This window comes from Mangifera indica, chromosome 5, assembly GCF_011075055.1.
Source record: "Mangifera indica cultivar Alphonso chromosome 5, CATAS_Mindica_2.1, whole genome shotgun sequence".
Taxonomy (NCBI): Eukaryota; Viridiplantae; Streptophyta; class Magnoliopsida; order Sapindales; family Anacardiaceae; genus Mangifera; species Mangifera indica.
The window spans coordinates 1613656-1728371 of NC_058141.1; the positions used below are offsets into that span (position 1 = coordinate 1613656).

The following is a 114716-nucleotide window of genomic DNA, read 5'->3' on the forward strand; positions in this document are numbered from 1 at the left end:
GGTGTGGCTATACATCTTTCTCATAAAAACCTTTACCTTCAATGCCCTTCTCATGGCCTCACTATAAGTTGGGGGCGTTTATTGTCTTGTTATCACATCTTGGGCTATGTTAGGATTAAGCCTATAGACAAACTTTTCCATCCATATTTTCTCTGTGTTGGCTATCTCAGGGGCATACCTTATTATGTGATTAAACCTAGTGGAGTATTCTTTCATCGAATTTGTACCCTATGTCAAGGTAAGAAACACTTATGCTTAGATGCACATCACATCTATACTTTTGTACTTATTCTCAAATCTTCCTCTAAACTCAGACCTAAAAATCTGTAGAAACTTGGTAGTCTCTCAAACTAGGTTCTACCGTGTTCTTGTATTGGACTTGGAGAAGTAGATGGCATATTTGACTTAATCCTCATAAGTCATATCAAATAGGCTCATAACACTATCTATCGACTCTAGCCACTCTTCAACTACAATAGAATCCTTAACACCATTAAATTTCTGAAGTTAGTGCATGTTGCATAGGTTAAAGATGGGATATAGTTGAGTCTTGGCTGGTGTTGCTGTCAATGCTACTATTGATACAAAAGTTAAACTTTATTGATCCCTATGCCTATGCCTGTGCTAATGGTACTTGTGTTGACTTACTACCTTGAGCTAGATCACTTCTTTACTTTCTGAATTTCTCTAAAAAAATATCATTGACATATTAAGCATTTAGACTTAGCTAGGGAACTTGGGGTACTGCCCCTTCACTTTGACTCCCTTATGGGTTATTTGTTTGAGTGTTTCTGGTATTAGCTCTTGCTGTCCTTATCTTTCTTAAAAAATTTATAACTATAAGTCTCTATAAAAACTTAATAGATATAAATAAAACTAAACTTATAGTGATAGGTTGTGAGTGCAGTTGACAAGGTGCGATGGACTTACATTTTTACTTAATTTGACTACGCAAATACTCTAAAACACCTTTTAGGTACCAAAACCATGCTCTGATACTAATTTGTAATAGCCCCCTCTAGAAGTACTGCTCTTCGAAGGAAAACGTCACTAAATTGCCTATTTTGAGTATGCATTTAAGTTAAAATAAGTAATGAATTCATTAAATAGTTGAATAAAACTTCATTTATTAAAACTAGCAAAGTTACTAAAATACCCCTGTCTAAAAAATAATAGGAAGCATCAAAAGGTGTCCAAACATGAAAACATACATATGAAGACATAATGTGTATAGTCTGAAACATCAATGAAAATTTGAATTAATTAAAAACTAAAAAGATTGTATTGCCTCAATGTTTTATGTCCATGGGCTACTGCTTGTCCCACAGCCATCACGGTCACTTGTATCTATGCAGATGAAAGTAAGGAAGTGAGTGGTGAAACACTCAGTAAGTAAAAGACTAAACTGATAACTTTTACTAAAATCTCCAAAATACTCTTAATCTCAATCCATATGAACTCTGTCATCTAGAGTCGATATTAAACTCCTTTATAGATGATGATGGTCCTATGTATTATCTCTGTACTCTAGGGATTGCCTAGGTTATATGTTATAACTCTCAGGTCAAACTATATCTCTCTTGGTCACTAAAGAACTATTCCCCTAGATTCCTGTTTGGCATGACCGAACTAAACTCAGTGGAAGCATTTGCATTTGAAAACTAAAACTAAAGTTGTATATTAGGGTGATCAATTTAGATCAAATACAAAGATTTGACACCATGACCATGTGAGCTATCTTTTTGTTTCACTATACCAGTTACATCTTAACTAGGCTTTGTTGCGAGCATGTACCTTATTGTTGGTTTGATGTTTTACTACAGATGGTGTAGTGACTATATACTCAGTGTCCTTTTATAACGATTATATGATGTCAAACATGTATGCATCTTGAGCTTTAACTAACTTTGGCTCACTTTTGTTTCCACCTAATAACTGTATCTTGTACCATTTTATAGTATAACGTTTTAGGTACATAAGGTATTACTGCGTACGTAAGGTTTGTATTATTACTTGGGACGACTTTTAACTCTTTAGCTTAGTTACCTTATTCTTTTCTTTTCTTGCCCTAAGTACATAAATGTGTACCTTTACACACACGGGGGTGTGTCTCTTTAATTTACTTACACACGACCACTTCCCCATGGCTTCTCCTCGTGTGCTCTTATTTATTGACACACGAGTGTGTATTAAGACTAACACGGGTGTGTGCCCCCATTTAATCAACTCTCCTTAGCTATTCTTTTCTCAATTGCATTACTTCTCAAAGGCATTGTAGTCGTGTCATCCCACACGCGATTGTGCACAAGCTAGACAAGAAACTTCCCATGTCTTGGTTAACTGTTACTTAGTTAACAATATCTAACACTTATTAGATCACTAGAAAACTTATCCTGAAAACTAGAACTCATGCACATAGGCGTATGTCTAATACCATATGACTATGCAACAAATTCCAGATTTCGAAAAACATACCTAAAATGTACCATAATTTAGTCTTTATGTGTTGCTTCTAACTTTTTTTGGCATGTTCCACATTTCTCTAGTTTATTCATAAGACTTCTCGATGGTCCAATTGATGCAATTCAATATTATCATGTTACTAACTAAAATATAACCATATAGGGTATTAAACCAACAAGACAAGTAAATACTTATGGCAGCATCTCAAACAATAAATTTATGAAATAACTTTTTAGTTCTAGTAACCTTGCACTATCAATTAGGTCATAAAAATCCTAAACATGAAATTCTAGTTGCTATATAACCCATTAATCATTAAACTATAATCAAACTTGAGTAATCCCTTAATAATTCATTCAATCAATGCAACAGACCACAAAATCAATCTTATAATCATATAAATACAATTCTTGGTAAGGGAAACAAGCTTTTAGTCCTTCATTACAAGGAAAACTGAGGAAACAAAGAGCAATACTACTTACCTTAACTTTATAGAAATTGAGCATGCAAACAAGCTTTCTTTCCTTTTCGCTTCTCTTCTCTTCTCATCACCACATCATTAAAAATAAGCCTCTAGAGGTATAACACAAAAGCTAGATAATTAGGCTCAAGTCTTTCTCTCTCTCTTTTAGGGTTTGTACATTTAGGGATTATGAATCGTAATCCTAAAAATGTAGCAATGTGCCATATATAAACTAAAAATGTGTTACACACACAAAGACATGTGCTTAAGGCATACAAGCGTGTGTCACTTAAATTTGAATTTCATATAGATTTATCTTATCTGACTGATATGACACGACACATGGGCATGACCTTACTATATATGACCATGTGTCACCCATAACCTATATTTTAACTTTCAAAATCATGTTAACTCACACAAAAAGACTATCTTACCTTTGAAACATATGTGTGGGTGTTATAACTGGCTCCTCCACATACCCAACTACTCACCTCTACCTATAAAACAATAAAAAGGAATGTGTGAGTGAAATCACTCGATAAGTTGGTAGCCTCTTAACACTTAGAATACTTATGATACTGATAAAACTGGTGTTCCATTTACAAATCTGAATGTGGTCACAACTTGGCACTCTTATGCTTTGACATATGTCATTTATAGAGATTACTAGGACACCTTGCATGTCACTATCTATCATGCCTTTTGCATATGCCATATGACTTTTTGGGCTAGCTATCTGGGACACCCTAGTCATATGGGGAAATAATTTGGTAGTAATCATTTCTCTTACCATATAAGCTAATTGAAACTACTGTCTAAACCATTTGGAAGTGACTTTATATTGTGGATAAATATGTGGTACATCTTACTGACCATGTAAGGAAATATCTGAAAAGCCACAATTTTCACCATACATAATTGAATAAATTAGGTTCTTATGTGCCTAGATGTCAAGTACATGATGCATCTTATCGACATCCAACTCTATTGCTTTCACATGTCTTGCCACTTATGTGCACAACTGGTGGCTATCTAAATATGAACCCTTTTCTTTAAAGTTTTTACTTTTTGACCTAGATCTGACTTGGTTAGGTCTTGTGCCATTTTCCATGTAGTCAGGTACTCGTTTTAATTCTATTTAGCTTGTTTTCTTTATTAAAGCCTAATATTCTTTCCTTTTCTTATACTCCCCTTCATTATGCTTGAATTAGAGGTAAAATATTATTTTTATTGTCTGCACGAGTGTATACTTAAGGTGTACCCTTGTGTGCCTATTTTTAAATGCGGTGTCTACTTTTAGAAAGTCATACATAGACGTGTGTCCTATATTAGATGACTATGTATGACTTTCCTTAAAAAGAGCGCACAAGAATTTTGGAGTTTTCTATTTGAATTAAAGACACACGAGGCGTGTATAAGGCCATACATAGTTGTGTGTCATGAACTAAAGATCACAACATCTATGGTTTCTATATTTTTTGGATGTCTAAGATATGAACAACCATACAACACATTTCTAGACATCTTAGATCAATTTTCCATACTAAAACATTACATAAGCACAATTAAATGTTAACTAATAATCATCAACATCCATATTAGCATGACATGTATGTATAAAGACAAGTTCATTAATTAATATGATTCCTAAATGAAATCAATGACACCATAACATATGTAATCATCAATAAAACATTACTACTTTACGAAAATACCATGTTCTATGATAAAAATTTGTAAAACTATTAATAGTCATTCTTAGCTTAACCAAAAGGTGCCAATTTACTTGTCTTCCAAAGATTGCTAAGGTTTTCATGTGACTATAAGGATCCTGACGATCAGCTGCTTCTTCTGGTGACCAAAAACCTTTCTACTCTCTACTCTCTCTTTTTTAGGTGCGATTATAGGTAAGAATAATAAGAGGGATTAGGTTAAATGAGTTTTTATTTTTTGCTTGTTGTATGTGATAACTCGTGTGTCGTGTCACATAACTAAGATAACACTTAATCTTACTGCGATTTTGATCTTATCGGATAAATTCAAATTTACTAATGATACACAACTATGTATACCTTTATACATGAGTGTGTATCTTTTTAGAAAACATTAATCAACTTAATTTAAAATAAAAAAAAAGACTAAGATACCCTTAGGCTTATCTGTGGGTGTTACAATCCTTCCCCTATATGAATTTCATCCTCGAAATTCACTCTAACAGCTATGAGAACCATTGCCTCATATTGTGCTTGACCTTCGATGTAGCCCCTTTAATTTGGTGATTCCTCCATAAAACCTTAACCAAGAGAATCTGTCTATGTCAAAACTCTTTAACTTACTTGTCTAGGACCTAAACTAAGCTTATATGCCAAATTATCCTCGAGCTTAACATCCTTAACTCTAAGCATATGGTCAGGTAATCAATGTCCTTATGTAACAATAATACATGAAATACATTATGAATGCAGTCTATGCTCGTTGGCAACATAAATTGGTAGAAAACCTTACCTATCCATTCTAATACCTCAAATGGTCTTATAAACCTTGGTCCTAACTTGCCATTCCTGTCGAATCTCATAACATGCTTGTAAGGGGTTATTTTAATAAAAACCTTATCACCCACACTAAACTCAAGATTTTGTCTCCTTTAGTTTGAATAACTCTTTTGACCATTTTAAGCCTACTTTATCTTTTCACTTATCAATTTGATGTCCTTAATCATCCTCTAGGTTATCTTTGGCCCTAAAGCCTAAGTCGGGGCATCTCTCTCTTCTATCTTATCCTAATAGATTGGTGATCTATCTCTTTTGTAATAAATGGTCTCATATAGAACCTTCTTGATAATTGTTTGGTAGCTATTATCATATGAAAAACTCCATTAATGATAATACCTCTATCCAATTTGCTTCTCTATCTAGGTAACAAACCCTTAACATATCCTTGATCACTTGGTTGACTTTTTCAGTCTAACCATTTATTCGGGGATGATATGTTGTATTGAATGCTAACATCATACTTAAAGATCTCCATATACTTTGTCAAAAAGCTGAGACAAACTAGTGTCTTGTTCTCAAACTATCATTTTGGGTACCTTATAAAACTTGACTATCTCTTTAACATATATTTGACCTATCTGATCTATACTCATAGTGTCCTTACCTATAATGAAGTGTGTCAACTTGGTCAACTGGTCAATTGTGACCTATAAAGCATTAAATCTTCCTTTAATCTTTAACAATCCAACCACAAAATTTATTGAGATGTGTTATCATTTCTACTTTAGAATACTAAGAGGCTGTAGTCGTTTTAATGGTATCTAATGTTCAACCTTAACTTACTAGCATACTAGGAACTTAGCCATAAAATCTATTATATCTTTCTTCATACTTAGCCATCAGAAAGATTTTCTTAGATCTTGGTACATCTTTACACTCTCAAGGTAGGCTTCGTAAGGGAATTATACAACTCAACAAGAATCTTATCTATTAACCTTTGATCTTGAAGAATACATACTTGGTCTCTAAATCTCAAAATGACCTTTATTACACTAAAATCCAGCTCAGTACCCTCAATGACTTTACCTTAATTGGACACACCAATAATCTTATACTTGAGCTACACGAATTTCATCCAAAAAAGTTAACTAAATTTGCAAGCTTACTAATTACCCTATGATTACCTCTATTTGCTCTTTCACCAACTTCTACTATAGCTCTTGGCAAGTAGTAATCTGAGATAAAATTACTTTTTTACTCAGAGTATTTGCAATTATGTTGGCCTTGCCTTGATAGTATTTAATCCCATAATCATAACTTTTTACCAACTCCAACCATCATATCTATCTCATATTGAGCCTTTTCTAAGTAAAAAAAAAAAAAATATTTGAGACTCTTGTGATCTATGCATATATTTTACCCTATATAAATAATGTCACCATATCTTAAGAACAAACATGATAACTGCCAACTTAAGGTCATGTGTAAGGTACTTCATCTTATAATCTTTTAACTAACAAGAGGCATATGTTATTACTTTACCACTCTATATTAAAACAACTCCCATACCTTGATAGGAGACATATATATACAAATCATATTCTTTGCCCTTTAACGATAAAGCTAGTATGAGAGCTAATGTCAATTATTTCTTTAATTCCTAGATACTTAGCTTGTAGGCATTCGACCATCTAAAAGGAATATTTATGCGAGTTAACTTTATAAGTGGTCAGGCTAACTTAGTGAATCCCTCAACAAATCACCTATAATAAATTATGAACCTGAGGAAGCTCTTAACCTCTTTTGTTGTCTTAAGCTTCTGCCACTCTAATACAACCTCAATTTTACTGGGGTTAATTGAAATGCTATCTGTTGAGACTATGTGTCTAAGAAAAGCCACTATTTCTAACTAAAACTCGTACTTAGAAAACTTAGTAAACAATTATCTCTTTCTTAACCTCTATAGTATAAACCTCAGATGTTGCGTATGCTCTTCTTGAGTCTTGCAGTACATAAGAATGTCATTTATGAACACTGCTAAGAACTTGTCTAGACAATCTTGGAATATCCTATTCATTAGGTTTATAAATATTATTAAGGTATTAGTTAACCCAAATAGCATAATCATAAACTCATAATGCCTGTATCTAATTCTGAATATTGTCTTAGGTATATCCTGCTCAGTAATCCTTATTTGATGATATCCTTGTCTAATCATATCCTTATCTGATGATAACTTTACCTGAAGTCAATCTTGGAGAATACTGAAGCTCCCTTAAACTAATCAAATAAGTAATTGATTCTTGGGAGTGGATACTTATTCTTCACTATTGCTTTGTTCAACTCCCTATAACCAATGCAGATCCTTATTGATTCATCTTTCTTCTTTAAAAATAGGATTGATACACCCCATGATGAGTGGTTCAGTTTGACGAAACCACTATCTAATTGTTTCTTTAACTCTTGTAGTTTTGCCAAGACCATTCTGTATGGTGCCTTAGAAGTTAACATTATACCTGGAGCGAACTCATTATTAAACTCTATCTCTCTCTGGTGCTAACTCTAGAAGGTTATTAGGGAAAACATTTGGAAATTCTTACACTATTGGAGTATCCTTTACACCTAAGACTATCTCATCTTATTTGCTTACTATGTGTGCCAAATATGCACTGTACCTTTTACTCAGTATTTTCCTAACCTTAACACTACTGAACATTATGATGAGAACTCGGTCTTCTCTAAAAGTGAACTACTCTTCACTATTTGAACTAAACTAGACTTTTTTCCTTTTATAATTGATTTCTACCCATATCAACTCAAGAAATCTATACCGAGAATTACATTAAAATCAAACATGTATATAACTATTAGGTCCACAATAATTTCTTGGCTTCCCAAATAAAACATCTATCCTATTAACATATGGTTGTTGTGAATTCTGCCTTCATCTAGCATCTCTATACTAATTTGCAAAACAGTTGTGGGCTTTAGTCTTAATCTCTATATTATGCCTTTAGCAAGAAAACCATGTGTGACACCATAATCAATTAAAATATATAGAGGAATAAGGGAAATACACTTGAGCCTATTCTCACTTAATTGTTTGTTTTATTGGGGTTGGTACTATTAAGGTTGTGTACTATATAGCAAATGGTCGGGCTGCTTGCACTTGTAACATACTCTCTGATTAGTAAGACATTCTCTGACATGTCTTTATCCACATCTAGGACAAGTAAGAGGATCCTCTTGCCTCACTTGATCCTTTCTCCTTTGTTTCTTACTTTTCTAATTCTTTTTGTTTCTCGGCTAGAAGGGTCTTTTACCTTTGGGGTCCTTTACAAACACAAGTAGAATATGGAATTAATTAGCACATTTAGAAATATAATGTCTGGCACTGGTTAATCTAGTATCCCTCTATCTTGGGCCATCTTATGCCTTATGGCCTCTAACCTCAATACTCTACCAAGGGCCTTTGATAAAGATTTGAGAGAATTTTCTCCCATCAAAACATCTTTGGTAGTATTTGATCTAAGTGCACCAAGAAATACCTCTAGCTTACTTTGATCCGAGTTGGCTATTCTGGGAGCACACTTGGCCAAGAAGTTCAACTTGGTGGAGAACTCTCTGACGGACATATAGACCTGCCTTAGATGAAGAAACTTTTGAGCCTTCATATGCATAACATTTGTAGACAGTTACTCTCTCTCAAAGGTCTATCTGAAGTCAGCCCAAGTCATCTCTGATACTCGACAAGTTTCACAGAGTGTCTACCACCCTAGTTTTGCACCATCCTTAAGTAAAAGGTTGATATACTAAATCTTATTTACATATGTCATGGTGTAAATCCTCATGACATCCTCAACCCATCTAACATTGCACTGCCTCTAAAGTCAAGGGGCTGGTGTTTACCTTATAAACTGTAGATAGGGTGGGCTTGACCTTTACTGCCATCTACTACCTTTACTCTATCCTACTAGGGTGGAATCTCTGTAACTAAAGGTTGCTTAGGCATCTATGAGGTATGAACTAGGTGTCTAACACTCTCAGATGCCTCTCTATCTTGTTTAAAAATATCTTTTACTATTCATTAGATAACCTTATTATCTACTAATAACATAAGTAACATGTTGGATACCTGTCTTTGAGCCTCAACTTGGTTTCTCTTGGTTAAGGACCTTTGGGGCATCCTTGATCAATCTCCCAAATCTCCTCATCTTAAAATAAAATCTTGATTAAGGCACATAAAATACTTAACTTAATGGAAATTTATCATACTTACAATGGTAGGTGTGCAGGAGCGGTCAGATTTGTATGAAAGGCTACTTTTTTTACTTAACTCTATTATGCACTTTTAGATACTTATGAACTTAACACCTTTTTGGGTACCAAGATTATGCTCAAATACCATAAATGTAACACCCCTCTCTAGATACATCCTCTTCCTAGAATATGACCTAAAAAGACGTGCACAACTATATTACTTAACTTACATTCTCATCATTTAATGTATGTTCATAAATATTTTAAGCATGCAAAAATGTGCAATGTGAATAATTACTAAAATACATTATTTATTAATAATTCATCAATGCATGAAAAGTTTAATAACTTAATTAGAAGTTATTGTACATAACTAAATATGAAAAAAAATGTAATTGAAAATTTCAAAATACATGAATATACAAATAATCTTAAAATGATAATTTTGCCTCCACCTTCGTGTATCTGCTTACTGGATTGTTAGTTTTCTTGTATGCCTTGGTACTTACCTCTACCTGAAAAACAATAAAAAAGAACGCGTGAGTGAAATCGCTTAGTAAGTTGGTGACCTGTCGTAGGGTTAGGCTCGACTAAGCCAAGAGTCGAGCCCGAAATAAGTCGGGCTTAGCCGAGCTTGATCGAACTCGAGCTACTTGACAAATTTTTTAATTAAAATTTTTGATACAAAACGATATCGTTTTGACCAATATATATTAAAAACGATGTTATTTTGATAATAAAAAACGAGTAAAATCGAGCCGAATCAAATTCAAGCTCAAAACGAGCCAGCCTTAGCCGAGCTCGAGCTTTAATTCGAGCCACCCATATATGAACCAAACCGAGCTCAAGCTCGGCTCGGTTCGAATCCAGCCTTACCTGTTGGTATCTAGAATACTTATGATATTGATAAACCTAACATTCCATTTGTGAATTTGAATATAGTTATAACTTGACACTCTGGTGCTCTGACACAGGCATTCACAAAGATTACTAAGGCCTAAACTGAAATCGACATATATAATACCCTAGTGAAAACATAAGACACCTTGCATGTCACTATCTGTCGTGCCTTATGCACATGCTATATGACTTGTTGGGTTAGTTATTTGGGACACCCTAGTCACATGGGAAATTAATCTGGTAGTAGTCATGCACATGCCATATGACTTATTGGGTTAGCTATTTGAGGCACCTTGGTCACATGGAGAAATAATTTGGTAACAGTCATTTCCCTTACCATATAAACTAATCGAAATTTTTGTCTAAATCATCCAAGAATGGCCCCATACTATGTATACATATGTGATGCATCCCGCTAATTACGTGAGAAAATATTTGAAAAACCACAATCCTTACCATGCACACTTGAATAAACTGCGTGGCTATACACCTTAGCACCGAGTGTATGATACATCTCATGTGCATCCAATATTACTTTTACTTGTCTTGCCACTTATGCACACAGTTGGTGGCTATCTAGATGTGAATCACTTTCCTTAACTTTTCTAATTTTTGACCAAAATCTGACTTAGTCGAGGTCTTATGTCATCTTTCACATAATTGGATACTCTTTCTAATTCTATCTAGTTTGTTTTCTTTATTAAAGCTTTATATTCTTTCCTATTTTTGCTATTGCCCTTCATTGTGCTTGAACTAAGGGTAAAGTAGTCTTTTCATTGTTGACATGGGTGTGTACTTAAGATGCACCCCTGTTTGTCTATTTCAAAACTTAGTGTCCACTTTTGGAAAGTCGTGCATAGAGGTATGTCACATACTACACGACCGTGTATAACTTTCCTCAAAACGAGTGCATGCAAATTTTGGAGTTTCCTATTTTGAATTAAGGACACATGACTGTGTATGAGGCCATACACGGTTGTATGTCATTATCTAAAGATCACAATGTCTACGATTTCGATGTTTTTCTGCTAATTGTCTGGCGATCCAACATATAAACAACTATATAACATATTTCCAGGCATCCTAGATCAATTCTCCACACTAAAAAAATTACATAAAATGTTAACTAATAATCATCAACATCCACATTAGCATGACATGCATGTATAAAAGAGAGTTCATTAATTAATAGGATTCCTAAATGAAATCAACAACACCTCAACACATGTAATTGTCAATATCATCAATACAACGTTACTACTCTATGAAAATACCATGCTCCATGTTTGCAAAACTATTAACAATCATGCTTAGCTTAACCAAAAGATGCCAACATACTAGTCTTCCAAAGATCGCTAAAGTCTTCGCATTGCTGCAAGGATCTTGACGATCGATAGTTTCCTTTGCCAACCAAAAACCTTTCTACTCTTTACTGTCTCTCTTTAGGGTATGGCTATGGGTAAGAATAATGAGAGGAATTAGGTTAAACACATTTTAATTTTTTGCCTACTAGATGTGATACGTGGGTATGTTTGGACTATACATGAGTGTGGGTTGCATTCATCACTAAAGCGACCGTGTATGGACTATACACATTTTAATTTTATTATGATTCTTATCTTATTAGATAAATTCAAATTTATCTATTATACACGACCGTGTATACCTTTATACATGAGCGTATATTCTTCTATAAAACATTAATCAACTCAATTTAAAACAAGAGAAAAGACTAAAATGCCCTGTGACTTACCTGTGGGTGTTACAATCCAACTCTTTAGGGATACTTAGTTGGAAATCTTATCTACGTAACTACTACTCAACTAGACATAGCCTATGTCGTTCATATTGTTAGTCAAATCATGGCTATTCCTGTTACTACTCATTTTGCGATAATGTTTCGTATCCTTTGATATATCAAAAGTACCTTATTTCATCGTCTTTTTTTTTCTGCTTAGTCTTCACTTACATTATGAGAATATTCTAATGTTGATTGAACAGGTGATCCTATAGATAAATGTTCCATCATTGGGTATTGTTTCCATCTAGGAGATTTTCTCATCTCGTGATGCAATAAGAAGCAAACTGTTGTTTCTCATTCAAGTACAAAAGTAGAGTATTAAGCACTTGTAGACACTACTTCTAAACTTCTTTGGCTACGATGGTTTTTACAAGATATGAGAGTCTCTCAAACAAATACTACAAACATCTATTGTGATAATTACAGTGTCATTCAAATTACTTACAATGATGTTTTTTATGAGTATACCAAACACATTAAGATTGATTGTCATTCTATTCACCATCATCTTGTCAAATGGACCTTCATCTCGCTTTCATAATTTACATCACAAACTCAAGATAGTAAATTCTTTGCCTACTTGAGTTTGAGGGGGGATGTTAGAATATATTCTATATATTTGATTTCCTATATTATAATATATTCTAAATATTTGGTTTCTTGTTATGTATTATTTTATATTAATTGGTTTGATTTTGTTTTCTTGTATAAGATTTAAGACAAGTATATATTCATGTATAATTCAGACATTGATATATACAAAAATTATTCCTTTCATACCTCTGACATAGAAAAAAAGGTAAAGAAGAGAGATTAGATGACAACAAAGAAGAAAATAAAAACATAGAGAGAAATATTAGATGACAAAAAAGAACAAAAAATTAAAGTAAATAAGATTGAATTGATCAATTAATTAATAAGTTTTAAGTTAGGACATTTTAGTTAAAGAATATGCAAAATTTTTAGGAAAATTTTAGAAGTCTTTCAAAATAAAATTCATTAAAATGATTTTTTTAAAGCTAAATTGAAATTTAAGTTAAAATTTTCCCCCTAAAAATTTCATGGGAAGTAGAAAATATCAATGGTAAAACATAAAGTTGATAATTTTTAATACGATTCGCTAACCAAATACAACACAAAAAGTTGGGTTAGGGTTGGGTTTGGATTCGAACCAAATAGATTCAATCTTGGAAGCTAGTTCAACTTGGTTTAATTGGTTTCGAATTTGTTTAATTTGAATTTGAGTTGAAAGATTTAGCTTGTTTTTTAAACGAAGCCAAATTTGAGTTAAGAGATGTTTGGATCGGTTTGACTCGAATTTATAGCTCAAAACAAATAGTTCGAATTTATAGCTCGATTCGATTTAAATTCGTGATTTGAATTATCTTAAAGTTATAGTTCGAATTCGTTGTTTAGTTTAGTTTGAATCAATGATTTGTATATTATTTGGGTAAAATAACATCGTTTTGTCAATAAAAAACAAACTCGAGCCACGAATTTGAATATCAATTAGAATAATAAATTTGAGCCAAATCAAGTCACAAATTTGAACAATTGATTTGAGTTATGAATTTAAAATGAACCAAATTAAATCATTTTTTATTTGGACTGCACTCGAGATACGAGTCAGATATTTTTCATTCGAGCCTAGCTCAAGCCAAAAGATCCAAATTCTGTAAATTTTCATAGGGTATCTAAATTTGCTCACCCCTATGAAGAATATCAAATAAAACACCACACTTGGCAAACCAAAAGAGAAATTAAACAATCCCTTATATCAATTTCATGTTTACTTTTGATAGAAGAACTCACCCATTTCAAGAGTGAAAATATTAGATAATTTAATATCATATCAAGTTATATCAGATTAATTTGAACATGATTCATATTAGATTAAGGTTAAAAACTTTTTATACGATTCTATTTCAAGTTAGGTTAGGATTGAAGCTCTATAATTCATAACCCAAACTAATATGATACAAACACAATTTGATGATAAGAACTATTTAATTTAAAAAAAACAAGAAAATGATCACCGATAAAATTTTTTATAGTTGCAATTGTTATAAATGTCACAAAAACATTTTAAATTTTTTGACTCCAAATACCTAGATGAGTGTAGAAAAGGAAAACTCATCTAAAAAAAACACGATTTGATGATAAGAACTATTTAATCTAAAAAAAACAAGAAAATGATCACCGATAAAATTTTTTATAGTTGCAATTGTTATAAATGTCACAAAAACTTTTTAAATTTTTTGACTCCAAATACCTAGATGAGTGTAGAAAAGGAAAACTAGATGGTATGCTTAAAAAAAAAAAGAAGGATAAATACAGACTGATGTTGACCTATAAATTTTAATTTAGGAAGGAAAAATATACTTTATAATGTCAGTTATAATAAATGCCATGTAATATATTAAACTTTTTGACTTGTTATATTTTATAGTAGCTTTTAAATAAATGTCATAAAAAATGTCATTAAATATTCTTTTAATGTCAATTATTATAAATGTCACACTAAGTTATTAATTATTTGATTATATGTCATTTCTAGTGACTTTTAATTGAATACCATAAAAGAAATGTTACTAAATATTTTTATAGTGTCAATTATTTAAAATATCACGATACGTCATTAATTTTTTTATTTCTCATGATTTTTAGTGGCATTTTATCAAATATCACAAAAAAAAAAGCTACTAAATATTCTCTTTGTTGTAGTGACTTGATAATGCCTCTGAATCTGTAAGTACTATTTAACTATTTGTTACCAAGTCTTTGGTTATGTAACCCCTCACCCAGAGATAGTGACTTACCTAAAGATATATCTCTCTTATTGGATGTTTATTATTTAAAAACAATAACTTTCTATACGAAATAGTAAAGAAAATAAATTCAGATTTGATGGATGTAACATATAAGATACAGGGCTGAATAACATTTTTGTGTAATTCATACTGATTCTTTATCAGAGTTTTTCTTAAAGACACAAATAATATAATCATGTATGCAAGCTTTTAAACAGTGAGTTGACCCATGTTATAAAAATATATTATTTTATCATATGGATCACATAGAGTCACACATTCACTACTTCAACTTGCCTTTGAGAATTTTCACATCAGCATGTATCAAGAAGTGATACCAATGGCAACCTTCTCTTGATAAAAAGAAATAAAAGAAAGAGGCTACAAGCTAAGTACGCTGTCCTGCAACAAGCTGAAGATCTAGCGTCAGCGATTGTTTCCTTGTCTACTTATCATGGTTAAAAGTACATGCTGCTGTGTACAGGCTTGATTGCTTGCAGGCCGCTGTAATCTCATTGCCCCATGCAATCCATTGTTAATTTGTGGCTTACATAGCATATTAATCGAACTGACAATTTTATGCATAAAAAATAATATATTATAATATAATTATATATTATTTTTTTATTATTTAATTATATAATAATATATTATTATTTATATATACAATTATATATAAAAATTATGTATATAATACCATTCTAAACAAAAATACAAAGCCATCAAAGCATAAAAACAAAATGCCGAAATGTATTTCTTTAAGAATACAGAAAACAGAAACAAAGTCGTCAAAACGCAAAAATGAAATATCAAATTATATTTCTTTAAGAATATAGAAAATCGAAACACATAAATATTAAAAATATTGAGATTTTTTTTAATAAATACCTAAATTTTTATTAAAAAATACAGTAATCCGTATTTTTATAAAAAATAAAGTAATTGCACACTTTTTGCGGTTCTTCTGATAAGTATTTACAATCCTACACTTAAATATAAATATCTTATATTTTATCCCAATAGAAGCAGGAAACTTTAAACTTGGGATACTCCACACGCAGAGAAGCTGAAGCCATAATCAACTGAGAAGCCAAATGCAGAGATTATGGTGATTGAAATAGAGCAAAATAAGTTCAGTTATTAAAATGCAGATCAAAGGCATATCATCTTTTATAATATACTCTAAGATTACCAAAAAAGGAAAAATTTAAATTAAACAAAAAACTCCAAATTATTTTGTTTCTTCGTTTATCAAGAACCACCCAGGCAATGCCTTATTGCTGGACTGGAGAATGGGAAAGAGTCGACGAGAGAAATAGATTATGATCATGTTTCCTTAATAACTACTTGAGATACTCTTTTTACCAAAGATTGACTCATAAACTATCATCTCTACAGTTTAATCTTCATCTACTTCTCCTTCGCCAACCTAATGTTTCTATAGTGGGTAACTGGGTATTAATATTATCATAAATAATAGCTCAATCAAAGGGCCAATTTACCGCATCCTCAATCATGCTAACTTTACAAGGCTAAATTACATAGCATTCCCCTGGATTGTTGTAGTAGACAACATGAACTTCTATCAACTCTTAGAGTTACAAAACAGTAATGGTGAAGGCCCCTAGAATCGTAAAAGAGCAATCCCCATAAAGCATTAGGTGAGAGCTTCTTATGAAACACATCTGTTTCTGTTACTGTTACTGGTACTAGTACTGCTTCTATTTCCCAGTTGTCAAAAGTAGATTTGATGCGAAAATTGAAACCAACTTTTTCCATGAGATCTTACTTTAGTCAGATTGTTTTTGTAAGATTAAACATATCGCGTTAAACAAAAGTAAAATTTTGAATCTAATAACTTACTCATAATCATTATATCAAACAAACTGAAAGTTTGATCTTGATAGTTTTTTGTGGACATGCTTGGACACCCACCCTTTTCACTCACACTACACATTGGGGCTATTGAAAGCAACTTTTACTAATAAGTTGTCCTCTAAGTGAGTTTATTGATGGTTGCGTTATTGAGACATGACAATACACGGGAGTAGAAAAGAAAGTGGTGCAAGTGTTGAAAGGACTAAGCCAAAGGGAGAGTTACAGTGCAGTGCAGCCTCTCCCCTATATATTGGCCTGCAAAGGCAATTAATGCTGGCGTTTTTCAAACTACTAGTTGGATTTTCACTGGATCATGGTCGGTTCCTCCTCAATATAAGCTGTTTTTAGCTGCTTGCAACTCTTGCTTTTACTAAATTACTATTCCTTTTATCAGTCTTGCCTGCTTTTTGTTGTATGCAAGAGAGACACAGTGATGAACTCTGCAAAAGTTTCAGTGTGAACTTATTGATTGGCAGCTCTATCTCTTCTCTCTTTTTCTCTCTCCCTCTTTCTCTGTGTTATGGTTCATGAGTTGCACGCATTAGTACCACTGGTGATTGTCTTGTTTTGTTTCTGATGAGTTGATACGAAGGGAAAGTTTTGTTCCGAGTATCTGGAAATGCTGGCTGTCGGGGTTACTAGAGGTTAAATGACAAATGTAGAAGTTTTGACTGAAGAATAGAGGTGGATTTTGAGTGGCAAAGGAAATAAATCTTAAAGTGTGGGAGTCTGAGTCTAAGACTTAGTGATTATATATTTGAATCAAACTCTTGAAGAATGGTTTGACACAAGGAAGGTTTCTTTGTTAAAAAACTTCTAAGTGGTCTGAGACAAAGAAAGTTTATTTGTTAAAAAAAAAAAATATGGGGCTGCCTGCATATATTAATATCAAATTTTTTATTTATTTAGTATAATGGTTGTAATACTATTTTTAAGCTTAAAGTTTTATTTGTTTGATAACAAAGGCTAGTGGGAACTTAACTCACATTTGGAATATTGAGTTAAAATTTAAATTTGAGTCAATTTGAATGATAAATAATGATATAAAAAAATTTCAATAATACTTCATATATAATTAATAATTAATAATATAAATAAACATGATTAAATATTTTAAATTAAAAATAAAATATTATTTAAATTACATATAATCACCTCAATTTGTCTATGTCTATCAAAGTATCTTTTCTCTGTAGAATCCCAGCACATACATTTCATTTGAAGTGACATTTTCTAATTTGTTGACACATCACATTTTCCTAAATTTGAGGAGAGAAAAGAAATTTCTTTTTCAAGTAACCTGACATCGTAAAGATGAACTCTGTTGGGGTTTGAAGTTGATGTGACATTTCATAATCCCAACCCAAAGAAGAAGACTTGAAACCTTTTACAGCTTGAAATTATTATTATATTCCTTCGAAATGCTGAAAATTTATGAATAGAATCATGTGATCAGGGCAATGAATATTATTTCATTATATTAAATTTAATATCGATAAATTTTTTATAGGTTTGTAGTCGAATTTTACAATAATGTAACCATAAAGTTGTAAAAGTATGTAAATGGTGGTGTTTTACCATGTGTATGTACTAATAATACTAAATGACGAGTTTTTTAAATTGAAAATTGACTTTAAATTCAAATTCAGATTGAATGAGTCGAGTTTATACTAAAGATTGAGTTTGTTTTTTATAAAACAAATCGAGTTTGAGTTGTTTTGAATATTCAAGTTTAACTGATTTAGATCAAATTCAAAATTAAATTATTTTTTAGCCTAATTCGAGTCTCAACTCTTTGATCTCGAACCAATATTACTCTTTTGTATTCAAGTTTGATTATGATCGAATCCAACCCTTGTATCAATTGAATTCATATTTTATAGATAGTTTATAAGGGTTGATTCAAGTGAAGCCAAATCTAGCAAGAACTAACTTGAGCTTGACTTAAATTTAAAATAACCAACTTGAGTTTCAGCTTGATTTAATTTGATGAGAAGAAAAAGAAGAAGAAACAGAATCTTTGATGCGCTGGTTTCTAGGTGCGATGAAGCCAACATGATGAGAGGGACATTTAACTTGAGCCAAGTTTAAGATGAAATTTGTTGAACTTAAACTTGACTTGTTTAAGCCAAACATTGATTGACGCTTGAATAACTTAGATCGAACCACTCTTAAATAGTGCACACATTACAATTTTTCTATGTGTATACTTACTTTTCTATATTATGACAAACAATGTTATTTACGCTTAGTTTTGAGTACTTTATTGTGTTTTTAGATAATGTGTTATTATATAATTGAGATTATCCAATTATATAATAACATATAATTTGAATAATCTATTAGATACTCAAAATTAAATATGCATAAATTTATTATATTATAATTATGTTATACAAGCTTAGAGATATTTAAATACATGTGTGTAACTTATTTTCTATCATGCATACCTATTTATATGTAACAGGAGAAGAAGCTTCAAATATATTAGGCCAAAAGACTTATTCCCACCCAAGTTTTAGTCCATTTCCAACCCTAGGAGGACAACACATAGACATGTATGTGATGTCGCCGACCATTTTGGTCAGCCTTTTTGTGATTTTCACATAGAAAAACCACAAGGGAAGAAGGTGGTGGGAAGGTCGGCCGATGGCCTTCCTGGAGTAGTATTCAAAATAGAGAAAAATCAAACTTTAAAGAGAAAATGTAAGTTTTCAAATGTTTAAGTGAGAATAAATTGTTAGTTTTTTGAATTAAATAAGAAAAATGATATGTAATCTTGTTTATTTTAATATTAATAATTTTATTCTTATAACTAATTAAAATTTTTAACATAAATTAAATTATAAATTAATATTAAAATTTTAAAAATTTTACAGATGAATATTTAAAACTAAACTAAAACTTAGGTGAGAATAAGTCTTTGGCCAACATGTTAATAGCGATTCCAAATTCTAGGTGAGTCCGACATCAAACTCTTATTCCAAGTTCCAACTCCATGACCATTCTCATCTCTCTGTATAATTACTCAAACAAGGTCAAGAAAATGTCAAATCAAAGTGCTCCATGATCTTCTTCAGAAAAAGAAGCAATTAATGTACCATTAATTAAAAGTTAAAAAGAGCACTTTCTTGGTTTATCAACCAACATGGTCCAAATGCAATTTTAGGCAAACACTTCGCCTTACATCTCCCTTCTCTTTAATTTCCTCCTACTGTTAGCTCGATGCACATGAACCCACCTGCAAAAATCAGTGCCCAATTTGCAACAAAATGACAAACTCCATCTTCAGTTCTTCAATGGAAGAAACTCAATGTACTGCCTTGGACTGAAACTGCTGCCACTGTTATTTATTGTTGCTCTGATGTTCATTTTCATGCTATCGTCGTCGTCGTTGTCTCTCTTGCTTGATTCGTTTTCATCACTGTGAAGAGGAAAGAGCTCAAGCGTTCGAGTTGTTGTTGTAGTTTCTTGTAGTTGATCATTTTGATTAATCTTCACAATGTTGAAAATTTCACGATGATGATTGAGATTGAAATTGAATTTTCTCTGCAATTGTAATTCCTTACTATGAAGTTGTGGCCACCGTTGTGGTCCATTTTCTGTATTTGATGATACAACTGATGTATGCATGGAAACAAATTCCTGAAGAAAGAATAATGACAATAATAATAAACAAAAAATAAAAAATAGAAAGCAAAGCCAAGAAAAGTAATTTCTGTTTAATGATCAATCTATACTACATATTTCTTTAAATTCTTTCATCACAAAAGCCCCAACAAAAAGTGATAATTTGCAGCTTTTGAGTCACTTCTTTCTCCGACATAAAAATAACCAAACTTTATGGCTTGACCCCATAAAAAACTCTCTCTTTAATTGTTTGAATTTGACTCGATTTGAGATAAGTCGAACTTATATTTAGTTATAATATCAATTTGAATTTGAGTTGAACCCGATTTGGTATTATAATTATGGCAAAATTGATTAAAATGATATCGTTTGAATACATATGAATTAAAATGATGTCGTTTTAGTTTATTCAAATTGAGTTTTCCAAGTTTGTAATCTTGAACTCAAACTCGATAATATAAAACCCTAAAGTTTGAACTTGTCTAAGTTAAGCTAATTTTAACTGAGTTGACAAATAATCTCAAGTTAGCTGGACTCAAAACCAACTTTACTTTTAATTAAATTTCTTTACTATTAATTTATATATTAATAGTTGCTTATAATTATATAATATCTAATTATATAATAATATTATAGGATTAATTAATTTACATATAATTTTAAAGGGGTTCCTAATTTTTGCTTTTGGGTATGATCTCAATAAAATTTGCCTAATTATTGGAATAATAAGTGTAGAAATAGTACCATTACAAAGAAAGACAAAATTTAGTATATTTTTTCAGAAATGTGTACAAACCTCTGACTGTTTTCTCCAGTTTGAAGAAGAAGATGCCCAATTCTTTGTATGTTCAACATCATAAATTGTACCTTTTCTCATCCCTATTCATAACCAAACAAAATATACGGCTTTCACGTCAAAGATTCCTCCAAAAACATCAATGAACGAAAATTTGCATTAAAACTGTGTCTTTTTTTCATTTTGGGTACCTGATTCTTTCTTCTCCGGATCAGTAGTTTCATGGTGGTGGTGTTTTTCTTCCTGCGTTTCGAGGGACTCACGGCGGCGCTTCTGACGTTCTCTTGCTTTGTGGTTTTGAAACCAGTAGAAAACGTTCTTCCCTTCGATCTTACCGAACCTCCGGAGCTGACCGGCGATGAGTTGGATTTGTTCAGCGCTTGGCGTTCGCATTCCACGTCGATACATTTCTTCTAAAGCAAGAAGCTGCTCCGGCGTCGGGTTCCACCGTGAACTCCCCAATGGTTGCTCCATATTTTCCGTCCTACTTTCCTCATGACTTGCATTAACATTAACGCCTAGGGCAAGCCAAAATAAAACAAAACAAAGCCAAAAGATAAAAAACTGCAGAATTTATAGAAAAGAAAAGTGAAAATAGAGGAAAAAGAAACATACCCAGATGGTGGTTGAAGGGCGGGAGATTGGTTGAAGAGTGAAAGAAGCTGCAGAAAAGTGGAGGAGTTGAAGAAGAAACAGAAGTAGGGTTAGGATTTGGATTTTTCATATCTGTAGTATAATTAAAAGAATCATTATCATCATCAGCATGAGCAGTAATATCAAGGTGAAGCTTGAAGTTTGCATTATGAGTGGAGGCCATTCAGAGTAGTGAACTTAAATAGTAACAGTAATACTGATAGCTTCAGTTAAAAAGGAAAAATGTTGAAGAAGAGAGAAAATAAAGAGAAGGGATGACTGCAGATTGAGAGAGAGAGAAGTTGACCAGGCTGTTATATGAAGAACAATGAGAATCAGAATTCTAAGAGACGAGTATAAGACAAAGAGAGAAAAAGGCAAAAGGGACTGCAGCAAGCAAAGCTTGGAATTCTGGGAGAAGTGAAGACATAGAAAGCAGGCAAACGTATTTTTGTTTTCATGCAAAAACTGTTACCAGCACTTCTCTTTATTCTGCCCAAGCTGGAACCACTCGAATCCATGACTCTATTCATATAAATCAATCTCAAATTAGAGTTTTAACTCAGTAGTTTAAATTGAGATTAATTTTTTAATTTGTTTGTTTGAAGATAATTTTATTATATCAGTGCTATTATTCTTCACAATAATAGTATTGTTTACCTTGTTAGTAATCTTTCAATGATATTATATATTAACTTGAATGAGTTTGGACTCAAGCTCAAATTACATATTAACTCATTTCAAACTTGAACTAGCCCTAGACTTGACTCAACTTTGATTGAATGAGCCTAAACTCAAGCTCAAGTTAGATGTCATGAACTCGAGTAAGATATTAAGTATTAAAAAATTACAAAGCAAAATTAACTTACATTTTACCAAAATTAATGCAAAAGAATTTTACGAGTAATATTATAATTTGAGATATCAAATTATTATATTTTTCTAATGATAATATAGGGACCAAACTTTCTTTCTTTTTATTGATGATGTCCAACTTATTGATTTTATTATTGATAAAGAGATCAAACTTTTGAATTTTTCCATTAAAAAGAGTAAACTTTCAGAATTTTTTTTTTTTAAAGGTAACAAACAATTGCTTAGTTTCAAACAATGTTAAATATGAATGATATGGTAGTTTTTCCATTAAAACATTGGCCTGGTTATTTTGGTATGGTGACATGAACAATTTTTGTTTTGATGTGAACATTTGCAGCCCACAAAAAACATCAAATTGTACTTTTTTCCCAAGTTTATTTATACCAAAACAATAAACAAAATTTACAAGGATGAGCAAAATCCAATTGGAATTAATTTGTTATTTATAATAGAGATTTTTTAAGTTAAAAAGTTTGAAGTTTTTCTTAATTATTTGGCCTTAGCGAAAAACCTCACGGATAACAGAAAAATATAATTTATTTAGATTTCAATAAAAAAATTTGTTGAAAAGAAAACAATTAAACTAACAAAACTTAAGTCAAAATCACCACTTCTTGATTGAACCATGTGACAACAAAGAATCAACTAAAATATAATTCTATCACACCAAACAATTAAAAGTAAATATAGTAAAAAAAAAAAAAAACACTATAATTTAAATGGAAACTTTTTCAATGTAAAAAGTAAAATCACAGGATCTTGCCCAAATAAAACAATAGTACATTATTTTAAACCTACGAATAAGTACAAAACTCTCTAAAACAACAAAGCAAAATAATAATTAAAATGATAATAATAATAATAATAACACAATTTTAGAAAAATAAAGAATATCACAACAAACTTGAAAATCTATATCTCATGTTACGAGAGTCAAAACTAGTGAAATTGAGAGTTATCTAATGGTAGATGAAAGAGAAAGAGACTTTTCCAAAAGTCGTCTAAATAGAACTGAACAATACAACCAATCATATTCTAGCGCAAATAATTGCTTACTTAAAAAATAAAATGTGATCTCACCATTTATAATGAAGAACAATGAGTCTTCCACCAATAGACCAAACATTAGAGCAATCCAATAGTAAAATTGAGAGAACAAGAAAATCTACCATGGACGTGCACTGAAAAACCGAAACGGCGTTTTTCTCTTCTTCTCTCTTTTATGTATATATTGACTATTATTTGCCCTAATTTATGAATATAGTGAGTTGGACTTTTTAATTAAATAAATTTTGGTTTCTTTACATAGAAAATGATCCAAAAGCCCAATAATTCTCCCCCTCTCAACTATATGGAGGAAGATGCCAATCTAATGATCACGTGACAAGTCTTAAACTTTCCTTTTGGTAATAACTTTGTCAACATGTTAGAACCATTATCATCAATCCGAATTTTCTCAAGTTCAATCAACTTATCATTAAGGACACTATGTATCCAATGATACCTTACATCGATGTGTTTCAATTTTGCATGAAAAATGGAATTCTTTCCAAGATGAATAACGCTTTGGTTGTCATAAAGCAATGCGTGAAGCCAAGCTCTTGCATGAGTCTTTGCATCTATAGCATCTCTTTATACACTTCAGTTATAATGATAAATTCTGACTCAGTAACAAACAATGCAACACACTTCTACAATCTGGATTGCTAAGATATTGCTTTACCTATGAAAGTAATCAAATAACCAAAAATAGACTTCCTAGAATCAATATCCTTTGTCATATCTGAATATGTATACCCATCAAGAACAAACTTCTTACTCCCAAGCAAAACTTCAAATCAGATGTGAATAAGAGATATCTCATGATCTATTTCACTACATTTAATGCTCATTATAAGGATTAGAGAGGAATTGACTTACTATACCAATAACATAAGCTATATCTAGACGTGTACAAACCATCGCATACATCAAACTACCAACTATTGAAGTATAAAGAACTTTATAAATCTTTTTTTTCTTTGTGGAAGGACTCTGAGTAGTATTCAACCTAAAATGAGTAGCAAAAGTAGTGTTTATTGGCTTCAACTTGCCTATGTTGAATCCCTGAAGTATTTTCTCAATATACTTCTCTTATGATAGCTACAACTTCTTACTTTTCCTATTATGAATTATTTGCATTCCAAGAATTTGTTTTGCTAGCCCCAAGTCTTTCATGGTAAAAGACTTACTTAATTCATGCATTTATCAATACGAGAAGCAATTCAACCAACAATTAGCATGTCATCAACATATAAAAAAAAAATGATAAAATCATTATAAAAAAACTTTTGCACAAAGACACAATGATCACAAGTAGTTTTCATAAAGCCTTGCTCCCCTATAATAGAATCAAAATTCTTATACCATTGTCTCAGTGCTTGCTTTAAGCCATGCAAACATTTTTTCAACTTGTTGATATAGTTTACTTTTCCTAATGCTTGAAAACCTTTAGGCTGCTCCATGTAAATGTTTTCTTCCAAATCATTATAAAGAAAACTAGGTTGTCACTGCCTTGAGGAACTATATTGTTTACATTCTCAATATCTTCAATAGTCTGATCCTTAATAAAAATTGTATCTCTGCTTCTAACAAGCTTTTTCTTAACTAGATCATATAATTGATACCCAAATTGATCTTGACCATAACCAAGAATGATGCGTTGACGAGTCTTAGCATCTAGCTTTGACCTTTCATCTTTTAGATTGTGCATGAATGCCCTGCAACCAAAAACATGCAAATGGTCATAAGAAATGACCAAGCCAAACTCTATTAGGGATATCACCATTCGAAGAAACAGTAGAAGATAGATTGATCACATGTGCAACTGTATTCAAAGCTTCACCTCAAAAAGGTTATGGTAATTTGGCCTTTGAAAGTAAACATCTGACCCTCTTAATCAATGTCCTATTCATCCTTTATGTGTTGCCATTCAACTAAAGAGTTTTAGGAGGTGTCTTCTTATATTTGACACCATGTAATCGATAATGCTTATCAAATAGACCCCCATATTCACTGTCATTATTAGATTGGATGTATTTAGTTCCTTTTCTGTCTACCTTTTTGCTGATGCTTGAAACTGTTTGAACACATCAAATACCTGGTTTTTTGTCTTCAAAGCATAAACATATACCTGTCTCTAACAATCATCAATGAAGGTGACAAAATACAATGCACTACTATGTGACTTTTCCTTTAATAGATTACAAACATTTGAATGTATTAGCTTAAACAAATTAGATTTCCTAGAGGGTGAATGACTCTTGAATAAGACCTTTTTATGTTTCTCAGCTAAACAATGTGCACACCTATCCAACTTGGGACTTTTCACTCTAGGTAGTAGATTCTTCTTTGTTAAACAATCAAACCCTTTTGCTCTCATGTGACTAAGTTTCCAATGTCATAATCTTGACAAATTTTTATCTTCTATCACATTCACTATGCCTTTAGCAATAAAAGCTTGCATCAAGTGTAAACTAGAAGATTTCTTACCCCAAGCCATATAAGAGAATCTTTGGTAAACTTTCATAAGGTGTTGTAATGACAATCATCATTAAGCTTACTAATCGAAATTAAATTCAAATGGATCTCAGGTACATATTGCACATGCCTAAGTATCAACCATGTCCTAATGTTGTTTCTAAGCAAATATCTCATATACCAACAACATATGCTTGACTGTCATTGCCCCATCTTTAAAATGCCAAAGTCACTGAAAGTATAAGATGTGAAGAATTCCTTTCGAGATGTAACATGAAAAGAAGTACCACTGTTTATCATCTAAGTAGTCTTTTGGGAAGTAACATTAACCACATTCTCACATAAACAATAATTAGATCATCAAACCCAACAGTAGCAGTCATTATTCTCTACATTATTTTTTTCTTGCCTTTATTCCTTACATCACCTTTTTTGCCTTTGTTCTTTCTTTTTCACTTATAGCGAAATTTCTTGATATGTCCCTTTTTGCCCTAATGATGACATTCAAGGTTCTTGTAGTTTGATCTTGACTTGCTTTGACTTTTTTCTCTAAAAGCTAATCTTTTGTTTGTTTCTCTCTCTATTTTTGGAAACCAGAACATCTGACTACAATAATGAACCTTGAGACTTTCTTCTCACCTCTTCATTTAAAATAGCACCCTCGACAAATTCCATGGAAACAACCCCACTTAAAGCTAAATTGGTAAGTGAGACACGAAAAATTTCCCAATTATTCAAAAAAAGTCATAAGTAGCCACAACCTAAGAACTTCATCATCAAATTTAATATTCACAGTAGATAATTGATCAATGATTCGTTGAAACTCATTCAAGTAATCTGCCACAAGGGTCCTTCACTATATTTTAATTGCATCATCTTCCTAAGAAAGAATAACTTGTTGTTACTTGATTTTGAAGGATACAATGAGTCAAGTTTATTCCATAAAGAACGAGCATGTGTTTCATTGCAAATGTGATTGTAAACATTATCATCAACATGTTGCCTAATGAAACTACACACTTGTTCATGCTCAAATGCCCACTCTAAATCACTTTTTGACTTAGGCTTCTCAGAAGCAAATACTAGAAGATGCAACATCTTCACAAACAAAAGATCTTTCATTTTATTTTTTCATAAATGATAATTGGTATCATTCAAACAAATCATCTTGTTGAAGTTCAACTACATCATTCAATCAAGTTAATGAATCACAGTAGAAACCAAAACTCTGATACCACTTGTTGGGAAGAAAACAATTAAACTACTAAGACTTAAATCAAAATATCCCCTTCTTGATTGAAATATATGACAACAAACAATCAACTAAAAGATGATTTTATCATACCAAACAATAAAAAACAAATATAATTAAAAAAACACCATAATTTAACATGAGAATCTCTTCAATATGAAGAGTAAAACCATGAGACCTTACACAAATAAACTAATCCACTATATCCAAAATAATAGTATGTTGTTTTCAACCTATGAGTGAGTACACAACTCTCCAAAATAACAAAGCAAAAAATAATAGTAATAATAATAACACAACTACAAAAAAATAATAAATATCACAACAAACTCGAAAGCTTATATCTTATGTTACGAGCATAAAAAATATTTTCACTATCCAAAATATAGCATTAGATGTGCCTAAAATACTATCAAAATTTGAGAACAATCTAACGGTAGATGGAAGAGAAAGAGACATTTTCTAAAAGTTATCTAAATTGAACTGTACAATACAACTAGTCATGTTCCAACATAGAAAACGACTTACTTGAAAATCAAAACATGATCTCCACGATTCATAATAAAGAATGATGAGTCTTCTACTAGCAGTCCAAATATCAGAGCGATTTAATAGTAAAATTGAGTGAACAAGATCATTCTAATATATGAATATAGTGCATCGAGTTTTTTTATTAAATAAATTTGGATTTCTCCACATAGGAAGGAACCCAAAAACCCAACAAAATCAATCTAATTAAAATAATTTAAATGAATAAAATACATTTAAAAAATAAAAGGAAGTAAGGTTTTAACATCAATAAACATCATAATAATTGAAATTCTAAATAGATATGATACACAATTGCAAAGTTGTTGAAAGGATATATGCACATTTAGATATTAGTAGAATATATGTTTGGTTTATTCAATAAGAAAATTTAAAAGTTCAATTTCTTTAATAGGAAAAACAAAGTTTGGTCAACTAAGAAATATTTGGATTATCATTTATGAATTAAAACAAAAAATCTATATTATTAATTTTTAATGATGTTAGAGGTTAAATTCATTTTTATATGACAAAATATAAGTTTAGTTTATGCAATAAAAAATTGAAAAGTTCAGTTTATTCAATAAGAAAAAAACAAAGTTCAATCCCTTATTGAAAAAAAAAAACATCATAGTTTAACACTTTTATGTGTTATTATCTCTATCTAGAAAGTAATAGTGAGTATAAACATGACTATAAAGCTAACGTGTTATTATATGTGATTAAGTAATTTTTAATTAAATATAAAATTACATCTAATCATATAATGATATATTAGTGTTTGTATATTGTATCTATTGTTAGTACATATAATATTACTTTATTTGGAATAGCTACATCATTTTTGAATCATTATTTTGTAATGCCAAATAAAATGTCACATTACTTTTGAAAAAAAAAAATTAGAATATGCCGATATATGTTTTGAAATTCTTTTTTTAAATTTGTATGATTTTGTTATTTTTATTTTCCGTTTGAAAGGTGGTAATATAAATTGGGCCCAACATCATGCAGAATTGTTTTTCTGACCCAGAAAGTTTCAGCCTAACTATCCATTTTATGGGCTTCAAGTGATCCAGAACCTGAAGCCTTCATTCGAATTTGGGCCCAAAGTATATACAAGTTTTCGCCCAATCTTATTGCGAAACTCATAATGCACTTGATAAATTTGATTTTTTTTTAAAAGTTAATTCAATTATTTATTTTATTTTGCAATTATTAATGTACATATAACAAGTTTTTGATAGATATTACATAAATTCCTGAAAAAAAAACAAAATATTTTAAATAAAATAAATTATAACTAACCTCTATTAACTAAAATGCACTTGAAAATATTTCCATTGAATCTCTTCTATTAGACTTTGTACAACATTAGGGAGCGTTTGGTTTGAGTAATATTTTATTACCAAAATAAAAATATTACCTTGAAGATAGATTACTTAGAATATTACTAGGTATAAATGATTACTATGTTTGATAAAATTTTGTAGGTATAAATAATTATTATGTTTGGTTAAAGATAATAAAATATTACTAATAAATTATTTTACTTAAATGCCCTAGAATATAATTATTTTTAAATATTTTTTATATTATTTATCATATTAATTAAAAATCAATTTATTTTTGTCTAAAAAAATAATAAATAATAATATAATTATAATAAAATCAAGATTACCTTGGTAATATTTAAATACCTAAGGTGAAGGTGGTAATCAGATTACCACTTATATTACCTGTCACGTCAGCATTGGTAATAGAAAATTACTGTAATATTTTATTACTGACAAACCAAACAAATGAATAAAAGATAGATTACCAAGGTAATTTTAAAAACCAGGAACCAAATGCCCCCTTAGGATTTATCTAGTATGATCTAGTACATGTGGGGGGTGTAGTCAAGCCAAATAGTATTTAACTCGAGTTTGGTTTGATAGCATTAAGGCAGAGTTCAAGTTCGTCGAGTTGGTAAGTTCTCAACTTGAGTTTGAGACAAGAACGACTAATTGGAGTTCAACTAAAAAAATTACATTTAATCCTCTAAAGTCTTAACTTTTGAATTGTTACAATTAAATCTCATAATTTATATTTTTATCAATCATCATTCATATTCAAAGTTAGTAAAATTTCCAGGGTGAAAATAAAAGATTTGAAACTATTAAAGATTTATTGAAATTTTGCTTGCATAGAGCTATGCACTTGCAAGTTCACCAAATCAACCAATAACAAACTCAAGCTAGGCTTGAGAGTTGAACGCAAGTAGCTCACGAGTAGTTCAACTCATTTGCAATCTTAAATACACGAACGATTCAACATTGAAACAACTATTATATATTTATGTAATCGCAAATGATGTTAAATAGGATTTGGATTGGACTCAAATTATGCTAGTTTAGTCTCAAAAGTCAACTTAGCTCAATTCGGCTCGAACCAAATTTATCTATGCTAAACTTGAACTGAGTTTCAGCTAGAAGGGTTCACTCACTTTTGAAACTTATTCAAATTTGAGTTAGAGGGATTTCAGTTCGGTTTGGTTCATGAATTGGCTAAATAACTTGATTTAATTTGAGCTTAGCTTGTGACTCAATGTTATGTCAAATAATTGTTAAAACGATATCGTTTTGTTTATTATTAGGTAAAACAATGTCATTTTCTCAATGAGATACAATCTCAAGCTACAAATTCGAAGCATAAACTCCAATTGAGCTTCGAACTTTAAATTTAAGGATCAAATTGTGCTACCTTTAACTTTGACTTGATAAATTTAAGTTGAACTATTTTTTATTCATACAAGATAAAATCCCTCTTATTGGAGTCTCAATTTATTAATTTCAAATTGACTCTTTTAAATTTGAGTCAATCTTGTTGGAAATTGTCTAATGTAGATTAACATTAATTATGTTTTTTGTTTAATAAAGCCGGATAATTTGATAGTCTAATGCTAGTTTGCAAATAGATTTGAGTGATTAATGAAGATAAACCAAAGTGAACAACAATAGTGTGAGTCTTGAGGCTTATTGGACATTAATGAGGGTCAATTAACCTATTATATATTAACTAGATCTTTATTTTAAAACCTGATACATGATAACCGTATTATAATTTACCCCATTGTAAGCTATCACTCAGAGAAGTTTCTAAAAAAGAAGATTAAGTCATGTCGACAGGTAATATCAATAGTTTCATGGATTTACATTGCATGACAATCGATGTTTCTTTACAATCCTAAATAATTTAACTTAACATTTTATATTCTATGCGTAGATCTTATGAAATTAAAATTGATTTATTTTATTTAGTTTAAACAAAATAGATCTTACAAATCTCACAATAACCTTTAATTGGGCTCAACCTAGTTTGAATAACCACATTAATGGGTTTGTCGCATATTATTAAACTTTGTTTATTGACCAATATATTACAAATTTGCAATTAATTTTTTATATGTGAAAATATGCATTTTTAAAGTTGCTTCCAACCACTCCCATCAGTTTGGCCTAGAAAAATGGAGTTTATATAACAACCTCCTAAGTTGGATTCAATCTAAATTGTTTGAGTTTGAATTTGATATTAGAATGAATGAGCTTAGTTTGAATTGAGTCAAACATTTGAGTTCAATAGTCAACTAGAATCACATCCAAAGTTACATTATTTTTTGAGTTTAGTTTTAGCTTCAACTCATCAATCTAGCTTGAACTGATTTTGTGTTGAATCTTTTATATTCAAGTTAATCTCAAATTGAGTATATTCGGATTCAATTCGGATTTAACTCGAATTCAGCTTATTCAAGCCAAACATGTATTCAAACCCAAGCAGGCTCTAATCCATCCATATTGACATAGTTTTAGAGTAGATTGATTTATGACAATGCATGGGGGCATGGGGCTTGCACATTTGCAAAAACAAAAGGACATGGTTTAATCGAATTAGCTGTTATTTTTCTTCCCATTTGAAGTTGAAATGTCAGGTTGAAGCACCAGTCAACATCTCATCTCCTTTGTATGAATTCAATGTGAGATCTCATATCACTCCCCTCCAATTCATAACAACTATTCAAATCCATCCTATCGAAATAATTAATAAGCATTAGATTTGACAATTTGTGTCTTTGGATCATGCCATTTCAGGTTTCAGATAAAAAGACCATCTATTTAAACCTGATATAAATTAGAATTATGTTGAAAATACTTAATACAGACTCAACTCAATTTATGAACAAATTGATAGGATACGACTCAAATTGACCTGATTAAAAAACGAGTTGTATTATATCAAAACAAAACTCGTTTGACTAGAAATGACATGTTTTGCAATTTTTCCACTTTGATATGACCTAAACATGAAACAAAACAATCCGAATATGACACAACATAACACTTATATGTGAGTCATGTTCAAATTATGTGTCTGGTCGTTGGTCATAATAATTTGGACTCGTGCAAAGGTAAGTCTAAAATAGAAATTATGTGGGCTAGAAGATAACATATAACAGTTGGTGAACAAATGTATAAATTAGCTAGTAAAACTATGTATACTTAGTTTTACTGGTACCCAATTGGTACCTAGATAATGTGTCACACATATTTGGGTGATTTTAATTAAAAATAAGGCCAAATAACTATTTCCCACCTAAGGTTTGATGTTTTCTCAAGTTTCCACGCTTTAACTATGGAAACACCAAACACCCACCCATAGCCGGTTAGATTTAACAAAACTCTAACGGTGGCAAAGGTAAAATCGTCATTTTCTCTATAATATTAAAAATAAACTTAAATAGAATCTATTCTGCCCCCTTAAACTTTAAATACTAAAATTTTCCCCCAGCCTAAGTTTTAAAAAATCGCAGTTTCACCCTAGGGTTTCTTTTTGAAATCTCCGACGACATCTCCGGCTCCATTGTCGACGGTCTCTCCCTCCCGAAGCATCCTCTCCTTCCGGCGATCTCTTTCCTCCCATTTGAACCCCCCATCGGAGTCGGAGAAGCAGTGGAAGACGAAGAACTTCGTCGGGGAAGACGAAGTTCTTCGTCTTCCAGTCGTCGTCGTCTTCATCTTCCAACTGCGATCGAGCTTAATCTTCGTCTTCATCTTCCAACTACGATGAAGAAAATGGAAACGATTTCTCTTCCCAGACGACTTATCTCTGCATCGGATGAGTAGTGCAAGAGTTTAGGGCGGCCGTCGGTGGAAGAGAAACAGTCAGGAGGGGAAGACAGCCGGTGATGGCGCTGGAGAGATAAACCTTAGGGGGCAAATGCGATATTTTCAAACTTAGTTTAGGGAAAAAATGTTAGTTTTTAAACTTTTAGGGGGGAAAATGAGATTAAATTTACCACCGTTAAGGTTTTGTTAAATCTAACCGGCCATGGGTGGGGGTTTGGTGTTTCCATAGTTAAAGGGTGGAAACTTGAGAAATCATCAAACCTTGGGTGGGAAATAGTCGTTTGGCCTAAAAATAAAGTAATACTCAATTATATAATGACACATGTAAGTTTTCAATTAAATATTCAAAGTTAGGTATATATAATATATTTCTAATTTAGCTTATTTTAGAGAAAATACATAAATAAATAAATAAGCAAGCTAGAGGCAAAAGATTGTCAAGCCGTAGCTAAATGTGACAGTTTGAATCATAGAAATGGAAGAAGATTGGGCAAAATCTCTTAAGACAGAGAGACTTATTTACCATTAAAAATGTAAAAATATGTTCATAAAACAAGTTGGTGGCATAGTACAAATACCAACTTTAATATTTTTTAACCAAAGCTTCATTCAAATATTATACATTCCGGAGACAGCGGCTATTAATACTGGACAGTCCCACAACAAAAAATTATTGTATAAAACAAGAAAAATAAAAACAAGGAAACAGATGCCAAAAAGCAAAATATACAAATCAGAGCAAGAGTGAAGGGGTGGTGCAGGTTCAAAATCCAAAGATTCAGAAAGAGATCAATAAGAAAATATAAGAAGGTTCCAGGAATCAAGGGTCAAGATCATGTGACTTGACCCTAAGATAGGGAGAGATCCTAAGTTAAAAGCTTCTTCTTCTTCTTTTTTAAATTCCTTTTTCTTTCTCATTTTTCTCTCCATTCTCGTACTCTAGTGAGAGACTGAGAGTTTCCCAGTTTGTTTTTACACTGAAAAAGTAAAAGAAAGTAGATTCCAGTTGGGGTTTTTTGAGCCGGTGGTGGTGGGCTTAGCTAGGGTCTTGATATCACAAAAACTAAAAAATGACAAGAACAAGAAGAGAGAGAAGATATGCAACAGTTGTCTTTCTGTGGTTCATCTTTATATTTTCTCAGTTGGGGTTTCTGTTTGCTCTTCGTCAAGAAAATATTTGGCCTCCTCCAAGAAAAACTAGGGTTTTCTTCAAGGTGGAGTCTTCGTCGTTTTGTGCACCTCCGGCTAGCTCAGGCAGCCAGATGGTGGACACAGAAGGGGAGAGTCATTACAACAACAATAACAACAATAATAATTCTCAAGGGCAGGGCAACATTTATGAAGACGATAAGAGAATAATTCACACAGGTCCCAATCCTCTTCATAACTAGCTATGTATAAGTTATTATGATGATGCATTATGAATATTAATATTCTTAGCAGCTTTCTTTGAGAGCATTGGCTTTAGCCTTTATGCATCAGAAATGCGTTAAATGTCTGGGGAAGTGTGTGCGAGAGAGAGTGAAGATGGTGAATTGATGAAGGGCTAGTGTTAATTCTCTTGTTTCTTTCGCAGTAGTTTTGTTTTATTTGTTCTTCTTCTTCTTCTTCTTTTTCTCTATGTACCTTTATATTAATGTTAATAGAAAAGAGAAGATTTATTGTGTGTCAATTTTAATTTATTTATTTCTCTAGCTACTAGTCTCCATCCCTATTTACAGATTTTTGTGCTTTGTCACCTTCAACCTAATTGTCTTTGTTCTGAATTTTCTCCATTGTAATTTCATGTGGTCTCTTATTTTTTCTATTTTATGAATCACTGTAATTTACAATTCAAATTTTATTAAGCTTTGATTTTAATTTGAAATGCATAACTCACATATTAAATTCAAATTAGTTGAACTTTTGGGTTTATAAGTTGAGAGATTATAAATTAATTCTTCAATAATACTTCAGCTACAAACAGCTAGGGTTTTTCGATATTTTTGATTTTTTTTTAAATTTTAAGAGAATTTTTTATTAAATTTTTGTAGTATTCGAAAATTGTTGAAACTCTTGGAACCGAAAAACTCAAGTGAACAAAATTAATACTATTTTATTTTTATCTTTTAATGTCATCTAACTATCTTGTATCCATTAAAAGCAAGACAAAAAGGTGAAGTCGAAGCACATTTTCACATTAGCAATTTACCATATAGACATTTTTCATCTTCTCCAAAGCTTTTGTGTGTAAGAATCTTGACCATTAGATCACCATAACAACAACACTGCCCAGATGAGAAGATCAACGGCTGAGGGTCAAACTGATGATGCATGATCCCTGGTAGTTGCAAATAACACTGTTGAGGATATAATAGTTAATTTTTAATTTGATTATTCCCAGAAGCTTATTATATATATTTTTTGACTTAAATGCATCCATGTTTCTCAATGAGGATGCCTGTCCTACACGCTTTCTCATACCTTGGAAATTTGTATCCTTCAACCATTTATTTAATGGTAACAAATTTTATGTCGCAAATTTATTATTTTTTGTTATGAGTTCTGGTACTATATTATAAGTTTTTGTGTATGTTAAACAAGTTTTCAAGTCTTTTTAGGTACTCATGCACCCAATTTAATTACTTTATGACTAGGGGTGGACTAAGATCAGCTCAACCTGAACAAGGATTAATTTGATCTCTATTTAAATACATAATGACTAGCTCAAATTTGAACTTAATTTGTTCGAATTGGTTAACACTAATGTTGAAAAAACAGAATAGTAGTCGAAAAAAAAGGAGAATCTTCAAAGAAGAAGAAAAAGAACTATAAAAAAAATTAAAAAAATATTGACGAAATGAGTTCTAGTGCGACAATGCTAGTAAGTCATACTTGAGATGAGATAAGTCCGATTGATCGAGCTAGTGAAGAGTCACAAAAAAAAAGAAAAATTGTTAAAGATGAAGAAAAAAAAAATCATGAAAAAAAGTAAAAATAAAAATCATTAACAAGACAAGTTTAGATGCGGTGATGCCATTGAGGCATCAATGTTGAGCTCGTTGAACTAATCCTTCTTCAGTCAAGCTTGATTTGTTCGATTCGAACAACGACCTGAATCCAAATTAAATCAATTTGAATTCACCCCTACTAATAGGCAATTAGTTACTCTTTTGAATTTTCAAATATGCCCTTATAAAAGATTACCTCACAAAAAAATTTTAAATACGGTTGAATTTTTTTTTTTTTAAATATATACATTTCCAAAATGATGGTTTAGCAAAATTTTAGCTAGTTTTCATCACAAAATTTGCAAGTGTGTGTATAAAATAATCGAATTGTATATCAAAAGCCAAAATTTTATATTGTGTATCGCATATAAAACAATACATCTTTTTAAAAAATAATAATTAATTATAATAATCATGTCATATCTTAAAAAATATTGCAAACACCCTTTGACATTTTATAATTTCTCAGTTACATTCTTACCATGTCATCACTTCTCTAAAAAGGTGCATCACTTTATGTTAATAACATGTATTATATCGTATAATATGTTGACTATATTATAATAATTTTTGATACATTTGAACATATGTGGATATCATTTTTTTATTTTTATCGTATCATATTGGATGATATATATCATTTATTATAAGATACTAATAACTATGATATATATATATATATATATATATATATATATATATATATATATATATTAACCATTAATGTGAGTAACAGTGAATCCATGAAACTCAATTGCTTTTTCCAAAAAGGTTATGGTGAGTGGTTTAGCTTAAAAGGGAACGGTAGATATAATATAATGTATTTTATCTCCTTTTCTAAATTTATATACAATTTTCCTGTCTCAGTGTCACCTATTGATAAAACAAAGTTTATGATCTCAAGGTGAGATCTATAAAGAAGCAATAGAAACTTCCTTGGAATGTGCTTAGAAATGGCTGGAGAAAAGGGAAGATATCAAGATATTGCTACTACTACTTTTTCTTCTCCTTCTAATAATAATAAAACTAGGGTTTTGAAAAGTTCAAAAGATTCTGCCCAAATTAGTAAAGTTTATATTTTGTGAAAGGTAAGGGAGAGGGTGAGAGAGAGAGCACTATTTTCCCTATGAAGTGAATGTTTGCTTGGTGGCCATTAATTTGTAGTGTATTAAAATTTGGTCGACAGATTATATCCTATCCAACATTTTAAGATTAGTTAAAGTTTTGATTTTTGTAGAAGCCTGTGTGATAAACCTTTAATTTGGTTAGGATATATTAATAATTTGCATTTATGCTAAATATTAATAACAATTTTATAATTTTAATAAAATGACAGAATAGTTAAAATTGAGAAAACTAAATATAATTTACTAATAAGAATGGATGATAGAAAAGAATTTGATTTTTTAAAACTAAAGGGGTGAGAATTTGCAATTTCAGCAAAGCTTGGTGGAACATAGTCGTTTGGCCTCCATAAAGCTCTCGTTTATTGTCTTCACCCACCTCAGCTCTGGCATTGTGCAGGTTCCATTTTTCGGATACCTTCAAGTATTTTTCTTTGCCTCTGTCTCACCATTTCTATCACCTTGGTTACGTGGTAACTTCCGGCCTGCAGAATACTCGGAGCCTAACTATTAATGAGTTCAAGATGTCGAGACAAACATTCAGACGCTAATAAGTGACAAGGTGATATTATTTTAGATGATTCCAATTTGAGATTTAGTAATAAAAACAAGAAATTTTCCCTTATAACAAAATTACGGATTGACTCGAGTTTATAGAGTTAAAATTAAGGGTAGTTTAAATTCAACTCAAATAAAAATAGTTTGGTTTGATCTGATTTCAGTTTATAGTTCAAATTTATGACTTGAATTTATGGTCCAATGTAACACCCCAGGTCCAATAACCCGGGCCACTGTTAAGATATTATCCACTTTGGACACACAGTCCATCATGGGTTTGCTTCTGGGCTTTGCAACCCAAAACGCGTCTTAACAGTTAAGGAGCTCACAGGCTATTTAACCAATCCAATTCTCCCACCACTAACCAATGTGGGATCCATAGACAGAGTACACACAGACCCAGCATCTCTCCCGTGCTTTGTCGATGTGAGATTTGCCTAGGGGTATCACATACCCCACTAACCAATGTGGGATCCAAAGACAGAGCACACACAGACCCAACATCTCTCCCGTGCTTTGTCGATGTGGGATTTGCCTAGGGGTATCACATACACCCCCCATTACGGGACTCAGCGTCCTTGCTGAGGTTTGCCCCACCATCGTTCAAGAGGACACGCGGAGTTGCTCTGATACCATTTGTAACACCCCAGGTCCAATAACCCGGCCCACTGTTAAGATATTGTCCACTTTGGACACACATTCCATCATGAGTTTGCTAATGGGCTTTGCAACCCAAAACGCGTTTTAACAGTTAAGGAGCTCACAAGCTATTTAACCAATTCAATTCTCCCACCACTAACCAATGTGGGATCTAAAGACAGAGCACACACAGACCCAGCATCTCTCCCGTGCTTTGTCGATGTGGGATTCGCCTAAGGGTATCACATACACCCCCCCTTATGGGACTCAGCGTCCTCGTTGAGGTTTGCCCCACCATCGTTCAAGAGGACACGCGGAGTTACTTTGATATCATTTGTAACACCCTAGGTCCAATAACCTGACCCACTGTTAAGATATTGTCCACTTTGGACACACAGTCCATCATGGGTTTGCTTCTGGGCTTTGCAACCCAAAACGCGTCTTAACAGTTAAGGAGCTCACAGACTATTTAACCAATTCAATTCTCCCACCACTAACCAATGTGGGATCCAAAGACAGAGCACACACAGACCCAACATCTCTTCCGTGCTTTGTCGATGTGGGATTCGCCTAGGGGTATCACATCCAAGTTTGTGACTTATTAACAAAATAACGTTGACACTATTTTATCTATTATTGGGTAAACCAATATCGTTTTAATAATTACTTGATGTAACCCGAATCAAGTTAAGAGCATGTTCGAATTGAATTAAACCATCTCTTGATTTGGGAGTCAGACCACGCAAAACTCCCTTTAGATTGGGTTGAGTTCGGCTTAGTTTAAAAAGTACACGGGTGTGTATCCATCAAATATAAGGGTGTATTACTTTGTCCACATGACCATACAAACCAGACACACGAGGGTGTTTCCTTGGGGCAAGACACACAATCTGTATCCTAAACCACACGAGCGTGTGTCTATTCTCAATTCCAAACTCTTATGGTTTCAATTAACTCAAAGAGAATTTTTCCCCAAAAACATAGAGGCATGTGTCTCAATTTTGCAGAATGACAATTTTGTCTGAACTCACTGTCTTCTGCCCATTGCAATGCATTCCAATAAAAATAATCAACTTAGTAAACTCTTAGGCACATTAGTATGATCTCTTGACATAAGTAAACATCATATATTCATAACCCAATCACATATCATCACGATTTATCAATCGTTAAACTGTGTAGACTCAATTGACATACTTCATGCCTTTAATCTTTAACAATGATGCCCAATTCACATTCCACTAATCAAAGTTCCATAGCCACCCATTATAAACTCGAAATCAACTAATATTCATCGGTATATCATCATGATAGCCTAATCCACTAGCAAAAATCCTCCTAATCAAACCATTCTCAAGATTTCAATTCCATTGCATCCGAATATATACATAATACATGTAATTGTAATTCACTAAATAGAAATATAATTCCAAATCATATAATCAAGCTATAACACAAAATCATCAACATATGTAACATCTCAATTTCATAACATAACAACAAAAGTATAGGCTAATTAGACAGGGAATTGCCTACTTACCTCTCCTCCGTAGCCCAAAGCAAGTCTTCATATGACTTTCGATGATTCTTCGATGAGCCCCTATGCTCTTAAGCTCAAAAGGCACCCCAACTCTCTCCATTATTTGTTATTTTTTTGAAAATATGAATAAATGTCTTAACCAAACGCATCTAGGTTTTTTGTTTTTTCATTAAAAATCACGATACACAGGCATGTGCCTACTCATATATTGGCGTGCATCATAGGCATGCATGTCACCCATACTTAACCAATGATCAAATATCAAATGGAAAAAGACTATTTTACCCTTGCCATCAAACACATGGGCGTGTAGCCTTCCCACAAGACCGTGCAAGCCCGCATTCAAACACTATGTAATCCAACATAATTTGTCATATGCAAAGCCAAAGGACAATAATAACCTTGAACGATTTTCTGGGTATTATAGTTTTGACATGTCATGAACCCGTTCTTGATTAGGATTAGACAAATGGAGGGATTTTACTATATGGTATGTCTATCAAAAATAGGTTTGATGAAATATGTCTTCATTGTGGTTTAGGGGCTATGGACTATTGATAGATGACTATCATGGTCGAAAAGTCTCTGAAATGGTTTTTTGGTTCATCCAAAATTGGCTCTTGGCTAGGCTTCACAACAAACCTAGAAGGTCACACCCATTAGCTTAAGAATTTTGAGAGACATGAGAGAGAAATAATTATCTCAGAATGACTAGCACTTTTTTAAGGATAATAAAGTAAAATCATGTAAAGAGTTATATAGATCTATTTTTGACATTTTAAAAAGGTTAAAATGTCATGTGATATAATAAGGGTGCTTAAAGTGTATTAATAGGGTTGAATTCAAACTAAACTTATTTGAGCTCAAACTTTGCTCAAATAAGCCTGAAATAAGCTCATCTCAAGTTAAGCTTTAGAGCTATTCAACTTATTAAGTTTGTGAGCCTGAAAAATTCAACACAAAACGATGTTGTTTTAATCAATATACATTAAAACGACGTTGTTTTAATCAATTTGAATTAAAATAATGTCATTTGACTAATATAAATTAAAATGACATTGTTTTAATATTGATTTGAGCTCAAAGCTCAATTTGACCTTGAGCTCGAGCCAAACTCAAGCTTGATTTTTTTGAAATGAACTGAGCTCGAACACATTTAAAACGAGCTCGAGCTTGGCTCCATGCAAAACAAGCCAAGCTCAAACTTAGGGAAGTTCGGCTTGGCTCGAATCAAATCCTATATATTATCAATAAATTGATATGACAACAAATTATTAAAGATTATTTAGTGAGGTGCCATACAAAATTAATAATTACATTTAGCTCACAACTATAAATATCAACCATATATCACATTTTAGTTAGCTTTGCCATTTGAAACAAAAAGCTCTATTTCTCTAAACCTTTCAAAAGCTTGTGCTCTCGCATCTCTTTAGGGTGGGTGGATACTTTTGAAGACATTTGTATGTTCTAGTATTCCACTTCATCAAACTAAGCATCTTTTGCAAAGGAGAAGGTAGCTAACCTTTGTTCTTTCATTTATGCTTGTTTTCATCCATAGAGTTATTTTATACATGTCTTTTCTCAACCTTTCTTAACCATAAAACAACAATGTTAAACCTATAACTTTTATACATACACACATATCAATTGACCTATATTCAAATTACTGTATAATATTATAAAAGTGTAAATGTTAGTTTTTAAATTTTTAAGGTTTATTGATATTATACTTGAATCGTTTTGCGAGCTCAACTAGTCAAGCAATAGTAAACTCGAACTTGACTAGAGTATAATTCTTGATCTACTTAAATTGAGTTTATCTCATTTGTAATTCTACCAAAAAGGCCATTGCACATGGCTAAATACAGCTAATACGAGGTCTTTAATCTTTATTGCCTTGAAAAATTATAAATATTATAAATATTCTAAATTACTTGCAAATTATGTCAATATCTAGATCTACATGCTGCGGGTTGAACTCAATTATCTTAAGCTGGTAGTGGCAAAACAAGAAAGAAAAGAGAAACCTCTGATTAGCTATACCACACTGGGCCTCTTATGGCAAACAGTCATGGACTACTGTGGGCCTCTGCCCTTGAGCCTATCCCACAGCTCTCTAAATCGAACCCACAAACGTGAACCAACTAAGTTGAGTTTAGAAAACCAATTGCGTCTTTCAAAAATTTTTAAATTAAATCATATTAAGTTTTAAATTAAACTAGAAAAAATGCAGTTTAAATTATGGTTTGAATTTATTAAAATTATACACTTTTAAATTGAATTATAGATTTTTATAATGTAATATAAATATGTAAAATAAATATGAAATATGCATATAAAAACATGACAAAATAAATATGACAAATTCTTTCAAATATAATTATATATATTTAAAAAATACAATTTTTGATTCGGTTTGAAAATTGTCCAAATTGAAGATTATTTTTAAAAAATTTATGAACTCAAATCAAACAATTATACAAATAAAACTAAACTAAATATTAATTTTTAAGTGATTCGGTCTGGTTTTACAGTTTGCACTAAATTATGCAACCCTCTATTCAAGATAAATCTAATAAATTAAATGTGGTTTGTAATGATCTATTGTTGCGGAGATATTATTTGCTTTGAATTTATATACTATAAAGATTTTATTTTTTAACTTTGTTATTCACAAACATATTTTAACATCTTAGAAGTTATCGTATTATATAATCAATCTTGTTTAATCATATGCACTAAAAATTTGGGCGTACCTCCGTCTGCAATGAGAGTCGTCGATGACGATGCCATAATTGTTCTGCTAAATGATTTGTAAATACAATATTGAGATTATTGCTAACCTAACCTAACATATTTAATTAGAAATTATTTTCATGTCAACTTGAAGATTTTGTTTAATAATATTAATTAAAACCTAAATTAGATTTGGCAAGTCTTATGAAAATTGAGATTTGGGAATTTTTGATATGTTATAGAGTTGTTCCTTATGGTCTAGATCGCTGCCATCCTCCGTTCTGGAAGATGAACTTAGATTGTACCGATTTGGACTTGATTTATGTAATGTATATACTTTAAAAAAGAAAAAAGGAAAATTAATCCTATTAACTGAAAATATATTATACATAAACAAAATAATTAAAACACAAACATATTTCTAAACTAAATATATCAATCTCAGACTTGACAGTATAAAACCTTCAATATGATAGATGAAAAATGGGTCATGAAAATTTATAAAAACTTAGGTTGAATGTTGAGGTTTGTGTGAGACACAGATTCTTTAAAGCAAATCTTTCTTCACTTAAGTGCATTAAAATTTGAATAACGTATGCTTCTTAGGATATAACGACAGAGGAATAGTAAGAGAAATGCTATTATTTGATCATAATGAACTAAATCAAATCACTACAAGGTAACTTAAAAAACTCTTAAAACCAAGGGAGAAAATAAAAATAAAAAGAGAGAGAACTCAAATTTTGAAGTTATGTAAAGTGAGAGGAAGAGTCCCTTATATGCCACTCCAAATGGACAATACATTGAATATCAAATTGAATTTCAACATAAATTTAAGTATTTTCAGTTTTCAATTCCGTAATCTTCAAGACTTTTTTACATTTATTCAATTTTTTGACAATATTACATGTACTAACAACGAGTTTAACCACTAATAAATTATTATTTGATTAGGTGTTATTTTATCACTGATAAAAGAACTATCCAAATCTTATTTATAATATTTTAACTAAATCGAAGATGAGAAGAAATTAATTTATAGAGATTGAAAAACTAAAAAGTATTATCTTCTCTTATAAAATATATTATCTATGATAGAGTTATTTAATTAAAATTATTTGCAACTAATTCTAAACACAATAAATTCTTTATTATAATTTTTAAAATAATTATTAGTTGTTTTCATCAATAGTTGTTTCTGTATCTTCGGTCATGACAGGATATGTGAAATGATGACAAATTTATGTAACAGGAAGCTAACTCTAGTTCTACGATGAAAATGAACGAAAGAAGATGAATGGGAGAGAGAGTGAGGAACTCTCTGGAATGTAGAAGAGAGAGAGAGTAAATTTTATTAAGACGCTTAAAATACAATTACATGTGACCACCACTTTATATACGTGTGGTTGGGATGACCAATTCCCGCTTTAGTTATTGTCAAGTGGCATTTAAGCCCACTACATTTCCTGACTTACATTTCAGCCCCTCAAGGTTTGATTACCTTGCAATTACACCTTTATATACTAACATCCCCCCTTAAGCTTGACCCTCTCTGTAGGTCTAATTTTTTTCACCAGCACTCTTTCTCTATCCCAGAGTGCATCTCAATTCGAAAACTGGAATAAAGCTTAAGAAGAGCAAGAGTGATTGTTGTTGTTCTTGTCACTAAACACAGTACCCCTTGGTAACTTTCAGTACAAGTACGTGAGAAAAATGCTACTCAGTAGTGTCTTGAAGTGGAATTTCCAGATTGGTATGAGATTCAATAGTGCTTGGTATGAGATTCAACAGTGCTTGGTATGAGATTCAGCAGTGCTACAGCAGTGTGCCTTGAAGTGGAATTTCCAGATTGATATGGGATTCAGCAGTGCTTGACAGACTCAGACTCTTTTTCTCCTTTTTTTCTTCTTTTCCTTCTTTTTTTTCTTTTCTTTTTTTCTTTTTTTTCTTATTTTTTTCTTTCTTTTTTTTCACAATCAATCAATGGCAGTAATATCAAGGATTATTCAAGTTATTTGAGATTTCAAGAAGAAACTACCTTTGCATACCTTATGATTAGTGAAGTCTCAAATTCTGCCAGTCACCACCAGCTCAATATGTCAGGATACCATAGTAACAATGATGTGAAAAAAATTATATTTCAGAGGTTTAAGAAGACTACCTTTTCATACCTTCTGATTAGTAGAGTTCCAAATTCGGCCAATCACTTCCTCACACTACCAGATCAACATGCAGTAGACCTCTTTTTTTTTTTTTTTCTCAACAAAGCCACTTCCAAGAGTCAAATTTATCAACAAGATGTGCAAACAAAAATGCAGGAAACCAATTTATCAACAAGTTATGCACAAACATAATACTAATATTAGAAAAGCACAGGCTAATAGGTTATGCACAATTTAGACACTGGTATCAGGACAACACAACTCAACAAGTTATATGAAAGAAGCACACCTAACAATCTGTGTATCATTTAAAAAAATTCTGATAACAGAGCTAATTAGCCATTGCTCCTAGAATTTCCTATAGAATTCATACTGCATACATTTAAAGCATTAAGAATATTCTCAAATTTAACAGCTGATAATGCTTTGGTGAAAATGTCTGCCTTTTGGTGTTCAGTAGGTACATATTGAACCACAACATTTTTGGCAGTAACTTGGTCTTTTATATAGTGTGCATCAATTTCAATGTGTTTCGTGCGTGCATGAAAAAAAGGATTTGTAGTAAATGCATTTGCACTTTGATTATCACACCAGATGACTGGTGGTTTGAGAAATTCTAAATGCAATTCACTAAACAAAGTCTTTAACCAAGCAATTTCAGTGGCTGTGTGTTAGTGCATGATATTCAGCTTCTGTGGAGGATAAGGCAACCACCTTATGTTTTTTTTTTAACTCCACTGAACTAAGTTTTTACCTAGAAAAACATAATAACCAGTGGTGGACCTTCTATCATGTAGACTGCTAGCCTAATCAGAATCAGAATAACACTCTAACTGTAGATTAGACACATTATGAAATAAGAGACCATAATCAAGTGTTCCTTTGATGTACCTTAGTACTCGTTTACAAGCTTTCCATTGTAATTCAGTAGGAGCTTGCAAAAACTGACTGAGTTTGTTGACAACATATGTAATATCAGGTCTAGTGAAAGTTAAATACTGCAGTGCTCCTATTAGACTCCTGTACAATAATGGATGTTCAAACTTTTCACTATCTTCAGGATACAATTTGGTTTCAGTTGTAAAATGAGTGATGCAAGGTTTTGATTCAAGCATGTTTGTTTTTGACAAAAGATCTCTTGCATACTTAGTTTGACTCAAATTTAGTCCAGTATGATTTCGAAAAACTTCAAAACCCAAGAAAAAATGTAAAACACCCAAATCTTTTAATGCAAATGCTTGATTTAATTGAGTAATGACTTGTGTGATCACAGAGCTATCATTTCCAGTTAACAAGATGTCATCCACATACACAAGTACATACACAATCACATGACTAGATTTATAGATAAACAAACTTGTATCAGAGATGGAAGAAACAAATCGCCATGCCATCAATGCATTTCTCAGCTTCTAAAACCAAGCTCTTGGAGCTTGTTTTAGTCCATATAAGGCTTTATTTAACTTGCACACCAGCTTACCATTCTTAGCACACTCAGAAAAACCTTCTGGTTGACTCATAAACACAGTCTCAGTAAGATCACCATTTAAGAAGACATTATTCACATCAATTTGTTTAATTTCCTAATTGTAGCTAATAGCAACACTCAAAATTATTCTAATAGTGGTAGATTTTACAACAGGACTAAAAGTTTCAAAATAGTCAATCCCAGGTGTTTGTTGGAAACCCTTTGCAACCAACCTGGCTTTATACCTCTGAATAAACCCATCTAGATTGTGTTTCACTTTAAAACCCGTTTACACCTAACTACATGCATATCATCAGACATAGGAACTAAAGTCCAGGTGTTGTTAGCAACTAAGGCATTATACTCATCTTGCATTGCTTACTTCTAGTCTGAATCAAGTAAGGCTTTTGTAATTGTTTGGGGTTTAGTTTTGACAACAGATAAAGTGAGAGACATATGAGCAAGATATCTTGTAACATTGAAGGTACTGCACTGTTTTGGTTTTGGAAGTTTTCTTATTTTTGTTTTGGTCAATATGGGATGTGTGTTGATACTAGTAAATTCAAGTTGTTGACTTTGACTGATGACATTAATGCCTAGTGGATTAGATTGAGTATCACTTGAGAATGGAGACTAAGGCTAGGTAGAATTAGATTAGCTTGGTTGTGACCTAGAAACAGTAGGCTCAGGTTGACCTTGAAGGGATATTGGTGTACCAGGAGATAAATTGTAGTTCTCAGAGACTTGCTGAACATTATCAGGTGCATGAGCAGATAATTCAGCACCAGACATACTGGAATTTGACCTGTTTATCTCTAAAGAACAATTTACTGGAGAACTAAGACCATATGTCTTACCTATCTGTGGATGAGGGAATTTATATGTTGTAGTACCCTTATCTTCAGATTGAAGATAAATCATTTTAGAAGAGAGGTGAGTTTGTTTAAACTGTGGATCATGTGGAAAAGGAAAAACAGTTTCATTAAACGTTACACTTTGAGTGATGTAAATTTTTCCTGAAGAAGACAGACATTTATATCCTTTGTGAGATAGGCTATAACCAATAAAGACACATTTTTCTGTGTGAAAGGCAAATTTATGTGACTGATAAGGTCTTATATATGGAAAGGCAACACACCTAAACACTTTGAAAGCAAGATAATTAGGATTCTTGTGAAACAACAGTTAAAAGGGTGACTGAGAATTAAGAACAGGAGAAGGAAGTCTATTACTAAGGTACACAGCTGTTTGAAAGGCTAGCCACCAGTATTTAAGTGGCATACCACTATGAGCTAGTAAAGTGAGACCAGTTTCAACTATTTGCCTATGTTTTCTTTCAGCTCTTTCATTTTGCTGATGAGTGTGGGGACAAAGATGTCTAAAAATAATTCCCATACTAGCTAGATAAGGGGCTAAGGACCTATATTCTCCTCCCTAATCAGACTGAACACACATGATTCTACTGTTGAATTGTCTTTCAACTAATTTATGAAATGTCATGAAGGTGGTCTTAGTTTCAGATTTGAACTTCAAAGGAAAAATCCATGTGAACCTACTATAGTCATCAATAAAATGGATGTAGTATATATATCCCTCAGATGACATGGTTGGGGAAGGTCCCCAAAGGTCAGTATGAATGAGTTCAAGAGGTTTAGAAGCTCTAGACTGAGACATAGGAAAACTGGATTGCCTTAGTTTACCAAACTGACATGCATTGCAGAAGTAACTATTGCTAAGGAAATTTTGAGAGGGACACACAAGTTTGAGGATAGTAGTGACAATTTTTGAACTAGGATGACCTAACCTAGAGTGCCAGAGAGTTTGAGTTAATTCAGACTTGGAAGTCTTACTAGCTGCTTGACAGTTTGTATCCTTAGTTGTTTGATTCTTAAGAGAATTAACATTAGAAGCATCAGTATCATGAACAGGATTGCAATGAATACTATCAACATTATTAGAGCCATCAGTATAATTAATAGAATTACAATGAACACTATCAACATTATTAGAGCAGCCATCAGTATCATGAACAGAATTACAATGCACACTATCAACATTATTAGACAGAGATTGTTTATTTTTGACAATGGTATTGTTATTATTATTACTGGAGTCATTATCCTTATGAATTACAGAGTAGAAAGATTTGTTGATGTATTTATTTTGTTTAGACTACAGACAGGGATATATGAACTCCTTTGAGCCAATATCAATGTTTGTCTTGTCTTTAGTTTAGGAACTAGATGGCTTGGGCAAAGAAAGCATACAGAGGCCATCTCTAAGGGTTCCCTGCAATAAGATAACATTACTTAGTCTATCTTTAATCACACATTTGTCAACTGAGATTTCAATAAGAACATTATTGTCATTTGGTGATTTTGGATATGCTAAAGAGATTCCTAGTGATATGAGGGACACAGAGTACATTTTTCAAGTGCACAACTTTGTTGTGAATAAAGCTAGGTAAGACTAACTGACCAATATAAGAAATATGAAGATTCTCACCATTTCCCACTTGAAGTTAGTCAGTGCTTTGATAAGTGGAGGTTGTTGCAAGTTGAGAGGGGTCAACAGTTACATGATCAGTAGCTCTTGAATCAATAAACCAAGCATCATCTTGAAGAGCAGTTACACTGGCTATAGGTGTATTTGGGATCCCTGGAGTAGTGTTGGAAGGTCTCTGACAATATTGTGAGGAGTGACACTGGGTTGAAGATAGTTCTGTGTAAGATATGTTTGATGTACATTAGGAGGTGTTTGTGTAGTGCCAGGATTGTGAAACTGAGATGTGTGTGGAATTGACACTGGCTGAGATTGCTTTGAATGGTGATAGGTATTGTGATATAAGGACACAGGCTGAGAGTAATGAGGTTGAGTTAGTGGAACAAGACCAGGATAGAATTGAGGCATGATATTTTGAGTGCTGTAGTTGGGATTATATCTATGATAACATTGAATTGTAGAATACCCAGGTTTATTACACAGTTGATAGATAACACAACCTCTTCCTCCACTTCTTCCTTTACCCCTAGTAGGACCATTATAAGGTTGAAATAATGAAATGTTCTAACTAGACTACCTAAAATTAAGAGGACCAGTAAAATGTGTCTGATTATAGTAGGTTAGTGAAGTTTTGTTGTAGGTGTGTTGACTATAATTCACGGGGCCAGATGAGACATAGTTTTCAGTGTATGAATGTTTGTTAACTTCAGTAGGGATGAGAGACAGTTTGTGACTGTTTATGGTTGGTACAGGTAATTGTTCTAAGGGTTTTGTTAGATTGACAGTATGAGCCCCATGAAAGTCAAGAGACACATTAGATGTGAGGGATTGCTGAGCTTTAGCAAGTCTGAGTTCATGTTTTTGTAACAGGTATTGAGCATCTTGAAGGGTAGGTTTGTCATATTTAGACTCAATTCTAGAGTTAAGAGTAACTACAGTCGAGTCATAGTCAGAGTCTAACTCGTCTAAAATAAGACTTAAAACCTTATCATCTGTAACATTATGTCCTCCAGACATAAGGACCTCAGCATATTCCTTCATCTTCTCAAAGTACTCAGTAATGCTTATATTGTTCTTTTTTGTGTTTTGCATTAGATTTTTAACATGCAAGAGTTAAGATTTGGACTCAGATGGGAATTCATTTTCCAGAGTAACCCATAGATCATGAACATGTTGACATTTGGATATGACCCTAAACATGTATGCAGAGATAGAAGACAGAAGCCAACTCATTAACTGTTTATCAATCTTTTGCCATAGTGAGTACTCAAGATTTGGTTTCTTGATTATTAGTTGATCTTCAGTTTGAATTTGTATGTATGGAGGAGGACAGGTTAAGAAACCTAGAAGGTGACTATCTAGACCATGGGCACCAACAGTGAACAAGACTTGTGACCTCCAAAAATTGAAATTGGATTTATCCAGTTTGGGATTAATGGATTGTAAATGAGAAGAGCAACTAGAGGTTCCTACACTAGTAGAGATACCCTCTGCAATAGAACTGGTTGAGCTTTCCATAGGAGCAGAGTTATGAATGCTTAACAGGATGAACACCAAAAACCAGGATTACAGCTACAATGCACCAACAAATAACAAAACTTATATTGTTCAACATACACTGCAAGCACCAATAGCATGAACAAAAAATTGCAGTTTTAGTGCTATTATAATCATTATTATAATCTGCATCAAAGTTACAGAACTTTGTTATACTAGAGGGAATGAGGTTTTAAATAAACCTCCTCTTTCGTGCTAGTAGCATTGCATCCTCGGGTTGCCAGTTTTAGTAACTAGGAAGCAGGTTACACATTGATTACAATACCAAAGAAAAATTACAGTATCACAACAAAATCTAGTTTTTAAGTAATGCAATTTTAATAATGAACTTAGTTGACAAATGATAATGAACTAATGATCTATGAGGATATCAACACTGAGATAACATGCAAACATTTTATAGGAATCAGATCTGAACAAAGAAAGAGCAACTAATATTGTAGTTTACTAGAGTCAGACAGATCTACCGGGATACTAATCTTGAGAGAAAAAAAACATGCAATCATATTATCAATGAATCAGATTTGACACTTTGCATCCTAAGAAAGAATTGAGCAAACAATAAAAATATTCCAGTAGATTAGAATCACACAGATCTACAAGGATATCAAACCGAGGTAATCATGCAAACATGTTATAATGAACCAGATCTGATACTTTGTGAAAAAAATTTGTGGTATATTGAACTCACAACAATCTACAGAGATAACGATACTGAGGAAACATGCAATCATGTTATCAATGAATTAGATCTGAAATTTTATATCCAAAAAAAAAAAAAACAAACAGCACAAAAAATCCAGTGCATTAGAATCACACCGATCTACAACGACATCAAAACTGAGGTAACATGCAAACATATTATAATGAACCATATCTGAAATTTTGCATACTGAACATATAAGGAAACATGCATGTGTATTAGAACCATACAGATCTTAAACGAAATCAGCAAACACAGATATATAAAGAAGGGAGAATCATTGTTACAACTATATCACACCGATCTACAACGATATCAAAACTGAGGTAACATGCAAACATATTATAATGAACCAGATCTGAAATCTTGCATACTAAACATATAAAGAAACATGCATGTGTATTAGAACCATACAGATCTTAAACGAAATCAACAAACACATATATATAAAGAAAGGAGAATCATTGTTACAGTGATTTTGTTGATATCTCAATCTTCTTTTTCTTTCTCCACAGGTCTAGATCTGACGATGTGAGTCTTCAGCTCTGATACCATGACAGGATATGTGAAACGATAACAGATTTATGTAACAGGAAGCCAACCCTAGTTCTACGATGAAAATGAACGAAATAAGATGAATGGGAAAGAGAGTGAGGAACTCTCTGGAATGTAGAAGATAGAGAGAGTAAATTTTATTAAGATGCTTAAAATACAATTACACGTGACCACCGCTTTATATACGTGTGGTTGGGATGACCAATTCCCGCCTTAGTTATTGTCAAGTGGCATTTAAGCCCACTACATTTCCTGACTTACATTTCAGTCCCTCAAGGTTTGATTACCTTCCAATTACACCTTTATATACTAACAGGTCAAAATTAAAATTAAAATTGATTGAACTGAATATATAAAGAGAGCCCAAATCATGCTTTTGAAGCACATCTTCCTGTGTAATATTGTGTGCGTGTGAGATTGAACTGAATTCAACAATGGCGGGGCTTAGTGGTAAGGTGGAGAGGGAAGTAGAAATCGAAGCACCTGCTGAAAAATTCTACAAGGTATGGAAATTTGAATGCTTTCATCTCCCCACCGCCTCCCTTTCAAACATTCAGGGTGTTCTGATTCGTGAAGGTGACTGGGAGACCAACGGCTCCATCAGAATCTGGAACGACACAGTCGGTAAGATTATGTATACATAACTTAATATTATATAAAATGAAAATAAAATTTTTGCCTTTCATCTCTTTTGTGAATGTACATGTTTTCTTAAAATATAAATCTCATTTAGGGTTGGATTCGAAATTTAGGTTTGGATTAAACAAGTTAAGTGCGGGCCAAGTTTTAGGTCTATTTTCATTAAAACAAATCAAGTTCGAGTTAATTTGAACATTCAAGTTTAAAACAATTTTGATCAAATCCAAAATGAAATTATTTTTGAACTAAGTTAATGTCTCAACACTATAACCTCAAACTGAATGGATTCCAAATTGATTCTTTTGAATTCAAACCCATATTAAACTGAACTTTGTTCAGCTGCAGCCATCAAATCCAACTTCATTTACGTCCACCATTTTTGTACAATGTCGTTGTCAACCTCATTCTAAACAAATTTTTGTATTGAAAATTGTGAAAATTTATCGTTCAAATTTTACTACCCCTATACATTATCTCTCATAATATATTTATGCATTGACAGAAGGGAAATCTGGGATTTTCAAGGAGAAAGTTGAGGCAGATGACGAGCATATGACACTCACTCTTAATGGCATTGAAAGAGATATCTACAACGACTTCAGGTTCTGGGAACTCGTCTTCAAAGTTGCACCGAAGTAGCAGCGCACCGGTAGTGTCACTAAAAAATATAAAAGAATTGCATTTCTTGTGTGTAAATTAATGTACAAAATACTAGCATTTATACTAGTATACAATGAGGTACAAAAAGAAAAAAAAGCAAAAAATTAATTTCTTAATTGTCTAACTTTATGATTAATTGATTTCTTAATTTATGAAATTGATTGATGATTGATTGTTTATTTGATTGGTGGGATTGCTTGATCTTGATTGATGATTATTTGCTTGATTGATAATCTTGATTTTCTGCTTGATTCTCCGCCGCAATTTTTCAATTTTTGATTGATGATTGAGTTGAATTTGGAAAAGATTTTCCAATTTTTTAATTACACGATCTCTGTTATACTATTTACACTACACCCATTCTCGAGCAATTGAATCTATAAAGTTAAGTCATTCTAATCGTTTGCACACCCTTTTTCATTTAGAGCAGATTAAGTTATTTCATTATTACAATATTTTAAATAGAAATAATAATTAACAAAATTTTAAAAACAAAAAAGAAATTATGTTGTTAATAAATATTAAGAGAATGGTGATAGTAAGAGGTACAACAAAAATTATAAGTGACACTGTCTGAAGACCAAATATGTGAGTTAGTCAGTTTTTCTTGTTGGTGAAACGTATGAAATATAGTTGTTCCAACTCAAGTGTGAGGTTAGCGATGAAAATGTAGTTAAAAAAGGCAAGTCTATCACGACAGCATCTATAAATTAAAGAATTTCCTTTAATTAGATATGATGATTAATAATTTAAAATAATTGTATATCATTTAAAAATATAAACAAAATGTGATTTGGAGGATCGACTTACAATTTACAATCTTTGGTTGTATTAATTTGGAAAAAAATTTATATTAATATATTAGTATATTTATTTTTAAAAAAATTTATCAAAGACCAAAAAAATTAATACAAAAATTGAATAAATAGAATGTAAAGAAAAATTGAGACTAAAATTGAAATATTAAAGTTGAATAAAGAAAATGATGAACGTAAAAGAGATTGAAAAAAGAGAATATAGAGAAAGATTGAGAAATTAGATTGGATATGTATGGTTTAGAGAGTCGGGAAGGGTGGATTTATATGGAAAAGAAACCAAAAGAATGTATATAAAATTTAAATTTCCAAATGACCGCTAGCTGGGCTGTAGCCCAATTATAAGGTTTAATTCATTCATTTATTTATTTTTTAAAATTCAATTTGTACAGTATGCAGGCTAGGCCTGCCAGCCTGTGGGCCTGATGCCCAAGCCCAAGGCTTGACCCTATAGGCCTATAGGCCTGGCATAGCCCCTTACAATGGAGAGCTGTCTTTTTAGGTCGAGTCATTTTGGTGTGCTTTGAGTTGGGGTCACGACCGACCAGGGCCATTTGCCATGTCTATGACATGATGTATCAACACATTTTTTTTAATTAATAATTAAATGATATTCCTAGACACATCTTCACGAGGAGTCAAGATTGACTTGTTAGAAAATATGTAATATTTTATTAGAGTTTCCTTGTATGCATCTTGTACCACTCGTTCCATGAGAATAATTAATTAATTGTGTCCAATTATATCATACGATAAAATGTATCGTGTTACATTATACGATACATTTATGTATCATCTTTCTCTTGTATTGTATCGTAACATAAGATACATATCATATATCATATGATACTGATAATTATAATAAGTGTATATGAATAATATAATCTCATCCCTTAAACTAGTTTTTAAGAATTGGAGGTTTATGTCGTTGATCAAAGATATAAATAGTTATTTAGAACTCAAGGAAATCAATTTGTAAAAAGAAGATACTCAAACTATATATCACATTTAGTTTTATGTACATCCTATTTATAGTAGTACAATGAACTATGTATATTAATTAAGAGATATTATTCATCTAATAAATCAGATTTTATACACAATTTTACAGCTAATGATATAACTACATAATTTTTGCCCATAATTAAGCTCTTTGATTCTTACTATTCTGATTATGTTCACATCCCCCCCTTGAATTAATGTGGAAAATCAACAAACGTTAAATATGTTTGCCAAATAAGAATGATGAGAAGCCATAAGGTTGGTGAACAAGTTAGCAAACTAATCATGAGAAGACACATGAGAAAGGACCAAAGTTTTGTCTTGCATAAGTTCACAAATGTAATGACAGTCCGCTTCTATATATTTGGTTTGTTCATGATGCATTGAATTAGTAGCAATGTGGATTGCATTAGTATTGTCGACGTATAGAAGTGCAGGCTGAGAGTAAGATATGCCAAATTTCAAGAGAAGATGTTTCAACTACACAATTTTAGAGCTAACTGATGACATAGATTGATACTCTACTTTAGTAAAGGATTTGACAACTTTTTCTTGTTTCTTGCATTTCCATGAGATCAGTGAGAAGCCTTAGAATACACACCATTCATTAGTTAAGTGTCTAGTGTCAAGACATCTGACATAATTTGTAGTAGCAAATGTGTGCAATAAGATCACAAGAGTTTTATGAGGGAAAAAATAAACCACAATCAAGTATGCCTTTAAGATATCAAATGATACATGAAGCGCGATAAGATGAAGATGACGAGGATTAGAAACAAAAGGTTGACAACTTCTACTACAAAAGAAATATATGGCCAAGTGATGGTGGGATAGATAAGACTATTTACTAGATGTCTATACAAATAAGGATTGGATACAAGTTAGGTTAGCTTTAGGTTATACACTATTAGGTGTAATGCAAATTTTGGTGTCAATCAAGTTAGCTAACTTGATCTAGTCTTCTGTGTATTCTCTTTGATTAAGATACAAGCCACCATTAAAAGATCTCACTTTCAAGCCTCAAAATAGGTTAGAGTTTTGAGATCCGCCATGTGAAATGAAGTGTGAAGAAGTTTCTTTAACTTTTCAATGTCTTTGTCATTGAGAATAATAATGATTATGCAATTCGTAGAGTGCTTAGTAAACAATGATTAATCTTTAGAACTTTTTAAAAACACAACCGAGCAAATGGTATAACAAAAATTGTTAAACCAAGCTCATGGAGCTTGTTTTAAATCATAGAGAGATTAATGAAGTTTACACACTAAATTGGAGTAAGGAAAATTGAAACCACAAAGTGGTTCCATGTAAACAATCTCTTTCAAATGCCGTTGAAGAAGGATTTTCTTTACATCCATCTGATGTAAACACCACTTGTTGGCAAATGCAATAGCAAAAAGAGTTCGAATAATAGTAATTTTAGCCACCAGAGAAAATGTTTCATCATAATCCACCACATATTTGGCTAATACCTTTGAGAAACCAAATGAGCTTTATGCCTGCCAAGAGTTCCATCCAACTTCATTTTTATCTTATATACCCATTTATTTCCTATCATAAGAGCATCAATAGGCCGAGGTATTAAGTCCTTAGTCTGATTTTCTTTAAGTGCATAAAGCTTATCTTCCATGTCTTTTCTCCAACATGTTTTCTTTACTACCTGTTTGTAGGTAGAAGGAATTAAAATAGACTTAACATTGTTAAACAAAAAAGGGAATGGACCATATCGTTAAGGTGAGTAACCATGTCTAATTGCAGGTTAACTAAAATTCAAACAAGTAAAACGATGAAATGAAGATGGATTAACACTTGAACTATTAGTGGACATAGATGAGCTACTTTTAAGACCTTGAGGGAAGTGATCGGTAATGGACATGGTTGATGTTTCCACAAGTGAACTTGGATTGACATTTTCTTCATCACTTGAGTTCTGTTGTAAAGGCAAGCATTCTGCAAAAGTAGGTAAGAACGGAATGGACTATCTAGACCTTTGTGATATTAAGGAGGAATAATAATAAAAATCTTTAAAGAAAACAACATGATGAGATATAAGATGAATGCATTTATTTTGAGGATCATAACATATGTAACCTTTTTGTTTCTCAACATATGCAAGAAATACACATTTAACTTCTTTAGTTGACAACTTATGTTGTTCATGTGAGGGAAGCAAAACAAAACATATGCAACCAAAACCACAAAGTCAAGAATAACATAGGGATTTATTGTGAAGAAAGGCCCAAGGTGATTTTTGAACAAGAACATATCAATGTTGGTTGTTAATTAAATAACTAGTTGTATGAATGACCTCCACCCAAAATTTAGAAGGCACGTGAGATTCAATTAAAAAAGTTCTGGCAATCTCAACCACATAACGATGTTTTCTTTCAATTGGTCCATTTTATTCAGATGTATGTGGAAATGACCATTGTGCTAAAATTTCTTTTTCCTAAAACAAATAGGTAAAAGGAGAAAAACAAACGCCACCAAATTTTATATACTAATGAGTATTTTAAAGAGGGAGAGGCTGAAAGACACAAAGATAACAAAGATTTTGGATCAAAGTTCATGTGGAACAAATGTCCATGCTTATGCCCCTCCTCGATCACTGTACTTGTTTGTAGGTCCTGCACATCATGACCATAAGGTGAAAATTTAACGAAACAATTTTGATCAACTAATAGTCCAACGGAAACTAAGTTAGCAATCAATTTTGGAACATAAAAGGTATAAGGAAAAACCAATGTTGTTTTATTTTTGTCAACTAATTGAACAATTCCAACACCTTTAATAGGTACGTAATTCTTTTTCATTAGTTGTGATAACAGATTTGTATGTTAGACATAACTTAGGGTTGGAAAATACATGATTTTGTCCAAACATGTGGTTAAACATGGTTGAATCAATAAACTAAGGGATTTTAATTCCTTTACCTAACAAGCCAATAGTAAAGAAAGCAAAAAAGATAACATCTGTAAGTGTTGATTGTAAAAATTCTTGTATCATCTATTGAATAATGTGAGAGATGATTGCATATGAAGTGGATCTTTCCTCTCTTGCAGTAAAGAATGCATGTTGTTTTTGTTTATTCTTCAACAATTGACAATAAAGAATTACATGTCCATTCTTTTTGCAATAGTTATAGATATTCTACTTCTAGGAATGAGATCTTATATGTCCAATTTCATTGCCATACTTGCATTGGGTATTATTGTGATCATCATGCTTTGTTTTGATTGAAACTTGTCATTAGAAGCCCAAAAAAAAAAAGGTATCTATTGAGTGATTTTTTGCATCTAACATGACTTGTATACTCTGCCTAGTTTCCTTTCCAATGAGTTTACCAAGAACACTATCAATCTCCTTAATGCCTTATTCAATAATTTTTGTAATAGCATTTACAAATTCTAGTCTCTACTTTATAAGAAATTGCATGATTCTACTACAATCTCTTTCTTTCTTTAATTCTTCATAAGCTTACCCAGAAATAAGATTAGTTGACATCATGTTTGGTTCTGTCCACAATTTCAAAAGTTTGACATAAAAAGTTCTAATATATCTATCTCCCTAACTGATTTTTTAATTTTCCATTAACCTTCTTCTTTTTTTCAATTATGGATCCATCAAGGATTCTAGACAAATCCTTTTCTTCAACAAATTTAAAAGTTTGAAAATGAAATTACCATAAAGCATAATTCTTTCTATTAAATTTAACTAATATACTTTCTAATTTCTCAAAATCCATCTTAATAAAGAAAACAACAAAAAGTGTCGAGTGGATGATGATTTAACACAAAGTGTCAAATGGTAGTAAACTGATGCTTTGAAGCGTCGAATGTAACTAGTATTTGTTGATTGCAGTATGATTGATGATACTCCAAAGTATGTTCCTCAAATAGATTTCAATAATCTTGAAAGAAAATCTTAGAACCTTGGCTTTAATACCATGTTAATCAAAAAGATAAAATGATATTCATGACTTGAGGAAATCAATATGCAAGAAGAAGATACTCAAATTGTATATCACATATAGTTCTTTATGCATCCTATTTATATTACAATAATGAACTATGTTTAGTAATTAAGATATATTATCTACCTAACAAAGAAGATTGTTTGCATAATTTTAGCAGCCCATAACATAATTACATAATTTTTGCCCATAGTAAGCTCCTTAATTCTTGCTATTTTGATTCTTCACATGTGTAACACCTAACAGTAATATCAGAATCTGTTTTCAATAACTTCACACCTCCACTTAAGAGTTCACGAGAGTGAACAGTTGACATGGAAGTCAAACTAATAGTCCATTGCAACAACTTCGCCAAAGAGTCCACCAAAGTTACTGGTTGACAAGAGACATAGATAAGAGAAAACCCAATTATGATTATCACTTCCCTATTTTTTAAATCATGAAAATCAGTGGTGATGGTGACAGCAACAACGTTGTTTTGAAGACTATATTCCTTTTGGTAAAAATGCTATACAAGTTTTCATCTAAGATCTTTATGAAGAGGGTGTGGTGATCAATTTCATGATTTTATGAGTTTCATTGAAGAAGATCATCAGTAGCTATTTTTTTTTTTTTTTTGGCTTTCAATCTGATTATTGATTATAATCCCAAAATATTAATTGACTTAGATTCTCTTCCTATGGACAATGATTTTAAGATTCTTCTTATATTGATCTATTGGTCGGACGAAAATTATTTGTCTTTATCTAGTCAAAGAGACAAAGATGAGGTTGTCTTCATCAAACGAAGAAGGTTCGTCTTTGTCCGATGAAATTGATCTAGTGGGAACATTGGTCAAGGGAGAAGAAAATGGTGGAAAGGTTGGTTGATAATGGGAACTGTAACCGATCATCGAGGATAGAAAAAAAAACCCTACGGGGGAAATGCAGTTTTTTAAAACTTAATCATAGGGAAAATTGTTAGTTTTATAAATTAAAAGGGAAAAATAATATAAATTTTTAGGGTTTTTGGGTTTAGGGTAAAATAACAAATTTACCGTTGCCTCTAACTGAATATTCTAATTGAAGTTAACGAATAGATGAGTATTTGAGTTTTTCATCTATTATAGGAATGCTTTTCAGATTAGGATAAAACTTGGGTGAGAACTAGCCCTTTGGCCTTTATATTATAATTCAAGAGGGAAGTCACCAATATAATTGGTTCACTTATTATTACTTTTACTTTCAATTCTACTATTTATAAAAATATTAGATAAAACATCAAAAAATTTTAAACACAATCTATTTAGAATAAATAAATTTTATAAATTTTAAATTTATATTTTTTTCATATAATAAATTTTAATTTTATTTTAAAATAATTAAGATAAACAAATTCCATCAATTACATATAAAAATCAAATTATTTGAATTAATTTGATTATTTCTCAGTTTCAATGGCTTTTATAAATTTACATGTTAGTTTTTTCGCTTTTTTTTAATCCATTCTAGAATGATTTGCCAAAAAAAATTTAAAGTTTTTAGATCATTTAATTAGGGTTAGATTTAAACCGAGTTATTGTGGGCTTGAAAGTTGATTTGATTTGGTTTGATTTAAATTTATTTAGTTCAAAGTTAAATTGAATTTCATACAAGAGGTTTGCCTCATTTTGAAACCAAGCTGAATTCAACTAGAGAGAGTTCGACTAGGTCTAACTTGCGAGCTAGGTAGATGGTGTTATTCGATTTGAATTGGACTAGTGACTCAATTCGAATTATATTAAATAATCGTTAAAATAACATTGTTACACATTATTAAATAAAATGGCATCATTTGGTTAATAAGTTACGAATTCAAATCATGAATCGAAATTATAAACTCAAGTCATAATTTTATTGATTTTAAAATCTTAAATTACTTTTGTCAAGGGGAAAATAGACTAACTAAAAACAGTGTGGAGTGTGATTACCGAACAATTAGTTGTCTTATGAAACCATTCACCTAACACGAGTTGAATTTGGGAAAGATTTTCCTAATATTTGAAACAATAGAAAATTTGATCGTAATAGACCAAAACTTTAAGAATTGTGTTTAATTATAAAAAAAGATTTGAACCAAATTGAATTAAAGTTAAAATAGTTTTAACTCATAGGTTTGAGCATGACTTACAATCAATGCATGCATAATATCCAGCTTTATTTCCATTTACTAATTATAAATCCACCTCAACGTAATTGTATGGTTTGTTAATGGAACCCAATTACGTAAGACTTTAGATCATCCCTAATATCCAGCTTTTTCGCAATTATTTAGCTTTTTTTAATTTTATAAACTACTATAAAGTCAAATGTAATATATGTAAAAGGAAACTCTATTAAAATATTTGATATTTTTCTAGCAAATCTTATCTGGACTGGCCATGAAGCGGAATCCAGCAACATAATTAATTATACTCATCACTCATTCTAATTTGCTAATGAATCTGTTTTGGTCGTCGAATAGACAAATATATTTTCTATTTTTCTTTTAGACCAAATCCTGAGCTGTCATTGTACTTGGCAAAATAAAAATCGTTATGGTAAATTGCGTCGTCGGCATGTACACGTATTGCCATATAAGTTTTATAACACTCACATTCATTGATCCATCAAATGTGGTTTTTGTTTATAATTACTGAGAAGACTTCTAAAAAAACTTATATGGCAATGTGTTATAACTAGGGTGGATACGAGACGAGTCGAGCCCAAACAGGGCTCAACTCATTTTCTGAAGGTTGAACCTCAAGCTTGGCTTGGGCTTGCTTAGTGTGGTGTAACACTAGTTTGTGTTAGACTCGTTTCGCGATTTAAGAATTCATGATTGATTTACACTTAGTTTGGGTTTGTATAGACAAGTCAGACTTGACTTAGATTTTCACGAGATGTTCGATTTGGTTCAGTTATAAGGCTCGGCTTTGGGCTCACATTGCAAACTCATTTCAAATTCTGAATTTTTCAATATTTCGTTTTGGATTGCACATTCCATAAACTAATAAAGACTACACCAAACATATCTTGACCTTACACAATTTGCCCCAATTCAAAAGCTAATATGCATACGAATATAAGTTTCATTGTAAAAAAATAAAAAATATTATCTGCCTTGGTTTAATTTTGGGCCTTCGCCTCCCTTCCCGCTGGACTACTGGGGCATGGATTGGTGATTGTGTAAATGTTGAATAGCATCTTGAGGATTGAGAACTGTGACTTCAGGATGACTAGTATGCCCAATATATATCAAGCAATTACATTACATTATCTGAGTATTTTGTAAAGGCAAATAAGTTTAAGAGAGAATTATTAAGTATTTTGTTACCTAAAAGCAATTACAATACATTATCCGAGACATATATGAGCATATAGCATGATCAAATTCTCTACCTTTTAACAATTTTTTTAATTCTAAAAACCTCCATAAAGTATAATTTAGTCGTTGGATAATTAGTTCCTAATACTAATTTGTTTACATTATTAAATATTTTCAAAAAATCACAAACTATAGCCAATTTGTTCTATCCATTCCTTTTTAGTAAATATTGTAAATAGTTTCCATCCTGGGATATATTCAAGGCCAGACTTCTTGAAAAATCAACGCTATATTAAGCATATTATAGGTCTTGATCCATTTGGTGGGGCAATCTAAAACCAATTTCCTTTCTTTAATCCCGCATATTTTCATAGTATTTGCAAAGTCTCCCTGCCTAACTTCATTAGCACACACATATTTTTCACTATCCTTTATTTTATCAATAATATTTTTAATCTCACCTATACCATCTTGAACAAGCAGATTGACAGTGTGAGTCATGCACCAAACATGAGATAACTTTCCCCCGGAAACCAATGATATGTCCATCTTAAAATTATTCTCCAATGATTTTATGCACTTGTCATTCATAGATGCATTGTCCATAATAATAGTGTACACTTGTTAACATAAAATTAACACGTTTATAAGCGTTGTCACTTATCAATCAAGATATATATATATATATATATATATATATATATATATGTGTGTGTGTGTGTGTGTGTGTGTGTGTGTGTATAAGCAAAATAACATTAAACTTTACCTTGTTTTGAATACCCCATTCTTTGAAGCAATTGTATATAGCTTGCGCACAAGTTTTCCCGTTTCTTGGGGGAGGCATATGGACAAAACTAATAATATGTTTATTTAATGTCCATTCTTGATCCACTTAATACATGGTGATGACCACATATTTGATGTTTTGTGCATCTGACTTCCATAAATCTGTTGTCACACTTATCCTTTTTAACTCTTTAAAGAGTTTCTTCAATTATTTGGCTTTAGCTTGTATAACTCAATCACAGTTAGATTTGGCTTGTTTTCCACCAATTCTTTTGTATAACGATTGTAGAATACTATAAAAATAGTTGAAGCCAATATATGCTCATTAAAAGAGAATGATAATTTGTTAATCAAATTATTGTAAGCCAGTGCCTCATGGATTTGCATATTGAATCACAATATTAGTTAATTATTTTACAAAATTAGAATAAAGCTCATCGTAAATAACCAAACAAGTTACTTAAGTATTTAAGTCATACCTTTATGTGATTATATTTTGTGTTCATTCTCATGATTGGGGGGGCTAGGAAATTTTTCTCTTGGCTAAAATCCTGATAACATTTGTACCTTCGAAGCACTTTGTTTTCCTATTGCCTTCTTTCTTTCGAGACATTGTTTTATATGGCAAGAAAGGTGTGTTGTTGAATGTGTCTTCTGTAGCTTCAACATTTTGTTACAAAACTTATATATAGCAAATCGTGTATCCCCTACCGTTATAATCATGTCTCTAGGAAAGCACTACCAAACAACAAAGGTCTTTCTCTTCTTGCTGGTGAGATAACTGGAGGAGTAGGTAAAGTAGATTTCCCTTCAAATATTATATCTTCTTATTCATTGATATCTTTTTCACCATCATTAGACCTTTTATAATCTTCTATAAATGTAGTTTCTACTTTTATATCATCTACAAATCACATAATCGAGGTTCCTAAATTGTTATTCCCTTCTGCTTTAATGCCCTTAATAAACCGGTATTTTTTTTCCGATTGTAGTTGAGAAATGAAAGGAACCTCAACTAATATTTCTTCGTTGCATCTGGATTATATAATGAAAAAAATTTATCAAGAATCCAAACTTTAACATAACTACTATTAGATTAAAAATAGGCAAGGTGCCAAGTTGGTTTCCTCAAAATATAGTTTGGCAGCATGTAACAATAGTTTAGCAACTCATTATTTCCTTATAAAATAGTTTGGTAGCAAAAATCAAACAGAAAGAATAGCCAAGGTGGAAACTCATTTCAAATGTAGGGAAGACGAAAAATAGAAATTACTAGATGTATCATTCCTTAACTATATCAGACAACAAAAATCAAACAGAAAGAATAGTTTAGTAGCAAAAGCATAAACAATAAAATCTATCATTTTGGAAAATAACATACAACTTGTATAGGGCATCTTTCTGTATGATACAAGTAACAAAAACATAAACAAATAGCCTATGACAAATTACATGTATAATGTATTATTTATACAAGCAACAAAATAACACACACTCACTCTCTTTGTTTCATCTCTCTCACAACCTCAAAATAAAAAATAAACTTAGTAAGACAAAAAAATAGAAATTACTCTGTTGAAGTCGTCGAATGCTACAAGATTGCTGGAGAATCGTCGGAGCAATGCTTGAGAAACGCAATAACTAGCAAATATGGGAGAGGAGGCGGTGACTTTTGTGAAAGGAGAACTAAAATGACGTCAAGAGCTTCAGTAGCAGAGGTGGAGCCACACTGGTGAGTCACGCAGCGTCAGTGACAATTGACAAAGCTTGAACTTGAAGGCTTGGTGAGTTGCGCGACGATGACTTTATGTTTGATTTTTTCAACTTGATAGTGATACGTATTTTAGTTTAGGACTTTAAGCTTAGGCGCAAGTTTTTCTCAATTTTTGGCCACAACGTCGTTTCAAAGAATAGACACATATTTTTAACACAAGTAAGCCATGCTCAGCTCATTCAGCTGCACAACCCTTGTTTGGGTTCAAGTTCGTATATTTTTTCCTTATTACTCCCTCACTCATATCCGGGCCCATGTTCATTCATACCATGTTTGTTTTGGCCTTGTTTGAACAAAGCTCATTTTGAGCTCAAACAAACTCACTTTGAATCCAACCCTAGTTATAACCTAAGATATACATGTGTTGATTGAAGTACATAATTTGGAATCTTATACAAGAAAGGTTACAATAGTAGCAATTAGGATTTGATAATGAATCCTAATTTCCACTAAAATATAAAATGAAAAGAGAAATAATTAAGAAGACTAAAATTTTTAATGTGATTCAATTTAATAATTGAAAAACATACATCCATGGTGTATTATTTAGATGATATTACAATTAAAGAATATTGTGCTTCAATCTGATACTTATAATTCAACATTCCTTTAATCTACCACTCATAAATTTTAGTATAATAATATTTCTCTAAACATTTGGATTGTTTTTGTGTCAATCCAAACACAACCTAACTTAGTTTTGACTTGTGTTTGGTTAACTCGAAATATGTTTTGTTGTGTTAGGTTAGGTTCATGTCATGTTGTGTTAGGTTAAAGGGGTCGATGTATGAAAAACTGTCAGCTCTATTATACTAATTGAGAAGGAAGAAATATTTTTCCCTCATTGACATGAAGGGGAACAATAGGAAAATCCTCTTAAATAGTTACTATTCAGGTGAGTTCTCCTCTCTACTATAAGATGGAAGGTTTGTTTGTGCCTCTTGATGGTTAGCAGACTGGAGCTATATGTGGTCATTGTTATTGTAACTATTCATTGATCGTTGTTACTTAAATTGGCTTCATTGAGGTGATACTTCTTGAGCAGTTATTTGGTTGATAGAAAAATTGTATAGAAATAATAAATTTCTATACAATTTTAAGGTATATATTTTGACTAACAATGTATTTGTTTTCATAAAACTATGTATACACACTTTTTTAATTGGACACATAAATGATGTGGTATCGTATTTTGGTCCTAGATCATCTAGTATACAATATATTTATCAATTCTTCATCACTAATGACATGACCACCCCATGTTAGAACATCACTAATGGTTTTCTATTTTGGTAGTGTGTGACAAATTCCTGAGATGTAAGATTTGTGTGTTGGAGGCACTAATAAATTCTTTTTCAAGCATGCACCAAATCTCACTACCATGACACTTAGAAATAATTGGAAAAATCTCTTCTGACATTGAAACTAACAACCAATGAGTAATTTGTCTAATTTCTTCCATAATTGTGATATAATTGTCTTAGACTTTCACATTGAGGGTATAAGAGTCATTTATCAAAGCAAGGGTTACTGAGTAAATTAGTGCAAGGCAAGATCTATAATTTTGCCGGGGATATTTTTTTACTAGGTAAAAAGACCCAGGTTTCTCCTGTGTCTGTACTTTTTTTTACATTCTTGTTTACTCTATTTTGCACTCTCTTTCTGCTTCGTTAGGGTTTACTGTATATCAACGAAAAATCATTGTTTTCTTCAATCGGTTGTCTGTAGTCCTGGCCCGGCCCGTGAATCAAACTGAAACCGGCCCGTTCAAAACCGGAACCGGTATGAACCAGAATCAAAACCAATTTTTAACGATTCGATTCGATTTCAATATTTTTGAATCATAAAACCATCGGTTCATGGCCAGTTCATGAACCGACTGTTCAAAAATTCATAAACTGGTATTTTTTTACATAAACCGACAAATGTTTGCAAGGGACCGCCATATTTTAAACATTTACAGGGACCGGGTCCCCTGCAAAATCTCAAATATGGCTGCTTTTAAACATTTGCAGGGACCGGGTCCCTGCAAATGTGTAAAATATGGCTGTTTGGCTTTTTTTATAAATTTTTTAATATAAAATTTTACTTATAAATATTATTCAATCTTTCAAATATTTTATTTCTCATTTTTTATTCTCTCAATTTCTAATACTCTCCAAATCTTTTAATTAAATTATCTCAAATTTAATTAAATTCCCCCTTTTTTTTATCAATTCTAATTTTAATTTCTATAATTTAATAATTATTTTATTATACAATTTCATAATTAATTATAGAATTTATCTCTATAATTAATTTTATTTATTATTTTTTCATTATCTTTCATAATTAATTATATAATTTATTTTATTCATTCTTGAAAAATAGTAAATAAAACCACATAGACTTTGATTCTTTTAAATCTCAAGAGGATATGTAGAAAATTTAATTGAAAAATTAAATCTAAGCTTTTTTAATTTTTTATTCTTAATTATTATAATTATTAATTAAAAAAATAAATCAGGGTCATGAATCAGAATCGACGGTTTAATGTTGGTTTCAAATCGAGGCCATGAACTGGAACCGTCGGTTCCAAACAGATTATGAACCGTCCTGTAACGGTTCCAGTTCATGGTTTTTATTTTTTTGAACCGTGAACCGATGGTTTCGAACCGAAACCGTTGGTTCATGAACCGTGACTAGCTCTAATTGTTTGTCTTGGTGAGGTCTAAAAGTTAAGTCTTTGATAAGCTATTTTTCGAGGTGGTTATAGTAATATTGTGTCTTATATCAAAGGTTTTTAATTGTATTGTAAACTATATTCTTATATTGATAAGTGGATTTGACTATAGGGAATACCTTTTGCCTTGGATGTAGGGTTTTAATCAAGAAACCCAAACCAAGTATCTCTCTTATCTTTCTATCTTACTTGCATGTATTTTTTAAATAATGGGTGAAATTGATCCTTAACTCAAAAACTAACAAGTGGTATATGAGCTTTTTCTTATTATCGCCTCATTTTTGTTTTTAAATTTTGATATATTGGATATGTTTGTTTGCCTGTTTTTATGGTTCTTTGTATTTCTTGTTTTCCAAAAAGGAATGAGAATAGTCTTACAAGACCAAGAATGAGTCAAACAAGAATTGACATCAAAAGGTTTGATGGAAAGGAGGATTTCAACATGTGAAGAAAAAAGATGCATGTTGTCTTGGTGCACCAAAAGTGTGCTTAAGGCTCTTGGTGGAGTAGAAGCCCTTCCTAAAGAAATGTTTTCCTTTGAGAAGATTGAGGTATTAGAAACTATCTATAGTATTTTGACTATGCACTTGTTAGATAATGTGTTTAGACAAATAAAAAAGGAAAATATTATTGCCAAGGTTTGGTTAAAATTGAAGTCTCTATTTATGACTAAATCCTTGACTAATAAAATTTATCCAAAAGAACAATTATTTGGTTTCAAGATAGATTCAACTAAATCATTAGTTAACAATTTAGGTGAATTTAATAAGATTACTATTAGTTTGACTAATATAGATGAAAAAATATCTTGTGAAAATTAAGCTATAATAATTATTATTTAACTGGTTCCTTTAAAAATGTAAAAGTTTCCATTAAGTATAGTAGAGAATCACGATCATTAGAGGATGCTCTAGGTGATTTAAGATCTAAGGATTTAGAGATAAAATTTATAGAAAATTTGTTAACGAGGGTATCCAAATTAAAGCTAGAATAGACAAAAGAAATCATTCTAAAGATAAAAAGTCATAGGTCTAAGTCTAAAACTGAAAAAACTTATTGGCATTATCACAAAGAAGGATATTTTAAAAGAAATTGTCCTAATAAGAAGAAACAACACACTAGAAATAATGGTAACCATGAAATTGCAAACATTCTAGATAGTTATAATAGTGTAGAGGTGTTTTTGTCAACTAAGAGAGTCTCCAATAATGAGTGCATAATATATTTAGCTATACATTTCATATAACACCTAGATTAGATTGGTTTGTTAATATCGAGTATAGTAATGGTGGAAATTCTTAATAAGTAATTATGAATTATGTAATGTAAAAGGAGTAGGTAGCATAAAGTTTAAAATGTCATATGGTTTTATTAAAATTTTGGATAATGTCAGGTTGGTACCTAAACTTAGAAGAAATTTAATTTCCTTAAGATCCCCTTGAACAATGGTAGGACAAACCTTAACGAGGACGTTGAGTCCCATAAAGGGGTATATGTGATATCCTTAGACAAATCTCATGTTTACAAAACACGAAAAAGATGTTGGATCTATCTGTACTCTATTTATATATCTCACATCGGTTGGGGGTGGGAGAATTTGACTAGTTAAATAGCATATGTGCTCCTTAAACTATTAAGACATATTTTGGATTATAAAGCCTAAAAGCAAAACCATGATGGATTGTGTGTTCAGAGTGGACAATATCTTGACAGTGGGTTAAGTTATTGAATCAGGAATGTTATAGGCATATTTATTTATCTATGAATGTATGCGCATATATACGGTTAAGGTACAACATTTGTTTCAAGATAAAGTTTCTCTTAAGTATAACAGTTGTATGTGTATATTTCGTGAGTCTTGAGTAAGGTTGAAACATACAAGCTTCGTTAGAATCAAAGAGATTTCTCTTGTTTCTTTTGAAATATAAAGGTTAAAGAGAAATTATAAAGAGGAATGACAAAGACAATACATATTTGTAATCACTTTATTGGGTGTTGTTTCTGTCACATTCCCATATTTGATCCGTATTGATTTGATTATTAGTAATTGTAATCAAAGACGATCTTGTGTTGATAGAGGACATAAGTTATGTCTTAGTTCATTATTGGTGATCATATTAACTGGATTGTTTATTAAAGTGTAATTTATCTTTGAACTATTTTGTTTTCTAAAATTATGCCCATTTAAAGTTAAAATATTGATTACTTGAGAGTCAAAATTGTTGTTCTTTTCTTAAAATAAAATAAAATAAAAATAATTACTATTACCTAAGTGGGAGAATATCAGAAATTTTCTAATGTATGCTAACATTAATTATGACTTTGGTTTAATAAAATCGGGTAATAAGGATAAACTTAATACACTTAAAGATCATGATCTTAATAGATAAAATAAGTGTAGGCCTTAAAATTTATTAGACCTTGATGGAGGGTCAATTAACTTACTATATATTAGTTAGGTCTCTATTCCAAAACCTAATGCAGTACAACTGTAGTATAACTTACCCATTCAAAGTTGTTATTGAGGGAGGTTTCTAGAGTAGAAAACCAAATTACATCGAAGGGTGATTTCAACAGGTAATTTCAGATGCTTTATGGATTCAAATTGTATAACCATCTATAGGTATTCCTAAAATCCTAAAGTTTAATTTAGTGTTTTATAATTTGTGCGTATATCTTAGAATTGTAGTTGACTGATTTATTTTATTCAGTTTATATAAAATAAATCTTACATAGACATCAATAAATTGCCTAAAGCAATTCTTTACACTGTAATTTCAAATCACATGCAAAATCATTATACACCAGGTTATAAAACACTGTAATTGACTTGATAGGATTTTAGACAAATATGATTGAACCATTTCCCAAAGCAGATAGAATTGATGTAAGAACCTTTGATTGATTGTTAATCAGCAAAACTGGTCTTCCTTCCCAAAAACAATCAACAAAAACATGATATTTTGGAATGGGTATGTATTGCTCTGTTTGTTTTAGGAAAGAGACCAAACCCTTTTATAATAAGTTTATAAGGCTCTCCTATTAAAATCTCAATAAACTACAACAACTCACACTTATCACTCAAACTGAAAAGCTCAATATGTAGTGTAATAGGTCTTTTACAATATGATTACATAATACTTAATAAACTAATTTTGGACTATACATTTACCCAATTTTATTTTAATCAAATAAAAACATAATCAATGTGTATCCATATAAGATATTCCAACAACAATATCTTACATTTTAAATTAGTTTTTGGAATGGAAGGTTCATAGTACTTAACTATGCTCTTAGAGTCCGGTTGCAACAACTTCAATAAGGAGTTCACGAGAGTGACTAGTTGACATAAAAGTCCAATTGGTAGCCTATTGCCCCACCCAAGAGTTCACGAGAGTAATAAGTTGACGTGAAGGTCCAACCAATAATCTATTATAACAACTCCACCCAAAAGTCTACAAAAGTATGATGACATTAAAGGCACTATTTTGAAGACTGTATTCCTTTTGGTGAAGATGCTACTCAAGATTTCATTAGTAATCTTGAAAAGAGCGGGGTGATCAACTTCATGATTTTATGAGTTTGATTGAAGAAGATTATCAGTTAGAGTCAACATTTTTATTTTTTTTGCTTTTGATCAAAAAAATTTTTTTTGGTAAGTAATTAATTAGAGAGTTTCATAAGTGTGACAGATTTAATTAAAACATTGATTATAACTAGAGAATATTAATCAACTTGATTCTCTTTGAATGGATGACAATTTGAAAATTTATTATCAAGAAATACTATTGTGATTTGGTGATCTGAATTATGGATTGTGGTAATTCTCGTATGTTTTCATCTTGCATGGATAGGAAATGAAAAATTTGGCCTTTTCCTACCTTGTTGTCATCCCTATTTATATTATACTTATTTATATTATAAGTAATACTATGTGTATTCACTTTAAATATACAAATGTATACATACTTATATATGTCATCATATAATTAAGTGTTACTTTATTTTTTATTCAAAATCATTCAATCATATGATAACACATATAGATGTATATATATTTAAAATAAGTACAAATAGTTTTTATTATTATATTATAATTAAAGAGGGAAGTTACCATCTATCTTAGTTCATTTTATTTATTCTTATATGTAATTGTAATTTTACTCTTTATAAAAATAATAAATAACACATCAAAAAATTTAAAATAAATATCAAAATAAATTTTAAATTTATTTTTTAAAATAATTAAGATGAACAAATTCAATCAATCACGTATAAACATTTTATTAATTGAATTTATTTGATCATTTCTTAATTTCAATGGATTGAATAGCCTGTTTTTTTTTTTTTTTTTTTTTTGCTTTTTGCTTTCATCCATTCAAAAACAATTTGCTGAAAAAATTCATGTAAAAATAAAACAATGGAGTCCCGTTAGGGTGTTATTAGGTAATGGTACAGACTAATCGATTTTTAGGCCCATTATTAAACAACATGGATTGTTTAATATTATATGTACAAATAATATATACAATTTTATACACAAATAATGATATATTATTATATAATTATTAATTTTAAATTAAAGATAGATAACATTTAATCACATAATAACATATTATTTATATATATAATTTTATTGTCATCAGTAACATAAGTATTTGTATCAATTAATATATCAACAAAAGATGAGTAATTTAAGATTGTATATGATATGAGTTCATTTTTATTAAGAAATGGGTTCGTTTTTATAATTGAGTCTATTCAAATATTTGATTTTAAATTAATTTTAATTGAATTTAAAATCAAATTTGAGCATTAACTAATGGACCTTAAATTGATCTCAATCTACCCTTATTTAATCTTAACTCAGATTGAGACTCACTATAATCATTTTATCATCTATTCCTCAACAATTTTTGTAACTGAGTTGGACAAAGGGCGCTAAAATGATAAATTTTATTTGAGATGAATTTAATGTAAATTAAATTAATTCTAAATTTAATTTAAATTTGAATTAAATTTACAATATCTAATTTAATTTCAAATTTATCTAAATTGATATTTAAAATAAATAATACCACCATAAAATAAATTTTGCCATCAAATAGAAAAATAAATTAATATAAATTCCAATTTTTGAACTAAAATTTAATTTTAGATTCATTTATTCAAACTAAATAGTAAATTCGAAGGATGTAACTAAGGCTGGATTTGAGCTCGAGTTCGATTTATATATAGCTGAACTCGAATTCAAGCTCAAGTTTGTCGAGCTTATGAAAGCTAAGCTTAAACTCGGTTCGAATTTGATTTAGCTTATTTTTTATTATTAAAATGACGTCGTTTTAATATATATTGATCAAAACGACATTGTTTTGTATCAAAATTTTTTATTGAAAAATTTGACAAGTAACTCAATCTCGAACTCAAGCTCCATCGAACTAATATAAGATTGACTTATTTCAGATTTATTTGAGTCAAACTTAAACTCGAGCTCGATCAGGGTTGGTTTAAGTCCAACCTAGATGCAACCCGTATTTTATAAGTACAAGATTAGGGTAGAAAGCATGAAGTGTAGACCTGGCCACGGGCCGGTTTGGCCTGTGAACCGGACCGAAACCGGCCTGGATAAACCCGGAACCGGAACTGGCAGACCCGGAACCGGACTGAACCGGAACTGAAACCGTAGCTCTGCGGTTCGGTTCCGGTTCACATAAATTGGAACCGTGAAACCGCCGGTTCACACCGGTTTATGAACCGGCGGTTTACTGTGCTGAACCAAAAAAAATTTGAAATTTTTTTGATTTTTTTTTTAATTTTATTTAAAAAGGCAACGGTTCCCTGCGCAGGAACCGTTGCCTTTTGAAGGAAAAATTGCAGGGGAGGGACCAATCCCCTGCAATTTTCAGAGAAAATGCAGGGGACTTGGTCCCCTGCAATTTCTCTGAATCTCGATTCACCCCCTTATTTTTAATTTTTTTCAAAAAAGTTTTTTCCTATATATACACCTCCAAATTCCATTCTCTCAAATTTTAATCTTTCTACTCTCTCACTCAATCCTTCAAACTCTCATTCTCATTCTTTAAACTCTTAATACTCTCTCAATCTTTTAATTCAATCAAATTTTCTTAAATTTAATTAAATTCTTTCTTAATTTTTTATTAATTTCAATTTCAATTTTAAATTTTTTTATACAATTCATAATTAATTATAGAATTTATTTCTATAATTAATTTTATTTATTATTTATTTATTATCTTTTATAATTAATCATATAATTTATTTATATAATTAATTTTATGTATTGTAATTAAGTCCAAGCCTTTATTTTAATTTTTAATTATTGTAATTAATAATTTAAAAATTAAATTAAGATCATATATTAGAATTGACTGTTCAATATCGGTTTCGAACCGAAACCGTTGGTTCCGAACCGTGGACGAACCGTCCTGTTACGGTTTCGGTTCAGGATCCTTATATTTTCGAACCGTGAATCGGTGATTTCGAACCGAAACCAGCAGTTCATGAACCGTGGCCAGGTCTAATGAAGTGGATTCGAATTAGGGCCGGCTAGTCACGTCCTTGCTTTTCTGCTGGATTCCTGTCCTCCACTACCTAACGTTATCTTCGCACTCAGTAATTCTTGGCCATGGATGCTTAAACTAGTAATTCCCAACTTACTCACTCTTTCAGCTTGCAGTATTATTCTACTCTGTGTTGCAGAAGATCCATCAAAGCAAGAAGCCCTGAGATCAACACTTTTGGGTCTATACAGAGGTCAAGTTCTCGTTCAGTCTTTTGTCTTGGTACCAAAGTTCTAATCTTTCAACAGATTTCTTTGCACAGAAGAAAAAATTAATAAGTTTGGACATTTTATCTGCTTCCTTTTTAAAAAAGGAGTGTGCTTCAAAATAAATCTTTGTTGGAAGTCTGTCTGTCTCATCTAGATCTGTTGGTTTGTTTATTGTTCTTTGATTTAATTTCTCCTTTTAGTGTTGTTGGTGTTTGTGATTTGGCTTTGATCTGTTAATTAAACTGTGAAAAATAAATTATATATAGGCCAGAAAGAGAGCTGTCAATGTCCGTTGAACATGTTGACTCAAAGCTTATGGCGGCATAATGATGCAAATGTTAACATGATTGGAATCTATGGCATGGGTGTGGTAGGGAAATTCATACTGATTATAAAAGCTGGTTGGCGATTTCTTGATGAGAAGTTGTAGTCAACATGGCTGACGCCTGCGGGATGGGTGGTATCGGGAAACTACCCTCAGGCAAAAACTTATATGATAGGTTTTATAAGCGTTATTGTTTAATATGTTTGTTGTAGTTGAAGTAACATTAGCCTAAATCACAAAAAAATTTCAATTACGTCACAGGTTGAAGAAAGAGAAGATGATGCTTGTAATATTAGATAATAGTTGGAAAAATCTTGATTTCAAGTCAATTAGAAGTCCTTTGGGGATGTTGAGAATGAATTTTCATTTGGGAAGATAACGGTTGAAATAGTGAAAAATATGCAGGTTTACCACTTGCAATATGAGCAATTGCAAATGCACTGAAAAGTAATTATTGGTAAATGCTATGGGTTTCAGTTTGTTTAAAGATGTTTATACATTAAAGTTGGTGAAAATGGAAGCGGACATATAAATTGACAGTCTCAAAGCTTCATGTTTGTTGCTGGATGTTGACAATAAACAGGAAGTTAAAATGCATGACATGGCTATACGTGTTGCCATCTCAATTGCATCCACAGATTAGAGAACATATGTCATTGTCATCTTTCAGTTGCTGTTTCCTAGACTATAGAGGTCGCAGTTCAAAGATCTTCTTAAATTATCTGTAATTTCACTGAGGATTTGGTAATTATCCTTTTCCCTGTCCCAACTGTCCGTTGATATTTCTATGATGAACATAATTATCTCCATTAATTGTCGGCTTTTAGTCATAAAGTCAACTCAGCAAGCAAGGAATCCAAAGAAATGAAATAAGAGAGCACTCAAGCCAGCTGTATACAATCTCTCTTTGGCAAAAAGGTGATCGTTTTACCTTCACAGTTTGTAGAGCTGTGTATCTTTATTCTCTGAAACATATGTGTTATGCCATGTTTTTTCTCTAATTATGTTAAGTTAATAATCATGGTTATAGCAGTTGCAAGTAGAAAACTCTGTTTTTCCAACCTATAGCAGCTGAGATATTCTGGGGCTGCAAGTTTGGAATTTGATTGGGCAAGAGGATGTGAGTGACTACATCCGTATGATTCTAATTGTTCAAGGTGTTAATGATTGTGAATGTGTTTTGAGGAGCAAAATTTTAGTGGGGTTTTGTAGTTATATTTTGAGCTGCTATAAGCTGACTATAAATTCTGGTTTCATAAAAGTTTATTTTTGGTTGTTAAAGTGAGATATTCATCTTTCCTGGTTCTCGTATTTGGGGATGCTTTTTATGCATTTGAGGATTGTCATTAAAACTATTAAGCAGATCTTATGATATAAACAGACATTAAATGGTTTTTATCGATTTTTCTCATCAACTTGTTAATGTTCTTAGTTATTTAGTTGCCGGTGCACTTGGATGATTTAAGTTGCTATTATAACTAATTGAAGAAATTTTATAAGAGAGGAATGTTAAAGTTGTGTGCTTTTTCTCATTGAGTTATTACTGTGATTAATGATTATGGACCTAATTTTTGCCGTGTGTTGACAGGTTTGTTTCATTTTGCAGTGGATGTTGCGGTGGTAAAACATTCATCCAGCATTTATTTCTTTCTTCTAGATCCGATATTTGATGGAATAAAGTGGTGGAATTGCAATGGATAGATATGGCTCTCCTTCAACTCCACCCAGATGGAGAAAAGTGGCATACGGAGGAATGCAACCTTGATTTGATGACAATCACATGGACGAGTCGTTGCTTGAACACATGGTTATGAATGGCAATGTAGATAAACGGGATGACAAGGGTGATGCAAGACTCAGTTTTGATCTCACATTATCTATGCATTGTTCTCATTCTCTTGGTTTGGATCTACACACTTAAGTCAACTCTTGATGAAAATTCCCTTTTGCTTTTAGATGTAAGTCTCCTTGTATCAGGATTCTATATTCTCATTTTAACTGAAGAAATGCTTTCTCTTAAATTGCTATTCCATTATATTCTCAATATCTCTTTCTTTATGGCCAGTCTTTGGCTCTGATCTACCAAATACACATGAGGTCCATAAGCTCAGACTCAATCTGGACTGTGACCATCTCACTTCTCATGCCCCATCTCTTCCTGCATGTCTATTTTAGGTCTGCTATAAAAGCTCCGGGGGCTTTACAGAATCCAACTTTAACCAGTTGCATCTCTTTAAATGCCTCTGTCATAGCATTCGTGTTCATTGCATCCCATCTTCCATCGAGGCTACAAGTCTTTGCCATCATGCTATTCTCCTTGTTAGTATTCCTTTTCACTCCGCTAGTCACGTATTGTGTAAAGAAATATTCCTTCCGGCTACACCTTTTCTTCTCTTTTACCTCAATGGTTGCTCTCATTTTTTCTTCTCTTTTCGTGTTGTTCTTATGCTTGTTACTGTGGTATGTCTTTATTGGCTTATACAGATTCAAGAATACAAATTTGAGATTAATGGTCCTTGGTATGAGACTAAGCTTTGTTTTGATGTTACAGATTGAGAACACTTTGTATGTTACAAATTCAAGAATATGTTCAATGGTAATTTTTCATTCGTGAGAGTTATTTTTGTACAATTTTATGCTGGCTTTTCTAGTGAACGCTGGCTTTTTTCGTGTTCTTGAAGATGACTACTGAAATTAGTTCAATTCAAGAACTTACTGTTAAAGATCCAGATAGTTGAACCCGATTCTTTGCTAACAAAATAGCAAATATAAATTATCAAAAAGAGAGTATCAAAGGACACTAATCAGGGTTGGGTCTTAGCTAAGTTACCTCAGTTTCAAAAGTGGCTTGGTTTGATTTCGTTAGGGTAAACTCAAGGTGAGTTCAAATTGAAAGGGTTAGCTTGATCTGTAATTAGATTGAATTTGAATTAGAGAGAGTTTACTTTGATCTGACTTGATAGTCGAGTGAATAACTCTATTTTCTTTGAGTTTAGTTTGTGGCTTCAAATAATTGTTAAAATAACATTGTTTATCTATTAATTAAAATTAAGGGAATAATGTCAAATTATAACTCAATTGTAGGGTTAAATTGATCTAAGTATTTTATTAACATTATGATGACATCATATAATTTAAATTAATTTTAAAATTTTAACCAAGTAACACCAAATTTGAGTCTAAAAACATTGAGATAGGTGGACTTGTTTTATTTTTTATTATTTTAAGGCATGTATACTTTTATGGTTTTAGGTTTTAAATATTATCCTTGTCAATTTTTCCTCACAACTCACTTAATTTTCATATATTGATCTTAAATATTAATATTTAATTGTGAGCCCTTTTTATAAATGTTATGTGTATATATTTTTTAGTTTAAGATTGTATAGATAAATAATATGTTATTATATAATTGAATATTATTTTAACTATAATTCAAAATTATTCAATTACATTATAACACAATATATATATATATATATATATATATATATATATATATATATATATATATATATATATTGGATTTGGTCAACCTATAATAGGTTGATTCGATCCATTAAGATTGAAATATCTAATTAGGTTTTAAATATTATCCTTGTCAATTTTTCCTCACAACTCACTTAATTTTCATATATTGATCTTAAATATTAATATTTAATTGTGAGCCCTTTTTATAAATGTTATGTGTATATATTTTTTAGTTTAAGATTGTATAGATAAATAATATGTTATTATATAATTGAATATTATTTTAACTATAATTTAAAATTATTCAATTACATTATAACACAATATATATATATATATATATAGGATTTGGTCAACCTATAATAGGTTGATTCGATCCATTAAGGTTGAAATATCTAATTAATCTTAACAGAGAAAATTACCTTTCTGTTCTTAATAGTTATAGAAGTTAACAACAGTTGGGATTTCAAAGTTTGAATTCCCAATTGTTGTTTAATATTAAAAATAAAAGTTACTTAACTTATGTGAGAGGCTAAAAGAATGTTCTCTACTTTTTCTTCTTCTTTGAAAATAACCAAAAAACAAAAATCATAGAATACAGAAAGATCAACAAGGGCAAATTGTGTTGTGGATTAATAATTTCAACGGCTAGATTATCAAACATTATCTAAGAACGTACATATTAAATCCGGGTACAAATTTTTATAATCTTGGACTTATTTAATTTCCGTTTTCATTGGTATCAAAGTCATGTCATATAGTTGATTGTGATGGTGGTGATACAAGCATGTTTCTAGAAAATTAAATTGGTATGAACAATGACCAATTATTTTTTAAATTCTTTTGGGCCCGTTATCAATTTGTTAATGAATTTGATGTAATTGTGCATAACTGTTGCCTAGAATTATGTTAGGATGACTTCTGGATGTTATAAGCTTACTTAGTGATAAAGATTACATTGAAAATGCATCAAATCATCGATTTTTAGTGGCTATTTTTTTACCCAAAAACTGTGACATTCATGCTTTAAATTCACCAAATTCCGACAACGATTGCACCAAAAACTACATCAATCTGAAACTTCAAATCAAGGACTTCAAAAGCACTATCAAATCATCGTCAATAGTTGGCTGGAAGACGGCCAATTTCGTCGACAAAATTCTAGGGTTCTTACTGTGACACGAGTTGCAATCGGGTTAAGAAAATCCAATTACCCGATTCGTTGGTTAACGGGTTGGTCAAAACCTATTAGTTAATGGGTCAACCTACTTGATCAACAAGGCAACTCGACCCGGGTCTCCACCCATGGGATGGATGACTATCAATGGTCAATGTTTGACTATCATAGAAAAAAGTTCAGCACCAGAGCATGAAGGCCCCTAAGGACCTTTCTCTGGACCGTGGCGGTGTGTGATGCATTTTTCTAGCGTGTGGTAGCTTGGATAATGGGTCCATATGAATTTAAAAATTCAATGATAGTTCATATGCTAGTTCTAGTCAATTTTTAGTAATATTATTGTAAGAATGGTCTTAATCATTGAAACTAGTCATTGAAATATTTTGAATTTCATACATATATATTTTTTCAATTTTTAGTGATGTTATTGTAAGAACTTCTTTTGAATTATGAATATATTGAACCATGTGTTGATTCAATAATTATTTTTTATTATTGATGAGAATTATGAGATTGGTAGAATTTAATAATTCTCGTTTAGAATATATATTGACACAATTGGATTAATTTTAAAATATTGAATATTTGTGTTATAAACGATTATTGAGAACATTGTGAACTTTCAACTTTGTGTCTTAAATGAAATATTTTTAATTTTAACGCATCATTGTAATAATAAAATGTACATATATCTTATTGTTAATGTTTGTGTTGGTGTATTTTTGTAGTTATATAGATAATGACTTTGGAAAATATTATTACCGATTTGAATAAAGGAGAAAGACTAAATAAGGACAATTATAAGATATGGAGAATGAGAATACATTATATCTTAGATGAATAGGAAGCCTTGGAGGCTGTTAATCAGGTTATGGAAAAACCCTAATTGGCTAAAAAGTAGAACCCTAACAATACCCAACATAAGCATGGCATGGACGCTTATAATTTTTGAAAAAAAGAAAGATTCAACTGCTAAAAGAATCCTTATCAGCTCAATAAATGATGACATTGCTTATTAGTATGAGTAATTTAAAATTGCAAATATCATGTGGGTGGCATTAATGGAGAAGTTTTGAGGAACTATTGTCTCCAAACTTAGGCAGTTGACCATCAAGTTCGATATGTACAAAAAGGTTCCCAATAAACTGATGAAATAACATTTCCCTTAAATGTCCAACATTATAACTAAGCTGAAGAAGGTTAGGCATGACTTGATTGATGAACAACAAGTTCAAGCTATTATATGATCTTTGCTTGATAGTTAGGAGCACATGAAAATTAGTATGAGTCACAATGATAACATCAAGACTTTTGATGACATTGCTCGTCGCCTTGAGCTGGAAGCTGAGCACCTAGAAGCTACTAGACCAAGTGCTCACACATATGTTGTTGAGTCTAACTCCAAGAAATTTTTTGGTTACAAGCGAAAATGGTAAAAATCCAGAAAAGGGAAAGAGATCATCTAAAAACTTGTGAATAAGAATAAACGATTCAAGCACAAAAGAGGCAAGTGCATTAGAAAAAGAAACAAGACCAATTTGACTTGTTACCCTGTGAATGCACAAAGCTAAAAAATGTATTGTCTTATCTTGTCTCAAATTGTGAGATTTATATTTTTAATACCATTTTATTAACTAAATCTAATCATATGTGCTCTATAAACTCATGAGTCATAGACTATGTAGTTTGTGATAGAGAAGTTTTTATAGAATTTCATCAAATACCGAAGAAAACATGATGGATTTATATGGATAATAATACTAAAATAAAAGTAAAAGAGATTGATACATGCAAATTGGTTTTATGTTATAGTCAAACCTTATGCTTACATGATGTCTTTTAAAATAGAAAAATACAGTCTATTTTAATTCACCTTATTGATTATTACTTTTAATTGTAATTTTACTATTTATGAAAATATTAAATAATACATCAAAAAATTTTATATGACATATTTAGAATAGATCATTTTTAGAAAATTTAAATTCTATATTTTTTATATCATAAATATTATTTTTATTTTAATATAATTATGATGAACAAATCAATCAATTACATATAAACATTAAATTATTCGAATTAATTTTATTATTTCTCAATTTCAATGGATTGAATTAACCTAATAGTAATTTTTCCGCTTCTTTCTTTCATCCATTCTAAAATAATTTGCTGAAAAAAAATAATAAAAGATTTTAGGTTGTGGTATTGTTGGGTAAGGTTACAGACCCATCGATTTTTGAGCCCATTAAACAACATGAATTGCTCAGCGGTAAGGATACCAGGCTTACTGCATGATATTGGCTGGGCAGTAGTGAGCTTACCGAGCCTATCGGGGGTAAGGATACCAACACTAACATTGGTGCCGACAAAATATGAGTCATTTTTTGGCTTTGATTATATCAAACCCCAATAAAATTAGACAAGTTCAAAATCAAGGAGTGGGTCGTTTTAATAAATAAGACAAATTTGAATTAATTTAAGGATTTGAATTTGAATTAATTCAAATTAAATTATTTTTAAATCAAATTAAAATTTTAATTCATCTATCTTAAATAGATTTTAATTTAGTTTTATTCAGATTTAGTTCATAACGAATCTCACTCTAATCATTTTATCACCTATTCCTCGACAATATTTATAACCAAATTGGATAAAGGTCATTATAGCAATAAATTTCCGATGGGGTGAATCAAATTGATCATGAGTCGGGGCTAGTTTAAACTTAGATTAAATTCATAATATTTAGCTTGATTTTGATCTTATTTAAATTAATATATAATATCACTTAAAAATTGTTTGCAGGTAAACAATGTCATCACAAAATGAACATGTCATCAAATGAGCCGACATATAAATTGAGGTAAAACTTTAATTTAAGGCTTATTTATTCAAAGTGAATTATAAATTCAAAATAAACTAGTTCGGATGGACTCCCCTATGCTTGGTAAATAGATCTTTGGGCTGAAAGCATGGAGTGGGTTCGAATTAGGGCCGGCTATTAACACTGCTTGCTTTTCTGCTAGATTCTTGTTCTCTGCCGCCTGAAGTTTTCTCACTTTATTTCTTGGTCATAGATGCTTAGCCTGGTAATGCCCAACTTACTCATTCTTCCAGCTTGCAGTATTATTCTACTGTGTTGCAGAAGATCCATCAAAGTAAGGAGCTCTGAGGTCAACACTTGTGGGTCTTTACAGAGGTTAAGTTTCTTCAAGGCCCTCGTTGAGTCTTTTGTCTTGGTACCAAAGTTCTAATCTTTCAACAGATTTCTTTGCACAGAAGAAAAAAAATATATTTTAGCATTTTATCTGCTTCTTTTTTTAATTAAAAAGAAGTGTGCTTCAAAATAAATCATTGTCGGAACTTGGAAGCTTTATGTCTCATCTAGATCTGTTGTCTTGTTTATTGTTCGTTGCTTTAATTTCTCCCTTTAGTGTTGTTGGTGTTTGTGAGTTGGCTCTGCTCTGTTATTTGAACTCTGAAGATAAAAATTATATGTCAGCCAGAAAGAAAACTGTCTATGTCCATTGAACCTTTTGAGTCAAAGCTTATGGCATGGGTGTAGTAGGGAAATTCAGAGTGATTAGAGAAGTTGATTAGTGGTATATCAATGAGAAGTTACTGTCAACATGATTGGGGTGTAAGGACGGGTGGTATTAGAAAACAACTCTCGGGAAAAAACTTATATGATCGTTTTTATAGGAATCGTTGTTTGATATGTTTGTTTTGGTTGATGTAACATTAGCCTAAATCATGAAATAATTTCAAGTGCATAATAGGTTGAAGCAAAAGAAGACGATGATCAAAATATTAGACCATATTCGGAAAAATCTTGATTTGAAGGTGCTTAGAATTCCTTTTGGAGATATTGATAATGAATTGCCATTTGGAAAGGTAGTGAAAATATGGTAGAAAACTCAGCTTTCCAACCTATAGCAGTTGAGACAGTAAAAAATAAATATGCGGGGTTACCACTTGCAATATGAGCAACTGCAAATGCATTGAAAAATAATTATTGGTTAATGTTATGGGTTTGGGGTTGGTTAAAGATGTTTATAAATTAAAGTTGGTGAAAATGGAAGCCGACATTTAGATTAATGGTCTCAAAACTTCATGTTTGTTGTTGGATGTTGACAATAAACAGGAAGTTAAAATATGTGACATGGTCTATACCATTTGCCATCTCAATTGCATCCACAGATTAGACTGTGCCCTTGTAGTGCTTTTCCACTGTTGATGTCTTTGTTTCTCTATAAATTAATATTCTTAGAGAACACATGCCATGGTCATCTTTCAATTGAATATATTAACGTACATTAATAGAAGTTGAGGAGTGCGATAAACTGAAGCACTTCTTATTCTCCTTGGAAGTGTCTGATTGCAAGAACATAAAAAGAGATTTCTAGTACTGATGAAGAAAGATTAGTAGGATGTCGCTGTTTCCTAGACTATGGAGGTTGCAGCTCAAAGATCTTCTTAAATTATCTCCAATTTCCCTGGGGATTTGGTCATTATCCTTGTCCTTGTCCCTATCCGTCTCAACTGTCCATTGATATTTCTACAATGAACATAATTGTCTCCGTTAATTCTCGACTTTTAGTTATAAAATCAACTCAGCAAGCAAGGAATTTGAAGAAATGGGATAAGAGAGCACTCAAGCCAGCTTTATATAACCTATCATGGGCAAGAAGGTGATCGTTTTTCCTTCACAGTTTGTAGGGTTGTGTTTTTTTATTCTCTAAAACATATCTGTTATATCATGTTTTATCTCTAATTGTGTTAAGTTATTAATTATGGTTATAGCAGTTGCAAGTACAGACGTCTACCTTCCAACCTATGGCATTTGAGGTGTGCTCAGGCTGCAACTTCAGAGGTTTATTGGGCAAGAGGATGTGGCTGACTGCATCAGTATGATTCGAATTTTCCATGCTGGCAATGATTGTAAATGTGTTTTCAGTGGCAAAGTTTTAATGGGGCTTTGTTGTTAAAGTTTGACAGCTATAAGTTGTTTTTGTTGCTGAAGTGAGATATTCATCATTCCTGGTTCTCATGTTTGTCAATTTTGACTGCCTTTTTGTGCGTTTGAGGATAATTGTCAAAGTTATTAAGCAGATCTTATGATATAAACAGAAATTGAATGAGTTTTCTCATTAAGTTGTTAATGTTCTTAGTTGTTTTAGTTGCCAATGCACTTGGATGATTAAAATTGCCATTGTAACTAATTGAAGAAATTTTAGAAGAGAGGAATGTTACAGGTTGTGTGTTTGTCTAATACTTTTTCTCATTATGTTATTACTGTGATTAGTGATCATGGACCTATTTTTTGCCATGTGTTGACAGGTTTATTTTATTTTGCAGGGGATGTTGCAACAGTAAAACATTCATCTGGCATTTATTCGTTTCCTCTAGATCCCATATTTGGTGGAGTAGACGGATGGAATTGCAATGGATAGACATAGCTCTCCTCCAACTCCACCCAGATGGAGAAAAGTGGCATATGGAGGAATGCAACCTGGATTTGATGACAACCACATGGAGATTCATTTCTTGAATAGATGGTTATGAATGCCAATGAAGTTAAATGGGACACGATAAAGTTGATGCAAGACTCAGTTTCCATTTCACAATATCTATGCATTGTTGTTCTCATTTTGTTGGCTTGGATCTACATGCGTAAATCAATTCTTGATGAAAATTCCCTTTTGCTTTTAGATGTGAGTCTTCTTCCATCAGGTTTCTTGGTTCTCATTTTAACTGAAGAAATGCTTTCTCTTAAATTGTTGTTCCATAATATTCTCAATATCTCCTTCTTTATGGTTGATCTTTATGGTTTGTCTTCTATCTACCAAATACTCACGAGGTCCATAAGCTCAGGCTCAGTATGGGCTGTGACCATCTCACTTCTCATACTCCATCTCTTCCTGCATGACTATTCTGGGTCTACCATAAAATCTCCAGGGGCTCTACAGGATCCAACTTTAACCAGTTGCATCTCTTTAAATGCCTTAGTCATAGCATCCATGTTCCCTGCCTCCCACCTTCCATTGAGGCTACATGTCTTGGCCATCATGCTATTCTCCTTGTTGGTATTCCTTTTCGCTCTGCTAGTCACATACTGTGTGAAGAAATACTCCTGGTTACGCCTTTTCTTTTCTTTTACCTTGATGGTTGCAACCCTTGCTTTCGTATATATTCTGCACTGGTTACTTTTGGTGGTGTTCTTAGGCTTGTCGGTTTTTGTTACTTTGGTATGTCCTTTTTGGCTTATACAGATTCAAGAATACAAATTTGAGATTAATGGTCCTTGAAATGAGGCCAAGCTTTGTTTTGATATTACAGATTGAGAACACTACTTTCTATATGTTCAGTGGCAATTTTCATATTCATGAGAGTTCATTTTTGTAGCTTTTCTTGTGAATGCTGGCTTTTTTCCATTTTCATGAGGATGAGTTGATTCGATTCCAAAATCTGACGATTCAGCTTTGCATGCGCTGCATACTTGAATTAGTGTCTTTGAACTACTGAATTTATTTCAGTTTAATTACGCACCAATAAAGATCTAAATCAGAGGACCTTATTTTTGGCCAACAAAATAGCAAACATAATTTGTCAAAAACAGAGTATCAAACTACACTAATTATGGCTGGACCCAAACAAAATTGGTTTGGTTTGAATTCGTTTAGATCAAATTTGAATTGAACTTGAGCTAAGAGCTGGGACAGTTGGCCCATTTTTGAAACTAAGTTAAACTCATGTTAAAAAGGGTTTAATTTGGTTTGATTTGCAAGTTGAGTAGATCACTTGATTTTATTTGAGTTGGATTTTGGATGGTTTGAGTTTGGTTCCCAACCCAATTCGAGTCGTGTTAAGCAAATATTAAAACGATATTATTTCGGTTATTTTAAAGAAAAACGATATCGTTTTGTTAATAAGTTACAAATTCCAATTATAAACATGAGTTGAGTTTCAAATTTTAAACTTAGAGATCAAGTCAAACTCGAATTACCCAAATTAAGCTCAATGAACTCAAGTTGAACTTGAGTTGTTTCATTATTTATTTGAGTCAAACTCGAATCAAGGAATATTCAGACTTATTTCGATTCACATCCACCCATACACTAATGATACATGTTGAACTTCACATAAGATATAAAACAAAGTAGATTAGTGTTATTATCCTATTAGAATCGCACTTATAATTTATTGTACGACACTTCAACATATACAACTAAGAAGACTACTCTGACATTTTGAATTTGAGTAATATTATGTGTATAAATAATGATATGTGCACATATAATAAAATGGTTTAAAATAAAAGATGAATTAATATTCAATCACACGATAATATATCATTATTTGTATATAAAATTATACATATAATTTTATTATTTAACCATTTATATGTTTTAAATGACAAAGAACAATAAAAAAAATTACTTCATTCGATTTGATATTGAATTCTCTGATATCATCCTTATTATTGTTTAATACAAAATATTTATAATATTTGGTTTTATATTGTAGTCTCGCATTCACAGTCACAGCATATTATCACTCACTTTGAATTTTTGAGAGTTTCATCCTCTATTTTAATTATTCTTTGTGAAAAACTTTGTTGACTTCCGTGCAAGTAGATCGACATCTTCTTCATCTAATGAGAGGGGTAGATACTTTGTGAACTCCTTTTGGCTGGAGTTCATCAACCAAAAGTTAAAAGTTTAAGTTTGATTCAAATAAAAATGATTTAATTCAAATTTATTATTTAAATTTGTTATTCAGATTTATTACTCAGATTCATGATTTGAATTCGTTTTATCTAAAAATGAATAAAACAATATTTTAACAGAATTCCGTTAAGTGAAATTATATGATTTTTATGTCATTTCACTTAACGGAATTTACTATAAGAATTTGATGACGAAATTCACTATGAGAAAATAGAAAAATGGATTTGACTTGTTTTTATACCCAAGTAGAGTTTGAGTCATCTTAAATTGTATTTGAGGTTAAATTATTTTCAAACTGAGTATAGGTCTCAATTCATCGATTTCGAACAAATCTCACTCTAGGTCTTATTTTGATTTAACTTAGATCGAATCTAACTCTAATTATTTTATCCAATGTTTGTCATTGGGCAAAGGGCGTTTTAGTAATAAGCTTTAGTATAAGTGGTTTCAAACTAAACTGATTTAACTCTACAGCTAGCTCGATCTCATATTGAATTTAGGCTAAAAGACTTATTCCCCCCTAGGTATAGAGTATTTCCAAACTTTCACTCATAAAATTTCAAAAACTCAAAACATCCACCTTTCTGTAAAAATTTTTAGTAAGAGCCAAGGGTAAAATTATCATTTAATAAAAAATATTTAAAAAACTAAATTTTATCACATTCCCTCCCCCCCTCAATTTAAAAATCTAATAATTTTGTTTCACCCAAAGTTTGAAAAGTAACCATTTCCCCCTGGGGTTTCATTTTTTTCCCCTTTATTCTCCAACAACTGTTATCTAGCCAACCTCCCACTTGTTAGCGCTCCCTCTTACATCCCGCACCAAGACATAACCATGAAGCAACCACAAATGTGATGGATCGTTGTGCTTCATCAGATTCGTTAGACGACAAATCTTGGCCTTTGATTATGCCACGAACATATAGAAGATGCTCAGGAGACATCTATGTTGGCCGAAATTCATTGTGCGATGAATCTGACAAAGGTGGAAAGTTGTGTCTTCATGGATATGACAGATCCGTCGCTTCATGGTTGTGTCATCATTCAAGATGCAAGAAGGAGTGTCAGTAGGTGAGAGGTTGGTTAGAGAATGGTCATTGAAGAAAGAAAGGGAATGAATGAAACTTTATTCAAGATCTCTTTATTCAAACCGACTCAAATTTAAATTAAACCAAATCAGATAGAATCCACCATGTTGCCTAGTTAGTAAATGCAGGAATGAAAAAAAAAGGATATACGAATTATACGAGTATGATGAACAATGAAAAATCTATTTGTAAAAAAACACTCCTCAAATTTACACATGGGAAAAGTATGTAACATAGATATACGGATTTAATATGACGTATCGTCAATAATACGTTTATAAAAATACGACAACATCATAATAACTTTAGTATTTTTCACAAATCTTCTATTAAAAATTAATATAACAATTCAAATATAAAGTATTTAATTAACTATTAAACCTAATATAATATAATACATAATCAAAAATTTTTATACAATAAGTAACATATCAATTAATTGAAAAAAATAAACAAATTAATCAGTTTGAATTTTAAACTTCAGATAAGAGTAAATCTTTATACAACTCATAAGAGATGAAAACACAAAATTACGACTAGGAATTAAGAAAAAAATGTTATTAGTTTTTTTTTTTTTAAAATAGGAATGATATTTTTGTAATAATTTAAAATAGAATAAATAATTTTACAGTTTAAATTTAGTCAAAAATTCGCAAAATAATAGACTTAAAATACAGTATATAATTTACATTTACGCTAGAGAGAACATAAAACACACATTTAATATATTTTAGATTTTAATTTTTTTTTAAATACATTTAATACGTAAATAATAAGAACTTGAATTATACGAAAATAATGCACTTATTTAGGGAAATTATATTAAATGACCAAAATTAAGGGGTCTAAGTGAAATTGTTCAAAACAATCAGGTTTAACAAAAATACCCTTATTTTATGAAATAACCAAATTATCCATATATATAAACCAAGGATTTTACTTATTTTCCGCATAATTTTCCCACGGTTTCACTATGCAAAGTCAAAAATTTTCATTGGTCCCATGGTCATCCCACAATCGTTTCACAGATGAAGCGATTTCCATCGATTTTCATATTTTTCGACGATCAAAAATAGCAAAGAAGGTTAATACATCTTCCCTAATGTTGTTTGAATGAATTTATTGTTAAGATTATTGAGATTTGAGGGAGATTTTGCGGTTTGAAATTCTAGGGTTTTGATTTTGAATAATGCATAATATGTTTTGATTATTGGTTGTTTTGGTTAAATTTCTTGTAGGGTTTTGTGTTATAGGATATGTACATTTGATTTGTGGTGAAATTGGAGGCAGAAAAGACGATTTTTGCGCTGGAAAAAGGGTTAGAACAGCTAGCGCTCCTGCCGTGGGAATAGTGGATCCTATAGTCAGGAGAGATTGACCATGGATTAGGGGGTAAAGTAGCATTTTCAAAACATTAGGGAGCTAGGGGAGAGAAATTAGTGCACGGTGGGTGTTTGTGAAATTTGGCATGAGACAGTGGGCTAATGTCGTGAATACCGTGGGTTGGGGGAAAATTTATTTTTTGAAACTGTAGGGGCGCTAAAAGATTAGAAAATTGTTGAGGGGGTAAGGGATAAATATTGGACCTGATGTAGTAGAAATTTCCTGAGGGGGTAAATTGATATTTTTTATATCTAGGCTTTCTCGACTTGTAGTTTTTGAATTTTAGTTTCGTTTTTTCTATTTTAGGGTTTTTCGATATGTAGTTTTCGAATTTGACATTCGGTTTTTTGATTTTTGTGATTTTTTGGCACATTTTACAATGAAATAACGTAATTTCAGCTCGATATTTCAGTTTTTTTGTTTATAAGATATATCGATTCGTATTTTTAAATTTCAGTTTCGTTTTTTCGAATTTCGTCGTTTTATGATATATCGATTTGAATTTTACAAATTTTTGAACGATTTTTCAATTGGTGATATTCTAACGTATTTTAACTTATAGAATTCGAATTTCAGTTCCGTTTTTTCGATTTTCGCCTTTTTAGGATAAATCGACTCGTATTTTTCAGATTTTCTAACAATTTTTCAATTATTAACATTCTAGTATATTTCAACATATAACATTCGAATTTGAGTTCCGTTTTTTCTATTTTTGTCATTTTAGGATATATCGATTTGTATTTTTAGATTTTTTATTGTTGACATTTAAGGGTATTTCACTATATAGAATTTGAATTTGAGTTCCGTTTTTTTTATTTTCACCTTTTTAGGATAGATCGACCGTATTTGTAGATTTCTGAACAAATTTTCGATTGTTGACATTCTAGGGTATTTCAACGTATATAATTTGAATTTTAATTCTCTTTTTTTTATTTTTACAGTTTCGGGATATATCGATTGGTATTTTCAGATTTTCGAACGATTTTTGATTGTTCATATTCTAGGGTATTTCATCGTATAGAATTTGAAATTGAGTTTTATTTTTTCGATTTTCACCTTTTTAGGATAGATCAACTCGTATTTTCAGATTTCTGAACGAATTTTCGATTTTTCACATTCTAGGGTATTTCAACGTATAAAATTTGAATTTCAGTATCATTCTTTTAATTTTCGTCGTTTCAGGATATATCAAAATGTATTTTCATATTTTCAAATGATTTTTTGATTGTTGATATTCTAGAGTATTTCAATCTATAGAATTCGAATTTCAATTCTGTTTTTTCGATTTTCACAATTTTAAGATATATCGACTCGTATTTTTAGATTTCTGAATGAATTTTCGATTATTGACATTTTAGGGTATTTCAATGTATAGAATTCAAATTTTAGTTCTCTTTTTTTGTTTTTCATCCTTTTAGGATATATCGACTCTTATTTTCAGATTTTCGAACGATTTTTGATTGTTAACATTCTAGGGTATTTCACCGTATAAAATTCAAATTTTAGTTTCATTTTTTTTATTTTCACCTTTTTATGATAGATCGACCCATTTTTTCAAATTTCTTAAAAATTTGTCTATTGTTGACATTCTAAGGTATTTCAATGTATAGAAATTGAATTTCAGTTCCGTTTTTTCGATTTTCTCCATTTTTTAATGTTTTTCTATTTTTTATCTTTCTATGTTTTTTTATTTGTCATTTTTACATTTGTTTACAAATTTGTTTTTTTATGAATGTCTTATGAATTTTTAAAAGTTTTTGCAAGATACTTCTCGCAGAAGGAAACGTGTCAAAAGCGAGCTGCGAAACCCCGATGAGTCCAAACACTTCCGGGCAGTGATTACATGTCGTGCATAGTGTGTTGCATTGTCGAGGATTACTTCTACACTAACTCTAGCTCAACTTCGACTGTTTGAGAGGACATATTTCGGGCATCTACTTTGTCTATCCGAAACCAAATTTTTCGGAGTGTTGGTTCATGCACTTCTCTTACAACAGCTACATCAACCGTCCGTCACAGACGAGTTATGGTTTAGGGTTAACAGGGTTGAGGTGAGATTCAACCCGTTTGAGTTTTCTTTGGTGATGGGGCAATCATTTAACCGACACACTGCTCTTTCATCGTATATTCCCTGTTTATCCGGACATAGGATTAGAGATATATACTTTTGAGGTTGTCTGAAGGTCCAACATCACGACATAGAGCGTGTCTTTTTGACGATATTGACGCCATCAAGATGGGCTTGTTGTACTGTCTTCATATGTGTTGTTAGGGAATAATCGACAAAAGAAAGTATCTATCGAATACTTACAGTTGGTTGATCATCTGAACGGGTTTAATTCCTACCCCTGAGGTGTTGTCATTTGGCAGATGACATACGAGTCTATGTCACATATGAGTGACAAAGTCTGCTCCGAATGGATGCATGAAATGCGTAAATATGACTTCCACGGATTTCCTTTTGCATTTCAGGTAAGTTTAAATTTATTGATTATATATAATAATTGAAAAAAATACAAATTGATTTATTTTAATCATTAATGGTTATATTGCAATATTGGATATATGAGATGCTGGAGACCTTGTATGATTGGGTTGATATGATTGATATTCATGCGTCCCCACGGATGTTTAGGTGGCGTACGCGGGACATCCCTAGTTGGAGTCATTTGGGCAATATTTTCACTAGTAACCCGATATGTAATCATTAATTAGTCAATCGATTGATTCCGTAAATATTGTAATTATTTTGAGTTATATTCATTCATGAATAAGATGATATCACATTCTCGCTTCGTCCGTCACTGATTGAGGAAGGTCTATCATGGTATGCAGACATTTGTGAGTACACCAGTTTGTCGGATGCGCATTCCTTTTCATCATCTTCGATGCCTCCCCTAATAGGAGACTAGGCTTCTCCTGTCACGTCACCTTTAGATATATCCGTTCGTACTCCTGGGATACTTGAGCAACCACCTCAGCCTCATGTTATAGATCAGCCTTCATGTCCCTCTGTCATTCAGAGCCCAGCGATCGAGACCGCAGACCCACCTGGGGTTGAGGATCGTGTTACTCATCCTATCACAAAAGAGTGTCCCCCTTGTATCACGTCATCTATCCATAATTGATGTTGCATTGGTGTCTTCTACGACGAGGTGTCTTCATAGATGACTTGATTACGAGATGATATGTCCTCTCAGATGACTGAATTAGAGGATCATCTGACTCGTTTGGAGAAAATTGTCATGCGTACATGTCCAACCCTAGTCGATGAGGTTATAAAGCCACATCTCATTTATTGTTTATAAAAATTGTATTTCGTTATTACTCTGACAACAGAATGGTGTCGAGACGACCTCTCCTATTGATAGGTCAATACCATCCCATTAGCTATATAAGGTCTATATTTCTTTTCTTAGAAATATCAAAATGTTAAATGTTGTTACTGTATTTTGATTTTGTTTTAGGCCAAAAGACTATTTCCCACCCAAGGTATGCTATAATCTCAAGTTTCCACCCTTTATCTTTGATAATACCAAATACCCACCCATGAGTAGTTAAAATTAACGGTGGTAAGGGTAAAATCGTCATTTTATCTATAATATTAAAAATAAATTAAAATTTTATCTCTTTTTCGCCCCTTAACCCCTAAAAACTAACTATTTCCCCATAGGCTAAGTTTTGAAAAATAGCTTTCCCCCTCTAGGATTTAGTTTTTAATCTCTTTTTCCTAGACATCTTCTTCTGGGAAGACGATCGTCTTTTGTCTTCCCAGAGTCATCTTCATCTGGGAAGACGAAAAGCTTCATCTCCCGACAAAGCTTTTCTCCTTTTCAGGCCAGATCTTGATCGACCATCACTCTAGAAAAGGCAAAGGAGACCACCGGAGCATGGTGATGCCTCAGGAAAGCTTCGTCGTCGGCAATGGAGCCAGATTCGGTGTCAGAGATTGAAAACTAAACCCTATGTGAGGGAATGCTATTTTTCAAAACTTGGCCTAGAGGGAAATGGTTAGTTTTTAGGGGTTAGAAGGCGAAAAAGAGAAAATATTTTTAGGGGTTAGGGTTCCGTTAATTTTAACTGCTCATGGGTGGGTATTTAGTATTATCAAAGATAAAGGGTGGAAACTTGAGATTGCAACATACCTTGGGTGGGAAATAGTCCTTTGGCCTTTGTTTTATATAAAATGTCACTGATCAAGTTATTATTATTATTACCTTAGGGTAGTCGCCACGGGGGGTATCGGTTGGCCCTTTTATTATATCACCTCTCCGATCTGAGGTATGTCATTTATTAGTGAAACTCTATTTTTCAATTAATTGTCATCGATTAATTCATTTTATATATTCGTATAGGCTCTTCCTCATGAAAGTCTTTCGGTCGGACCTCCAGTTGCTTCAGATCCCCCACCTGAGGTATGAAAAATATTGTAGTTATTATATTTTATATGAAATATCATTTACCATTTTGTTCTTTTCATGGGTACAGGGGACTGATATTGAGGTATTATCGATCGAGGGTTCTCCTCAAACACCTTCCCTGACCATAGAGGTAGTGTTTTTTTTAAGAAATGTCATTGATCGATTTGTCTTTCCAGTAGTTATGTTTATTTAACAATGTTTTGTCTCCTTTTCAAATGAGCGGTTGTGGTTATTTGCTAATATCCCCAACACTAGCAAAAGGACAATGGATATTAGTTCACAGGAGGAGGACGTACAGGAAGACATTTCCAATGCAATCCATGTTGAGGTATATCTATTATAATTAGTATATAAATATTCATATATAGTGATCATTGATAATTTCAAAATTATAATTTTGCAGTCCGTTGAGGGGGCACGCATGGTGGACTTGACCATGATACAGGATTCTCCAGACAAACCTTATTTGGCATATATGGAAAATGTAACATTAATCGATTAATTCGTAATAGTAACATAAGATGAAATAATTAATTAATAGTTGTATGTACTTGCAGCTGGTTCGTACAACACATGGTCGAATCGTCTAGAAGGGTCCGTTTGTTTGCACCCAGTATATAAATCTAATCAAAGGGAGGACAAAACGATAGCTTAGGACCATTCCATCCACTGCCTCAGAGCATGAGGAATCTTTCCTCACGTGGTACACCGGAGTTGTAGCATCCGATGCACATGATGTTTACTTCATCGGGCGAAGTCAAAAGCTAGTTTCTGACGGATTGTGGTAGAGTTACGTGAGCAGCTGACTGACGATGTAAATTCTCCATACTATGTAATTTGGTTAAAAATTTGATATATTCGTCAATAACTAACATATTTGAAGTTTTTTATACCATTTCAGCATGTGGATTCCTTTTTAGCTATATTACATCGGCACTAGGATATCATCGTTCGATTGTTTCTCAGCATTGGATGACCGCCCACACATTCTTCGTAGGTTACGTTGAGATGGTCTGAAAGAGTTAGCAGAGCACACCCGATGGGGAGTTTCAGTTTTCAAGGCTCTTCACGAGGATGGTTGAGGTAGATTATATCCCGAGATTGTTTTACAAACCATGGGGGATGATCGATAAGGTATAGTATAATAGTATTTTACATTATATCTTACGTTGAATTAGTTTATAATCTACTTTAATTTATTACTGTTTATAGGTTTACATTCCTATAAACTTCAACTAAGCACATTGGGTGGCTCGAGTCATAAATTTCCGTGATTGATCGATTACAGTGTATGACACGTATTAATAACAAACATAAGGGAAAAAGTACATGATCAAATACATAGGCATTAATAATTGGGTACGCACTTGTATAATTTCTCCTCTCGTAAAACCATCGCTGCATAGTACCACGAATGAACTCGATGAGCATTATTATAGGTAGGCCTCGTGCATGTCTGACGAGGGCATTAAATGACTCTGTAATATTAATTGTCATGATATTGTATCGATGGCCCAAAAAGTGTGCTACGCTACAGCGCTCAAATTCGACCTCACGTAGGTAAGCCCTAATTTGAGGGTTTATAGAATCAAGAGATCGCATCGTAGCCTCAAATTCTACTTTTGTGTATGATTTTGCGGTTTTCCAATATGCATCCACAATCTGCAAAGTGGTAAATAATATGGAACTTTATGATCAAAATGTATGAAAAAGTTAAACATTTCAAAATTTTAATACTTATTTAAACACATTACCTTTTGAGTCTCGTTTGTACTTTGTCCGTATGTTACACAGAAGGTGATGACAACAACATCCATGGTGGACATATGGAACGCTCTGAGATTATCGCCAACTCGGAGAGATCATGGATGCATTTTTTAATCTTCTTGAAGAACCAACACCACGTGTCGTGATCTTCTTTTTTACCGACACTAAAACCAATGGATATATCTGAGTATTACCATCGAGGCCCACCGTAAGAAATAAATGACCTAGATACCGACCTTTAAGGAAAACAGTGTCAATGCAAATAACAAGTCAGAGATATTCTCTGAATGCACGAACGGAACATCCTAATGCCATGAAAAAATACTTAAATCGATGGTCATCGTCCGTTTCAATAGTTGTAATGATGTCTGGATTAGTATGGTGTAAATTGTAAAAATAATCTGATAAGAGAATAAATGATTCCTCCGGTGAGCCCCTCAATGAATTTAAACCCAGTTTCTTACCCGCCAAGCCTATGAATATAAAATGTCATTTTATACCGGTCGACGATGTCCACAATTATTTCCTTAGGCCGATAAATTCGATCAATCAGCACAAACTTTGACCTCACTAATTGACCTAAAGCTCGGGCCTCAGCTTGTTTGTGATGTAGCATTATTTGATCAACTGAACATGTGTGGGTTGGATTCATTTGGTTGATTTGAAACACTTCACTGACTTTGGACTTGCTGACATGTATATACCACTAACAATTTTCAGCGTTGCACTAAATTTCGCATCGCCCCTTGTGAGACTTCTTGACCATAAATTGAAATCCTTTCAGTAGGGCAAATTGCTTCACAACATCTTTCAGTTGTACTTTATTATGAAAAATATCACCAAGCTTTACACCATTCTCCTCTCGGATCGATCTTGTACCACTTGATGATGTTAATGGCTGTGGAGGAAAATCAGGAAGCCACTTAAATGGATCAGTCAGGACATTGTCAAAAAATGGTCCAGAATAATTTCTACCACCTAAAATAGAATCTTCAAGTTATAAACTATTCATACCCTCGATAACAGGTGGCATATACTCAGACTATGCCTCTTTAGAAGGAATATCGGGCATATCATTTCCATCAAAGTCACCTTAGTCGAGAACCCTATCTTTCTCTTCATGAGCCCATGAGTTTACAATGTACAATGGGTCATTACTGAAATCAATCAAGTTTTCCAAATCATATTCTTTTTTCAACCCGCTAATTTCTTCATCATCATCATCATCTTCTTCTTCTTCCTCCTGTCCTTCAATTGGGGTACATGTAACAAAAGCAAGAATACATTCCTGTAAGTGTTGAGACATATCAATAAGACCCTGGAAATCTTCATCATTTTGGATCTGTACAAGGCAGTCGAGCTTAATTTTTCTTAGCTTCATTGATAATTAAATGTAGTTTTTCATTGGATTAAGACCTCAAATCTCCTTCAAAAACTGAATAAATCCTTCAAATGTTGTTCCATAAGGAATTTTAATCAATTGTTTGGATCCTCCAACATATTTCATTGTGTTGTCATCACCTTTAATCTATTCTCCTTAGTAACGAACCAATGCATAACCATCTATTTTAATTATCAATCCTACAATTATAAGTTTTTGGAAAAAATTATTCATTTATAACAAAAAAAATCTATAATAACTATTTAAAATAGTCTTACAATTATTAATATCAAAATACCCATAATATTTTTTTAATATTTCATTTAACCTCTTATAATTATTTAACATTTTATGTAACATCCTTGTATATTATCTTGTATCAAAATGCATCTATTTATTTTAAACATTCCATTTAAAACGTTTTTACAATGTTTAATATCAAAATACCCCTTAGATTTTTTAATATTTTTTTAACCCCCTATAATTACTAATATTTTATTTAACACCTTTGTATGATATCTTGTATCAAAGGCATTTATCTATTCTTAACATCTCATTAAATACAATCTTACAATGTTTAATATCAAAATACCCCGTATATTTCATTTAACCCCTTATAATTATCTAACATTTTATTTAACAACTTTGTATGTTATCTTGTATCAAAATATATCTATCTATTCTTAGCATTTCATTTAAAACGTTCTTACAATATTTAATATTGAAATACCTCCCATATTTTTATAACATTTTATTTAGCCCTCATACTTATCTAATATTTCATTTAATACCCTCGTATGATCTTTATTATCAAAATATATTTATTTATTCTTAACATGTTATTTAAATCCTTCATATATTATGTAATATCAAAATACCCTCATAATTTTTTTAATAATTTTTAAATCCCTATAATTATCTAACATTTCATTTAACACCTTTTTATGTTGTCTTCTATTAAAATACATTTATATATTTTTAACCTATTATTTAAATCCTTAATGTATTATGTAATATCAAAATACCCTCTATATTTTTTTATATTTTTTTACACCCTTATATGTTGTCTCATATCAAAATACATCTATTTATTCCAAAAATTTCATTTATAATGTTCTTACAATAGACCTGGCCACAAGCGGGTTTGGCCCGTGAATTGGACCAAAATTGGCCCAGATAAAATCAGAATCGAAACCGGTAAACCCAGAACCGAACTAAATCGAAACCAAAACCGAATTTTAGCTGTTCGGTTTCAGTTTACCTAATTTTGAACCGTGAAACCGCCGGTTCAGACTTGGTTTATGAACCGATATGTAAACCAGCGGTTTACTGTGTTGAACAAGAAATTTTAAATTTTTTTAAATTTTTTAAAATTTATTAAAGAACCAACGGTTCCCTGCGCAAGGAGCCGTTGGTCCAATGCAATTTTCAGAACTTTTGCAGGGGACCGTTGGTTCCCTGCAATTTTCAAAATCGCATTTCACCCCCTATTTTTTTTAAAAAAAATTTCCTATATATATACCAATTCAAATTTCAATCTCTCAAATTTTAATCTCTCCACTCTCTCATTCAATCCTTCAAACTCTCATTCTCATTCTTTCAATTCTTAATACTCTCTCAATCTTTCAATTCAATCAAATTCTCTTAAATTTAATTAAATTTTTTCTTAATTTTTTATTAATTCCAATTTCTATTTTTATTATACAATTCAAAATTAATTATATAATTTATTTCTATAATTAATTTTATTTATTATCTTTCATAATTAATCATATAATTTATTTATATAATTAATTTTATTTATTATCAAAAAATGACAAGTAGTGGAAATTCTTTCGGTAATAGGAGATTTGGTCAATATTCACATATATTAAATATGAATGAAAATCAATTTATAGATTATTTTTCAACACAAGAAAGTGAAAGTCAATATGTAGAGGTGGAGCAACAACAATAACATCAACAACAGATGGAGATGGAACAACACTCTCAAAAAATTCCTACATCCGATATTTTCAAGATTCATTTCAAGAAAATACAAAAAGAAGATGGTAATTTCGATGTTGCTTGCAATTATTGTAGGCAAATTTATAAATTCAAACAAGGAGATAGATACGGGACGTTCAAAAGGCACTTAGAGTCAAAGCATCTGAAAAAAATGGGGCAAAGTCGAGGCCAAACACAAATAACCAAGTATGGTTCTACACACAAATCTTTATTTATGTATAGTGATAATAAAAGTAAAGAAAAATTTGCAAAAATGATAGCAATAGATTATTTAGCATTTAGTTTTGGTGAAAATTAAGGTTTTAATAATTATTGTAAAACTGTATTAAATTCTGCATATAAAACTATTCCAAGAAACACATTAAAAAGAACATTATTTAGTTTATATAAAAAACAAAAAAGAGAATTAATTCAATTTTTTACAAATTTTGATAGGCATGTATCTATATGTAGTGATATTTGGTGTGACCATTGACAAATTCACTCTTATATGGGTATAATTTGTTATTGGATATATGACAATTTTCTATTACAAAAAACAATTTTAGCATTTAGGGTGTTTGATGACCGACATACGACCGATAATATTTATAGAATAATTAAATAAATATTAGAATAATATAAATTACTTTATAAAAATTTTTCAATTTCATTTGATAATGCACGTTCAAATACTGCATCAATAAATGATTTAATTAATATTTGCAAACCTAATTTAGGTGGTAGATTTTTTTATATTAAATGTGCATGTCATGTATTAAATTTATGTATACAAGATGGTTTACATTGTCTTAATAATTATATTAGTCCAATAAAAACAACAATTTTATTTTTATAGACACATCCCCAAACTATGAAAGAATGAGATAAATTTTGTAAACAATATAATAGAATATTAAAAAGATTTCCTAAAGACGTGCTGACTCGTTGGAATTCAACATATGAATTACTCAACAAGTCTTTTGATTATATGAATTTATTATGCTCATTTATTTCACAACATGTGTCACAAGTTACATTATATCTCTAACATTGGGATATTTGTAAAAAATTTTAAATGTATTAAGAAATTTTAATAATGCAACTTATACTTTAAGTATGTTTATTATCCCACTTCTCATTTGTTTTTAAATTAAGCCGTTAATATTATTACGCTTTACAAGAAGTCGAACAAGATATTATTTTACAAGAAGCAATTTTTTTAATGAAAACAAAATGGTTAACTTACTATAAAGCAATTCCAGAACTTTTTCTTGTTGCATGTTTTTTTAATCCTAGATTTAAATTAGATGGTGTCACAAATTATTTGACATTATATTATGAATGTTTGCAATTAGATTGTAAGGATGAACTTAATATTCTATTAACTATAACTAACATTATGAATTTAATTAAAGAAATTGATGTTGAATATTCATTAATTTATGGTAACCAAGGTGGTTCTTCTTCCTCTCTACCACCTATTGCCCTATCATCAATCCAAAATATGAGTTCTGGTGATCGTATTATGATGCAAAGAGGCAAAAGACCAAGAGGAACATTAGGCTCCACCTCGGAGTTTGATATTTATTTAATTACTATTTTTGAGTTTGGTGACAGCAATATAGGTAAAGACTTTCTAGTTCTAGAATGGTGGAGTTGACATGCATCAGCTTTTCCAACATTAGCAGCTATTGCTAAACAAGTCCTAATAGCACCAGTATCAACTGTCGCAGTAGAACAAACTTTTAGTCAATAGAGTAATATATTGGATGAGAGGTGATCAAGTTTGGCTCTCGAATCGATTGAAGCCCAAGTATGTGTGGACGATTGAACAAGAGCCGAATTACGCCAACAATAAATAAAAGTGGACTTCAATGAAGAATTGTTTGATTTAACTACGGATAGTTCGATGACGGGAAATAATAGTCAAGATAATGGAGGTGAATGATAAAGTAAGGGGGTACTGCCAGCTATTAGATATGCAAAGGTAAGAGAACTACGTAGACTTTGATTCTTCTAAACCCCAAGAAGATACATAGGAAGCTTAATTGAAAAATTAAGTCCAAGCCTTTATTTTAATTTTCAATTATTGTAATTAATAATTTAAAAATTAAATCAATATCATGTATTAGAATTGACGATTCAATGTCAGTTTCGAACAGGAATCGTCAGTTCCGAATCGGGGTCATGAATCGAAACAGTCAGTTTCAAACCGGTTACGACCATCCTATTACGGTTTCGGTTTAGGGTCCTTATTTTTTTGAACCGTGAACCGATAGTTTCAAACCAAAATCGTCGGTTCATGAACCGTGGCCAGAACTATCTTACAATGTTTAATATCAAAATACTCATCATATTTTTATAATATTTCATTTAATCTCCTATAATTATTTAACATTTCATTTAACACTGTTTTATATTGTCTTGTATCAAAATATACCTATCTATTCTTAACATGTTATTTAAAACCTTTATATATTGTATAATATCAAGATCCCCTCATATTTTTTTAATATTTCATTTAACCCCTATATTATTATCTAATATTTAAATATTCCCTTTACATGACATACAAACTAGATTTAACAAATAAAATCAAGTTTTGAATTAAGATTCGTATAAATATCTTTTTTTTATGAATTGATTTTTTTCGATTTGAATTTAAAAATACGAACTTCTTTCGTTCGAACAAACTCATACTAATTGATATTGAGTAAAAATAAGAGTGAAAGTGAGTGTTTGAGTGATATAAGAAATGTATATAATAAGAGTGAGTGAGAGAGTTTATATAGATGTGGTGAAGGGTAATTTTGATATTTAAAAAAAAATTAGGGTATTTTTCTTAAAAATTGGAAAATTAGACACTTTTGCTGAATGGAGGGGTAAAAAGGGTATTTAATTTAATTTCCCCTTATTTAATATTAGCGTTGAAACCACAAAGGGGGTTCGAATTAGGGCCGGCTGGTGACTGACATTGCTTGCTTCTCTGCTAGATTCCTCCTCTCTACCACCTATAGTTATCTTGGCACTCTGAATTTCTCGGCCGTGGATGCTTAACCTAGTAATACCCAACTTACTCACTCTTTCAGCTTGCAGTATTATTCTACTCTCTGTTGCAGAAGATCCATCAAAGCAAGGAGCTCTAAGGTCAACACTTGTAGGTCTATACAGAGGTCAAGTTTCTTCAAAACCCTCGTCGAGTCTTGTCACTTGGTACCATAAGTTCTAATCTTTCAACAGATTTCTTTGCACAGAAGAAAAATAATTAGTTTTAGCACATTATCTGCTTCCATTTTTAAACGGGAGTGTGCTTCAATATAAATCTTTGTTGGAAGTCTGTATGTCTCATTTAGATCTGTTGTTTTGTTAATTGTTCTTTGCTTTAATTTCGCCTTTTAGTGTTGTTGGTGTTTTTTATTTGGCTTTGCTCTTATTTATAGGCCAGAAGAGAACTGTCAATGTCCATTGAACTCGATGGCTCAAAGCTTATGGAGGGGACGTTGACCTGATTGGAATCTGTGGCATGGGTGTAGTAGGGAAATTCGTTCTGGTTATGAAAGCTGATTGACAATATCTTGATGAGAAGGTATTGTCAACATGATTGGGGTGGAAGGGATGGGTGGTATTGGAAAACATCCCTTCGAAAAAGAAAACTTATATATTAGGTTTTATAAAAGTTGTTACGTGATATGTTTGTTGTGGTTGAAGTAAAACTGATCTAAATCACAAAAAAATATCAAGTACTTAACAGGTTGAAGAAACACAAGACGATGCTTGTAATATTAGGTAATATTTGGAAAAGTCTTGATTTGAAGGCAAAGATGTGCAGGTTTACCACTTGCAATATGAGTTATTGCAAAAGTACTGAAATGTAATTGTTGGTAACTGCTATGGTTTGAGTTTGTTTAAAGATGTTTATAAACTAAAGTTTGTGAAAATGGAAGCCGCCATTCAAATAGATAGTCTCAACACTTCACGATTGTTGTTGGATGTTGACAATAAATAGGAAGTTAAAATGCATGACATGGCTATACTTTTTGCCATTTCAGTTGCATCCACAGATTAGACTGCACCTTTGTGGTGCTTTTCCACTGCTGGTGTCTTTGTTTCTCAATAAATTAATATACTCACAGAAAAAATGCCTTGGTCATCTTTCGATTCAATATATTAACTTACAATAAAAGAAGTTGAGGAATTTGATAAAATGAAGCACCTCTTCTTATTCTCCTTGGAAGTGTTTGATTGCAAGAACATAATAAGAGATTTCCAGTACAGATGAAGAAAGATTAGTAGGATGTTGCTGTTTCCGAGAGTATAGAGGTCGCAGCTCAAAGATCTTAAATTATCTGCAATCTTACTGGGGATTTGGTCATGATACTTGTCCTTGTCCCTGTTCCAACTAACCATTGATATTTCTGCAATGAACATAATTATCTCCATTAATTCTTGACTTTTAATCGTAAGATCTACTCAGCAAACAAGGAATCTGGAGAAATGATGAGAAAGCACTCAAGCCAGCTGCATACAACCTCTCTTTGGCGAGAAGGTAATCGTTTTTTCCTTCACAGTTTGTAGGGTTGTGTTTCTTTATTCTCTAATACATATCTGTTTTGTCATGTTTCAGCTCTAATTGTATTAAGTTATTACTTATGGTTATAGCAGTTGCAAGTAGAAAACGCTACCTTCCAACCTATAGCAGTTGAGGTGTGCTTGGGCTGCAACTTTGGAGGTTTATTGGGCAAGAGGATGTGGCCTACTGCATCAGTATGATTCTAATTGTTCATGTTGTCAATGATTGTGAATGTGTTTTGAGCAGCAAAATTTTAATGGGGTTTTGTTGTTATAGTTTGAGCTGCCCTTAGCTGACTATAAATTCCAGTTTCACATAAGTTGTTTTGTTGTCAAAGTGAGATATTCATCAGTCCTGGTTCTTTTCTTTGTGAACTTTGACTAGCTTTTCATGCGTTTGAGGATAATTGTCAAAACTATTAAGCAGATCTTATGATCTAAACAGAAATTAAATGAGTTTTCTCATTTAATTGTTATTGTTCTTAGTTGTTTTAGTTGCTGGTGCACTTGGATGATTAAAGTTGCCATTATAACTAATTAAAGAAATTTTAGAATAGAGGAATTTTGAAGTTGTGTGTTCATCTGGTACTTTTTCTTATCGAGTTATTACTATGATTAGTGATCATGGACCAAATCTTTGCCGTGTGTTTGACAGTTTCATTTGATTTTGCAGGGGTGTTGTAGCAGTAAAACATTCATCTGGCATTTATTTGTTTCTTCTAGATCCAATATTTGGTGAAATAGAGTGCTGGAATTGCAGTGGATAGACATAGCTCTCCTCCAACTACACCCAAATGGAGAAAAGTGGCATATGGAGGAATGCAACCTGGATTTGATGACAACCACACGGACGAGTCGTTTCTTGAACATAGGGTTACGAATGCCAATGTGGTTAAACGGGACATGATAAAGGTGGTGCAAGACTCAGTTTCCATCTCACAATATCTATGCACCGTTGTTCTTGTTCTGTTGGTTTGGATTTACACACTTAGATCAACTCTTGATGAAAATGCCCTTTGGCTTTTAGATGCAAGTCTCCTTGCATCAGGTTTCTTGATTCTCACTTTAACTGAAGAAATGCTTTCTCTTAAATTGCTATTCCATTATATTCTCAATATCTCTTTCTTTATGGCCGGTCTTTATGTTTTGGCTCCGATCTACGAATACTCCCTCGTCCATAAGCTCAGACTCAATCTGGGCTGTGACCATCTCACTTCTCTTACTTTATCTCTTCTTGCATGACTACTCCAGATCTACTATAAAAGCTCCCGGGCTTTACAGAATCCAACTTTAACCAGTTGCATCTCTTTAAATGCTTCTGTTGTAGTATTCGTGTTCGTTGCATCCTGCCTTCCAACGAGGCTACATGTCTTTGTCATTATGCTTTTCTCCTTGTTAGCATTCCTTTCTGCTCTGCTAGTTACTACTGTGTAAAGAAATACTCCTTCAGGCTACACATTTTCTTCTTTTTTACCTTGATGGTTGCGACCCTTGCTTTTGCATACATGCTGCACCAATTACTTTCGTGTTGTTCTTAGGCTTGTTGGTTTTCGTTACTGTGTTATGTCCTCATTGGCGTATACAGATTCAAGAATACAAATTTGAGATTAATGGTCCTTGAGATGAGGCTAAGCTTTGTTTTGATATTGCAGATTGAGAACGCTAGTATGCTCCTTCCTATATGTTTAATGGCTATTTTCATATTCCTGAGAGCTCATTGTTGTACAATTTTTTGGTGGCTTTTCAAGTGAATGCTGGTTTTTTCCATTTTCATGAAGATGACTTGATTCAATTCCAGAATCTGATGATTCAGCTTTGCTTGCGCTGGAATTTATTTCAATTCAAGAACTCGCTAACAACAAGGCAAATATAATTTTTTATCAAAAAATAAGTATCAAAGGACACTAAATACAGTTGGATTCGAATTGAGTCAGGCGAATGGTTTGATTTAGGTCAAGCTTGGCTATGGATGTGTAAATTTGGTTTAGGCTTAATTTGTGATTAGATTTTAATAATGTCAAATAATTGTTAAAATGTCGTCATTTTATTTATTATTAGATAAAATAATATTATTTCGTCAATGAATTGCAAACTCAATCGAATTTGAATTAAATTTCAAATTTTATGTTCAGGCACAAAGTTGAATTCAAGTTACTTTTAACTTTGGTTTGAATAACTCAAATTTAATTTGAGTTGTCTCATTTTTCATTAGAATCAAACTCAAGCCAGACAGTGTCCAGGCTCAACTGGATTCATATCCACACCTAGCACTAATCATATATCTTAAACTTGATAATAATAAATATAAACATGGATAAGATATAAAACCAAGCATATTAATGCTATGATTACCAAGTAGACTAATCATACAGTTTGAACTTCTATGATATTATGTGTATATAGTTTTGAATATTCAATTAAGTACTTAGATTATGTATCATCATATGATTGAATATTACTTTAATCTTAATTTAAAATTACACAATCACATGATAATATGTTATCTAAATACCCAATTGAGTATTTAAAACTGAATATACATAATCTTATTGAACTTCTATATGCTTTAGATGGTGAAGAACAATTGGGAAAAACTGTTTCATCCAATTTGATATGGAAATGTCTTATAATTATCATTGTTACTATTTAGCACAAAACATTTAAACCATACATGGTTTTATGAGTCTGTTTGATTGGGGCAATATTTTATTTTAAAAAAATGAAAGATTATCACAAATAATCAAAGATAGATTTCATGAAATATTAGTAAATATTTGATAAAATTAGTAAATATAAATGATTATTGTTTTTGGTTTAATGTAATAAAAGAATATTAAGATATAATTTTACTTAAATATCTTTGAGTATAAATATTTCATAATATTTTTCATATTACTTATTATATTAATTTAAATATGAATATTTTTATCTAAAAAATTAATAAACAAAGATAAAATTATAATAAAATCAAAATATTTTTAATAATCTTTTAATAGCTAAAATGAATGTGACAATCAAATTACTCATTATGTTATTTGTCATATTATTTTTAGTAATAAAATATTATTAAAATTTTTTATTACTCGATAAAAAAATTAATATAAATAATAAAAAATAAATTAATAAAGTAATGTTTAAATACTCAAACTAAACACCCCTGAATCTTCATAACATACTTTCTCTGATTTTGATTTGTATCATTGTCACTTATTTTAAACTTTTAAAAGTTTCATCCTTTATTTTTCTCCTTGCAAGTTGACTAACTTCTTCATCTAATGAGGGTCAGTACAGGTAAATATAAATCAAATCGAGTCTGAATATCTTTTAATTTGAATAAAAAATAGTTTAGGTTTGATTTAAGTTTGTCAAGCAAATATTAAGGGTGGTTTGAGTTCAACTCAAATAAAAATTATTCAACACAAGTTTGGTTTGTGTTTGACTTAAGTTTATGGTTTGAATTCGTGACTTGAATTTGTAACCTAGATTCATGGTTTGAATTTGTGCTCATTGACAAATAATATTGTTTATCTAATAATGAGCAAAATAATATCTTTTTAACAATTAATTAATATAATTCAAATCGAATCACGAGTCATATCTAAATTGAATCGAGATATCCAAATTAAATCAATTCATGCACTCGATTCATGAGCTGCACCAAGTTGAATTACCTTTAACTCAAGTTCATCTATGTTTAAAAATGAGTCGAACCTCCTAGTTTGAAATCAACTTAAATTTGAACTAAACAAATTTGAATTGAACCAAAATAAGTGAAGCTAGCTTTCGAACACAAGCCAACTTGGCTAAGTCCAACCCTGAGAGTTTTGGATTTCATTGTTGTCCTACCATAACCACCCCACATTTCATTTCTCGCTCTCTGCAAGGGCAAATGCAATAAATTGAAGACGGCAAAAAAACTATTAAATATATATAATGATATATTTTAGACAAAATAATCCCACTCATTAAATAAGGCCACGTTCCTTCAAAGGCATTAATCAGGGGTATTGAAAAAAATGCCACTTTTTAAGCCCATCTATACAATTCTATCACACTTTTTTTTTTATTAAACATTTATACTACAAAGTTTGTTAAATATCTAAAATATTTTTATCTTCATCTATATAAACACAAGGAAAAAACACCCTTTTAACACTAAAAAATAAAGTATTTTTTTCAAAGATTTTGTAGATTATTCATCCTAATCTAGGTCAGTGTTGAATCATATCCTTTATTTTACATATTTTTTGTATAATAGTTAAAATCAAAAGATGTATAAAAAGTAGATGATTTATGATAAATTTATGTTAATATTTCATTAAATATTGTCATTTGTAGTTAAAAGTAATTGTAGTAATAATTGATAGTTCAACTGAGACTTGGATCTTAACTGAAAACGGGTAGATGTAGCATTCATTAGCTTAATTGAAATATAAAATTTGTAGGAAGAACATATAGGCGCTTGTTCCTACAAGAATTTGTAATTATATAATATTTGCTTGACGATGCAAGTTTTAAGGAAAAAAATGAAAAAAGCCAGATTTATGATTCGTTTTGTAGGGCAATGGATTACAGGTGATGATAATGTAATGAAATATATCAGTAGGAAAGAGAGACCGATCTGCATTGATACAAATGTTGATTTCAAACGATTTGTGATGAAAATATACTATCATCTCAAAATCAATCAAAGTCGGTCAAATGTCCACATATTTATTGCTAATGAGGCATCAGTGGGCCCTATTGAGATTCAAGACGATGATAATCTTGATTATGTGATTAGGGCTAGATTCGAATCGAGCCAGCTTGAGCTCGGCTTGGTTGATCCAGAAATGAGCTAGCCTCAACCGAGCTCAAGCTACTCGTCAGATTTTCTAATTAAAATTTTTGATACAAACGACGTCGTTTTGATAACGAAAAATGAGTCAAACCAAATTCAAGTCGAATTCGAGTCGGCCTTAGCCGAGCTCGAGCTCGACTTGACTCGAATCCAGCCCTATATGTGATGATAGAGTCAAGAAGTTTACACGAATCGATAAAACTTTATGTTACCAAAAGTCCTATTGAAAGAAGAGACAATCAATAAGACAAAAAGGTTCAAGAGGAAAAAAGAAAGGATCATCTAACAAACGATTAGGCATAACCACAAAGTTTCCAAAAATATGATATGAACCATGGTGATGATGATAATGATGACAATATGAATGAGGATTATAATCTTGAAGGTAATGACGACGACGACGACAACGATGATGAGTTTCTAGGATTTTATGGTGATGATGAGACTTAATGTGTACCAAGCCAAGATGTTAGGAAAAGTCAAACCAATGCTTACAATGACGGGGTTAAGTCTAGCGCGAGACGTTATGGCTCCATAGATGTTGAAGCATATACAAGTTACATTCATAATCCAAATCTGTCTCATTGGGTTCTTAAGCTTGTTGTGGATATTGATAATGCGGGCATCAATAATCAAGAAACACAAAGAGACAACAGTCTAAAAGTAATGTGCTTTTATGATTCAAAGGCTGAATTGATAACTTTATTTGAAAGATGTGCTTTAGAGATAGGTATTTAATGAAAAGTTGTTTACTTTAGCATGAAATGTTATCAAATTAGGTTTGCACATCCTCAATTCAATTAGCTGGCACAAGCTAAAAGGGAGAAGGATAGAAACTACTAGGTGTTACGACATATGGATGACACACACATACTTGTCTAAGAGATCAAATATTGTCACATCATAAATAGACCGATACCAAATCATGGGGGACCATCTTTAAATCAATGTTTGTAGTTAATCACATTTATCAACCAAAGGAAATGATTTATGATATGTCAGATAGGTACAAAAATTGATTTTTCATAAACACAAACATGGTGTGTAAAAACATATGTTATAAATGTATTACAAGGATCTCCCAAAGAGTCTTTCATGCTATTACCTAAGTATTGCCACAATATGGAGCTAAAGGACCCAAGAACTACTATACATATTAATATCGATATAGAAAATAAGTTTCAGTTTTTCTTCATGGCTTTAAGTTGTTTGATAAGGGGGTTCCAACAATTTTGTCCCTTAGTGATTTGCATTGATGTTACACATTTGAAGGGAAAGTACCTTGGGTCTCTTTTAATAGTTGTTGCAAAGGATGACAATAATCAAATTTATCCACTAGCATTCAATATCAGGCACAATGAGGGAATGGATACGTGGACTTTATTCTTGAGGTACTTATATATGTGCATCGATGATATTCCAAACTTGGCCATTATTTATGATCGACATCATCCAATCATTGTGTTAGTGGTAAACATATTCCCGTATGCCCTCCATAGTCTTTGTAACTACCATATAAAAGGTAACATGCGTATGCTATTCAAAAACACGATGCATATTGAAAGATTATTTTGGAAAGCTGCAAAGGTGTATCACCTCAAGGGTTTCAAACTTGCCATGAGTAAAATTACCCAAGTAAATGTTGTTACGACAGCCTATTTGGCCAATCTTAGGTATGAAAATGGGTGCACACCTACATTTCAAGATAGCGGTATAACATCATAACAACCAATATTACTAAATCCTTCAATGCTTTGACACAAACCACATGAGCTTTGCGTATCACCATATTGGTTGAGTTTGTTAGGAGCAAAATACAACATTGATTTTATAATCGGCAAAACTTGACAGGTATATTTGTTTAAATTTGGTAGAATTATTTATTCTTGATTACATTGAGTTTGATTAATTTTTAATTAGGTGAGCAATCTTACCCATTAACACAATGGATGGAGGATAAGATTGTTGGATATATGTGTAAATCTGCAAATATGGTAGTCAAATCAATTAACATCACAGGTACAAAGTTCATGATTCATGGCAGTGGGTATTCCTTGTTAATCTTCTTTATCAGATGTGTGACTGTGAAAATTTTCAACTTTCTCAAATTCCATGTACCCACGTCGCGGCTGTTGCACAGTTCAATAATCTTTCAGAGTGTTTCAGATCGGTCAACTTATATTACTACATGGATTATTTACAAGTAATGTATAGAAAAGATGTTAATCCGGTTGGCGATCAATCAACTTAGGCACCATCTAATATACCAACAATTTATCTGCCCCAAATGCAATGAACACAGTCTAGTCATCCATCCAACCATGCAAGGAGACCATCATAAAGAGAAGAAGTCCAACCATAAAACTATAGCCATATAAAATGTTTCCCACCATCTCATAAATTCAATATTGCACAAAACAATTTATCTACATTTTTTATTCTAGAATGTTTTCCCATCTTTCTGTCAATTAAAAAAAAAGTGTTGTTATATATATGTGTGTGTGCGTGTTATGAGATGATTAAGTGCTACTTTATCTTTAATTCAAAATCACATACACATGTGACGATACATATGTCATCATGCGATTGGTTAACTTTGAATTAATGATAAAATTTAATTCAGTCACATCATGACATATCATTTATATACCTATTTTGTATACTCAAATTGTGTAATATTGATATATTATATTAATATTAAAATATTGAAATATATATGTTAATTTGGAGGTGTATATAATTTGGTTCAAATCGAAAAACCATATCAAACCACTTAAAAATTACTGTTGAATTTTGATTGATAAATTTTTAAAAACAGTTTTTAATTTGAGTTATAATTTGACAATTTTCAAACCAAATCATAAATTATATTTTTTTAAAATACATATATATAACTATATTTAATGTAATTTTTCACTAAAAAATTAGATATACAATTTATTTTTTTGTATTTTTTTTTTACATATATATTAAATATATATTTCATATTTGTTTTATATGTTTATATTATATTTTAAAAAATTATAATTCAATTAATTTTATTAAATAATATATTTTTAAAAATAAGTAATTTTTTAATAAATTCAAATCATTCCATTAATTTCGTTCCGTTTACAAATTCTTCAAGCCATTTTTTCAATCTAATTAATGCCCACCGCTATGTTAATTCATCATAATGAATATGATACCGACTTAACAATAAACAACTATATCCCTATTCAGTAGTATCCGGGAAATTGTCTCTGTATTCGAAAGTCAAAAACATACCCACAAATATTAATACAAAACAGAGTATTGTCGTCTCCATGTCTCTATCTTCGTATATACGATTAATTTGTATAATTTTATACAGGAAAATTATATTAAATGCCTTTTTTAGCCTTCCATTAAGCAAAAATGCCCAATTTTCCTATTCTTAAGCAAAAATGTCCAATTTTTCTATTCCTAAACAAAAATGCCCTAAACTTTTTTTTAAATACCAAAATTACCCTTCATCACATCTATATAAACCCTCTCACTCACTCTTATTACAGACACTTTTCATATCACTCAAACACTCACTATCACTCTCAGTTTTACTTAATATCAATTAGTACGAGTTCGTTCGGACAAAAAAAGTTCATATTTCTGAATTCGAATAAAAAAAAGTCAATTCGTGAAAAAAAAAGGTATTTATACGAATCTTAACCTAAAAACTTAATTTTATTTGTTAAATCTAGTGTATATCTCATGTAAAGGGGGTACTTGAATATTAGATAATAATATAGGGGTTAAATGCAATATTAGAGAAATATGAGGGTATTTTTATATTATACAATAGATAAAGGATTTAAATAACATGTTAACAATAGATAGGTATATTTTAATACAAGACAACATACAAGGGTGTTAAATAAAGTGTTAGATAATTATGGGAGGTCAAATAAAATGTTATAAAAATATGAGGGGCATTTTGATATTAAACATTGTAAGAGCATTATAAATGAAATTTTAGGAATAGATAGATGTATTTTGATATGAGACAACATACAAGGATGTTAAATGCAATGTTAGGTAATTATAGGGGGTAAAAAAATATTTAAAAAATATATGGGGTATTTTCATAGTACATAATACATGAAGGATTTAAATAACAGGTTAAGAATATATAGATGTATTTTGATACAAGACAACATAAAATGGTGTTAAATGAAATGTTAGATAATTATAGGGGGTTAAATGAAATGTTAACAAAAATATGGGGGTATTTTGATAGTACATAATATTTGAAGGATTTAAATAATATGTTAAGAATGAATAGATGTATTTTGATAATAGAAAACATACGAGGGTATTAAATGAAATATTAGATAAATATGAGGGGTTAAATGAAATGTTAAAAAAATATGGGGGTATTTTAATATTAAACATTGTAGAAACGTTTTAAATGAAATGTTAAAAATAGATAGATACATTCTGATACAAGGTAACATACAAGGTTGTTAAATAAACTGTTAGATAATTATAGGGGGTTAAAAAAATATTAAAAAAATATAGGGGGTATTTTGATTTAAACATTGTAAAAACGTTTTTAATGAAATATTAAGAATAGATAGATACATTTTGATACAAGATATTATACAAGGTGTTAAATAAAATATTAGATAATTATAGGGAGTTAAATAAAATATTAAAAATTATAGGGGTATTTTGATATTAAACATTGTAAAAACGTTTTAAATAGAATGTTAAGAATAGACGATGCATTTTGATACAAGATAACATACAATGGTGTTACATAAATTGAAATATTTAAAAAAATATGGGGTTAAATAAAACATTAAAAAATTATGAGGGGTTTTTTAATATTAATAATTGTAAGACTGTTTTAAATAGTTATTACAGATTTTTTGTTATAAATTAATAATTTTTTTTTCCAAAAACTTGTCATTGCATGATTGATAATTAAAATTTATGGTTATGCATCGGTTCGTTACCAAGGAAAATGGATTCAAGGTGACGACAACACAATAAAATATGTTAGAGAATCCAAACAATTGATTAAAATTCCTTATAGAACAACATTTGAGGAATTTATTCAGCTTTTGAAGGAGTCTTACGGTATTGATCCAATGAAAAAGCTACCTTCAACTATCAATGAAGCCAAGAAAAATTGAGCTCGACTGCCCCGTACAGATCCAAGATGACAAAAATGTCCAGGGTCTTATTGATATATCTAAGTACTTACAGAAATGTATTCCTGTTTTTGTTATATGTACCCTAATTGAAGGACAAGAGGAAAAAGATGAAGAAGAAATTAGTGGGGTGAAAAAAAAATATGATTTAGAAAACTTGATTGATTTTAGTAATGACCTATTGTACATTGCAAACTCATGGGCTCATGGAAAGAAAGATAGGTTTCCCGACTGGGGTGACTTTGATGGAAATGATATGTCCGATATTCCTTCTGAAGAGGTAGAGCCCGAGTATATGCCACATGTTACTAAGGGTATGGATAGTTTGCAACTTGAAGATCCTATTTTAGGTGGTGGAAATTATTCTGGGCCATTTTCTGATAATGTCCCCACTAATCCGTTTAGGTGGCTTCCTGATTTTCCTCCACAGCCATCAACATCATCAAGTGGTACAAGATCGATCCGAGAGGAGAATGATGTAAAGCTTGGTGATATTTTCCATAATAAAGTACAATTGAAAGATATTGTAAACCAATTTGCCTTACTGAAAAGATTTCAATTCATGGTCAAGAAGTCTGACAGGGGGTGATGGGATATTAAGTGCAAGACTGAAAATTGTGAATGGTATATACATGCAAACAAGTCTAAAATCGGTGAAGTGTTTCAAATCAACCAAATGAATCCAACCCACACATGTTCAGTTGATCAAATCATGCCACATCATAGATAAACTAGGGCCCGAGCTTTAGGCCAATTAATAAGGTCAAAGTTTGTATTGATTAATTGAATTTATCAGCCTAAGGAAATAATTATGAACATCGTTGACCAATATAAAATTGACATTTCATATTCACAGGCTTAACGGGCAAGAAACTAGGCTTTAAATTCAATGAGGGGCTCACCAGAGGAA

The 114716-nt window shown here is 31.4% G+C and overlaps 3 protein-coding genes and 2 pseudogenes across 3 annotated transcripts; 4 read left to right on the forward strand and 1 right to left on the reverse strand.

The window, feature by feature from the left end:
• Positions 1-21655: 21655 nt before the first annotated feature.
• Positions 21656-22313, reverse strand: LOC123217640 (WUSCHEL-related homeobox 6-like). Its single transcript, XM_044638730.1, has 2 exons — positions 22112-22313; positions 21656-22014 (listed from the first exon to the last, which is right to left on the reverse strand). The coding sequence occupies exons 1-2, from the start codon at positions 22311-22313 to the stop codon at positions 21656-21658; spliced, it is 561 nt and encodes a 186-aa protein (XP_044494665.1).
• A 30127-nt stretch (positions 22314-52440) lies between these two features.
• On the forward strand, positions 52441-53284 carry LOC123217646 (MLP-like protein 328). Its single transcript, XM_044638736.1, has 2 exons — positions 52441-52630; positions 53148-53284. The coding sequence occupies exons 1-2, from the start codon at positions 52441-52443 to the stop codon at positions 53282-53284; spliced, it is 327 nt and encodes a 108-aa protein (XP_044494671.1).
• A 20967-nt stretch (positions 53285-74251) lies between these two features.
• LOC123217256 lies at positions 74252-77435 on the forward strand (annotated as a pseudogene).
• Positions 77436-82491: 5056 nt separating this feature from the next.
• On the forward strand, positions 82492-85868 carry LOC123216310 (phosphatidylinositol N-acetylglucosaminyltransferase subunit C-like). The gene is made up of 3 exons (XM_044636725.1): positions 82492-84155; positions 84271-84372; positions 84823-85868. Exon 3 carries the CDS (start codon positions 85020-85022, stop codon positions 85770-85772), a length of 753 nt encoding a protein of 250 aa, XP_044492660.1. The 5' UTR covers positions 82492-84155; positions 84271-84372; positions 84823-85019; the 3' UTR covers positions 85773-85868.
• Positions 85869-92059: 6191 nt separating this feature from the next.
• LOC123217652 lies at positions 92060-105565 on the forward strand (annotated as a pseudogene).
• The last annotated feature ends 9151 nt before the right edge of the window (positions 105566-114716 follow it).

Bases quoted from the DNA above. Each gene is read 5' to 3' on its own strand.
- LOC123217640 (XM_044638730.1), bottom strand. From the start codon at position 22,313: ATGGCCTCCACTCATAATGCAAACTTCAAGCTTCACCTTGATATTACT. The intron at 22,015-22,111 runs GTATGTTTCTTT...GGCTTGCCCTAG, and splicing joins GCCCTTCAACCACCATCTGG to GCGTTAATGTTAATGCAAGT.
- LOC123217646 (XM_044638736.1), top strand. From the start codon at position 52,441: ATGGCGGGGCTTAGTGGTAAGGTGGAGAGGGAAGTAGAAATCGAAGCA. The intron at 52,631-53,147 runs GTAAGATTATGT...ATGCATTGACAG, and splicing joins AATCTGGAACGACACAGTCG to AAGGGAAATCTGGGATTTTC.
- LOC123216310 (XM_044636725.1), top strand. From the start codon at position 85,020: ATGGTTATGAATGCCAATGAAGTTAAATGGGACACGATAAAGTTGATG.